The 144,179-nt window shown below is 37.6% G+C and overlaps 1 protein-coding gene across 1 annotated transcript; it reads right to left on the bottom strand.

The window, feature by feature from the left end:
- Nucleotides 1-28,033: 28,033 nt before the first annotated feature.
- FAM184A (family with sequence similarity 184 member A) lies at nt 28,034-139,729 on the bottom strand. The gene is made up of 18 exons (XM_021693463.1): nt 139,562-139,729; nt 94,393-95,247; nt 93,536-93,671; nt 91,336-91,517; nt 88,939-89,136; nt 84,871-84,993; nt 74,036-74,197; nt 71,441-71,562; nt 70,838-70,988; nt 52,784-52,996; nt 47,449-47,602; nt 43,162-43,289; nt 41,517-41,701; nt 40,943-41,089; nt 34,730-34,847; nt 32,403-32,507; nt 29,819-30,021; nt 28,034-28,263 (listed from the first exon to the last, which is right to left on the bottom strand). Exons 1-18 carry the CDS (start codon nt 139,727-139,729, stop codon nt 28,182-28,184), a joined length of 3,432 nt encoding a protein of 1,143 aa, XP_021549138.1. The 3' UTR covers nt 28,034-28,181.
- Between the last annotated feature and the right edge of the window lie 4,450 nt (nt 139,730-144,179).

Raw genomic sequence — 144,179 nt, 5'->3', positions numbered from 1 at the left:
CAATCTCTCTGCCTACACTTCCTATATGTTCTTACATGTTATCTATCCATTAGAGCCCTAAGCATATTAATCATAGTTATTTTATATCCCAGTCTGATAACTCAATATCCCTGCCATATCTGAGTCTGGTTTTAATTCTTGCTCTGTTTTTTTTTTTCAAACTGTGTTTTTTCTTTTAGTATGTTTTCTAATTTTTTGTTGAAAGATGGACATGATGTACTGGGTAAAAGTGCTGTAAATAGGCTTTAGGAATGTGGTGGTAAGATGTGGGGGGAGAGGAAGTGTTTTATAGTCCTATGATTAGGTCTCAGGCTCCAGTTAGCTTTTGCCTCTGGACTGTGAACTTCACCTGTTCTCAGTCCCCACCCCCTGTAGGTGGGACAGGATGGTTACAGTGGGCAGGAAATGTGTATTTCCCTCCCTTCCTCTGAAAGGCTAGAACCAGCTGGAGTTGAATGTTTTTCCTCCGGCAGAACAATTAGGCTCTGATAAACCCCAGCAGGTTAGGCTCTGGTTAACTAGTTTCACCTGAAGGCAGAACTTTTTGAAAAGAACAAAATGCTCTGGTGTGTTTCAAAATGGTTCCCTTTCCCCAAACCCTGTTGGAAGCACAAAGGGACTTTACTCCAATAGCCACTGTGAGGATCCCATGAACTCCTAGAAGTAAAAGTCTCCGAAGTGTGACTGTGCCCCCCTGACATTTTTATCTTTTTGGACTTGCCCACACCGAGCCACCAGTAATTCGTCAATTGCAGTTCAAGTTTACCTACTCTGGCATCCCTTCTTATGGAGGTTTTCAGCTCAGTTTCTGCTCTGGTAAGTTGTGATTCTCTGTATTAGCCTATTATCTCTCCAGGTTGGGGGGCAGTCGTTTGCTCTGTGACCTCCCTTCTTTTATTGGTCCAAGAAGAGTTGTTGATTTTTTAAGCTTTTCAGGTTCTTACTTTGTAGGGTGGAGTGGCAACTTTCAGGCTTCCTAAATGCTGACCAGAAACTGGAAGTCTCAATTATCTTTTATTTATTTACTTTTTATTTTTTTAAAGATTTTATTTATTTGGGAGAGAGAGACACAGCGAGAGAGGAAACACAAGCAGGGGGAGTGGGAGAGGGAGAAACAGGCTTCCTGTGGAGCAGGGAGCCTAATGCGGGGCTCGATTCCAGGACCCTGGAATCATGACCTGAGCTGAAGGCAGACGCTTAATGACTGAGCCACCCAGGCGCCCCCTCAATTATCTTTTAAAGAGATTTAAATAACCACAAGAAAATAACCATATGTATTTACTCAAGTAGTTGTGATGTCCAGTGTTCTTCCATTATTTCTTCAAATATTTTCTATACCTCTCCCTTTTGATGGCTTCAATTACACATGTATTCTTTTGATGTAATTTTTCTTTTGTCTGCCGTTAATATTTCTTGTAGCACAGGTCTTTTGGTGATGAATGCATACTTTTATATGTCTGAAGATGTCATTTATATATTTTTTCTTATTGAGACATAGTTGATATACAGCATTATATTAGTTCTAGGTATGCTACATAATGATTTGATATTTAGGTATGACATGTATATATTTTTTAAGTGAAGCATAGTTGACACACAACGTTATATTAGTTTCTGGTGTAAAATATAAAGATTCGACAAGGTTATACATAATGCTGTGCTCACCACAAGTGTAGTTATTATCACCATACAACACTATTATAATACCATTGACTATATTCCTTATGCCATACCTTTTATTCTGTGACTCATTCCATAACTGGGAGCCTGTATCTCCCATTCTCCTTCACCCATTTTGTCCAAATCCCCCCTCCCTTCCCCATTAGTTCTCTGTATTTACAGCTCTGTTTCTGCTTTTTGTTTGTTTATTCATTTGTTTTTTTATTCCACATGTAAGTAAAATCATATGGTATTTATCTTTCAGTGACATTTCACTTAGCAAATCATTTTTTTCCTATGGCTGAGTAATATTCCACGGTGTGTGTATGTGTGTATGTATGTATATATGATATATATGTCACATCTTCTTTATCATTTGTCTACCAATGGACACTTAGCTGGCTTCCATGTCTTGGCTATTGTAAATAATGCTGCAATAAACACATGAATGCATGTATCTTTTTGAATTAGTGTTTTTGTTTTCTTTGAGTAAATACTCAGTAGTGGAATTCCTGGATCATATAGCATTTCTATTTTTAATTTTTTTTTTTAAGTAGGCTCCACACCCAGCGCAGAGCCCAATGCGGGGCTTGAACTCACGACCCTATCAAGATCTGAATTAAGATCAGGACTCATTCGCCTAACTGAGACACCCAGGCGCACCTATTCTTAATTTTTTGAGGAACCTCCATACCGTTTTCCATAGTGGCTGCACCCATTTACATTACCATGAGCAGTGTATGAGGGTTACTTTTTCTTCACATTTTTGCCAACAATTATTTCTTATCTTTCTGATTCTAGCTATTCTGACAGGTGTAAGGTGATATCTCCATGTGGTTTTGATTTGCATTTCCCTGATCATTAGTGATGTTGAGCATATTTTCATGTGTCCGTTGGCCAGCTGTATGTCTTCTTTGGAAAAATGTCTATTCAGGTCCTCTGCCCATTTTCAAATCAGATTATTTGGGGCTTTTTTGCTGTTGAATTGTATAAGTACCATATATATTTTAGTTATTAACTCCCTATCAGATATATCATTTGCAAATATTTTTTCCCATTCAGTAGATTGCCTTTTCATTTTGTTGATGGTTTCCTTCAATATGTGAAAGTTTTTATTTTGGTGTAGTCCCAATAGTTTATTTTTGCTTTCATTTTCCTTGCCTGAGGAGACCTATTTAGAAAAAAGTTGCTAAGGATGATGTCAAAGAAGTTACCGCCTATGTTTTCTTTTAGGAATTTTATGGTTTCAGTTTTCACATTTAGGTCTGTAAGCCATTTTGAGTTTATATTTGTGTATGGTGTGGAAAAAATGGTCTAGTTTCTTTCTTTTGCATGTATCTGTCCAGTTTTCCCAGCACCATTTGGGAATATGTATATTCTTGCCTCCTATGTCATAGATTCATTGACCATATAATTGTGGGTTTATTTCTGGGTTCTCTGTTCTATTTATCTATGTATTTATTTTTGTGCTGGTACCGTACTGTTTTGATTACCATAGCTTTGTTAGATATAACCTATATTTTTGAGAGACGTTTTTACTGGGCATAAAATTGTAGGTTAACACATTGTTACTGTTGTTTTTAGTATCTTACCGACCTTGCTCTACTATCTTCTGTCTTGCACTGTTTCCAGTAAGAGATCTATTGTCATCCTTATTTTAGTTTGTTTATAAATAACACCCTTCCTCTTGGCTCCTTTAAAACTATCCTCTTTATCACCTGTTGAGCAGCTTATGATTTGCCTTGATGTATTTTTCTTCATATTTTTTGAACCTTGGATTTGTTGAGTTTCTTAGATCTGTGGGTTTATAGTTTTCATCAAATTTGGAAAACATTTTGGCTTTTATTTCATCTAATATTTTTTTTCTGCCGTCCATACCCCTGTCCTTTGGGAACTCCCAACTATACATATTTTTTTTTTTTTAAAGATTTTATTTATTTATTTGAGACAGAGAATGAGAGACAGAGAGCATGAGAGGGAGGAGGGTCAGAGGGAGAAGCAGACTCCCTGCCGAGCAGGGAGCCCGATGCGGGACTCGATCCCGGGACTCCAGATCTTGACCTGAGCCGAAGGCAGTCGCTTAACCAACTGAGCCACCCAGGCGCCCCCAACTATACATATTTTTATGCTATTTGACATTGGCTTACAGAACTCACTGAAAATTCTGTTAATTTTTTGGACTCTTTTTTCTCTTTCATTTTAAATAGTTTCTATTTCTGTGTCTACAGATTCACTAATCTTCTGCAGTGTCTAATCTGTTAATCCTATTTGATGTATTTTACATCTCAGCCATTGTAGTTTTCATCTCTAGAGGTTGAATTTGTGTCTTTAAAAAAATATTTTCTATCATGTCTCTACTTAATATGTTCCTCTACCACTTGATCCTTCATATTGTTAATTATGTAATTTTGAATCCTTTACCTAGTTTCTGTAAATTTCTAGTTGTGTCGTTGGAAATTACTTTATTACAGTAGATCTTTTTGTCTTTCTATTTTGTATCTTCTTGTATTCCATTTTATCTAATAATTTACATTCTGCTAAAATGTGAGCAGGAATCTTTGTTAGTTTCAAAGCTCTTAAAACACTGTCTTTCACATGGTAGAGACTGAATAATGTTTGTTGTATTGAATTTTTGTCCTAGCACTAAAATATTTGTTTATATAACTTTGCTTTAGTCTTTAAATATCTTTTTAAGCTTTTAAAACTTTCATCACTTTATTGTATATCCTGCTACTCTCCTCCTCCGCTCACTCCAATACAGCAACAGTGCTGTTCATCAGACATTGGTTCTCTTCCCTCTTAGCACTTTGCATTTGCTGTTACTCCTGCCTGGAATGCTTACCTGCCAATTATCTACCTGGTTTACTCCCTTCATGGCCTACTCCACAGCCCCAGTCCCTGCCTTGTACTCCTTTCTACCCTTCTTTATTTTGCTCCATTGTACTTATTACTTATAATCTGACTATATACATCCATGCTTTTTACTTATTTTTATCTATTATATGTATAAATGTGTATAACATTTTTACACATATGCACACACTCCCACAGCAATATAAGCTAGTGCTTATATGCCCCCCCCACCTGCACTGGTGTATCCCTAATCCTAAAACAGTCCTTGACACATTGTATGTGGGCAGTAAATCATGGAAATATTACTGTGTTTATCTGACTTTAATATTTTTAACAATTTACTTCACCTTTGACTTTTAGTTTTTATAGTTTTCATTGTGAGACTAGTCAAGGCCTCTTTTCAATGTTTTCTGCTCTGTCAACTCAAACTATGCTACCTAATAGCTTCTAGCTGCCTCCTCAGAAAAGGACAGGACTCTATTTTTTATTTATTTATTTTAATTACTGTTAATTAACATACAGTGTTATATTAGTTTCAGGTGTACTATAATATAGTGATTCAATGTAGTGAACATCACTTGATGCTCATCTTAGCAAGCCCATGCCGTAATCCCCACCATCTATTTAACCCACCCCCCAGCCACCTCCCTTCTGGTAACCATCAGTTTGTTCTCTACAGTTAAGACTTTGTTTCTTGGTTTGTCTTTCTCTTTTTCTCCTATGCTCACTGTTTTGTTTCTTAAATTCCACTTATGAGTGAGACCATATGGTGTTTGTCTTTCTCTGATTGACTTGTTTCACTTAGCATCATATCCTCTAGATCTACCCATGTTGTTGCAAATGGCAAAATTTCATTTTTTTAATGGCTGAGTAATATTCCACTATGTATTATGTACCATCTCTTTTTTATTCATTCGCCTATTGATGGACACTTGGGCTGCTTCCATAATTTGGCTACTGTAAATAATGCTGCAGTAAACTGAGGGGTGCATATATCTTTTTGAATTAGTGTTTTCATCCTTTGGGTAAATACCCAGTAGTGGAATTACTGGGTCATATAATAATTCTACTCTTAATCTTTTGAGGAATCTCACACTGTTTTCCATAGTGGCTGCACCAGTTTGATTTTCCACCAGCAGTGCACAAGGGTTCCTTTTTCTCCACATCCTCACCAACATTTGTTGTTTCTTGTGTTTTTGATTTTAGCCATTCTGATAGGTGTTGTCTCATTGTAGTTTTGGTTTGCATTTCCCTGATGATGAGTGATGTTGAGCATATTTTCATGTATCTGTTGGCCATCTGTATATTTTTGGAGAAATGTTCATGTCTTCTGCCCATTTTAATCAGATTATTTCTTTTTTGGTGTTGAGTTGTATAAGTTCTTCATATATTTTGGATGCATGTCAGATATGTCATTTGCAAATATCTTCTATTTAGTAGGTTATCTTTTGTTGATTGTTTTTTTTTTGCTGTGCGGGTTTTATTTTGGTATAGTACTAATAGTCTATTTTTCTTTTGTTTCTCTTGCCTCCAGAGACATATCTAGAAACATGTTGCTATGGCCCATGTCCGAGAAATTACTGCTTCTGCTCTCTTACAGGATTTTTATGGCTTCAGGTCTCACACTTGGGTATTTAATCCATTTGAGTCTATTTTTGTGTATGGTGCAAGAAAGTGATCCAGTTCCATTATTTTACATATTGCTGTCTGGTATACCCAGGGCCATTTATTGAAGAGACTTTTTCCCATTGCATATCCTTTTGTGTTTTGTTGAAAATTAATTGACCATATAATAGTGGGCTTATTTCTGGGCTCTCTATTCTCTGCCATTGATCTATGTGTCTGTTGTACTGTTTTGATTAGTACAGCTTTGTAGTGTAACTTCAAATTTGGAATTGTGATACCTCCAGCTTTACTTTTCTTTCAAGATTGCTTTGGCTATTTAAGAAATTTTGTAATTCCTTACACATTTTAGGATTGTTTATTCTAGTTCTGTGAAGAATGCTGTTGGTATTTTGGCAGGAATTGCATTAAATCTGTGGATTGCTTTGAGTAGTATGGACATCTTAGCAAAATTTGTTCCAGTTTGTAAGCCTGGAATATCTTTCCATTTGTTTGTGTTGACTTCAGTTTCTTTCATCAGTGTTTTATAGTTTTCAGAGTATAGACCTTTTACCTCCTTGGTTAAGTTTATTCCTTGGTATTTTATTATTTTTGGTGTAATTGTAAATGGGAATTTTTTCTTAAATTCTGCTTCTGTGACTTCATTATTAATGTACAGAAATGCAATAGATTTCTGTATATTGATTTTGTATCTTGTGACCTTACTGAATTCATTTATCAATTTAATAGTTTTTGATGGAATCTTTAGGGTTTTCTGTATATTGTATCATGTCATCTGCAAATAGTGAAAGTTTTACTTCTTCTTTACCAGTTTGGATGCCTTTTCTATCTTTTTGTTGTTTGATTGTTGTTGTCTTCCTTTTCTAGGCTAGGACTTCTAATACTATGGTGTGTGGTTTTTGTTCTTTTTTTAAGATTTTATCTATTCATTTGAGAGAGCGAGCGAGAAAACAGAAACAGGAGGGAGGGGCAGAGGAAGGGAGAGAAGCAGACTCCCCATTGATCAGGGAGCCTGATACAGGGCTTGATCCCAGGACCCTGGGATCATGACCTGAGCCCAAGGCAGACGCTTAGCTGACTGAGCCACCCAGATGCCCAATACTGTGTTGAATAAAAGTGGTGGGAGTATACATCCAAGTCTTGTTCTTGACCTTAGGAAAAAAGCTCTTAGTTTTTCACCATTGAATATGATGTTAACTGTGGGTTTTTTCATATATGACCTTTATTATGTTGAGTTATGTCCCCTTTAAACCTACTTTGCTGAGGGATTTTGTCATGAATGGATGTTGTACTTTGTCAAATGTTTTTTTCTGCATCAATTGAATTGATAGAATCTTTATCCTTTGCTTTGTTAATGCAGTGTATCCTGTTGATTGATTTGCTGTTGAACTACCCTTGCGTTCCTGGAATAAATCCCACTTAATCATGGTGTATGAAATTTTTTAAATGTATTGTTGAATTTGGTTTGCTCAAATTTTGTTGAGGATTTTTGCATCTGTGTTCATCAGGGATATTGGCCTGTATTTTCCTTTTTTTTTTTGCTAGTGTCTTTGTCTAGTTTTAGTATCAGGGTAATGCTGGCCTTGTACAATGTATTTGGAAGCTTTTCTTCCTTTTCTAGTTTTTTTGTAGTAGTTTGAGGAGAATAGGTGTTAACTCTTCTTTAAATGTTTGGTAGAATTCACCTGTGAAGCTGTCTAATCCTAAACTTTTGTTGGGAGCTTTTTGATTACCAATTCAATTTCCTTGCTGGTAATTTGTTCAAATATTCTATTTATTCTTGGCTTAGTTTTGGGCGGTTATATATTTCTAGGAATTTATCCATTTCTTCTAGGTTGTCCAATTTGTTGACATATAATTTTTCATAGTATTCTTATAATCCTTTGTAAGTCTGTGGTGTCTGTTGTTATTTCTCCTCTTTCATTTCTGATTTTGTTTGAGTCCTTTCTCTTCTTTTTGATGAATCTGTCTAAACATTTATCAATTTTATTGATATTTTCAAAGAACCAGCTCCTGGTTTCATTTATCTGTTCTTTTGTTTTTGTGTGTTTTTTTTTTACTATTTTACTTCTGTTCTAATCTTTAATTTCCTTCTACTGGTTTTGGAATTTGTTTAATCTTTTTCTAATGCCTTTACATGTAAGTTTACGTTGTTCATTTGAGATTTTTCTTACTTCTTGAGGTAGGCCTGTATTGCTATAAACTTCCCTCTTAGAACAGCTTTTGCTGCATCCCAGATTTTGGACTGTTGTGTTTTCATTTGTCTGCATGTATTTTTTTATTTCCTCTTTGATTTAATGGTTGGCCCATTCATTGTAAGTAGTATGTCATTTAACCTCTCTGTATTTGTGTTCTTTCCAGATTTTTTTCTTGTGGTTGATTCCATGGCTGGAAAAGATGCATGGTATAAGTTCAGTCTTCTTCAATTTGTTGAGACTTATTTTGTGGACTAACATGTGATCTCTTCTGGAGAATGTTCCCTGTGCACTTGAAAAGAATTTGTATTTCACTCTTTTTGGATGGCATGTTCTGAATATATCTTTTTAGATCCATTTGGCCCAATGTGTCATTCAAAGCCACTGTTTCCTTGTTGATTTTCTGTTTGGATGATCTATCCATTGGTGTTAAAGTCCCCTACTATTATTGTATTACCGTTAACTATGTTCTTTATATTTGTTATGAGCTGCTTTATGTATTAAGGTACTCCCATGTTGAGTGCATAAATATTTACAATTGTTATATCTTTTTGTTGGATTTTTCCCTTTACAATTATACAGTGTCCCTCTTTGTCTCTTGTTGGTCTTCATTTAAAGTCTGTTTGTCTGATATAAGTATTACTGCCCCACCTTTCTTTTCACCTCCATTTGCATGATAAATTATTTTCCATCCCTTCACTTTCAATCTGCATATGTCTTTAGGTCTGAAATGAGTCCTTTGTAGGCAGCATATAGATGGATCTTGTTTTTTATCCCTTCTGTCACACTGTGTCTTTTGATTGGAGCTTTTAGTCCATTTACATTCAAAGTAATTATTCATAGGTATGTACTTATTGCCATTTTGTCATTTGTATTCTGGTTGTTTTTGTAGTTCTTCTCTGTACCTTTCTTCTCTTTCTCTGTGTTCTCATGGTTTATTGGCTTTCTTTAGTGATATACTTGGGGTTCCTTTCTCTTTGTTTTTTGCATGTCACTGGTTTTTGATTTGTGGTTACCATTAGGTTCATATATAGCATCTTATGCAAAGGCATTCTATACTAAGTTTAGTTCATTTAAGTTTGAACCCATTCTTTGCTCCTCCCCACCCCCATATGTTTTAGGTATGTGGTGTCATACTTTACATCCTTTTATTTTGTAAATTCCTTGACTGATTTTTTTATAGATATATTTAATTTTACTGCTTTTGTCCTTCCTACTTTTCTTACTCTTACTTATAGTCTTTCCACCCAGAGAGTTCCCTTTAATAGTTCTTTTGGGCTGGTTTAGTGATGAATTCCTTTAACTTTTGTTTGAGAAACTCTTTATCTCTCCTTCTATTCTGAATGATAGCCTTGCTGGATAGAGTATTCTTGGTTGTAGATTTTTTCCTTTCTGCGCTCTGAATATGTTATGGCACTCTCTTTTGGCCTGCAAACTTTCTGCTGAAACATCCACTGATAGCCTTATAGGGTTTTCCTTATAGAGAACTGTTTACTTTTTTCTTGCTGCTTTTAAAATTCTCTCTTTATCCACCACTTTTTGCCAACCTTCTTGGGTTGATTTTTGGGGGTTCTCTGTGTTTCCTGGTCCTGTATTTCTGTTTCGTCCCCCAGGCTCAGGAAGTTTTGGGCTTTTATTCCTTCTGACCCTTTCCTCTCCTTCTTCTGAAATTTCTAAAATGGCAATGTTATTACATTTGATGCTGCCACTGAGTTCCCTAACTCTATTATTATTATTTTTTCTCTCGTTCAGCTTGATTTCTTCTGTTACTTTGTCCTCCAGGTCACCAATCTGTTCAGCTTCCTCTAGTCTATTCCATAGAGTCTATTTTTAGTTTTAGTTATTGAGTTCTTCATCTCTGATTGGTTCTTTTTTATGTTTTCTGTATCTTTGTTGAGGATCTCACTGAGCTCCTCTACTCTTTTCCAGTGCTACTTTATGAGCATTACTTTAAGTTCTCTATAAGACATATTACTTATTTCTGTTTCAGTTAGTTCTCTTGCTGTGATTTTGTTCCATTCTTTCATTTGGGACATATTCCTCTGCCTCCTCATTTTGTCTAACTCTTCATGTCTGTTTCTCTGTGTTAGGAACGTCAGCTACGTCTCTTGCTCTTGAGGGTAATGACCTTATGAAGAAAAGGTCCTGTAGTGCCTTGCAGTGCAGTGTCTCCTGTTTACCAGAACCTGGTGCTTCAGGAGTGTCTCCTGTGTGTGTTCCTTGTGTCCTACTGTTGTGGCTTTGCCACATTTGCCTTCAGTTCAGTCATCTGTGGTGGCTCTCTTTGCCTATTGTGAGCAGGGTTTGATCCCTGTGTTGGTAGTGGGCCAGTGTGGGTCAGACCAAGTGAGTTTTCCAGAGATGTTGTAGCAGTGTACTGCAGGGTGCTTTCCCTGTGTTGTCCTCTGAAAAGCTTCCATTGGTGGGTTGGGCCAGTAGTCAGCCTAGATGTCTGTCCTCAACTCATTGCTGGGGCCACAGTCAGGCTGTTGTGTGTGGTTGTCTTTCCCTCTCCCCAGGCAGGAGTCACTTTGGAGTGGTGCTGATCCTTGTCAGTGCTCCTTGCACACTGCCAGGCTTGTGGCTCCACTTTGGATGTGCTCCAGTGAAGGGTTTATTGGAGTGGGCAGGTATGTAGGAGAATGTGGGTTGGGGGCACAGTTCTAGCAAGCTCCATGCTGGTCTTCTGTGGCAGGGGACATGTAGCCCCCTGGGAAAACTGTGGAGGCCAGCTAGGTTGGAGGGGGCAGATCTGCGGAAGCCATGGAGTAGTGTATGCTGTTAACCAGTTAAGTGGATGGTGTTGTGCTGCACTGGTTCCTGCAGGTCTCCGTGTTTCTAGGTTGGGGGGTGAGAGAGGGAAATGGCACTGCCTGCATTTGTGTTCTTGAAGAGGTGTCTCAATGATCCCTACCCTTCCGGCTGAGGATCGGAGATTAGTAAGCAAATCTTCTTCCATATACCCCAGGTATTTGTTAAACTGTTATTTCTCTGCTGTATCTCAGCTGTGCTGTCTCTTTAAGGGTGGGGAATCTGCCCTTCTGGCTCTCCTAGAGCTGAGCCTGCTGATTTTTAAATTTCCAGGTGTTAAGCCCCACTGATTGTTAGGCCCTTCTGGTTTTCAGAGCCAAATGTTATGGGATTCATTTCCCCAAGCCTGGGATGCTGGGTGTGCTGATCTGCTCCTCTCCCCTCTCTGCACTGGCTGGTCCCTCTCTCCCACAGAGAGTCCCATGGGTCCTTTTAGTTCCTGACTGCCTCTCTGACCCTCCTACCCTCTTGGCTGTGGCCTCTTGTTTACATTTAACTATGGAGAGTCTATTCTGCCAGTCTTTGGGTCATTTTCTGGGTTATTTACACTGATGTGGGTGGTGTTGTATCCATGGGACAAGGTGAGCTTAGGATCCTTCTCTGCCATCTAACATGAAAGTCTCCCTGATCTAAAAAAAAAAAAAAAAATGAATTGTCCCATTTTTAAATTATCAGGAAAACATGACTCAACAACAGAAATATATTTTGAACAGTAACTAGCACATAAAGTTATTCAGGAAATTTATTAACTGAAAAATAAAATCAGTGACTTTTGCACAATAGGTAATTGGTTCCTAGCATTGCCACACAGCAAATTGAATTTTAGTTTTCTAGAAAGACATTTTGTAGTTAAATTATACACCAGGACGTCATGCAGCTCTAAGCAGATGCTTCAGGGATGCATGACTGAGCTTATTTGGCTATTGTGGACGATGTCAACAGCTGCTTTGAAAGTGTTCCAGCCAAAATTATTTCAGCTGTACTTTACAACAACATGGAGCTCTGGCATTCCAGTAAAAAAGTGATTTTTAAGAGCTAAAATAGATTCAATTAAAAGCAGCTTATTGAGGAAAATTTTTATTTTGCTTGAAATGAAATGGTCAGAGGAGGCAGCCATAACCACAGGTTATCTCAGATTTCATGATTTGATGTCAATTCTGCCATTTCCAAAGCATATGGTTCTATCATAAGTTAGAAATATAAACTAGCAGCATTCCAAGTCTTGTCATTAGTAATTGTCAGATTATAACCTCTTCCTGCTAGCCAAGAGCCTCGCTGAGAGACATGGTATTTGAGGAACATTGTCTGAGGGACTTTTCACTCTTACATTCTCAATTCTATCCAAGGATCAAGTTATACACTAGAAAGCTATTATTTAGTCTGGTATTTTTGTGGAATTTCTTACATTGAGTTATTTTTAAATACTATAATTTTCCTTTTTATCAAAGTTTACTTAAAACAGCTTTGTGAAATTCACCTGTTTTATTGTAATAATAATAAAGAATTCCATTTCCTGCTTTATCCAGTTGTCATAATGAAGTTCTGTGAAAATTCCTTCTACAGTTCAGAGTTATGAAAACTTTTTCTCCTCCCTAAAAGCCTTCCTCTTTTCTGATAATAAGAATCAAGTAACCATATATCTTTTCAGTCTAGTTTAAAGATGCATCAGGCAAGCACTGAAGTTTAAGGCATTATGCTGGTCTTCAATTACATGTTTCTTTTTTTTTTTTTTTAAGATCTTATTTATTTATTTGACGTAGAGAGAGACACAGCGAGAGAGGGAACACAAGCAGGGGGAGTGAGAGGGGGAGAAGCAGGCTTCCTGCCGAGCAGGGAGCCCGATGTGGGGCTCGATCCCAGGACCCTGGGATCATAACCTGAGCCGAAGGCAGACGCTTAATGACTGAGCCACGCAGGCGCCCCAATTCATGTTTCTATTCTTTCAGTTAGTCCTGATTTTCTACAATTTAATTAGTAACTTTATTTATCTATCATCTATCTATTTATCGAGAGAGAGAGAGAGAGAGAGAGGAAGAGTGCAAGCAGAGGGTGGGGAGAGGGAAAGAGAGAATCTTAAGCAGGATCCCTGACAGGGGGCTCGATCTCACACCCCTGAGATCCTGACCTGAGCCAAAATCAAGAGTCAGATGCTTAACCAACTGAGCCATTCTGGTGCCCTTAATTAGAAAATTTAATAAAGAATATTTTAATTGTGGGGCGCCTGGGTGGCTCAGTTGGTTAAGCGACTGCCTTCGGCTCAGGTCATGATCCTGGAGTCCCGGGATCGAGTCCCGCATCAGGCTCCCTGCTTGGCGGGGAGTCTGCTTCTCCCTCTGACCCTCACCCCTCTCATGCTCTCTCTCTCTATCTCATTCTCTCTCTCAAATAAATAAATAAAATCTTAAAAAAAAAAAAAAAAAAAAGAATATTTTAATTGTATGTCTCCTTTTTAAAAATATTTTATTGGGGAGGAGAGAGAGAGCACGAGCGGGGGAGGTGGGGGCAGAGGGAGAAGCAGACTCCCTACTGAGCAGGGAACCCAATGTGGGGCTCAATATCAGGACCCTGGGATCATGACCTAAGCCAAAGGCAGACCCTTAACTGACTGAGCCGCCCAGGTGCCCCTGTATGTCTTCTTTGTAGTCACTTTTAATCTTTTTAAAATAAAGCAGTGTGTGTATATATATTTAATGTATATATAAATGAAATATAAAATAGCAATGAATTTAGAATGTAAAGAATTTCTGTGTATGTACAACGACATATGTGTGAACATGTGGACACACACACAGTTTCTTTTACAGATACAGACCTATTTCAGTTAGTTCACTTTATAACCTACTAAGAGTTTGACATTGTACCAGAAAGGAAAGCCCAAAAATAAATTACATGGTGATTGACTTTAAGACCATCTGGGGAGACAGAAAACATAACTTTGCTCTTATATCACCTTTTAATGGGGCTAATCTGGACTATTCTGTTTAATACTGCACCATGCCCATCTTTTCTCACCCCCTGCACTGATACCCTACCATCCTTTTTCTCTTTTCTATATCACTTATCACTTTCTAACATTCAGTGGATTTATTATGTTTATTCATCATTGTGCATTTCCCCGGATTCTAATCTAAGTTCCATGAGGACAGGGATATTTGTACATTTTGTTCAGTGACCTATTCCAACAGACTTAAGGAATGCCTGGCACATAGTAGGACGTAATAAATATCTGAATAATGGTAATATAAGTGCTATGGGTACACATAGAAAAGAATGCCTAGCTCATTGTGAGGGCATGAAAAAAAACTTCCACAGAAGTGAAAACAGAGTTCTGTAGGTGGCAACAGAAAGGTATTTCAGGCACAAGCCCAGAGAACTCAAGGGTAAGAAGGGCCAGTGCCTTGGTAATACTGAAGGTAGAACCCATGGGTTGGTCGGCACATGGCCTTCTGGCATCTTAAGTAATCTCCAGTCCTTCCTGTCCACTTCTCTGACTGTATATTCCAAGCAGCTACAGTTCAAATGCTGAGCCGGAAGCATATGCAGAGGCACCAGAGGGCACAGTATTCATGCAGAAGATGGTATGTAGAGAAAAAGGAAAAGGAATGCGTTTTTAAATATTTTTATTCGGAAAACAATGCAGAGTCACTGGGTTAGTACTATACTACTTAGTTTAAAAAAAAAAAAAATTGAGGGGCACCTGGGTGGCTCAGTCAGTTAAGCGTCCAACTCTTGGTTTCAGCTCAGGTCCTGATCTCACGGGTAGTGAGATTGAGCCCCGCATCTGGGCTCTGCTCAGCAGGGAGTCTGCTTGGGGATTTTCTCCCTCTGCCCTTCCCTCACGCGTGTACGTGCTCACTCGCTCACTCTCTCTCTCAAATAAAATATATCTAAAAAAAAATTGAAATTGAAGTATAATTTTCATATAACATTAGTTTCAGGCATACAACATCAGGGGTTTGATATTGTGAAATGATCACCACAGTAAGTCTAATTAACATCTGTCATCTTACATAGCTACAAAAATTTATTTTCTTAGAATTTTATTTACTTTTTTATTTCAATTTTTAATTTAAATTCTAGTTAATTAACATATGGTAAAATTGGTTTCAGGTGTAGAACTTAAGTGATTCATCACTTACATATCACACCCAGTGCTTAACACAAGTGACCCTCCTTAATACCTATCACCCATGAAGCCCATCCCCTGCCCACCTCCCCTACAGCAACCTGTAGTTTGTCCTCTATAGTTAAGAGTCTCTTATGGGGGTGCCTGGGTGGCTCAGATGGTTAAGCGTCTGCTTTCGGCTCAGGTCATGATCCCAGGGTCCTGGGATCGAGTCCCGCATCGGGCTCCCTGCTCCTTGGGAGCCTGCTTCTCCCTCTGCTTGTCTCTCTCTCTGTCTCTCATGAATAAATAAATAAAATCTTTAAAAAAAAAAAAAAGTCTCTTATGGTTTGCTTCCCTCTCTTTTTTTGTCCCCTTCCCTATGTTCATCTGTTTTGTTTCTTATATTCCACATATGAGTGAAATCATATGGTATTTGTCTTTCTCTGACTGACTTATTTCAATTAGCACAATAAACTCTAGCTCCGTCCGTGTCATTGCAAATGGCAAGACTTCATTCTTTTTGATGGCTGAGTAATATTGCTGTGTGTATATATATATATATATATACACACACACACACACACACATACACATACATACATACCACCTCTTCTTTATCCATTCATCAGTCGATGGACATTTGGGTTCTTTCCGTATTTTGGCTATTGTGGATAGTGCTGCTATAAACATTGGGGTGCATGTGCCCCTTCAAATCAGTATTTTTGTGTCCTTTGGGTAAATACCTAGTAGTGCAATTGCTAGGCCATAGGGTAGCTCTATTTTTAACATTTTGAGGAAACTCCATACTGTTTTCCAGAGTGGCCGCACCAGTTTGCATTCCCACCAACAGTGTAGGAGGGTTCCCCTTATCTCCGCATTCTTGCCAACATCTGTTGTTTTATGTGTTGTTATGTGTTGTTAATTTTAGCCATTCTGACTGGTGTGAGGTGGTATCTCATTGTGGTTTTGATTTGTATTTCCCTGATGATGGGTGATGTTGAGCATCTTTTCATGTGTCTGTTAGCCATCTCTGTCTTCTTTGGAAAAATACCTGTTCATGTATTCCGCCTATTTCTTTTTTTTTTTTTTTATATATATTTTTTTTTAAGATTTTATTTATTTGCAAGAGAGAGAATGAGATAGAGAGAGCATGAGAGGGAGGAGGGTCAGAGGGAGAAGCAGACTCCCTGCCAAGCAGGGAGCCTGATGTGGGACTCGATCCCGGGACTCCAGGATCATGACCTGAGCCGAAGGCAGTCGCTTAACCAACTGAGCCACCCAGGCGCCCCATGTATTCCGCCTATTTCTTAACTGGGTAATTTATTTTTGGGGTGTCGAGTTTGCTAAGTTCTTTACAGATTTTGGATATTAACCCTTTATCAGATATGTCATTTGCAAATATCTTCTCCCATTCCATAGGTTGTGTTTTAGTTTTGTTGATTGTTTCCTTTGCTGTTCAGAAGCTTTTTATCTTGATGAAGTCCCAATAGTTTTTTTGCTTTTGTTTCCCTTGTCTGTGGCAATGTGTCTAGTAAGAAGTTTCTTCAGCTGAGGTCAGAGAGAGGTTGCTGCCTATGTTCTTCTCTAGGATTTTGATAGTTTCCTCTCTCACATTTAGGTCTTTCATCCATTTTGAATTTATTTTTGTGTATGGTGTAAGAAAGTGTTCTAGTCTCAGTCTTCTATATGTTGCTTCTTGATTTGTTGAAGAGACTGCCTTTTATCCATTGGATATTCTTTCCTGCTTTGTCAAAGATTAGTTGACCGTATAGTTGTAGGTCCCTTTCTGGGTTTTCCATTCTGTTCCCTTGATCTACCTGTCTGTTTTGGTGCCAGTACCATACTGTGTTGATAACTACAGATTTGTAATATAGCTTGAAGTCTGGAATTGTGATGCCTCTTGCTTTGCTTTTCTTTTTCAAAATTGCTTTGGCTGTTTGGGGTCTTTTGTGGTCCCATACAAATTTTAAGATTGTTTGTTCTAACTCTGTGAAAAATACTGGTGGTATTTTTTTTAAGATTTTATTTATTTATTTTAGAGAGAGAGAGCATGGGGAGGGGCAGAGGGAGAGAATCTCAAGCAGACTCCACACTGAGCATGGAGCCTGATGTGGGACTCAGTCTCACAACTCTGAGATCATGACATGAGCTAAAATCAAGAGTGAGATGCTTAACTGACTGAGCCACCCAGGTGCCCCAAATGCTGGTGGTATTTTGATAGGGATTGCATTAAATGTATAGATTGCTTTGGGTAGTATGAACATTTTAACAGTATTTGTTCTTCCAGTCCAAGAGCATGGAGTGCTTTTCCATTTCTTTGTGTCCTCTTCAATTTCTTTCATAAGTGTTCTACAGTTTTCAGAAGACAGATCCTTTACCTCTCTGGCTAGGTTTATTCCTAGATATCTTAGGGTTTTTGGTGCAATTGTAAATGGTATTGATTCCTTGATTTTTCTTTCTGCTGCTTCATTTTTGGTGTATAGAAATGCAACAGATTTCAGTACATTGATTTTTATATCCTGCGACTTAGCTGAATTTGTGTATTCTAGTAATTTTTTGGTGGAGTCTTTTGGGTTTTCTACATAAAGTATCATGTCATCTGTGAATAGTGAAAGTTTGAATTCTTCCTTGCCAATTTGGATGCCTTTTTGTTGTTTTTGTTGTCTGATTGCTGAGGCTAGGACTTCCAGTACTATGTTAAATAGCAATGGTGAGAGTGGACATCCCTGTCTTATTCCTGACCATAGAGGAAAAACTCTCGATTTTTCCCCATTGAGGATGATTAGCTGTGGGTCTTTTGAATATGGCCTTTATAACATTGAGGTTATGTTCCCTCTACCTCTAGTTTGTTGAGGGTTTTTATCAAGAATCAATGCTGTAGGGGCGCCTGGGTGGCTCAGTCGTTGGGCGTCTGCCTTCGGCTCGGGTCATGATCCCAGGGTCCTGGGATCGAGCCCCGCATTGGGCTCCCTGCTTGGTGGGAGGCCTGCTTCTCCCTCTCCCGCTCCCCCTGCTTGTATTCCCTCTCTTGCTTTGTCTCTCCCTTTCAAAAAAAAAAAAAAAAACAAAAAAAAAAAAAAAAAAAAAGAATCAATGCTGTATTTTGTCAAATGCTTTTCCTGCATCTGTTGAGAGGATCTGGTTCTTACCCTTTCTTTTATTAATATGGTGTATCATGTTGATTGATTTGCAAATGTTGAATCACCCCTGCTGCCCAGGAATAAATTCCATTTGATCATGGTGAATAATTCTCAAGTTCCAAAAAATAGAAATGGAAGTAAAATTTCCAAACTCCTTCTATGAGGGCAACATTACCTTGATTCCAAAACCAGACAAAGACCCCACTAAAAAGGAGAATTACAGGCCAATTTTTCCCTGATGAACATGGATACAGCAATTCTCAACCAGATACTAGAAAATCAAATATTATGTAACTTTTAAGATCTCTCAGCAACATTAAAATATGCAATATAGTATAATTAACTACAGTCACCATGCTGTACATTACATCCCCATGACTTATTTATTTTATAACTGGATGTTCTCATCTTTTGAGCTCCTTAACCCATTTCTCTCCCTCCACACCCCCTTCTCTACCTTTCTGCCTCTTGCAACCACCAGTCTGTTTTCTGTATCTATGAACTGGGTTTTGTTTTTTGTTCTTGCTATTTTAGATTCCATATATAAGTGAGATCATGTGGTATTTGTCTTTCCCTATCCAACTTATTTCACTTAGCATAATGCCTTGGAGGTCCATCCATGTTGTGACAAATGGCAAGATTTCATTCTTTTTTATGGTTGAATAATATTCTGTTGTATAGTGTGTGTGTGTCGTGTAGTCTGTACACACAACATTTTCTTTATCCATTCGCCCATGGATGGAGAGTTAGGTTGTTTCCATGTCTTGACTATTGTAAACAATGCTACAATGAACATGGGGGGCGCATATATATTTTTGACTTCGTGTTTTTATTTCTTTTGGATAAATACCTAAGTGGAATTGTTGGATTATATGATAGTCCTATTTTCCATTTTTTTGAGGAACCTCCATACTGTTTCCATAGTGGCTGCTCCAATTTACATTCCTACCAACAGTGCATGAGGGTTCCCTTTTCTCCACATTCATGCCAGCACTTTCTATTTGTCTTGTTGATACTAGCCATTCTGACTTGTGTGAGGTGATATCTCCTTGTCGTTTTGATTTGCCTATCCCTGATGATTGGTGTTGTTGAACATCTTTTCCTGTGTCTTGGCCATTTGAATGTCTTTGGAAAAATGTCTATTCAGATTCTCAGCCCATTTTTCAATCAGATTGTTCACTTTTTTTTTTTTTGCTATTGAGTTGTATGAATTCTTTATATATTTTGACTGTTAGCCCTTTATCAACTATATGATTTCCATATATTTTCTCCCAGTCAGTAGGTTGCCTTTTTGTTTTGTTGATGGGTCTCCTTTGCTGTGCAGAAGCTTTTTAGTTTGATATAGTCCATTTTTTTTGCTTTTATTGCTTTTTTTAAAAAATGTGATAAAATATATATATAACATATATATATAACATATATAACATTTTCTTTTTAATGAGTGCACAATTCATTGGTATTAAGTATATTCACAATGTTATGCAACCATCACCACTATTGATCTCTGGAATTTTTTATCTCAAACAGAGTCTGCACCCATTAAACAGTAACTCTCTTTTACCTCCTTCCCTTTATTCCTGGCAACCTCTGATCTTCTTTCTGTCATTATGAATTTGTCTGTTCTAGGTTATTCACATAGGTGGAATCATACAATATTTGTTCTTTTGTCTGGCTTATTTCACCTCGCATGTTTTCAGGGTTCATCTGTGTTGTAGCATATGTCAGATTTTCACTCCTATTTAAGGCTGAATAAGATTCCATTATATGTATAAAGCACATTTTGTTATTTTAAGATAATAGAAAAAATATATATATATTGGTCTCTGCCCCCAATTCCTGGGCACAAAGCTCCTAAAACCCTTGTAATTTCCTAAGTTATAAGAACAGTAGTGGCAATCTTATTGTTGTTGTTTTAAGATTTTATTTATTTATTTGACAGAGTACAAGCAGGGGGAGTGGCAGGGAGAGGGAGAAACAGGCTCCTCCTGAGGGTCCTTTTTTCTCCACATCCTCCCCAAAGCTTGTTGTTTCTTGTGTTTTTGATTTTAGCCATTCTTACAGGTGTGAGGTGATATCTCATTGTGGTTTTGATTTGTGTTTCCCTGACAATGACTGATGTCGAGCATCTTTTCATGTGTCTGTTGGCTATCTGTGTATCTTCTTTGGAGAAATGTTTGTTCATGTCTTCTGCCCTTTTTAAAATTGGATTATTTGGGTTTTTTTGTATTTAGCTGTATAAGTTATATACACACACAAACAAGTTATACACACACGTATATATTTCTTTATATGTGTGTACACACACACACATTTTTGCAGGGGGGACGCAGGGGGAGAGCGAGAATCTCAAGCAGGCTTTACACCCAGTGCAGAGCCCAACATGGGGCTCAATCTCACAATCCTGAGATCATGACCTGAGCCGAAATCAAGAGTTTGACACAACCAACTGAGCCACCCAGGCGCCCCAGTTTTTTATATATTTTGGATACTAACCCTTTATCAGATATGTCATTTTCAGATATCTTCTCCCATTTAGTAGGTTGTCTTTTATTTATTTATTTTTAAAGGTTTTATTTATTTATTTATTTTTTAAAGGTTTTTATTTATTTATTTCACAGAGAGAGATAGCGAGAGCAGATACACAAGCAGGGGGAGTGGGAGAGGGAGAAGCAGGCTTTCCGCTGAGCAGGGAGCCCGATGTGGGGCTCGATCCCAGGACCCTGGGATCATGACCTGAGCTGAAGGTAGATGCTTAGCCTACAGAGCCACTACTTTGACCATGTGTGTGTGTGTGTGAGAGAGAGAGAGAGATTGAGAAAGAGAGGGAGAGAAAGGTAGAAAGGCTTTAGTCTCATCCTAGGGTCCTGTCACCCCAAAGGCTCCAGAAAGGGAGGGCAAATCCAAACTCTATGTAGGACCTCTTTGGCAGAACATCATGGTGGCATAGATAAAGGCTCTAGGTATAGAATCAGCAAGAACATTCTGCAGATATCTCAGGCAGTTCAGCTGAGGTTTCCTGAAGCTGCAGTCTTTTTTATTTTTATTGTTTTCCATGGAAAGTATTTATTTTTTATTGATGTATAGTTGACACACAATGTTGTATTAATTTCAGGAGTACAACGTAGTGATTCAATAAGTCTGTATGTTATGCTGTGCTCACCACAAGTGTAGTTGCCATCTGTCATACAACACTATTACAGTACCACTGACTGCATTCCCTATCCTGTACCTTTCATCTCCATGACTTATTCATTCTACAACCAGAAAACAGTCCCCCCTCCCCTTCACCATTTTGCCCAATCCCCCACCCATATCTCCCCTCTGGCAGCCATCTCTGTACTTATGCGTCTGTTTCTGCCTTATGTTTGCTTATTCATTTTGTTAGATTCCACATATAAGTGAAATCATATAATATCTGTCTGACTTATTTCACTTAGCATAATACCCTCTGGGTCCATCCATGTTGTCACAAATGGCAAGATCTCATTCATTTTTATGGCTAAGTAATATTCCATTATATATATATAGTGTGTGTGTGTGTGTGTGTGTGTGTGTGTATCACATCATCTTTATTCATCTATCCATGGACACTTGGGTTGTTTTCATATCTTGGCCATTGTAAATAATGCTGCATTAAACATAAGAGTGCATATATCTTTTTGACTTAGTGTTTTTGTTTTCTTTGGATAAATACCCAGTAGTGGAATTACTGGATCACAAGGTAGTTTTTTATTTATTTTTTTTGAGGATGCTCCATACTATTTACATTCATATTTCCACCAGTAGTGCACAAAGGGTCCCTTTTTCTCCACACCCTTGACAACACTTGCTGTTTCTTGTCTTTTTGATACTAGCCATTCTGACTTATGTTAGGTAATATCTCCTTGTGGTTTGAATTTGCATTTCCCTGATGATTAGTGAAATTGAGCATCTTTTCATGTGTCTGTTAGCTATCTGTATGTCTTCTTTGGGAAAATGTCTACTCAGGTTCTCTACCCATTTTTAATCAAATTATTTGTGGGGTTTTTGGTGTTGAGTTGTCTAAGTTCTTTATATATTTTGGATGTTAACCCTGTATTGGATATATCATTTGTAAATATCTTCTCCCATTCAGGAGATTGCCTTTTGGTTTTGTTGTTTCCTTTGCTGTGCAAAAGCTTGTTTAATCCCAATAGTTTATTTTTGCTTTTGCTCCCTGCCTGAGGAGACCTATCTAGAAAAATGTTTCTAAGGCCACTGTCAAATTACTGCCTATGTTTTCTGCTAGGAATTTTATGGCTTCAGGTCTTACATTTAGGTCTTAAATGCAGTTTGAGTTTATTTTTGTATATGGTGTAAAAAAGTGGCCCAGTTTCATTCTTTTGTATGTATGTAGCTGTCCGGTTTATTGAAGAAGCTATCTTTTCCCCATTGTATATTCTTGCTTCCTTTGTCAGATTAATTGACCATAGAGCATGGATTTATTTCTGAACTCTCTGTTCTGTTCCACTGATCTCCATGGCTGTTTTCGTGCTAGTACTGTACTGTTTTGATTACTACAGCTTTGTAGTATATCTTGAAGTGTGGCATTGTGATACCTCTACCTTTCTTGTTCTTTTTCAGGATTGCTTTGCCTATTTGGGGTCTTTTGTGATTCCATACAAATTTTAGTATTATATGTTTGAGGTCTATGAAAAGTGCTGTTGCTATTTTGATAGGGCTTGCATTAAATCTGTAATTGCTTTTGGTACTGTAGACATTTAAACAAGATTCTTCTAATTCATGATCATGGAATATCTTTCCATTTATTTGTGTTGTCAATTTCTTTCATCAGTATTTTACAGAGTTGTTTCACCTCTTTGGTTAAGTTTATTCCTAGGTCTTTTATTCTTTTTTCTTTTTTTTTTTTAAGATTTTAAGTAATTTGTATACCCACGATGGGGCTCAAACCCACAACCCCAAGATCAAGGGTCACATGCTCTACCAACTGAGCCAGCCAAGCACCCCTATTTTATTCGTCTGGTTGCTATTGTAAATGGGATTTTTACTGTTTCTGCGGGCGCCTGGGTGGCTCAGTTGGTTAAGCGACTGCCTTCGGCTCAGGTCATGATCCTGGAGTCCCTGGATCGAGTCCCGCATCAGGCTCCCTGCTCAGCAGGGAGTCTGCTTCTCCCTCTGACCCTCCCCCCTCTCATGCTCTCTCTCTATCTCATTCTCTCTCAAATAAATAAATAAAATCTTAAAAAAAAAAAAAAAGAGAGAAGTGACTGCCTTCGGCTCAGGTCATGATCCTGGAGTCCCTGGATCGGGTCCCGCATTGGGCTCCCTGCTCAGCAGGGAGTCTGCTTCTCCCTCTGACCCTAACCCCTCTCATGTGCTCTCTCTCATTCTCTCTCAAATACATAAATAAAATCTTTAAAAAAAAATAGGTGTCTGTTATGTGAAAATATTTTTAAAAAAAATTCTGTTTCTGCTACTTATAAGTGTGTAGAAACACAACTGATTTCTTTGTATTGATTTTTCTATCCTGCAAATTTGCTGAATTCAATTATTCTAACTTTTTGGGGGGTCTTTAGAATTTTCTATATATAACATCATGTCATGTGCAAATAGTGAATTTTATTTATCAATTTGGATGCCTTTTATTACTTGATTGCTGTGGCTAGGGCTTCTAATACTATATTAGTAAATGTGGCAAAAGTGGACATCCTTGTATGATGAATATGTTAACTGTGGGTTTTTCATATATGGCCTTTATTATGTTGAGGTATGTTCCCTCTAAACCTACTTTCTTGAGGGGTTTTGTCATGAATGGATGTTGTACTTTGTCAAATGCTTTTTCTGCATCTATTTGCTTTGTTAATGCTGTATATCATGTTGATTGATTTGCTAATTTTTTTTTTTTTTTTAAAGATTCTACTTATTTATTTGACAGAGAACACAACAGGGGGAGCGGCAGGCAGAGGGAGAGGGAGAAGCAGGCTCCCCACCGAGTGGGGAGCCCGACATGGGGCTCGATCCCAGGACCCTGGGATCATGACCTGAGCCGAAGGCAGACGCTTCATCAACTGAGCCACCCAGGTGCCCCATGATTTGCTAATGTTGAACTACCCTTGCATTCCTGGAATAAATCCCACTTAATCATGGTGTATGATTTTTTTTTTTTAACGTATTGTTGAATTTGGTTTGCTCAAATTTTGTTGAGGATTTTTGCATCTATGTTCCTCAGGGATATTGGCCTGTATTTTCCTTTTTTTTGGTAGTGTCTTTGTCTGGTTTTGGTATCAGGGTAATGCTGTCTTTGTACAATGTATTTGGAAGCTTTTCTTCTTTTTCTAGTTTTTGTAGTAGGACCAAACATTCTTTAAATGTTTGGTAGAATTCACCTGTGAAGCTGTCTGATCCTGGCCTTTTGTTTGTTGGGAATTTTTTGGTTACTGAGTCAATTTTGTTACTAGTAATTGATCTGTTCCGATTTATTATTTATTCCTGGTTCAGTTTTGAAAGATTGTGTGTTTCCAGGAATTCATTTCTTCTAGCTTGTCCAATTTGTTGGCATAGAATTTTTTACATTATTTGCTTACTACTCTTTGTATTTCTATGGTGTCAGTTCTTTCTCCTTTTTTGTTTCTTATTGGATGTGTTCTTTTTTTCTTGAGGAATCTGGCTAAAGATTTATCAATTTTGTTTTTTTCAGAGAACCAGCTTTTGGTTTCATTGATCTTTTCTGTTGTGGGTATGTGGGAGTGTGTGTGTCTATTTCATTTATTTGTGCTGTGGTTTTTTTTTTTTCCTTCCTTTTTTTTTCCTTGGGTTTTTTTTTTTTTTCTTCTTCTTTTTCTAGTTCCTTTAGGTATTAGTTTAGATTGTTTGAATTATTTTTTTTTCATTTAAGCCTGTATTGCTCTAAATTTCCCTCTTGGAACCACTTTTGCTGCATCCAAGATTTTGGACCATCGTATCTTCATTTGTCCCTATGTATTTTTTGATTTCCTCTTTGGGTTTCTTTGTTGATCCACTGGTTGTTCAGTACCATGTTATTTAGCATCCATGTGTTTGTGGTATTTTTTTTTTCTAGTTTTTTTTTTCTTCTTGTGATTGATTTCTAGTTCCATACTGTTGTGGTCAGAAAAGGTGCATGGTATGATTCTACTTTTAAATTTATGTGATTTGTTTTATGGCCTAACATGTGATCTGTTCTGGAGAATGTTCCAAGCACATTTGAAAAGAATGTGTATTCTGATGTTTTTGGATGGAATATTCTGTAAGTATCTGTTAAGTCCATCTTGTCTAATGTGTCATTCAAAGGCACTGTTTCCTTATTGATTTTCTGCCTGATCTATTCATTGATATGAGTGGGGTGTTAAATTCCCCTACTATAATTGTAATACTGTCAATTTCTCCCTTTATGTCTGTTAATGTTTGCTTTATGGTTTAAAGGCTCCAGTGTTGGGTGCATAGATATTTACAGTTATTCTGTGTTTTGTTGGAGTATCATTATGTAATGTCCTTTTTTATTATCTCTTGTTACAGTCTTTGTTTTAAAGTCTATTGTCTGATCTATGTATTGCTAGCCTGGTCTGTTTTGTGTTGTTGTTTCTTCCATTTGCATGGAATATCTTTTTCCATCCTTTCACTTTCAATGTCTATATGTGTCTTTAGGTCTAAAGTGAGTCTCTTGTAGGCAGCATATAAGTAGGTCTTTTTTTTTTTTTTTCCAGCCAGTATGGTGATTTAAAAATTTTAAATCTAATCATGCTATTACTTGCTCAAAATTCTAAAGGATCAAGTTGAATTCCTTACTAAGCATTTCAGGCCCTTTGTAGCATAATAGAGCATAGGTTTTAACCTTTACCACTTGTACATTTGTATTCTTCATCTGAGTTGTTAATGAGTTAAAAATGTTAAATTCTAGGGGCACCTGGGTGGCTCAGTCGTTGGGCGTCTGCCTTCGGCTCAGGTCATGATCCCGGGGTCCTGGGATCAAGCCCCGCATCGGGCTCCCTGCTCAGCGGGAAGCCTGCTTCTCCCTCTCCCACTCCCCCTGCTTGTGTTCCCTCTCTCGCTGTGTCTCTCTCTGTCAAATAAATAAATAAATCTTTTAAAAAAAATGTTAAATTCTAATAAAAGGCTAGGTGCTCAAGGAATGGTTGCTGTCTCATGCCATATTCTTTAGCCCTACACATTGATCCCATAGGATTGCACTTAATTCTCTGGATGTAGCTGGCCTGTTCTTTCTTGATACTTGTTCCAGTTTGTGCCTCAAATAGCCCTGTCCCTGGTCTGGTTAATTCCTACCCATCTTTCAAAATTATAATTGGGTATCATTTCCATGTCAAGCTTTCCCTGATACCACCTAGGTAGAATTAATCACTTCCTCCTCTCTGTTCTCATTGTACATTCCATAAATCTAGTGTCCCTTCTGATATTGCTCTGATATTGAAAAAGTTTGGTCCTTGACTATTTCAGCAAGTATGTGGTTAGCTCTTGAGGACAGGTGTTCATCATCTCTGTATGTCTGTGTCTAGCATAGTCACCTGCATGAGTACTAATCATCAAATCCTTGGTAAATAATCTCCAAATTATTAGGTAAAATAAAAATCAGGGACAAGAATATATGCTTATAACTAGATTTGTTTTCTGAAATAAGAATTAACCACTTAGAAAATTCAGTCTCAGTTGAAGGAAAAATTCAGAGCAAGTATTTTACGTAAACTTTTTTTTCCCCCAGGATAACTTAAAAGAACATGCCAACTGTGCAAACGCACATACGGTGGTTTGTTTCTTGAAGATTGTGTGAAGATTAAATAATCTTTCTAATGCCCCTCAGCACAGTGACACATAATAACCACTAAAAAAACTGGTCTTTATTGTTAGTACAATCATTCATAGATCAGGTATTTGTATTCATCTTGTTTCCCTAGATTCTTCTAAAATCTACATTGCTTAGTCAACTAAATTTGGCACTCTAGTTGTTGAACACTAGTTGAGTTGATATATCAGTAACAAATTTTTTTTTCTTTCTAAATTTTAATTTAGATTTAATTAACATATAGTGTATTAGTTTCAGAGGTAGAATTTAGTGACTCATCAGTTGCATATAACACCCTGTGCTCATTACATCAAGTGCCCTCCTTAATACCGCTCACCCACTAACTGTCTCTTTACCAAATAACTTTTGGCCATAAATCATATTAATCATAGAGACTAACTATATTAGAAGTTCTAGATCCTCAACTATCAGAATAATAAAATACACTATAAATAAGTCAGCAGTACTTTTATAGCTGAAAGTTTATAATTTCCACGAGTGTTTTCATTAGTCTTATAAATTTAGAGAACACAGTTTATAGTTATAGTTATACATGGTAATGGAACAAATTAGTAGGTTATAATGTATTTATCCTGATTGTGTTATGATTATTAAAGTCAAATAATTTGATATATTATGCAGTAAAACTTGTTAGAAAACACCTTTTCAGTGTCTTATTTAGAATTAAAAAATATTTTAAAAGTCTAACAAGCTTACTAGAAAAAAATGAAAAGCACTGTTTGTTCTAACAAAATTTATTATGCAGTAATTACAAAGGTTAAAGACTCCTCCATCTCAAATAAAAATAACTGTTATAATTACACACATAATATAGTAGAGTGATTCCAATAAATATCACAGGAAATAGTGCATTTTCAATTTGGAGGGACAAATACTTTCTCATTCACAGTGTCTGACATAGGAAAGCCTGTTCACATAATGGTCTGTATAAGGTCATGCTCTTAGTCCACACAGAGCTAGCTGTTGCCAACACAATTCTTTCAGAATGTGAAGTACCGGGCAAACCACTCCTGGCGCTGGGGATCTGGAGAAGCCACCGGGGAAGCTTCACTCTGAGGAGGACTGAATTCATAAAAAAAGAGAGACATGTAACCCAGCATTAAGCTGTTTTGCAAAATGAAGAGAAAAGCACAAAAAACATCAGTGTAGATGACCACAACTGGTTCTGTGTTAGATGTGTTTTGTAGATCCCTCTACACTAGATTGGTTTCTCCACTCCATGAGAGCATGAGAGTGCATCAGCAGCTCAGATGAAGTCAGTTAAGGAGGAGCCACATCAAAACAATTACAAAAAATTACAAAAAGACAAAAATCAGACCGCTGAGAAAAATGTCACCTTCTTTGAATAAAAAAATTTGGGAGGAATTGTCAGAAATGAGAACAAGATAACATTCCTCTTTTTCAGCACCTTTTTACTTAAAATTTCAGAATCTGACACAAGCATTTGATTTTTACACGTGTCCACATATATAACTAAGTAACTAAGCCATGGCATAGTATTTTCACTACATGTATATTCATTTTAACTTTCATAATTCCATAAACAAATAGTCTAGGGGGAAAGGAGTACAATTAAGAAGCCCATTTCCCCTCCATCTTCAAAGTTATATCATTTATACTTCATTCTAACTAACGATTCTTTGGGCTAGTTGAGAAAATAAAAGAATCCCTACCGTCTTTGGGGGAAATTACAAGGCACGCAACAATGTGTAATGGAAACTCCAGTAGTCAAGTTCCTTGAGCTCATGCACATGCATCTTACTGATACCTGAACATACCCATGCACAAGGGAAAATAAGCAACACAAAATATTTAGCAGGAGGCACATTCAAAAGTGTATGTGACTATTTTTATTCTTGCTACATTCTTCTATTTGAAAGTCATTAACTATGTCATCACTTACCCTAGAAAAAGGTCATCTACCTGTAAGACTATTACTAGTGACACTGCTGAGATTTAGTAGGAATAAGTTAAAAAAATAAATTTAAAGCAGCACAGACTCAGTACGGTAAACCTAAAACAACAATACTTTCTGATGTTATTTAATGGATAAACAATTGGGTTTCATTTAAATTCTTGTTAATACATTTAATCAAGTCTGAGGTTAACTTCAAATTGGAATATCAGTTGTAAAATTTTTTTTCTAAATTTACTTTTTGCTTTTGTATATCATTAAATTCCCAAAGCTTACATATTTTTTATTTTGGCAGTAAGCATATATATTTGTAAATAAGCCTGGTAAGCAAGAAAGTGAAAAAGAAAATACAAGAAAAACAAAAAAAATTTTAAAGTTCTGTAATAAAGATGGATTATTAGTGAAAAATTTGCTACAATACTCAAAATGAAGCAAATATCCATAAATATTAAAATTCTAAGCATACAAATTACATTAGCACCTCTTTCAGCATACAGAAAAATTGGCAAGAAATTAGAAAAAAATCTTAAGAGCCAAAAAGGAGTTCCTTAGAGAAGTGATAAATATATTGTGAAAATCTTTCACAGTAATATTTCTTTTCCTAGGCTGGTCTTAAAGTAGTGAATTTCTGCAGTGTAAGAAGGTAAATTTTTCAAGTTAAAAAAGAAAAGAAAAAAAAATCACTGGTGAGACGGGGCTCACCTCAAAAATGTCTTGGGCTCTTTAGGTGGCACTGGCTGAGGAAGTGGTTTGCTGCTGTTGAACTCAATATCGTGGACTGGAGAATTAGGAATGGGATCCAGGCGGTTAGGATGTCCATTGCCCACTCCACCAGATTCCAGAGCACTTAGATTGGGAACACTCACAAACCTGTTTGTTGGTGACTTATCATTCTTCTTCTTTTGCTGCATTAAAAATAATACATGTGAGGATAGTCCCTGCATAAGGACAAATGAGAAAATAGGAATAGTAGAAGATACAAATTTGGCATGGGAAGGTTTTGGAAGCTTTATGTTAAATTAGGATGTTAAAATGAACCAGTGTTACCCAAAGTGTGGTCTGGGGATCCTTGGAGGTGTTCTTTATCTACATGGAATCCTTAGGGACACACATGCTGCTGGGCCAGAAAGAATGAGGAAGAAACACGAATTGGTGTTCATGGAGAGGGGAGGAGATGGAAAGAATGTCAAAGGGTAAAGACTACTGGGAGGAAAGGGAGAAGGAGATCTTGCAGATACCACGAGGTTAAACAGATTTGGGCTAAAATTAGGAGAAGAAGGTTATAAAGTTAAACAGTTTTAAAAGGGAGGTCCGTGAACTTTAGCCTTCTGTCAAACGGAGGCAGTCCTTGTCTGGAAAAAAAAAATGGGAATGGAAAAATGCTTGGCAAAGTAGTTTGAAACATATCCCACATTCCCACTTAAGACCTAAAGCTGACTCAAGTAACTGGTTTTAAATTCACTGCACTTTTTGAAGAGAGAAAATTAAATCTGCATAATTAAGTCTCATTTCCCAATTGGTGGTATCAATAATTGGCTCATAATCTTTTAAAAACATTAAAAGGTTATAAAACAAAAGTGATCCATTTATTAAATATTTTAGTTGGTCTTTAAAATTAACAGGAAGAGGAACACCTTCAGATTATCAAAACCTATCAGCTTGCAAATCAATTCTATTTTATTCACACCTCTAGAATCAATGAGCATCATCTTGCTGGAACACAGTAAAATTTAACATTTTGCAAGATATTTTTAACACCATCTTTTACAAGTTAAATCTGTGCTAACTGAATTTATGAAATATTTTTCTGCAAAATGATTAAAGTGTTTTTTTAAAAAAAACTAATAGCCTAATTGGCCTTTTTCCTTTATTTACAAAGTAATGATCTTACTATCTAGACCTTGCCCTCCTCTGTCATATTCTGTGAATCATGGAGTCTCTGACAGAGTCTACTCTGCATAACTGAAAAGAGAAAGGAAAAATAATGTCTTCTAGAATCACAACTATTAAAGCTGAAATCACTCAAAAGTGAACAAAGATGTATCTTTTGCATTTTCTTATTCTAGTCACCAGAGGGCATAAATAAACCTACTATAGGTTTCTATTTGATGAAATGAAAAGTATCATTGGTAAAGTTCTACAGTAACCATTTTGTACCTAAAAATGTAATTCCAAAAAATATATTAGAAATATTTTCATTTTATTATTTGTTTCAACAAGTCTCATAATCTTGCTTTGTTGTATTTCACCTTAAATTATGAACTTAAAAACTATAACTGTATTAATTAATTCACCAACTATGAGAGCCTTCCACGTGCCAGGTAGTATTTTAGGCTCTGTAGATACAGCTATAGGCATCCCTGCTTTAGTCATTCTGTTTCATAAAACATTTAAGTTCATTCTGTGTTAAAGGCTTAAAGTTTGAAGCACTTTAACTTGTGAAGGAAAGGTAGAGTCCATGTTCTTAACAGAGAAGTTTTTATGAGCATTGAAAGAAAAAATTTCTGCTAAGGGCCTAATATAAATTAGGCATAATGGGCAAATTAAATCTGAATCAAAAAATAACTTTCGCACTAGATTTCTGCCAAAAGCTATGTAATCCCTGTGAAGCCAATATACATAATTAATTCTTCATTATTTGCTTTATTCACTTATTTGTGGCCACTTACAGAAAATGTGATGAAATTTGCAACTGAATACCTACTATACCCAAAGCACTATGAGGGGAGCCATAGGAAGCTGGGGTACAAAGATGTGTAAGACTTGGCCATGTCCATTTCACTTGTCTACAGGCTCTTCTATGCTCCTAAGAGAGTAACAAAGTATCAGAATGGGCCATCTTCAATTTTAAGTGTCAAGAAAGGTCCTAAGACTGAGAGAAGTCAAGCCCTTCTCTAAAGACTGGTAAGCAACAAGGTTCATTAACATGGCAGGCCTCAGGCCTTAAGTTAGGGAGAGCTGTTGGGTATACATGGCTGGGGTACCTTTCAGGACCCCATAGAGGATAGTGAACACCAAGAAAATGATGTTAGTTTTCTTTGGAGATATGAAAAATAAAATGATAGAAACCAAGGTTTTACAATCATGTCTTAAGGAGTACGAATTCTCAACAAAAATATTAGTCTCATTCTGTGAAAATGTATACATAGATTTCATAGATTTTAATCCTAAATATTAAATTTAAGAAAACAGTATTTGGAAGGTTTATCCTATGCTACTCTAAATATTAAAAATTTTAAGCAAGTTTTAAACTACATCCCTATTTTAGAGTGTTTATAGCACATACCTTAGTCAGTGGATTAACAACACCAACAGTAGGGCTTGAGTTAAACACTTTGTTGAAGTTAGTTTCTCGATTGACTAATTCCAGCTGATAAAACTTATTATCCTCCTATGCAAAAGAATTATAAACATCACTTAGACATTTTCTGTTGAAAATTTAAAACTGTTTAAATGCCATTTCATTCAAAATTTACTATAAAACATGAGTGAGGACTTATATACCTCGTTCATCAAAGATTTCTAGATCTGACTGCCAGTGTCTTAATGACTGCTGGTGGGAAGGTTTTCAAAACTTTTCAAAATCCTATGCTTTGGGGCTCTTCTCTACCATTTAATAACTTTTTTCTCCAAGACTGGATCGAAATGTTTTATTTGGTCCCATCTCTATTCCAAAGGGCTGACTGTGCAGTTTGAGCAGCTTAACTTACATTCATGGAGTTGTATGCATGGATTTGTTGTTTCTATAAAGGTGACACTGATATATCCTTATTCTTCAGTACTGGTAATACATTTGATCTTGCCTAATCTCCTCTCTGAGACCTCAGTGTTCAGGTGACTTTTGAACAACACAGGTTTGATCTCCATGGGTCCACTTACATGCTGATTTTTTTTTTTTTTTATGAATACAGTACTATAAATGTTATTTTCTCTTCATTATGATTTTCTTAGTAACATTTTTCTCTCCAGCTTATCAGAATACAGTATATAATATACAAAATAGGTGTTAATCGACTTTGTTACCAGTAAGGCTTCCGGACAACGGTAGTTTATTAGTAATCCAGTTTTCGGGGAGTCAAGTTATATGCGGATTTTCGACTGTGCAGGGAGTTGGTGCCGCATGCACTATTCAAGGGTCGACTGTATTACAGCAGTGCTAATCACTGACCGAAGAAAAAGTGACCTACATACAGATAAGTCCTTTGCTTTTCACTTCACCACCACCATGTGTCAACTGAACAAACTGTAGGTAGTAAACACATGAGTGTGAAATGCAGGACTGTGCTCTAGTAGAACTAGATTCTTCATCCCCTTCTTAGTTACCACTGTCATTCACACCAATCTCAGCCCATGTGCTTCAGAGTCCGCAGAATTGGTGAGCAGTGGCAAGAGTGTAGAACAACCCTTAGCTGGGTTCCTAGCCTGTCACCAACTAGCTATATTGCTTTGTGTTTGCTTTATTCTTTGAAGTCTAATACCTATCCTGTTGTGAGGATAAAATACAACTATATCTTTAACATCTGTTCGCTAAGAACTGGAAAAGCTACTTCTACCATAGATGAAATAAATATACTTAATCCCTTTGCTAACTTCATGTGTGGAATAGAAGGTAATCAGAGGAATCTATGAGGCCTGTGCGCATGTTCACAATGCCTGGAAAATCTTGCCAATGTCTGCTCCTGGGTTCCATAATGAACCCCAATCTATAACCTTCTACTTTTAGCAGGAACTTGTAGTCCCAGCCAATAGGCTGACTTTCCTAAATGCCAACAAAGAGAGGTTCTTTAAAGAAAAAAGAACTTCAGAAATAAATGCTTCTAGGCTCTCTTTGCATGCTAATTACATCCACAGTTTTCAGTTGAAGAGATCAATGAACCAATAGAGTGATTAGCATTCTATTTTTAGTTTTTACTCTGAAAGATTTTTCTTTTTTTGTGACCATAAACAATTATTTTAATTATTGATCAGGATATATAATTTTGGAAGACTCTAAAATGTTTTATGAATTAAGACATTTGTGTATTATTCTTGAAGAATAATAGCTTTAAGGAAGGCAGTTTATTTATTGTTAAAACTGTATTTCCTTCCCTAATGGACTGCTCAGAGACTCTTACACCTCAGTTTGGACCAAGACTCTTAAGAGAGAGCCTATAACTTTTCTTAGTTAGAACCCTAAGAAAATGGAACCCTTTTCCCATGAGTATCTCTTTGGATTAGGGTAAGTTAACATGACTAACTGGAAGTACACAGTGCAGGCTAATGCATGCGTGTGTTGATTCTTCTTTCCTATCCAATTCTAATTCTACATGAACAATACACACCTTCAATAACATATTAACTATATGTTGGCAATGACATTATTAAACAAAAATAAGTACTGAAGACTTCTAAAAAATACTGAAAAGAGGCACAATTCCCTTACCTAATACCAAGTTTAAAAATTTATGTTTCTTATCCTTATTCATGAACATTTTTAATAAACTTTTAATCACAATGCACATATTTTATACTTTCAATTTTCATTTAGCATTACTTAATACTTAACCAACAGACTGTTGATTGGCAAACATGGTAACTAACATGGTTGCATTCCTCCCCCCCCCCAAATCTTACAATTAATTTCTTTATGACTTGGTCTCTTTCTGTAAGCATGGCTTTTAATTCTGTAATCATCTGTATATCTTCTGGTTTTGATTCTCTCATTAGATATTTTTCTTCCATTTCTTCTAGTCTGAAAACAAGAAACCTTTTAGTTCATTGACAGGACTCAGACACATTCTTCTGTAATACCTACATTTTTCAAATTAGTCCAGTTGAACACATACAAAATTTAAAACCAAATTTTTTTCCTTAAAACTTTTCAGCATAATAACATGACTGCCTCAAATAGCTCTAGTGTTATTAAAGGCTCTAAGGGGGTAGATGATGTTATTAAAGACTACAGATTACTTTTGCAAGAATTCACTCCACTGTAAGTCATTCAGCAGTGTGTGGGGATGAGGTGAGGTAAGCTCTGTAGAAGAAATGATATAATGAATAATACTAACCTTTAAATATAGGTCTGATGCTGGAATTGTTGTCTCCCTATCAGGAAAACTTACCAAAAATACACTCCTGTGTGATGACATAAGGCTTGGTAACATACAGAAAAGGGACAAGAAAAGATACAGAGGAAAGGGAAACAAAGGACACATACATGACATCATTCTTTCTTATGGGAAACACAATTTAAAAATTCTGTATTATCAGCTAATACATATACACTGTAAAAAGGCTCATCAGATAAGATAATTAATTTTCTAGGCTTCTTCTGCCCCAAATGAGATGAGAAGGCAATAGGCCTGAATGCCACTGAAGGCTCTAGAATAGAGGCCACCTTTTATGAGCAGAGGCACCATAGACCCTGCAGAGTCTAAAAATATAGGACAGGGCAGAATGAAGAGGATGCAAATGGAAACTGCCAGCTCAATTGGGAGTGTGGGGGAGAAACAATTTCAGTTTTAGAAACTTTACATAATTACAGCAATTTAAAAACTTACTGTTTTCAAAGTAAAAGGGTAGAACGTAAGCTCAAAATCATAGTGAATGAAGATGCACAGAGAAATTTATTCAGCAAATACTGAGTAACATCTATCTTCCAGGAATCACAAGAATCTCTGCGTATTTTAGGAATTTTAGTAAAAAAACTCCGCTAACTCAGCCCAACCTAAAGTTCTAATTTGGAGGGTTCAGGAAGATATGTGGGTAAAGACAAGTATGGGGTTAGGAAGTCACCATGTCTCAGGATCAGAGGGGACTTTGTCAATTCAGTTTGAGGTTAGTTTCACTATCTTTTATTCTTTTGTGACGATGCAGACTGAGTGAAAAATGTGCTTCACTGGGCTCACATAGGGACCTTGTATTTTATCATGATACGGCGTTTTATGGGCAAAAAAAAAAGCTTGAGGAACAATGATCTAGTCAAGGAAAAAGGCATTGTGTTTAATACCAGAGTAGCCACAAGATGTCACCATGGTACTTTATCATTAAAAGCAAAATAGAAGATTTTTGAACTAGATGAACAAGAATACTTGGCAGTAAATGGTCGCTAAAAAACTCAATTTAATGCCTTATTTAAAACGATTATTAAACAAAATAAATAAAACTATTATTTCTATTGTTTTGTTCTAGTACAATAAGTTAAAGTGAGTCTAGAACAATCACTTAAAATCCCTGAACCACCTTTATCCGCTCTGAGCCTCAATTCTAGTGTGTGTTTTCATTTAGTTTAAACATGCTTTACCTACAAAATTATTATCAGTTAATATCACCAAAAAAACTTTAAAGATGCCTTGTTATTAAAAAGGGAAAAAATAACTGATTAAATTGAAGAAACAATTCATATAAACACAAATTGGAAAGCATTAAAGGAGAGAACAAGTGATATGATCTAGATTTAACTTGCAAATATACTTCCAGAATTACTAAGTCTTTGAAAATTCTCACAGGAAGAACACCTGGTATTACTCTGATCCATTTCAAGCCAGCGCTGGTCAACAGTCTCCCTTTCTTCAGCTGCCCCGTCAGTTCTCTAGGCCAGCACAGTTTCCCAAAGACTAGGTGTGTGAACAACTGGTGGTACAAGGAATGATCTTACTTTGTTCTCCTTTAATCTTTCTGGTCACAAGAAGGAAACAGTCTTGGTGTGGTCCTATGTATCTTTTTTTTTTTTTTAAGATTTATTTATTTATTTGAGAGAGTGAGAATGAGAGAGAGAGAGAGTACATGAGGGAGGGGAGGGTCAGAGGGAGAAGCAGGCTCCCCGCCGAGCAGGGACCCCGATGCGGGACTCGATCCCGGGACTCCAGGATCATGACCTGAGCCGAAGGCAGTCGCTTAACCGACTGGGCCACCCAGGCGCCCGGTCCTATGTATCTTAAATGGGCTTCACAACATAAGCTTATTACCCTATTTCACCGGGCTCAGACTGGCCTGCAGCAGCAACACTAGCTAGAATCTAATAACACGGTTTTATTTTCACAGACTTTACATATTTATAAGTATAGCCTGGCTTCTATTTAGAAAAATGGATACAATTTTTCAGTAGTGATAATGGTTTTACTGCAGAAATAATCAAGTCTTCCTGTTAAATTTTTAAGTTACAATGAATCAATTAAAAATATGAAAACAGTATCAAAGGTAGCCAGAAATGACCAAATTCTGAAAGATTAAAGCCTGGGAAACACTGTGTTGAGGGAAACATACAAGTTTATATAGTCTTTTACTCAAAATATAGGATTTCCTTTAAGAAAAAACAGAAGTAAAACATATATAATTACTAATTAGGTCACTGTTGGATTCTCCCCAGGCATGCATGCCCTGATTTTTATTTATTTATTTATTTTTGGCTCTATATAGGTCAATGTCTAGGGTTCGTGGACAACACAAACCAAAAATAGGAATACCTAAAAAAGCTGTATAAAACGCATAAAAATATTTTCAAGGTGGCAGTTCTCCTGGGCTTTTTAAAAAAAATAATTGACAACGTCAGTAAATTGAGATTCTAGGCCAAACAACAGTATTGGCATACATGTGCTTTAGAATCTTAATTGTATAAGGATAAACTCTATTATACCATCCTTTCTAGAGTTTAAGAAATATATAATTGAAGAAGTTTAATGTTGAACCTTTCTTTCCCCATAATTTATGGGCACGGACTCTGATGCATGACAACAGAAATACTTTTTCCTTACCTCACAAAGCTTCTGAACACAACCAGAATGGTAATTTAAAAATCAAACAACAACAACAACAAAGAACGATCGGGGTATTATAGATAAAAGAACTCAAACAACTTTTAAAGAATAAGTAATTCTGGCATGGTGGAGTGTTTCTTTTCAATTAGGGATTACTGACCTACTTAACAGCCCCATACAGAAAACTCAATGCTTCCTCCAAGAAGAAACTATCTTTTTGTTTCAGTACAGTGAGAAGTTAATGTAAACTTAAACAATCAATAATAATCTCTGAACCCCCTTTTCTGCATAATAAAGAACTATAATGATCCCAAGTTCTACGTATGTTTAGATTTAGATTAAAGTTCTTTAAAACAGTTCATTCTCTCATTTGTTTCTAAAACAAAAACTGACATATTAGACACAAGGTTTTTACTACTATACCACTCAGAAAAATAAAACCATTTCTATAGAATATCCAAAAATCTAAGACTTTAGTACCCAGCACTAGAGAAGGGGTTTTTTAGTAATCATTCCATAAGAGCTACAGAACTCATTACTATTTCTACAATCTTTAGAGGGTATTTTCTGTTCTTTAAATTTCTAGTCCCCTCTTCCCTGGTGTCTAAACAGGATTTGGGGTGGGAACAGAAGCAAGAAGCTTCCAGCAGCTCCAGAGGTCCCTCCCCTCCAGGATTCGGCCTGACCCATGTTCCTCCAGCCCTCCCACTACCACCCACTTCTAGAAATCCACAGGGTTTTTTCGATTTCAAAGAGTTAAAGTCAGCATACAGTCGGTGAGAAATTTCAGTAAGGTGCCCTTAGTCCTTTGCAACAGGCAGAGAAAATTCAAATGTCCCCCAGCTCCTTAAGCTGGAATGCACTCTCCTTGCTCACCACCTCTGACTACATCTAAGCTGTTCAGCAGATCCAAGCACGCTGCATTTAAGGATATAGAACAGAAATATCCAGCTGTATAAAACTGTGTTTTCCAATATGGTAGCCACTAGTCCATATGGGGCTATTTACATTTGAATTAATTAAAACTGAATTAAGAATTCAACTCCTTGGTTGTACTAACTACAGTTCAAATGCTCAACCGCCATTTTGTTTGGTAACAGCTGTACTGGACAGAGCACATATAGGACATTTTCGTTACCACAGAAGATCTACCGGACAGCGCTGGTCTAAATACATTTGTATGTATGTTTGGTTTCAATTAAAAGAATAAATACCTAAGCTAGAGACTAATTATATGACAGTGGTAGTTTTCTGTTGAAAAAAGAAATACCGTTGGTTAGCGTGGACCTATACTAACCTAGTATAAAACAAATGGTAGATCTAGAAAAGCAGATAAAATATTTGACTCATGAGTAATACTAATTCTTTGATCATTAAAGAGCATAATATAAAAAACTATCTACTGAAAATTCATACTGTGTAAAACCACATAAAACAGAATAAAGTAGAAATCAGCCTTTAATCTTTGTAAATTAACATTCTTAAGGAGACAGGACACACAGACAGACAGAGGTTATTCTTTTTGTGAGCATGTTTTTTCAGACTGAAGAGGGGGATGCCAGGACGTCAGCCTCTGTCCAATGAGGCCAAGAAAAGGAAAAGTAAACAGCAGAGTTTATTGTAACTAATTTTTGCAAAATGCCTAAGATTATGAGCTCTTACTGTGGCTCAAAAGGATTTAAAAATTACCTCCCACAACAGCAAACACTAAAAAATCACTGTGACTGGGAAAATGATCTCATGAGTCTCCTCACCATTTCAAGTGTAACTTCATGAAGTGGTAAATGTTATAGGGAATCCTCAAAAAAATTCATTCAGGAAACATTTGAGTGCCTATTAATGTGAAAATTCTGTGTGTGTCCAGGAGAGGGTACCTCACCTCAGGAGCTGCTGAAGTAAATGCCAACCACTGGGGAGGGGGAGGGGTCTGGTTTTGTTTCAGCTTAAGTGAATGTGGGTATATATATTACATAATATGTAACAATATTTACTATGAGGCTTAACTAGTTAAATGGGTAAAATGTGAGATGAGTTTTAGATTGGGGGAAGGTTATCAGGTAGTAATAACGTAGGACATTATTCTAGACTGTAAACACAGGAGAATCTTAGAAGGAAACAGGTTGGTGTGGCTGACGCGGGAGGGTAAGGTGTACCTGAGACTAAGGTTAATGGGATTAGTCACTATTTTGACTTTACTACAGTATGTGGAGATATCTATATATTTTTATAGGTTTTTTAATTGGTTAGAAAAAGAGAGACTAAAGGTGAATAAACCATTTGCAGCAACAGCTTAGAATAGATTAACTCTGAGATAATTTAAGTTGAACTAGAGTTTAGGCCTCAGAGACGGGAGTGAATGCTATTTGCACATTGGCTCTAACAGTTTATAAGGGTGTAGGGAAGAGAGGGGCTATTAAATACTTCCTTAAAACATTAAACAGTAATTAGAAATCTCGGTTTTTAACAATACTGGAGTTACTATGTATGAGTAGTAACTATTTCTGATGTTTTACTTTCATTAATTTTTAAAATCAAAATTAAATGCTTGTTTGTAGGAACTCGAACAGTATCTATGTAGAGTATAAAAAATAAAAAGGAAGATTTTGCTCTTCCCCACCTCCAATACCCTGGAATCCACTCCCTACAGGGAAGTCCTGTCATTAAAATTTTGTATTTGTTTTTTAAGCTCTTTTGATATTTGTATATAAAACATGTATTATTAGTGTATGGGTAGGATCCTAATATTCCTATTGGCCACAATATGCTCTTTTTACTTAACATTATATAATGGACGTCTCTAGAGCTTTCACCATGGTCTGACAGTTCATGATTGCGAGGGACAGGCTTTCGGCGAGGGACAGGCTTTCGGCAAGGACAGTCCTAGTGCATCTGTAGCTGTGGCAGCTGACAGTCACTCAACTGCCTTCTCGTTACTGAAAATATCACATTGCAATTACCATCTGTAATACAGCATTTACGTTTTCTTTTTTAAGTATCAATTAGATTTAAAAGAGTAGCTAATCTGAGGTTAGACACAGTCTCCTCAGTTTATTTCCCACATACGAATTTTCTTTAATATAATATGACTTACGACACTTGTAAAGCTGCATTTATTTCCTTGAGTAGCTCGTTAGTCTTATTAAAATCTGCCCGCATGATATTTTTCTCTCTGAGGTGGTCTGCTGTCATGACATCCAGCTCTTTTTCAAGTCTCTTGTTTAAATCTTGTTCATGCAACCTGTTTAATTTATTTTTAGTTAAGAATACGTTATTCTGAGGTCAAGCTTTCAAAACTTTCTATAAGACTCTACCAGATTTGAAATGGTTTTAGAAAATTAATGGAAACAGCCTAAAATAAGTTACTTACTTTGCTCTAATCTTCTAGCTTGTTAAAGTTGTCTCCTTTAATGCTTTTTAAACTCTATTTTATAAAGATTTTAGTTAATTATACAATTTCCGAAGTTATTGAATGCATACATATTATTCAAAATACAAACACTTCATCTATGTTCTAAATTACAGCAGTCAACAAATAAAGTAAGAAGTGGTAATCAATATCTACTAGAAGGCAGTCTAGCCATAAAAGTAGACATTTATTGCTAACTACTATACAACAGTCTTTTAGATAACACTGTATATTCCTTCTTTTGTAATTAATGGCATACCTCATCTGTTGGTTAGATTCACTTCGTATTCTGAGAATTTCTTTCCCCTTAAATTCCAATTCTTTGGTTAGGGCACTTATATTTTCATGAAGGTGCTGTACCTCCTTATCCAAGTCTGAGATGTGATGCTCTCTGTGCCTTAATTCCTCTTGTAGATCTGTTATTCTACACATATGTTCCTTACTCTGCAAAGTACAAATAATTTTTTTTTAAGTAACCTCTGTACAGGGCTTGAACTCACGACCCTGAGATCAAGAGCCACATGCTCTACTGACAGAGCAAGCTAGATACCCTACAAATAATTCTTAAAAGTTTTCTAGTATTTGCTTTCTACATTTACCTAAGGGAAAGAAAATGACATAGTGGAATGTCCAATTTAATGACATTGCTTGCAAACTGCTGAAATAAAACCTAAAGGCCTCTTCTCTTCCCATCTATAAGAAGTGTTTATACGGATAAATATCAGGGTGACAAGAGGCCCAAAAGACCCTGAAAGCACATCTCCCACACACTTTAGAGATGAGGAAACCAATACCCAAGAGATATCTGTCCAAGGATGATTTATAATGAAGCGGGGCTGAGATTAGAATGCAGGGCTCCTCCATACTCACCAAGTTATATGGGCTTACAATAAAATTCTGGCACCACTGCCCTTTCATTTAAAAAGGCCCTGCATCTAGGGAGGGTATCCCAGCGCGCACACACACGCACACACACACACATCCTATGGCTTAGAAAGCAGACTGTCTGCTTAGTGTTGATATAGCAGTTACCTTGTCTGAAAGATAAGCTCCCTTCCATTTTCCTAGAAGTCACTGTTTTCTGCAATGTCTATCTACACATTGTCAATTTCAGCGTCAGCCTAGTTAGAAGAAAACATAATTTCCCTCCATGGTTATAAAGTGACTCATTTAAAACTTCATAGCAATGAAGAGAAAATTTGAGCTGATCATTTAACATAGCTAAAGACTAACAAAGTCAAAGTTTTAAGTCTAACAAATGATGGCCTTCATGCACTATGTCTAGAAATCCATCCATCCAGACATTTTAGATCATAAACTATCTAATTGAAGGAAGCATACTTGTCCAAAGAGCAAAGTTTAAAAAGCATAAGTAGTACCTGTGCTAGAGTGATATGCAAATATCAGTTATCTTTTTTCTTGAGCATCTGCTACTTCTATAGTTACGCTATCCAGCATGACTATTTAAATTCAAGTTTAAATTATTTAAAATTAAACAAAACCAGACACATAGTCACACTAGACATAAGGCCATGTGGCCAGTGACTCCCATAGTGGATGGCACAGATACAGAACAGGTCCATCATCTTGGAAAGTTCTATAGACCGTGCTGTTTCATAGTATTCTGCCTTCACTCTTCATATTATTTATATTTCATTGTTCACCTTCTCAAGATGCAAGTAAAATTCAAAATATTCAATTAAAAATTCATAAAATGTAATTTTATGACCAATATGCTAAAGTCAAGTTACCTATTTCCCTTTAAAAATAAGACTCTTAAATATAGATGGTAAATAATAACTAGTGAAAATACTAGTTATTACAAAATAATTTTCAGAAAATGGTCAACATTCAAATCTATTCACATTTAAGGAACTGTCACATAACAGAATGTTCTTCTTTACCTGTCTTCTGCTGATGTCTATGCTTCGCTCTAATTCCATTTTAGCAGCTGCCAATTCTTGATGATGACTATGCCGTAACAAATCAATTGCAGCTGCATGTTGATGGTTTAGTTCCGAGCGTAAGGAAGCTGGAATACAAGGGGAAAAAAAAAACCTTTTGTGTATTTTAGAAATATTATTGATACTTCACATAAAAATTATAAAAGTCACAGAATAGTATTTTTTTAAATTAGGACACCTGTGTATGCCCATTAAAATATCCTAGACTATCATATAACATCATGAATTTAGAGGTCATCTAGCTTTGTAAGGATAAGGAAATTTTCATCTGCTCAGATGGATCAAGGTATTTCCATATATGCTTTTGGTTTGCCAGTAAGGTGTGAATGGAGACAAAATGTTTTTTAACTTTTCTAATTCACTATTGGAATAGTAACATTTTAGAACTGAACAGTACCATAACATTCTCATTTAGGAAGCAACTTCCCACCCAGGTAAGAATTCTTCTACAATAGTTCTGAAAGACGTTAAACACTGGCTGGTGAATGCTTTGATTTTTAAGTCATGATTTTTATTTGAATCTGAGATTATTTGATACAAACCACATTTATTGAATGCCAGGTACTACACTAAGGGAGAACAAAATATGACCCTGTTCTAATAACCACACAGGCTAGAGGGAAAGGCATCAAGCCAGGGAATTAAGTGGGATAGCAGAGATAAATATTATGAATGAAAGCACAGTGGTGGAAGCACCCAAATTTCCTAGGAGAAGGAAACTGGGAATGCTATCACAAAGGAACCGTCACAATAACTCAGTCTAATGCACTGAGTAAGGGTTCTCCCAAGTGGAGAAAGAGAAAAGCATTAATGAGGAAGGGATAACATACAAAAGCAGAAAGAACCAAATCGATCAGGTGAACTGTAAGAAGACTGGTGTGGTGGGTGCCCACAGAGCATGTGGTCATAGTGGAAAGAAAATGGAGCCCAGTCTGAGAAAGTTTTAGCACAAAATGCTTTTGACTTTACATTTGGGTTCATGGTTCTCAATCTGGGATATGTGTGGCAGTATGTCTGAGGGACTTTTAGAGTACACACAATCATCTTCTGAAACATGAATTGTACTTGAAGATTTTGGGGAAAGCCATTACTTTCATGTTAATACAAAGGAGATATGAGTAAAATGCAAATTGTACATTTTAAAGCTAAAACATGGGACAACTTCAAAGAAATGTTGTGCTTGTAACCAGTCATTTTAGGCTCTTCCTGAGACCTCTATGTAGGGGGCATAAGTTCAGTCTCCCTGCGGTAAGGGCTACTTCTGCGGAGAAACTTGACAGGCACTGAGGTAGGACATGGGAGTTACTGAAGGATTTAAAGTTGGGAAGTTCCATGGTGAGATCTGAGTCTTACAAAGATTAGCCAGACTGGAGTCTGGAGGGTGAACTGCAGGAAAAAGATCAACGAGAAGGTTATAGCAATAACCCAGGTGAAAAATGATATGACCCTGAACTGAGTATGACAAAAGGACTAAAGAAGAGGGAACAGATGTAGGAAATATTTAAGTGAAGGAACTAACAGGATGTGGAAGCAAAAGAAAAAAAGTTAAATGTATCTTCTACCTTCCTGGTGTGGGCAAATGGGTAAACAGTAATACTCTTAATTAAAATGGGAGGTACAGGAATGGCAACACATTTTGGACCTGAGGGAGATGGTGAGCTAATATTTAAAAATATAGGTATAAGTTAGAATATCTAACTTTCTAATATGCAGTAAAAAATAGAAATCTAATTCACAAGGAAAGCAGTTTGGTCTAGAAATACATATTTGGAATCACTAGCATAATAGATGGTAGTTGAAGTCATAGTTGTGAATCCAATCACCAGGAAAAGCCTGAAGACTGAAAAATGGACCAGAGGGCTGGGGACTAAATCCTGGGAAACAGCAATATTTAACAGATGCATGGGAAACAGGTCTAGCACATAAGATTAAAGAGCAGGGATCAGAAAAGCAGGAGTGCAGTGGAATTTCAAAGTTCAATGGTGACCTCAGGGAGAGTAATTTCAATGGAATAATGGGGGCAAAATGTAGACCTGAATGATCCTGACAAAGGACTAAGTATCTAGAATACATGAAGAACTCTCAAAACTCAACAGTAAAAATACAAACAATCCAGTTAGAAAAGATATACAGATAGTAGATGAACACATGAAAACATGTTGAACATCATTAGCCATTAGAGAAATGCGTGAGTAAAATTCACAATGAGATAATACCACACTCCTATCTGAATGGCTAAACTACAACACAGTGACATCAAATGCTGGTAAGGATATGGCAGAAAACTGTCACTCATTCGTTGCTGGTGAGGATATAAAATGGTACAGCCATTCTAGAAAATAGTTGGGCAGTTTCTTAAAAGAAAACTAAACCTACAACCATCATATGACCTGGCAACTCCACTCCCAGGCATTTATCCCAGAGAAATGAAAATTTACACTTACACAAAACTGAAAACACCGGATGGCCTTCAATGGGTGAAGGAAAACAACTGACCTTCAGCAATAAAAAGGGACAAACTACTGATACATACAACCACCTGGATGAATCTCTAGAGAATTATGAGGGGTGAAAAAAAGCAACCCCCAAAAGGTTACACATTATTACATTTATAACATTTTTTAAATGACAAAGTTATAGAAATGGATAACAGATTAATGGTTACCAGGAATTAAATGTGGGGAGGAAAGGGAAGTAGGTGTCGCTATAAATGGGCAACAGGGACCCACATGGTAATGGGAGTGTTCTAGGTCTTGACAGTGTCAATGTCAATATCCTGGTTGTGATATGAACTATAGTTCTGGGGAAAATGGATAAAGGGTTCAGAGGATCTCTCTGTATTATTTCTTACAAGCTCATATGAATCTACGACTATCTCAAAATAAAAAAGTTTAATTTAAAAAAATCACTAAAAGTCCTTTTGCCAATAAAGAGGTATTGAAATCAAGTTTCAATGGACTAAACAATAGTGCTAACACTTGGCCTTTTTTTTTTTTTTAAAGATTTTATTTATTTATTCATGAGAGATAGAGAGAGAGGCAGAGGCAGAGGGAGAAGCAGGCTCCCCGCGGAGCAGGGAGCCCGATGCGGGACTCGATCCCAGGATCCTGGGATCATGACCTGAGCTGAAGGCAGACGCTTAACCAACCGAGCCACCCAGGCGTCCCACACTTGGCCTGTTTTTACTTCTCCTCACACAGCTGGGGAAAGTCTGTGGTCCCTTGGACCAGAATCTTACAGACTACCTCTGCATTTGACTATAAGCTCCTTCTATATAAATACAGAGCAACAGTTCATTTTTGAATTCTCCTTGCTCAGCAGTTTCTGTAGCATGTAAAGAGGTATCACACAAATGTCTGATAAATAGTCTCACTATGATTTTCACCCTAGCTATCACAGTGGCTGGTAAAGGAGGAAGAGGAGAGAGTTCTGATGACTTGGCCTAGGGCTCCCAGCAATAGTAGAGACAATGAACTGGGTCAGACGGCTTTGCCTTTGGGGCCCAAAGTATCCACAACACTTTGGTCTTCTTTGTTCCCAATTCCTACTTGGAAAGGGTATACCCCTGAAATGTGACAACATACAATAAAAACTCTTAAAAGAATTAGGGGAAAAAAACAAAAGGAAAATGAGATGGTAGGAATAAAAAGTTATTGAACGACACCAAAAAAACCTCCAAAAACTCTTTAAATACGTATACAGTTTTTCTTCAAACCTCAACTGATCGCCTTATAAAAAGGGCAGTGATTTGAATACTTCAAAGATTAAAATCCTGTTAAAGAAATATTTGAAAAATACCTAGACAAAAAGTCAGACCTGAACATGAGTTTTCTCCTAAAAACAAAATCCTGAAGTGGAAAATAAACATATGACTATCAAGTCTAAGGACATGTTGGCTCCATGCCTATCTACTTCTTTTAGTCACTGGAGAGTGGAAAGTCTGAATGTCCTGACTCCATTTAGTCCCTTAGTGGTAGGTAGCAGCACCAGTGGATGTTGTTTACATAGCCAGAGTATGGAGAAAGTTGAGGGGACCTCACCTCACTGTTTCTGTTCTATCCATTCTACTCCTCCATCCTCACCTCTTCATCTGGTAACTTTAAATATCCAAAACACTTAGATATTCATTTTGGTGTTTCAAAAATTAAAAATAAAGCTGTGAGTTCATATTGAATTTTAAAGTAGAACATACAAATAAATATGAATATTATAATCCTTTCAAGATACCAAGCATAGCCTTTCCTTCATCTTCTAATTCAAACCGAAGAGTCTGAAGTTCCTGTTCCATTTCTACCCGGAAGCCCTCCATTGACTCTCTGTGTGCATCTTTTAATGACTGAAGCTCTGCAGAATGTTTTTGTTGTAAATGATTTTCAAGAGCCTAAAACAGGAGAAACATACTCAAATTATTATGCTAGAATACAGGAAGGAAAATGCAAACAAAATAAAAAATTACTAAAACTCAGTTATTTAAGAAAAACAAGGCATTTGTAATTCATTTTCAAGAAAATTATATATAAGATTAATGACCTTTAGAAAATAAATTAGTAGGGTCACTTCAATAGAATAATCCTTTTGAAATCAGTTTGATTCAATATAGTGTGTCTGAATTGGGATATGGGTGGGCCCTTTAAGGTAGTTTTCGAAAAAAAGTCATTGTCAAGTTGCTGAGGGGGTAAGCCACCTAAATTAATGCGTAATTTCTCTGTGTGCACAAACTTAGGAAATAGAAGAGAGGAGAGGGGCATTAACAAGAAAAGATATTCTGATCAGAAAGAGATGATGATGGCTTTTACAACTCCAACCTTATCAAATATTTTGTCACAACTTTCTGCAGGCATTTTCGAACAGAAGCAAAGGTGTGAGAGTAGGTAAGTGGAAAAGTAAACAAACCTCTCGTGTGATTAGTTCTAAAAGCCTGACCAGAGAAAACAGACTACATGTGGCTGAGACTAAGAGAAGCTATGTGGCCATGGGAAAAAAGAGAGCTCAGGGTACTTCAAGTTTAGAGACCGAACTGTGCCAGGATGGGTTTTCCTTAGCATAATCTGCAACATGAAGGGTTTCTGAGAAAGATACAATGTTGTAATTAGGGTTATATTTCTTAAACCATTACTCTAAAATACTGTTTTTATAAATTAATATTTGGCTACTTATGCTCACTGTTTCTAAAGTGTTTTATTTCTGGGGCGCCTGGGTGGCTCAGTCGTTAAGCGTCTGCCTTCGGCTCAGGTCATGATCCCAGTGTCCTGGGATCGAGCCCCGCATCGGGCTCCCTGCTCCGCGGGAAGCCTGCTTCTCCCTCTCCCACTCCCCCTGCTTGTGTTCCCTCTCTCGTTGTGTCTCTCTCTGTCAAATAAATAAATAAAATCTTTAAAAAAAAACCCACAGGTTTCTTTAAATATAACAATATAAAGGACTTTTAGTTTAGACATTAGTTACATAGGTAGCTTGGCTACCTAATGACAACTATAAAATTGCATGCTCTGATTTCTTCTGAATAGGATTCAGGTTTCAAAGAGACTGAAAGTGTAAAATTAAAGTACTGATACAAGAGCTTATGTGTTCTAATTCACAAATGGTATCAATGAATAGGTTATTTACCAGTCAGGCCTCATTGTGTGTTTATGGGCTATATTGAAGTACAGTTGACATACAATATTAGGTTCAGGTGTACAACACAGTGATTCAACACTGATGAATGCTAGGAAATAACCACCATGGTAATTCTAGTTACCATCCATCACCAAAGTTATTACAATATTACTGACTACATCCCCATATCTTGTCTTATAACTGGAAGTTTGTACCTCTTAATCCCTGTCACCTATTTTGCCCATCCCCCTACCTCATCCCCTCTGGCAACCACCAGTTTGTTCTCTGTATTTATAAGTCTGTTTAGGTTTTGTTTGTTCATTTGTTTTGCTTTTAAAATTTTCTATGGGTAAGTGAAATCATGCAGTATTTGCCTTTCTCTAACTTATTTCACTTAATATAACAGCCCCTAGGTCCATCCATGTTGTCACAGATGGCAGATTTCACTTCTTTTTAATGGCTGAGTAATATTCCATTACTCAGATGCCACATCTTCATTATCCATTCATCTATTGATAGACACTTAGGCTGCTTCCATATCTTGGCTGTTTTAAATAATGCTGCTACAAACATAGGGCTGCATGTATCCTTTTGAATTAGTTTTTGTATTCTTTGGGTAAATACCCAATAGTGCAACTGCTGGATTGTAGAGTAGTTCTATTTTTAACTTTTAGAGGAACTTCCATAGTGTTTTCCATAGTGGCTGTACCAGTTTGCATTCCCACCAACAGTGCAAGAGGGTTCCTTTTTCTCCACATCCTTGCCAATACCGATTGTTTCCTGTGTCACTGATTTTAGCCATTCTGATAGGTGTGAGGTGATATCTCACTGTAGTTTTGGTTTGCTTTCCCTGATGATAAGTGATGTTGAGCATCTTTCCATGGGTCTGTTGGCCATCTGTGTGTCATCTCTGCTGAAATGTCTGTGCATGTCTCCTGCCCATTTTTAATTGGATTATGTGTTTTTTGGGTGTTGATTTATATAAGTTCTTTATATATTTTGAATATTCACCTTTTATCAGATATGTCACTTGCGGATATCTTCTCCTATTCAGTGTTTTCTTCATTGTGCAGAAGCTTCCTTTTTTGATGTAGTCACAAGAGTTTATTTTTGCTTTTGTATCCCTTGCCTCAAGGAACCGATCTAGAAAAATTTGCTATGGCCATTGTCAGAGATATTACTGCTTGTGCTCTCTTTTAGGAATTTTATGGTTTCAGGTCTCACATTTAGGTCTTTAATCCACTTTGAATTTATTTTTGTGTATGGTGTAAGAAAGTGGTCCAGTTTTCCCAACACCATTTGTTGCAGAGACATTTTCCCATCGGATATTCTTTCCTGCTTTGTCAAAGATTAATTGACCATATAATTGTGGATTTATTTCTGGATTTTCTATTCTGTTCCATTCATCTGTGTGTCTATTTTTGTGCCAGTACTAAAATGTTCCAATCACTACAGCTTTGTAACATAACTTAAAGTCTGGAATTGTGATGCCTCCAGCTTTGTTTTGTTTTGTTTTTCAAGATTGCTTTGGGTCTTTGGGGTCTTTTGTGGCTCCATACAAATTTTAGGATTGTTTGTTCTAGCTCTGTGAAAAATGCTGTTGGTATTTTGATAGGGATTGCATGAAATGTGTAGTTTGTTTTGGGCAGTATAGATATTTTAACAATATTTGCTTCCAACCCATGAGCATGGAATGTTTTTCCGTTTCTTTGTGTCCTCTTCAATTTCTTTCATCAGTGTTTTAATGTTTTCAGAGTATAGATCTTTCACCTCTTTGGTTAGGTTTATTCCTAGGTATCTTATTATTTTTGGTACAATTACAAATGGGATTGTTTTCTTAATTTCACTTTCTGCTGTTTCATTATTAGTGTATAGAAATGCAAGAGATTTCTGCACATTAATTTTGTATCCTGTGACTTCACTGAATTCATTTACCAGTTCTAGCAGTTTTTTGGTGGAGTCATTTAGGTTTTCTCTATACAGTATCGGATATATTTTATCATATCATCTGCAAATAGTGCAGATGATAACTTCAGTAGAAGTTTTACTTCTTCCTTCCCGATTTGGATGCCTTTTCTTTTTGTTGTCTGACTGCTGTGGCTAGGACTTCCAGTACTATGCTGAATAAAAGTGGTGAGAGCAGAGATCCTTGTCTTATTCCTGACCTTAGGGTAAAGGCTCTGTTTTTCCCCATTTTGGATGATGTTAGCTGTGGGTTTTTCATATATAGCCTTTATTATGTTGAGGTAGGTTTCCTCTAAACCACCTTTGTTGAAGGTTTTTATTGTGACTCAGTGTTGTACTCTGTCAAATGCTTTTCCTGCATCTACTGAAATGATCATACAGTTCTTATCTTTTCTCTTGATATGATGGGTTTTCTGTATAAAGTATCATGTCATCTGCAAATAGTGATAGTTTTACTTTTTCTTTATCGATTTGGATGCCATTTATTTCTTTTCCTTGTCCAATTGCTGTGGCTAGGACTTCCAATACTATATTGAATAAAAGTGGCGAGAGCGGGCTTCCTTGTCTTGTTCTTGGTCTTAGAGGAAAAGCTTTCAGCTTTTCATTGTCAAGTATGAGGTTAACTGTGGGTTTGTCACATATGGCCTTTATTATGTTGAGGCATGTTCTATCTATACTCACTTTGTTGAGAGTTTTTATCATAAACGAATGTTGAATTTTGTCAAATGCTTTTCCTGCATCTATTTAGATGATCATGTGATTTTTATCCTTCATTTATTAATGTAGTAATTACACTGATTTGCAGATATTGAACCATCCTGTATCCCTGGAATAAAACCCATGTGATCATGGTGTACAGATTTTTTCAGTGTATTGTTGAATTTGGTTCACTGATACTTTGTTAACAGTTTCTGTATCTATACTCATCAGGGAAAATGGAAATAAGGCCTCATTTTTGACCAAAGAAACTTCCTTAACTTTCTGGACAAGATCAAGAGACGAAAGTAAAAAAAAAAAAAAAAAAAAAGAAGAGACTACAACTTGTTGTATAGGCAAGTTAATGGTTTTTAAAGGAATATGACTTTTTTGTTTTAACAATTTCTTTATAGCCTACCAGTTCTTAAAATAGTTGTCCACACCCAAATAAAGGATTAAAGCAACCTATATCAGTAATAACTATATATGGTGAAAATCATTGTTAGTAAAACTGCATTTTTCTATCAAATCTTTACCTTAATTATCATAAGGTTCTTAGAAGAAATTGAAAAATATGGTGTAAAGAAATAAATTGAACCAAAATTAATTACCCTAAGACTATGTCAAACTAGTGTTTTCACAGAGAAGGAAGTAATGGATATGGGGAGATTCTGGCATACAATTTGATTAACCCAATAATGTATCTATTTGATTTAAATCTCTTCTGCATGAGCCGTCTGTATCACTGATTTTCACATAGCCTTTGGGGCTGTATATAGGGAAAGGTACTATTTTAAAAATGTCTCCAAATTTCATTTCATTGTGAACTTTGTATATAAGGGGGAAAAAGTGTAAGTTAAAAAATGTGGGATAAAAAAATATAAATCCCTTGGATATATATATATGTCTTTTTTAGATCCAGCCTGAAAGAGAAAAATTAAAAATTTGATGAAAGACTATTATAAAAGTTCAAAATTGTACTAAGTGATTACAGTGGTTACAGCTCAGTAGGACCATGCTAAATTTATTTAACCACTGTTAACTATATGACAAACCAGTTGGTGTATTAGTCTCATCATGAACTCGGCATTATGTTGGGAAACAGAAATAAAATGTTGGCCTTATTCTGTGTAACTGGTGTGTATGTTTAGTCATTCTGACCCCCACAAGAAGGCAGATTCTAGAAAACACAATGAAATAAAGCAATATATAACTTGGGAGGCAAAAAATGAATTCTTAAGAATTTGAAGGCTAATAATTATTAGGCTATTGGATTACCTTTGAACATATATCACATTAAACTTACTCTTTGTTCCTTTTCTTTTTCTTCTTCCATAGTTTGAAATGCAAGGACATGTGCTTCTTTTAAAGATTTATGTCTCTGTTGATGTTGTTCCTCTAATTCTTCAAGCTCTTGGGTAAGTCGTTGTCGTTCTTGTGTAAACTGGGCTTGCAGTTGCTGCAAAGAAGTCTGAGACTGGGAAAGCTGCATCTCCAGGTTCTGTTTCAGCAAGGAAATCTATGCCATAGAATGGTACAATGAAGAATAAGTACAAGGCATATTTCACAAATTGCCAATCTAAGGGAAAAAAAAGCATGTCAACGATATTAACTATAGTAAAATAGTTGCCTTAACTAAGTATCCACTTAAAATGTTTTACAATATATCATAGATTATTTAATATTTACGTATCACCACTTTTAATTCTATTCTTAGTAATTATCCTAAAAAATAGACTGTTTTATTGGTATTAAGTTTGTGGACTCTCTAAAGAACACTGTAGCCCATGTTTAGAAATACACCTATTTGTTATAATGAACACCTATGTTACATTGCAATAAAAATTTATAATATGAAATAAGAACAGGAGAACTAATGTTAATGTATTTATTAGGTTATGGTCACCTCAAGGAGATAGTATAAAAAGTTAAACTGCTTATTTGTAAGGTGGTAAAGTTGAGTAGTTAAGAATGTGGGCTCTGAGTTAAAATCCTAGCTCTGCCACTTGTTATATTAGTACTTGACCAGGCTGTGTGAGTTGAAGAGTGTTACTACACATAGTTCACTTAGAACAGCCCCTGGCATGTAGTAAGTGCTCAATAAATATTAACTAAGATCATTTGAGAATTAAAAAAATTACTCTTTAACAGATTTATCTATTTATAACTTAAAATCCTTATGTAAATAAAAAGGATTTTCACTTTTGGATTTTGATTTAATTCAAAGGATTTGCAAAACTTCAAGCTTTTTTAAAAACCACAAACATACCACAATCCTCTATTTATATCTTCACAATGACAGGTACTTTTCTTTAACTGTGGAAAACTGATCTGTTACTACTTTTGTACACAGACGTCACCATTAACATGTCTGCATTGTTTCTGGGTGTTTTAAAATACTTAAAATTAAGTCCTTTTTAAAGAATAAAAGCACAAAACACATGTATATGTATATATATGTTCACATATACATTTGATACAACCATTTAATTTGATCTATTTCTGTTTTTATAAACAAGAAACTGTAACTTGGAACTTATCTGTATTCTAGTAGAAGTCTGAAGCTAAAAAGAACATAGGGAGAAGCAGATAAAAGTTGTCAAATGTGTTCCAGTAAGTAATTTAAGATGCTATATGTGTTTATATACAAGTAAAACAGTTTCTGTGGCCAAGAAGGCTAAGGGAGAGAGGGCACTGTAAAGTGACTTTTTGTAAATGGGAAAAGATTTTCTTTTGATTGATGGAAGGCAGATATAGAATGCCTCAGATGTCTCACAAGGAGAAGGGGCCTGGGAAAGAAAAAGGGTGGAGAATCACCAGATATGCAAAAAATAAGAAGGAAAACTAAGGACAATGTTATAGCAACAGTTAAGGCCTTACTTGTAGAGTAGGAAGACTAAGACAAAATTATACTATGTGACTTCTTACCATTTTATGCAAAGAAAATCAGGATGAAATGAATTTTAAGGACAACCCAGAAAGAAAAAGTAAATCATAAAAGGGTAAAAGGCAACAAAAATGTGTGTTTGTGAACACTAACGTGTAATTGGTAGAGTCATTTTCTTCCCAGCTAGCTGGTCCTTGAAATAGAAAAGGCACCTGTCTAACTACTCTCTTCCCAAGTTCAACCTTGTTGCAGACCCAGCATGGGGACCCATGTGACTGCCTTGTGTCTGGTGACAACTTGTTAGAACATATATGGGAACGTTAGGAAAAGACTATGTTACATGTAGAATAATGATTGATATATTATAATGATTGATATTGTCAAAGCTATTAATTGGCCCCTGGACAAGTAAGGACTAAAATCCATCCAGTGAACAAACTGCTCACGAATCTGCCTTGATATGCGTCTGCATTGACTCAAAGCAAAGGGTCATGGTTTTCCAATTTGCACACAGGTACCATATGCACTAGTAGTAGCCCTGGGTCCAGTACCCCAGGTAAGGGTGCACTGAGGAATAAGCCAGTCAGTTCATAGCAGTGTATCTGATTTTCTGCAATACCCACTTCAAACATTCACTGCATCAAAAAAAGCTCTTATACGTTAATTTGACTACAAATGACTCACACTTTAACTATTTAAGGATGAAACTTATGAAGAAACATTTAAAATGAGGTACCACAGTAGTATAATAGTTACATATTTAAAATCTAAGCACACTTTCAAACCTCTCTAGCTTAAATAAAATACACTTAAATATTTTACTTAATATTTTACACTTAATATACTTTACCGTGAAAGAATTCCAAAGTATTTTTCATTTTAGGATATAAGATTAATCTTTGTAACTATGCTGGATAAAATACACGCAAAAAAGACATTATCATGCAATGTAGTGTTCAAATATACTTAGTTTAGATATTCTGTATTCTTAACTTCGAAAGCACACCAAAATAATATTAAGGCTATCTAAAATCTCTGGATTCATGCTCAAGACCATAACATGAATTATATGCAGAAAGCCTTTATCATGCAATGCAGCATCAAAACTTACTTTGTTGATTTTATAAATAAATTCGTAGCATTGCATTAAATTATCCGCCTTTATTCAACATGAAAATTACATGGCACTTTAAAACACAGAAATAATGAGCAAAGCAATGTAAAATGAACTAATGTTTTATAGCTATAATTTAAGCAGCTGAGTTTAGTATACTTCATGGAAATACATAATATAAAACTTCATGAATTCAAAATAAAAGAACAAAGATAGACTTTGTGTCAAATAGTTTGGGCATTCTTGGTCAGAACTTTTATTACAAAATTATAGAAAGGCATTTGTTGGATATATGAATGAAAATGGTTATTCAAATAATGTTCAAAGTATGTAGTATTAGTTTCTATACATTTGTTCTAATTTTAAATTTTAATGCTTTTTATTTTGTTGTTTTTAAATAAACCAGAAGAATCCTTATTTCAAAAAAGAATTGTAGTCCTCATTTAAAAAATTCTTACCACAGGTGTTTGATATGAATTATATAAGGTATTCTACTGATCAACAGGTATGAGATACTTTGTAAACAATTTTAAAGGCCAATAGTAATTGCTACTCTCTGATCTCTACCACTTAAAACACTGATGTCTTTTTGAAAATAAAGTGTAAAATTTTCAAAAAGATGAAAATTAAAATTAAAAACATATGGATACATTTTTCTGTAGAAAGGAAAGCTTTACCTATTTCCTCCAGGGCAGTTTCACAAGGATTCTGTCCCTTCACAGTGGTACATGAAAAAACACCCTCAAATAGAAAATGAATCAAATCTGAGGTACTGGATCTGATAGTATGTCAACATGGAACATGGAATTATGTTAAGCCAAAATATTTATCAATTTTGACAAGAAAGGTCAACGCAAATTCTTAGAAAGTCTAAACCATATGATACTCAGTTCAGTACTTTCAAATATATAAGGCAATATTAAAAACTGTTAACACAGGCTTGGAGGACAGTAAGGGTAATTTTTTACTATGTCAACAACTTATATAAATGTTCACATAGGGGCGCCTGGGTGGCTCAGTCGGTGAAGCGTCTGCCTTCGGCTCAGGTCATGATCCCAGGGTCCTGGGATCAAGCCCCGCGTCGGGCTCCCTGCTCCATTGGAAGCCTGCTTCTCCCTCTCCCACTCCCCCTGCTTGTGTTCCCCTCTCTCGCTGTGTCTTTCTCTGTCAAATAAATAAAATCTTTAAAAAAAAATAAATTGTTCATGTAAAATGTTTGAAGGTCCCTGAATATTTTAATTCCTTTTTTCCCTCTTTTTAACCACTAATTTGCTATTTTTGAAGAGTCTAGCTAAGAAAATAAATTTAAGCTTAGGGAAATTATGACCATTCTGAGAAAATTCTGAATTGTTCATAATTTCTTGGTATTTTTCTAAGAAAACCTATAAACTGAACTTATCAATTAAGAATCACAAAAATGCCTACTTAATGTCCTTAAGCTATTTCTATAATATGTTCCCAATCACCCTCTCATTCTTCGTTGAAAAAAATTAGAGAGCTTTTATAAAGGACAAAGGTATCCATAACCACTTGTTTTTTAGAACAAGACAGTATATAGCAGAAAACTTGCATGGAAGGCTAGGAAAGAATGTGTAGAGGGGGTAGGTAGATGTTCACCCTGCTCAACAACACTGACAAGGCAATATTTTGTTTGGATGATGACAGAAGAACTGATCCTCAATGACTATAATGTTACAAAAGGAAATTAATTAATGGGGATTTCATTGTGTCACCAACCCCTTTTACTTTTTTTGTAGGAGATGAATCAAGGAGTTCCCATTTTAGTTACTAATAGATTTTTTTTTTTAAAGATTTTATTTATTTATTTGACAGAGAGAGACACAGCGAGAGAGGGAACACAAGCAGGGGGAGTGGGAGAGGGAGAAGCAGGCTTCCTGCAGAGCGGAGAGCCCGACGCGGGGCTCGATCCCAGGACCCCGGGATCATGACCTGAGCCGAAGGCAGACGCTTAACGACTGAGCCACCCAGGCGCCCCTAGTTACTAATAGATTTAACTTCAATTTAAGGTTGTTTTTTTTTCATTTGTAACTATTCATTTATAATTAAGAAAAGGTAACTATGTTGTCACAAGTATTTTGAAGTTCAATTAATTCTGATAATCATCTTATTTGGGTTCTTACTCCTACTCCAATTAGTATATATGGTTTATATATAGTGGTTCTGGTTTAATATACTGATCATGCCCAAATTCTTACTATGTTATATGTGAATTTCTTTTTTTTAATATGTGAATTGCTTTTAAATGTAGCCTTATTTTACCAACATTGAGAGAAATATCTTTGTTGCTTGTTATTTATATTTTTAAATGGTGTTAAATGTATTCATGTATTTATTTTTTAAAGATTTTATTTTTAAGTAATCTCTCCGCCCAATGTGGGGCTCGAACTCACAACCTCAAGGATCAAGAGTCCCATGCTCCACTGACTGAGCCAGCCAGGTGCCCCTTTTTTCATGTATTTCTAATTACTTTTTACATAGGAAACAAAGTTTAATATTAAAAGTAGATAAAATGTTCTTTTCTTGTATAGTAGAAAGAATTTAGAAAGGTATGAGGAAATAGTTTCACTCCAGAAGTATCAAAATTTCACAGAACATCTCTCGATTCAAGCTTTGATTCCCCTAAGACAGGAGTTGGCAAACTGCAGCCTGTTTTTGTAACTTAAGTTCTACTGGAACATGGCCACCCAGATTCACTCGCATGTTGTCTATGGCCACTTTCATCCTAAAATAGCAAAGTCCAATAGCTGCCAGAGAAACTGCACGGCCCCCAAGGCCAAAAGTATGTACCAACTGGCCCTTTACAGAAAATGTTTGAGGACCTCTGCCATCGGATATCTAAGAAAAATATCCAAGGATGTTCAGCTCTGCTATTTTAAACAACACTGGGTATGGTAAAAATAAATCTCATTTTTTTCTCTTCATATTACAAAAAAATTTTAAATGAGTGTTTACATTGGAATATTACTTTGAAGCTTAATTTCTACATATTTAAGTAAGAACAACAGCTTTACCAATTCTTAGAAAAGGGATTTACTTCATTTCACTTAAATCTTTTAATAATTACAACATCAAAATGTAAAATATGTTCTGAATCTCATGAACTTCACATCTAACACTTGTTTATTGATACTACTTTCTCAAAAAATAGTTTAACAAAAGAAAAGCAAATATACATTTATTTGCATTGTTACAACAGTCAACTAGTTAATAGTTTTCAAAAAATATTTTTCAAAGTAAAAATTTAAATAATGAATTTTATGCCTGAGAGGTAAAATCTTGCTTGGCTTTATAATAAAAATATGCTCATTAATACAACGTGGTAGATGTATGCACATACACAAACGAATGGCTGAAAGCTTTTGTTACCCATATACAAAACATAACTTATTGAATGCCCAAGTGTATTTTTTATATCATAAGTTAAAAGCCTTAAAGCAGTGATGGTATTTATGCAAAATTAGAAGTGCAACATGCCCTTGTGTACAAATTGTAAGTGCCGCTCACTTACATTGTTGATAGATTTATGCAAAGCTTCACCCAGAGAGTGCCGCTAGGAAGAAAAAAAATCAAAGGAATAAAAGGGAAACATTCAGAAATCAACTAAGTGAAAGAAAGAGGGATATAAAAGGGAGAGTAAAACACAGGACATTAATTATAATATGCTCAAGAAAAAATAAATTGAAAACAGTTCTGAGAAAGGAATTAGACAAAAAAATTTAAGACACACAATCTAAATTATCTGTAGTCCCTTAAAACAGTATCTGTTGTTTGTGGGAATGGCAGACTTACCTATGCAAAATACTGAAGGCCAGTACATACAAATCAGAGTTCACTTGAAAAGATAATGGTTATTGAAGGACCCAGAAGAAATATTACTGTTCTAAGTTCCTCCCAGCAATCTAAAATATAATGCTTCAAAGCATTATACTCAGTACTGGTATAGTATGCTTATGACAGATTTCTCAAGAGAAATGAGCAGATGAGAACTGAAACACGAACTTGATTGTCTGCATAATTTGGACGCCAAAAATAAATGAGTTAATCATTAAAAATGTGAACATTTAATAATAATCTGATTTTATACTTGGGGGAAAGAAGAGGTGCCTTTATATCTTTTCTTTTTTAAAGATTTTATTTATTTATTTGACAGAGAGAGACATAGCGAGAGAGGGAACACAAGCAGAGGGACTTGTAGAGGGAGAAGCAGGCTTCCCGCTGAGCAGGGAGCCCAATGCAGGGCTCGATCCCAGGACCCTGGGATCATGACCTGAGCCGAAGGTAGATGCTTAACGACTGAGCCACCCAGGTGCCCCCCTTTATATCTTTTCAATCCTATTTTCTAGGATATATTTGGCAAAATTATGATCTGGGTTTATTTTTCAGAAGTTCATTCCAATTTTGAGTGACATAAAACAACTGGAAAAACCCACACCCTCTCTTTCCCCAAATATGGGGGAAAATATGATTTCATTTTCAATTGCCTCATTTTTTTTTCCTTTCCAAAAATACAAAATAGTACTTTGAAGTTATATTAGTATTTTTTTTAAAGATTTTATTTATTTGACAGAGAGAGACAGTGAGAGAGGGAACACAAGCAGGGGGAGTGGGAGAGGGAGAAGAAGGCTTCCCGCTAAGCAGGGAGCCCGATGCGGGGCTCGATCCCAGGACCCTGGGATCATGACCTGAATCAAAGGCAAATTCTCAACCGACTGAGCCACCCAGGCGCCCCAGTTATATTAGTAATTTAAGTACAAAAGTTCCTGTGAAATAGTTTTTACTTTGGACATTAATCAAATTTTCAGGCAGAAAATAATTTTTTTTCATAATGTGATTACTCCTTGGTGTGTCATAAACTAAAACTTGTTTTTATCTGGTAAATAATTTTTTACTAGTAAGTTAGACTAATATATAATTTAGGATATAGTATAGTTATAAAAATAAGTTGAGAAAAAAGATTAGTTTCTATCTGGTTATTCTATAAGTGCTCAATTTAATGTTTCTCATATATATATAATACATAAAATTATATATGTAATAACATAATATACATTTTATATATACATACACAATTTTTCTTTTATATATATTAGTTGTGTTAATTTTATTTACTTTCTCTTTAGGCTTTTTCATACTCAGTATTCTTTATATACTAATAAGACACTTCTCCAGACTTCGCAAAATTTACGAAAAGCTGAGGAATTTTTAGTTGTGTTTTTTCGTTTTTGTTTTACCTCTTTGTATTTCTCAGAACTGATGTCCTAGTACTAGAAGTTAATTTAAAATGTATGGCATTTACTTATGAAGTAGATTTTATTTTTCGTTCTTTAAGTAAGCTATCATAAGACAAAAATATGTATGTTACTTAGGATTCCTGCGCTAACTGATATAAAACTAGGCTAATATGACAGATCATAAAGTAGCATGCCAGGTCTTCCCTTAGGAATTCTAGATTTTGGATTTTATACAACAGAAGTATATTAGAACACTTGGAATCTAAACTCACAGGGGCACTGTCTCTGTCAACACAGTTAGTTATAAGCCATGGAAATAGCTAAACCAAAAGGCACGGTCCTTGAGCTGTGACCTGGGGTGACTCACATCACAGACCTGGCTGTGGCAATGGGGAAATGCACTCGTGCTACTGGGTCACAACCCTTACTGGTTAATACGTAAATGAAGTAGATTTTTCTTCATTTAGAAAAATCTTTATTGGAGTATTATTAAATTCCAGGAAATATCTTAAGTACAGAGTGATACAGAGAGTTGAATAAGACAATAAAACAAATATACAAAAAAAATTAAAAAATAAAGAGTTGATGATAAAAGCTATGATGAAAAAAAAGATTGCTGTGATAGAAAATGACTAGAAGTGATACTGGGTTGATCGTAAGAAAACATCTGTTGAAAGAAGGGACATTTTAACTTGGAATCAATGAAAAAGCCAGCCACGAAATGCGATGATCCTGGGGAAAGTGTACCCGGGCAAATGGATTAGCCAGCGCAAAGACCCTGAGGGGGAAGTGAGCTGGGAGTGACTGGATGTACATGTGTGTATGTGTGTTGAGGGGGAAGGTTTGTGAGGATGACATGAGATGGGTGATTTTTTGCAGGGGCCAGATGGCTTATGGTCTTGTAGGACCATAAAAACAAAGAGCCTTAATTGGGTGAAGTACCTTGAGAGAATTTTAAAAGGAGGGGAATGGTAAGATCTGATTACATCATAAAAGATTACTTTGAGTGCTATGAAGAAAAGTGAAATTGGGAAGATTGTATAGGAGGCTATTACAATGGTGACTCGGCCTAGTATTTACTAGGGGCTATGGAAGCAGACAGAGCTGGGGTGTTCTGGAGGTGGAATGAATAGGACTGACAGATTACATGAGAGATAAAGGAAAGAAAGAAATCAAGGATGACTCTTCAGTTTTTGTTTTGAGCAACAAGCAGTGCCAAGAAGTAAAGATGATGGTTTGGGGGATGGTGACTGGGAACCAGTATTTCAGAGTCAGACATGTGAAATTTGAGATGCCTGTTAGCCAACCATGTGATTCTGAGTTCAGGTCAAGATGTCAAGGCTAGAGATTTAACTTTGCAAGTCACTGACATATAGATGGTATTTATGCCACAACACTAGATGAGATCCCCCAAGTTAAGCGTCTGCTTGAAAGAATATTGGATGGGGGCGCCTGGGTGGCTCGGTCGTTGAGCGTCTGCCTTCGGCTCGGGTCGTGATCCCAGAGTCCTGGGATCGAGCCCCGCATCGGGCTCCCTGCTCCGCGGGAAGCCTATTTCTCCCTCTCCCACTCTCCCTGCTTGTGTTCTCTCTCTCGCTGTGTCTCTCTCTGTCAAATAAATAAGTAAATAAATTCTCTGTCAAAAAAAAAAAAAGAAAGAATATTGGATGAACTAAAAATCTGTATGCAAAAATATTATTTGGCAAGCATTCTATATAAGCAAGATCCATGTTAATAAAAACTGATACCCTATATAATAGTCAATTTGTTTTAAAACATCTTAAGCTTGTCAGTTTTTGAGATGAGTGAAAAGGGCCTCAGCACATCCTCTTCAATAGATAGCACTCATACCTCAACATAGAAGGCTTACTGAATGTGTTTCAGGATTTCTTTTCTTGAAGGATGAATATAATCAGACTTTCAGATAAGTGAGAAAGCTAAAAATAACTAAAAAAGTTGCTGCACTTAATTAGAAATTTAAAGCTTTGTTTGTAAGAAACTATGCTCTCAGGAGTCATCTCATTGTTCTAAACCTGACTTTATTCATTTAGAAAATAGCACAAGGTTTTACATGTTTGCCATTTGTAAACATAGTAGTATATACATATTGAAATCCACTGAATTACCAGCTTTTGAAGGACAAAGATTATGTCTTATTCAGAGTTTGTATCCGAAGGGCCTAATGGTATGTGACAAAAAGTAAATAGGTCAATAAATACTTATTTCAAGACTAAATGAATGATACAGACTTTTATTTAGTTTTTGCCACTCCCTACCTTACTTTTCCTCTCCCCCATAATAACGGAAGCAGTAAAATTTCAGTTAAAAAGAAAAAATTTAGAAAAAATACATACATTGGTATCATGCAGAAATCCTGTAGTCAAGACTTAGAAATGTATCCTGAGAAATGAACTAATGAGTATACCAAGTATAGTAAATATCTGTCCAGAAAATACTAACCCGAACAAAGAAAGATTGCCAAGAGGGAAAGATATTCATTGAATGGCACCTAACTTGTCCCACTGTAGTCTATTCTCCATACTGTAGCCAGAGTTTTGAAATTATAACATTTGAATATTTCACACTACTGATTAAAATCTTTCAACAGCTCCTCATTGTCCTTTAGACAAAGTCCCAACAACACCCCAAGTGATCCAACCTGCCTACCTCCCCAGCCTCTGGTCTCCAAGGAAGGGTATTTGGGGGCTGCCTGAGGGCCTTTGCATATACGTCCCCTTCTGCTCAGAATGCTGTCTCCTTCTCCTCTTGGCCTGACTCCTCTTTCAGGTCCTAGGTAAATGATCCCACAGTCAAAGGAACCTTCCCCAAGTTCCCAGACTATGTTAGGTCCCCAGGGTACACACACTGTGTATCACAATTGTAATGAGTTAATGTGTCAAACTGTTATTTCTCTTTGCCCTCCTTTCTAGATTATAAGCAACGGGAAGGCAGAGATCATTATGACTCCATTATGGGTCTAGCACACTACATGGCCTATCAGAAACACTGAATTCTTGACAAATGTCAAAATGCCATCAAATGTCCACAGAATAAAATTCTCATTACTAATACAAGAAATGTCATTTATCAAATTTTTAATTTCCTTGAAATAATATGTACACTGATATTACACTGCAATTCAAGTAAAATGTTAAAGCTTAATAAAATGTTCTAAAATTCAATATTTAATATATAATATGGTAATTTCTTAAAGCAAATTATGTAGTCTTTTTCTAATATTAATTTCAAGGTTTACTAATATCTACAGAAAAGTAACCAACAAACCTAAGTCTTAGAACTGACAATCACAATTTTAATAATTCTCCTAAAGCAGAAAAAAAGAAAAATTCATGAACAAGTGTTCAATATTTAAACTAAAGTTGTAGTAACAGGCATATAATAAATGAAATTAAGGTGAAGACAAACTAAGATGTTAGATAATTCTTAACGCTTTTCTCAGATTATCTTAAATAACTTTATAATCATATACCCATTGAACCCTTTCAGATCCCCAATGCTTTTTTTTTAGTATTTTGTCATTTGAAATTAGGAATATGCTAAGTTGATTTGTTACTACAATGCTATCTAAATGTTTGTAAGTATTTTTCAGGTGTGAAGGCACAAACTGTTCTGCATTTCATCACAGGTCTTACTATAGTATTTTGCAGAACAGATATATACTTAGTACACATTAATAATTTCCCAGTATTTTAAGCATCTCTTTTTAAAGCCAGGTGTAGATATCACTGTTCTATCTCTTCACTCTCTTCTCCTAAATATACCAATTTAAGAACTGGATAAACTTATTCTAAAAAGGGAGTTTTTGGTAGGGAAGAGAAAATTAAACATTTTTAGATTTGCAAATTAATTCAGAAAACAATTTAGTACTGTTAATCTTGAGAAAAAAGTCTCAAGAGGAAGAACACTAACAACACTAAATCTGATAAAAGAGGATAAAATACAGTTAAAGTAAAATAATATCATTAATTTTTTGACTGAAGAGAATTTAGAAACAAGCTTCCATATTTACTAAGGAAAATACTGCATACTAATTTTGAATCCAGGAACTGAAGTATGAAGAATAATGGATGTTGGCTCGGTTTTGGTAGACTTTAATTCCATTTCACATTTTCTGGGGCTCTACCTGCTATTCACACTCTCTCTTCTATCTGGTTTCTCTCTTTCTCCATATGTTCTTTCCCTTCACTCTTTCTGCTGTTTTTTTCTTTGACTTCCCTTTTCCTTGCTCCAGTCGTCTCTTTTCCCAGGGCGGAGGCTGGATCTCTGATGTTTGTTCTACGTAGTTTCCTGCTCTCCTAATTTCTACAAAGAGGATTTAGAACCTTCCAGGTCAGCTTCATTGATCTCCTATCACTGCTCGGGGCTCTGTCAAGGTCTTTGAGTTAGCTGGGAAGAGCTGATTATTTCAGCTCCCTTTCTAATATCTCTACCTCAGAATCCATCTATTCTTCCATTAAAAGGTATTATTATTATTCTTTTAAAACAAACATAAAAACTGATATAAATATATTTTTTCAGTAGGCAGAAATGCAGTTTCTAAAGAGAATGCCTTCCTTCCTAACATCAAACTTAATTTAAGAGTTAAGAGATGGAGCTAGCAGAATGAGCACTAAGCCAAATTTACTCCAAATTTTTGTGATCTAAATAGTATAGACCAGTGCTATCAAATAGAATTGTAATTGAGAGCCACGGGTGTAATCTAAAAAGTTTTTAGTAGCCATATTTTTAAAAAAGTAGATTTTTAGTCATATATTTAACCCAATATATCCAAAACATTATCATCTCAACATGTAATTATAGCTTATAAAAATATTAGTGAGACATTCCATCCACTTTTTGTACTAAGTATCTGATACCCAGCATACATTTTACGGTGACATCTCAATTTGGATGAACCTCATTTCAGGTGCTCAGCAGTCGTATGTGGCTAGTAGCTACCATCTTGGACAGCACGGGTCTAGAAATCAGAACATGGTCTGTAACAGCCTGAAGAGACTGGCTTCTCCATTGCTCTTGATCAACAGCACTTATTTTAATGCTCTATTTCTTATTCATGTCATTGCCCTTTCCAACTGAGTGTGAAAAATTCTAAAATTTCCTGTGATGTAGAATCAATATGTTTATTACCATCTCACCACCCGACTTCCCCCCAATTAAGTAGCTCCTGACCTCCCTGTCTCAGATGCTCTTCTTTTGGTTATCCTGGCTTTAAATCCTCAGTCACCTTTAACATTTCTTTCTCCTTTAGCAAAGTATTCTATCAAATTTCATGATTTGTTCCTCTATAGTTTCTCTTGTATTCTCAGTGAAACAGGTCCTAAATGGTTAGGGTTAGAATTATTTGTACTTCATATATTTGACAACTTCCTCTTCAGTTGCTATGCCTCAGTTTTTGTTCATTCCATTCAACAACTATTGAGTGCTTACTATATGCCATGCAGTTTAAGTAGCTGGATATGCATTTATGAACAGTACAGATAAAGATCCAGCTTTCATGGAACTACATTCTAATAGGGAAAAGAATCAATATGAGGCTATGTAGTAGTAAATGTTTTGAAGAAACACAAAGCAGAGTAAGAGGACACAGAGTGATGGAGGGTGCTATTTTAGAGGGAGTGGCTAGGGAAGATCTTTTTGAACACTTAGGATTGAGCAGAGACTTGAACAAAGTAAAAGAACAAGCCAGGAAGATCTGGGGAAAGTGGGTTCCATGTGGAGGGACTGGCAGGTGCAAAGGCCCCGCATGGATTAAGCTTGGGGTGTGTGTGTGTGTGTGTGTGTGTGTGTGTTTTCCAGGAACTCCAAGTCTTCCAGTAGGACTACAGAAAAGGAAGGGAGGAGTGGCAGGAGATGATGTTGGCAAGGAACAAATCATAAGGCTACTACAGGCCACAGTAAAAGTGTGGATTGTAATCTAAACGTAGAAGATTTGAAGCAGGAGAATAACATGATCCAACTTAATATTTTAAGAGCATCACTCTGGCTGGTTGAGAAATAATATGTAGGTGGGCAAGAGAAGAAGCAGGAAGACCAAATGTAGGTTCCATTCGCAGTGTAGGAGAGAAATGCAAGTAGCTTGGACTAGGGTGGTAGTGGAGGAAGTGCTGGAAATGGGCAGATCCTGGGTGTACTTTGAAGGCAGAGCAGCAGGAATTGCTGATGGATTGGGTGCACAGTGTGACAGAGAGGAGTCAGAGATGGCTGAGCAGTAGATGGATGGCAGTGTCTAGGAGGAGCAGTCTGGCTTAGGTTGAGGGGTGATGGTTGGGTACATGATGTGTATTCAAGAGTTCTGTTCAGACATTTTGGATTATCTGTATTGAGATGTCTCCATTTCCTCCTCACTTCAATATCACAGCCACATTAAGCTCCCTAAAATAAAAATTTCAACATGTTATTCTCCTATCCATAAACTTTGACAGAATCCCATAGCCTACTGAGTGAACTCTGAACTCCTATGATTGGAAGTCAAAATTTTTCACAATGACCTATCTCCCCAACTGTCCCCACCTCATTTTTCTGTATTCCTCATAGTGCCTGGAAAATAAGAGTATATTCAATAAAATGTCAAATGAATAAAAATATTTGTGTTCATCCTTTACCCTATTTGAAAGTCACACTAAAGCTGACCTCTTTAATGAAATTTTTCCCAATCACCTTGGCTATGTCACTCTTTCTCTATTCTATACTCCCACCCAGTGGTTAAGTTGGTTAAGTATGTAATAGCTCTCTGAAAAATAAAGCCCTGATGTGTAGCATGTGCTGGTACTGTGTTGTAAATACTCCCACCATCGATGACTGCTAGCCACCAACATGTCCCAGAATATGGAGTTGAGAAGGCCTGCACACAGTCAGGGCTATGTGAGCTGGGAGGAGCCAGATCCAGCACATCACTGCTCCTTGAGTACAAACTGTCCAGACCATTTATGGTCACTCACTGCAGTGACTTTTACTGTAGGTAAAATGCTATCAGATTGGAGGTATGTGGAGGCTAAAAACTGTGTCAGATACATGGTGGCTATAACCCCCTAAATAACCTTGGGCCTCAAAGCTCAAAATGAAGTCAGACCCAAACTACAAAGTCCCACAGTTCTTTGTCTGAATGATTGTATGTCTCACAAATTTCTCACTCCGTGGATCTGAATGAGGAATTGGAATATTAAGTCATCATACTGGACCTAAAATAAAATTTGCCCTGAAAAAGGTGAAATACAGGAATATATGATGACATTTTAGGATCACAAACAGAAAATATGATCACAGAGCACTCTGTATACTCACTTTTCTTTAGACTCACTTTTCTTTAGAATTAAGGAATTCAAATGTACACTGATTAGCCCAGGAAGTATACCTAGTTTTTGGACTAAGGGGTAATCATTGGACAGAAAAAAAGAACACAATGAAACATTAAAAAACTAAAAATATGAAGTTAGACTCTGATCAGAGCACAGAATAAAAATAATAGCTTTGGGAAATTTTGATAAAGAACATCTGACTGAAGAAAAGTGAAACTCTTACGCCTTTCTTTGCCCATTTCTTGATAGGTAAGTTTAAATCAAATTCAACTCTCAAGAGATTAAGTTCAACATGAAAGATAAATTATTTCTTCTTGGCTCTAAGCAGAATGAAATATAGGTAAACCAAGGCACAAAAAAAGACTTGTGTTCAGTTCACTCAGAAATAGTTAAGATATGTGGGGCGCCTGGGTGGCTCAGTTGGTTAAGCGACTGCCTTCGGCTCAGGTCATGATCCTGGAGTCCCGGGATCGAGTCCCACATCGGGCTCCCTGCTCAGCAGGGAGTCTGCTTCTCCCTCTGACCCTCCCCCCTCTCATGTGCTTGCTCTCTCTCATTCTCTCTCTCTCAAATAAATAAATAAAATCTTTAAAAAAAAAAATTAAAAAAAAGAAATAGTTAAAATATGTGAAAACACAGATCCTCTGATACTTTTCACAATATGTTTCTGCCTAAGGCCTGGCTGTTCCAATTCCATTCTCCACTCTTACTCCTTAAATGTCCCAAAGCCCAAGCCAGATCTGGTTTCCCTAAGTGCAGAAGGCTGCTGGCAGTGCTAGGAACAAGGGCATGAGTGAGGCCAGTAGTAGTAAGTAGAGTGAGATGGTTGTAGGGCTCGGAGCTGGGGGTGGATAGTATGAGGACCAGGGTTCAGTAGGAGTCAGGCAAGTGGAAAGTAGGAGAGCAGGCACACCACACTGGCTCTAGGAGTCCATCCACAATAATCAAGAGAACAAATCCAAAGGGCCAAGGAGGGAAGGGTCCTTTGTCCATAACAAAGTTCTATTAAAAAGACTGCTGGTCCTGCTAGAAGTTTCTGTCCTCTGACATACCTGGAAAGAGTGCAACTTTGATAACATAATACCCACTTTCACTTCAGTGTGGAATCGTCTGTTCAACTGTTTTCCTAACTTTCTTCAGGTACATAAAATCCCAAGATGTAACAGCTATTTTCCAGTTTATCTACGGGAATGTGTATGCCCTCTAGATTTTAGAAGTGGGGAGCGGGGAAGATATTATCATTTTGGAAATGGGACTGATGACATAGAGCAGCACAGAACAGCTTCATCTTTGGAGGCAATTAATTCCTGGTTCTTACTGATATTTATGGTTAATCTGATCAAAAAGTTATTTCTGTAAAGTTGGCAAAATTGGAGCCATTATGTAATAAATTACTTTATGACACAGAACTAAAATAATAGGCAAAACATTACGTCCTCTCAGGAATAATCAAGGCAGAACAGATATTGGTAAAAGAAAAAAAATATCAGAGAAGCATGGATGAAATCTGACAATTTATTTTAAGAGAGATTACATGAGTAATGAAATAATCTAAGAGAAAACAGGCTGGAGAAGTGGTAGGTCCTCTTTACAGTGCCAAGTTCAGCCAAAAAATGTCTGTGTCAATACTTTGTGATTAAAAAACAAGGCAGACTCTCAGTATTTTTCATTTTTATCATACAATTGAACTAATATTTTTAAGTACAGGACATCATAGAAGAGTAGTACCATTCTACCCAGGAAAATCTGTCCAAGTATCTAAATAGGAATGTAAAATAAGTATACAGAAGGTAACCAATAAACAATGCTAACCTGGTGCCCAACTTCTAGTGAGAGTTGTTTTCTTTTTATTTTTGTCTGAATTTCAAAGGTTTCAAATTTATTCACAAAAATTCATATATATATATATACACTCCCTTTTCAGGGTAACATTATTAACTATTATGAAAGATCAGATACAAATCGGCAGGCCCCAAGTACTCTTGAAAGATACCGCATGTATGTATCCTGTGTAATAAGTTATCTTACAGAAAGCCTATCCTGTTTATTTTGAAATTCATCATGATCACAAATAGAAAGATAATAGTAGATTTCTAGCACTAAATTATGGAGCTGCTTCTTGTCCAAGTTCTGTACTTGCTTATCAACTAGTGACTCATGCAGTCAGTCTTATTTAATAACAGGCTTTGCAGGAGAGTGCTAAGAATTCATAAATTTAGAAGTTGTGTAAATGAGTGAAAATTCATTTAATTATAATTATAAATGGAAATAAGTGAACCTGACATAAGAAGATAGATTTAGGACATAAGATACACTTAGGGATATCACTACCTTTTGTTGATAACATTTTGAAGTGTAACAGGCAACATCCTTCTGCTGAGAAAGAAGTAAACTGCTCACTTCTGGTACGGCTTTAGGCAATCAGGATGCATTTAATAAATTTTACCTTCCGGGGCCCAAGTGATAGCTAATGGCTTGAAAAAAGATTTTATACTTTCAAAATATGGGTAACTTTTCCATTTAAAAATCTCTAATGTGGTCAGTTCAAATATTAAGCCAAAACCTGTAAATTCTTCTCAGAATTTAGGACTGCATAGGTAACATTATTTAGTACAGTGTTTTCACAAGTTAATGAATATATCTCCTTGATTTTATACATTTTTAAAATTTTAAATTTGCCATATGAAAAATAACAAAATACAGTGAATTAACGCATAATGTTTTATAATGTTTTCCTGGCTAGAGAATGTCAAGGAAAATGAACCTTCAGAATGTATAGACTATTAATTACCTGGTTTAAGAGATCTTCTACTTTCTTCTGCCATGAATCCCTGGCTGCATTTTTTTCTCGCTCCTTTAACTGCAAAAGTTGAGACATGGCTGACTTCTTATCCTCTTCATGTTGAAGTCTTAACTCTTCACGAAGTTTAGAACACTCCTGTCTAAAATAAAATGAATGCCTTTATTTTTGAAGAGAATTATTCCTCTCAGTAGCTATAGTATAGTTGTTCACGGTTTTTTTAAGTATTTAATTAATCCTCCTCAAAAGTCAACTCAGAATAAAAGTGGTTATTTTTTCAGTCAGGCTTACAGAACTGTAAGGTAAATTGGTAACTTACCTAAGATTATTAGTTCATCAGCTATTAATGGCAGAACAGGTATTAGAATAAATAAATCTTCTGACTTGAGGTTAGTATTTTATAAAGAAACTAAAATCAGAAAAAGTATTCAAGCAGAAAAGGAGAATAACAATTTCTCTGCATCTAATCGGGAAAAAAATTCATTAAAAATGCTGTCACTATGATTTTAACGATAAGACAACATAAGCCATATAACAGAAAAACATTTTTGCACATCTGTATTGATAGATTACATTACAGAGTAAAAAATGTACCTAAGGTTTTCAGTCCATTTTATTTCTAAGTCATGGGCCATTCTGTCCACTCTGAGCTTCTCTTCCTCTTTCATGGCAGCAAGTGTTTCTTCATGCTGTTGCCTTGCTTGTTCTAGCTCACCCTGAAGAATAAAAACTTTTCAATGAAAACAAGTCGTCAAAAGCAAATTCATTGCTGGTTATTACAAATAAGCAGAGCGCTTGCATTATAACTTAAATTCCTACAGCACAATAATTGATAGTGCTATCTATAACGATTACTGGAGATTTTCAGATAATATATGGCACATATATTTTAAGTGTCCTTGTGCAAACTATATTTCATTAAGGCTTATAATTTTACAAATCATTTTGAATAGTTTAAAGCTAGCATAATAAATAATCTTAACTTTCCATATCATGGGTATCTATTATCTTCATATAAAAATATACACGTTACATAGATATGTTATTCAAATTCATTCATATTTATATTCAAAAGTCTGCTATTTATTGAAAACTGAAGCATTATGGCTCTACCTCACTGACATGATTAAAATAAGTGATAAGACGATATAGATGAAATGCCTGTGGCTCTCTGGAGCCCAGTGCTAGAGGTGACCTGTTTGGACAACAGGGCAACCCTGGGGCACTGCGGGCCGTGGAGTTGCTCTTCGGCTACAACACACGAGGAACAGATGATGGTGCTTCCTTCTGTTGTAACAATGACCCTTTCTGGATCACCCACTTACCAAGAGCAGGTGTTGGAGCATTGCTGAAGGGCATATCCAGATTAACGGGAGAGAAGAACGTCATTGTTGAAACTGCCATTCTACATTGCTGACCTGGCTATAAACAGTAAATTCTGAAAACTGGATCCAGCCATCTTAGCCAATGGTCCTTTTCACTAAGTATTCTGCCTCTAGGAACTACTACTTTTTCCATCACAGGCAGCATTAAATGGGATAGAATACTTAAAAAGTATTTCTTTTATTGAATGCAAAGTACTTTATTAGACATCAGTGGGGTAAGGAAAGAGGTAAAGAAAATACTTGCTCTTTTTTTCCCTCAAGTGTTCCATATCCATCACCTCCTGGGATCCTCATAACAACATGGGGAGGTGATAGTGAGGAAACGGAGCCTCAGCAAGGTTTAGTAATGCCAGAAATTATAAACTCCACACTACAGATTTGCAACTGTTAAACTAATATTATCATCATTGTCATCAGCATCTTACCCCTTATTTACCAACCATGATCTAAGGTGTCTTAAGGGCAGAGTCTTGCCTTACCTGTGACTGGATCCCCCACAGGTACCAACCAACAGGTTGACATATAGTCAGGGACCAATATCCACTTGATGATGGGTTCAGTTATATAATACACAACAGAAACTCAGCAGGGAGGAGGGGAAAAAAAATCCCATCCAGAGAGAACACCTGTTAAGGAGCCTTCCTAAAGTTGTGGTAAACTGTGATGCAGCACCTACATTTTCTTGATTAAAGTTGTCCAGCAGAACAAAAGATGAACAGTTGCTAAGGTTTTGCTTACAGTTTTTATTAAGTTCTACTACCTGATAGAAGAGCAATGTAAATATGTGCAAGGACCTTAAAGAAATGAAACTGATTTGAATTCCAAGCTAAAAAAATTAAATTTGAAATATTAATAAAAGGCAACATTTCCTGAGTGCTTTCTATTTTACTAAGCACTGTGCTATAAATGGTTTACCTCATTTAATTCTTACAATAGTGGTGTGAAGTGTATTATTATCCCCTGCCACTCCTGCATTGTGCAGATGAGTAAATTGAGGATTAGAATAAGTAGCTTGTCTGAAGTGACTAAGTGGTGGATCAAGAACTCACACCCAACCAATCTGACTTCAGGGCCCACACTCTCAGTCACCTCTCTGAAGGAAAAGAACTCTCTGGATACAATCCTCTTAGTTCTTATGGATGCTTTTCTCTACTTTCTGAGGCAATGTAGATATTTGCTCTGCTTCCTGAGAATGGAAGACCACAGAGCCTTTCAAAATTTTTAGGTCATAGAGAATTGCTTTGTTGCTATACATGAGAGTTTGGGCTCTTACCAATAAAAGACTTGTGCATCCTAATTGTTATAGTTTGAATTGTGATCCCAAAGAGATACATGGAAGTCCTAACCTCCTGTACCTCAGAATGTGAACTTATTTGGAAATAGGGTCAGTGAAGATGTAATTAGTTAAGAGGAGGTCATACTGGAGTAGGGTGAGCCCCTAGTCCTAGGTGAAGGGTATCTTCTTAGGAGGACACAGGAAGAATGCCACTGACCACTGAGGAGGAAACTGAAATGTGCCACCAACCAAGGAAGGCCTGGGCTACCAGGGGCTGGAAAAGGTGAGGAAGGATCCGCCCTCCTAGGTTGAAAAGGGAGAATGGCCCTGACAACACCTTGATTTTGGACTTTCAGCCTCCAGACTGTGAGAAAGTAAATTCCTGTTGTTTTAAGCCACTTAGTTTTAGTACTTTGGTAGGAAAGCCCTGTGAAACTAATACACTCCATACAATGTGATATTTAAGCAAAGTAACTAAATATTTTTACCTTACTAATGTTTAGATTATAGCAGGTATTATAAAATTACCTCAACATTTAATAGAGCATCTTTGGTCTCCTTCAGCCTGCCTTTAGTCAAGTCGAGCTCATTCTGAAGTCTCTCCTGGGAGTCCTGAAGACTAGCAATGAGGCCTTCTGCAGAGCCAAGACCTTGTTCACTTTTCCTCACCAGATCTTGGAGGCGGCCAATCTGCAAGTACATACAGTACTTTTAATATACTTCATTGTTATTGACCAGCAAAAGAGCCATTTTTTTTTCTTAAAGTCTTTTCTTTAGTGGTAATTTTACTGAATGGATCTTTTTTGATGAATTTGGAAGAAGCACTCAGATAATCAGGATAGCTTTCATCCGTTGTTGTGTGTGTGTATGTGTGGTTTTTTGTTTTGCAAAGACCTCCATATTTACGATTTCCCTCTTTCATGACAACCATGTGAGTAAGTGAATAACTCAAGTCCCCATTTTAACAGAGAATTCCTGGTTCTATCAAATAATCAAATCCCTCCAAAATGGAACTGAAACAAGATGAAGATTATATCAAAGACAGAGAGAAAAAAGTATTTTTTTAGATAAAAATATTTTTAAAACTGCTCTTTAAAATGGAATCACTTATACTTCATTTGAGCCCAGTTCTGCTGCTGTTTATAAAAGTGACTGATTTAGGTCAATACTGACAAGCTGCGAAATGCATATTAGAATAAGTTGTGATTTCTTCGTTTCCATACAAAATTTCCTCATGAAATTGTTAAGAGTTGAATTTATACACTCTTGAAATTAGGGGCTAATAAGACAATTTGTTGATTAGGCAGATCCATATCTTCAAGTTATGAGCACTAAAACCAATAAATGAAATACTTTATCTAGGAAAGTGTTATGAAGTAAAAATCTCCTTTTTATAAAACATCCAATCTTATCAAAACTCTATAGGAATGAAAACTGCTAATTTTAAAATAACACCTGAATATTTCCCATTGTAAATACAGGCATCACAAGGAAAACTGCAAACATTCTCTTTCAGCCTCCTCTCAATTCACCACCCCTCTTCCTGTTCCCTTTCCATGCAGATGTTTATATACTGAACAATTCTGGTGAAGGTAACATTTTATCTTGTTAGTATCTTTAAAGGGATGCCTACCTTATATAGTGAGCTGGGAAGCCTCCAATTTTTCTGTGCTCTGAAATATTTTCACAGTTACAATTTATCTGTTTCTTAAAATTTTAACAAAATTCATTCATTAAAATCTTCTGGGCCTAGTGCCTCTCTAGATACATGTTGGGAGTATTTATTTCATGGTTATAATTGGTTCCATTAGATTGATCAACTACTTCAAGTCACTTTAGAAATTTAAAATACAAAGACATCTTTTTTTCCTAATTTAAAAAATCTAATAGCATATTTGCATATAATATTCATTTACCATGTTTTAGAATTTTCTTTGTCCCTGAATTTATGCCCCCTTTCTCTAGTCTACCTGGCTTATTTGTATCTTCCCTGCTTTCTATGTTGCTCTGGCTTGCCATAAATGTGTTGCAGGGGTGAATGAATAATATAAGGCATAACAGAGTTAAACAGTATTGAACCTGGGGTATCTGCTAGCTCAGTCTGTGGACCCTTGGGGTTGTGAGTTTGAGCCCTACCTTGGGGGTAGAGTTTACTTAAAAAAAAAAAAAAAAGAGTATTGAACTTAGTAAAAAATCTAGTTTCAAGTTCTTGGTCTGCTACTATAAAATAAGAATAATAATACCTACCTCACAGTTATTATAATATTTAAATTCAAGGATATATGGGAAAAGATTCTTTAATTAGAAAGCAACATACAAATATCAGGTACCAATCAGTAAGGAAGGGACGACCAAATTTATCAACATGGAGAAAAATTTTGTTCCAAAATCCAGATAATTTTCAAATGAATAAGATTATATGTACAAATGGAATACATGAAAAAACTTATAAAAAACAGTATTCTAGTTATTACACAAAGAATTAAAAGAGAAAGTCTGTTCAAGAAACTAAGTAATTAGAGACAGAATGAACTTTTAAATAGACAAAAACTTTAAAATGCTGCACAATTAAACATAAGCAAATAATAAGTAACGAACACAACTAATTAAATTTTGTTTTTGTAAAATATAATAAAAGTGGATATGTAAGGAACACATCTATTGTCTCCCAATATCAAAATCTCTTTTTGTCATGTGGGGCATCTACCTTTCGTCCCTATGGGTCCATGTCAACCCAAACCCAGGAATGAACCTGGCTCTCCCTTGAAGCATAAACCAGTTAGGTAATCTCATTCTGTTGGCCATGGGGACTGGTTCAGAGGCAGGCACATGGTTTAAGTTCATCTACTCACAGTGATCTCCGGACTTCTACAGGAGTTCCTAAAAAAGGTCTTTTTCCAGTAGCACATATAACCTAAAGGAATGTATTGAGAATGTATAACAAATCCAATTCGAGAAAAAGAGAAGCCGAGTTCCAGCGTAAACAATTTCAGTTCTGAATCTGGTCATGCCTGATGCTAACATTCCCCTGGACTTTTCCAGTCAACATGATTCAATAAATGTCCCTAGGCTGGTTTGAGCTGGGATTTCTGTCACTTGCAGTAGAGATCGATCCTCTGATTCCTCTTGAACACTGAGGGAATACAGTAAGTAGAAACCTCTTCCCTGGAATATTCACTCATGCGTGCTCTTCTCTGATCCAATCTCCTTGCATTGCCTGTGTCAGTTTTTTATAAATTACAAATATGGACATGAGTATAAGCCCTGAGACCAAGCAAGCATCCACTTATTTGTACTCAGCATCTTCCAAATGCTTCGTGTTCCTCTTAAGATAACATCCAAAATCTTTCAAGGGCTTACAAGGCCTCCAAAGCCAAGACCCTGCCTCACTCTCCAGCCTCGGCTTGGCAGCTCCCCTCCTCGGTCTTTAGGCTCCTTGGGAAAATAGCACTGCAGTTAAGAACTGCATTCTGAAATCACACTGCCAGGATTGGAATTCTGGTTTTACCCACTTACTATGTGACTGGGCAAGTTCCACAGCTTTTTTGTGACTTGGTAACTAGTAATTAGAGTATGGAGTTATTGAGAGAATTAAAGGAAAAAACAGTATCAAGGAGAGACTATATAAAACAATGCCTGGGACATAGTAAGAACTAAATAAATATGAATTATTATGATAGTTGCAATCACAATTCCACCCACACTGACATCCTTCAATTCCTAGAAAATTCTTGTGCCTCAGGGCCTTTGAAGAACCTTTCCTCAGTTCATTCTTGTGGCAAACCCCTGTTAATCACCACCATTTTGCAATATTTGTCAGACTTGTTCTCGTTTCTAAATTTCTTCTATAAACAGTGCTGAAATTTTGTCAATAATATTTAATTATTTGCTTCTGTTAAATACACTGAAATGCAGGAGTCAAAGGGCATGCCTATCTTTAAGGCTTTTAATAGTGCTAAATTCTTTCCAGGAAAATTACACGATTTTATATTCCCATCAGCAGCTTTTTGTGTTTATTTCTTTACCCTTATCAACACTTCATGGTCTCAATTTTTATCATTGTTAATTTTATGGTAATGGGAATAGCATCTCATTAGTTTCATTTCCAGTTTTTAAATTGTAGCGGTTAAAATTATTTTTTTTTCATGTTCTCCTTTAGCTCTTTAAAAAAATTAGGGTAGCTGTATTTTTTAATGTTTTGTATACATCTTTAAGGTGTTAAAGACATGAATTTTGTTACTCATACTCTTTGCCAATCACTTATTCCACTCCTCCCTAATCTTTCCTCTCTCATAATTTTACTTATGGTGTATCTCGATATACAAAAATTGTAGCTTTAACTGTACAAATATTGTGTTTTTAATTCCTAACATTGCCATCATGTGTCGAAAGGCCTTCCTTGTCCTAAGGTTTGCCACTTGCATTTTCATATTTTATTTATATTCATGATACGATATTACATTTCAACCTTAGCCCATCTAGAACATCTCTGGTATGAGGTTGAAGAAGAACTTCATTTTTCTCTCTTCTTCCATTTATATGGTCTTAAAAGAACAGTTTCAGATTAAACCTATTAAATCTAACTTCTGTCCTACTTTTCCACTGACGTTGTAGGAAGGTCCTCAGAGAACCCTTGATGGCATGACCTTTCCAGGTCTCACACTTCGGCTTCTAATCATTGTGTGACAGTGTGAGGCACTAGGCACTTCCAACTCTTGCAAGTATCTGTTTTCATGTTTTTCTCATTCCCATTAGTTCTCATTCTCATGCTTCTGATTTCTCCTTCTCCACCTCTTGCCCTGGCTCTGTTAACTCAGTCCTGGTGCTACTGGTGCTCCTCTTTGTTACCAGCAATCTTCTGGTGAGCTTGTCGGTGTTAATGGCTTCAGGGACTGCCTAATCTTTAGCTCTAAGCCTGAACTCTCTACTTAGTTCCAGCCTAGATGTCTTACAATCCCCTCAGGTCCAAACAACTCAGTGTCTTGCCATTCCTATGTATCTGTCCTCCTGTAATACCCAGCTTCCCAGAGTGGCATAATTACCTCTCCAAACACCTGAGCTAGACACCTGAGTCTTTTTCTACCACTTACCACATCAAGTCCTGTAAATTTTATTTCTTAATAATCTCCACTCCCAGGTTTTGCTTTCCTAGTCAAGAAGCTAATCAACTCTTGCCCAGACTATAGCATCTTAAGTCATCTACCCAAGTCTAATTACCAGTCCCCTCCCCATACAACTCATCCTCCTACTGCCACCAGAATTCTTTTCCTGGGACCATCTGAGAGAGCCAGCTGCTGGGCTGCTGCTAGCACTCGATCATCAGGATAAATTCTGAAGTCTTTGCTACAGTGCAAGAGTCACTCATAGTTTAGCTTCAGCTTCCCTTTCGATCACAGTTCTTGACAAGTGCCATGTCGTCAAGTACACTAATTCTCAACCACAGTCAATTCTGCCCCCAAGGACTGTCTGGTTGTTACAAGGAAGGGGAAAGGTTGTGGCACACACTACTAGTATCGAGTATGTAGAGACCAGGGATACTACTAAACATCCTAAAGAATTATCTGTCCAATCAGTAGTGCTGGGGTTGAGAGACTATGGTGTAATGACACTGAACTTTCTATGGTTCACCAAGGCATTTTAACTTGAGTACCTACATGACCATACTTACACTATTCCTTGTACCCATACTGTCTTTCATCATTCGTACATCTGCAAATTTACATTTACCTTTCAAAGGCCACCTCCCATACCACATTTAAAAATTCTCCAATATCACATTCTCCAGAGCTTTTATGAATGCTTCTGGTAGAGAATCACTCCCTCCTCTGGAATTTAAAAATACATTGTATTTATCACCAGTCGTAACAGCCACTTGAAGCTATGAGTTGCTTGACATTTTGTCAAAGTATCCCTACCACCTAGAAGATACCATGCAGTCAATAAATGTTTCCTAAATCATAAAAGATATGCAAATATTACTGATGTTACTGGACTCTAGTTCCAACTTTTCTGGAGACCAATTTAGTAATAAGATATGAGACCTATAACATCATTCCTACTCTTTGGCCCAGTAATTTCATTTAGGGCAAGAGCTAGACAAAAAGGAAATAATTTTTAAAAATGAACAAAAGTATTAATAAAAGATCATATATCGACTTACCAGTAAAAATAAGACCCTGATAAACAGGGCTGAGAGAAGTCCTCTCTAATACCCCATGCTCCTCAGGGTCTCAGGGCTCATGGCTGAAATATGCCTTGGTTGGTCACTGATAAGGACACGGAACTGCCCTTAGGACAACCCAATTTTGCTATTCTGGCCCTGGCCTTGCATGACATCCTCCCCACTCAAGTAAGAGGGGGCAACTCCTTAAAATTATTACTATTTATAATAAAATATTTAAAACATTAAATGTTCAACAAAGAAAATGTTTAAACAACTATGGTAAAGATATATAATGGAACACTATATGAATATTTTAAATGACTAACATGTAGACAAAATTAAGTGGAAATATTTATATGGACTAAAGTTTTATAAATCAAGTACACAAAGCATTTGTGAATATAGATTGTAACCATATTAAAATGCACATATACATATTACATACCATTAGAAAATCTGAAATTCTGAAAACATTCCTCAGGTTCTTACTTTTTTTTTCTTTTGGTAAAACTGCTTAAGTTCATAAAGAGCACTACTCAAAATTTTAGCACCTATCAATCAGTGTCTCTGAATGGTATATATTATAGCTATTCCAGAACAGAGTTTAGAAACTCAATCCTTGGGGTGTCTGGGTGGCTCAGTCGGTTAAGTGTCCAACTCTTGATTTTGGCTTAGGTCAGTCTCAGGGTCATTAGATTGAGCCCCATGTTGGGCTCTGTGCTGGGTGCCTGGCTTAAGATTCTCTCTCTCTCCCCCTCTACCTCTATCCCTCCCCACCACTTAAAAAAAAAAAAAAAAAAAAAGGAAGAAACTCAATCCTTGTTCTCTAAATCATAGGAATAAATAGCCTGTTTGTCCTCTATTACCTAAATGCTAGTGTACCCACTCCAGGAGCCAGAGATATGAGTTATTTGTGTGTTGCAGGAGGCTGAATTCTAACATGACCCCTCTCTGACTCTCACTTTCCCCAGAACCTATGCATAAATAATGGGATATCACTCCCATAACTGTATTATGTTATTTAGCAAAAGGTATCTTGCAGATATAATTAAGATCCTTAAATTGACTTTAAGGTCATCAAAAGAGAGACTATTCTAGTTGGGCCTGACATAATCAGGTGAGCCTTAGAAGTCAGAGTAGTTCGAAGCCACAGAGGTTTTCTTGCTAGCTATTACAGGCCAGAAACTGCTCTCAACTTCTAAAACCCCCCTCAAGCCCTTGCAACCTGGCTGCCTCCTCTCTTAACATAGCAGTTTACTCTTTCAAGGCTAGCAAGAAAATGGGGACGTAAGTCATACAGCCAAAAAGAAATTAATTGAAAAAGGACCCTGTGCCTCACATGGGACTGCAGTGTGGCTGTCCCTTTGATTTCAACCTTGTGAGATCCTGAGCAGAGGACCCAGCCAACCTATACTTGGACTCCTGACCCATAACTAAGTTGACTTAGTTTACAATGAGTTTTACTCATTCGACAAATATTTCATTCACAAATAATGATCTCCTACTATGTGTCAGGCAGTGTATCAACTGTGATATAACATTTTATAATAAATCCAAATGATTTTTAACAAAACACTGAACTATATATACGCTTAAAAAACTTACATCCGGAAGAAAATCTACAACTTAAATGTTATAAAAACATTTAAAAAGACCGTAATAGTTAGATTTATTGACCATTCAGCCTAGTATTTTGTCCTCAAAAGGTGATCCCAAATAACAATTGATGGGATAACAGGATTATCCTCCACCTGAGATTTTAGATTCATTAGCTTCCCTTAATATCCTAATATGATTCTGGCATTCATGAATTCATCACTGAAATCCACAGTTGACCTATTTATGTTTTTGGTTTTTATCATTTGTAAGAATATCAAGATCCATCTTATGAAGATACTACATTCTTTTTTTCTAAAACAAGCACTTTAGTCTTTATGAAGTGCGCCCTAATTCTTTCCTCCTGTCTTTCCATAGATATACCTACTTTCCACCCAATAAATATAAATGGAATAAACTCAATTTAAAAGGTAAAAACTTAAAGTGCGCCTGGGTGGCTCAATCAGTTGGGTGTCCGACTCTTGGTTTTGAAACAGATCATGATCTCAGGGGCTCTGCGCTTGGTGCAGAGTCTGCTGAAGATTCTCTCCCTGACCCTCTCTTCCCTCTCTGCTCCTCCTCTCACTTGCACACTCTCTCTCTCTCAAAAAATAAATAAATAAATAAATAGTAAAACCTTCAGACTAGATAAAAAGCAGCTACATGTGTGTGGCAAGAGGCCAAACATAAGGTTGCAGAACAACGAAAGGTCAGCAGATGGAAAAAGATATACCAGTCATATCAAACTAAAAGAGAGCTGGTTATACAATATCAAACAAAACAGACTAAACGAAAAGGTATGATTCACTACGTGGCTAAACAGTTTTATATTTGTATGCACATACAAAGCTTCTAAATATTCAAAGCAAAAATTGACAGAATGTAAGAAGAAATAAACAAATCCACCATGACAGAATCAGTTTTTAGTAAATGATGAATCAAAAAGATAAAAGTCAAAAAGAATACAGAATATTTGAAGAAAATAACTTAAAATTTTGATTTCACCGGCATACAAGACTACACTGAACAACTGGACACACCCAGAGTATTACATTTCTTTCATGTGTCACACTAGACTTAAGTTTCAAAAATTGTTTTCATACAAACCACAATTTTTAATCATGATGCAGTTAAGGTTAAAAAACCATGTCAATCTCACACAACTCTCCCAAAGTACAGAAAAGGAAATAAGTCTTTTTTCACTGTGTGAGGCTAGTAGGACCTTGATTCCAAAACTAGAAAAGGATGATACAAAAAGGGAAAGGTACAAAGCAATCTTACTGAACCCAGGCCCAAAAATCCCAAAATGAATATTAGGAAACTAAATCTAGTTATTATATAAAAAAGATATATATAATCTATCATGACTAGCTAGAACCTTCTTTAGAAATCCAAAGTTGATTTAATATTAGAAAATTAATATAAGGTACCACATTAACAAATTAAAGAAAAAAGTATGATCTCAATATATGCAGAAAAATCAACGTCAATTTGTGATTTTTAACTTAAGAAACCTGAATTATAAGGGAATTTCCTAAACTTGTTAAAGAGCATTTACAAAATAAAACTTTAGAGAAGCATAATATTTAACTGTAAAATGTTGACATCCTTCACTTTAAGAGCAGGAAACAAAATAAGAAAGCTTATCTCTAGAGATCCTATCCAGCAAAGTAGGACAAGTAAAAAGATGTCCAGGTTGAAGGCAGGTGCATGTGGAGGGATAAGCCAGGCAGATTCTTGAGGAGCAATTCTAATATGGCACTAAAACATCACTAGGGTGCTAAAGCATAATTGAGAATGTATCTAAAAGGAAAATCAATTACATGTTTATTAGAACTCCTCTCAGTGAAATTACAGTGTATAGAGTGGAGAAATACTTAAACCATTTCAAACTGAGAGTAGACCCTGGGGGACCTTCCTGAGAAACACAGATGGTCACTAAACTGCCTCCTAATGAGAGTGGGACACCATAACTACAAGGAACACATTCTGCTGAGAGAGGTATGCAAACCTGGGGCGAGCAGTGAATTATCTTGGACAAGAGGAGAGAGGCTGAACTAATACAAATATAGGTATATCCCCTGCTTTTTCAAAGTTCATGTTACACCACTTCACTTTCATAAAAGACCTACCATAGTACTTTCTGCTAACCAAAAGTAATCTGGAGAGATTTTTCGCTTTTACAGAAAAAGGCAAAAAATAAAAGAGCGTTCAGCATTTGCTTTGCAGTGAGCCCTTCTAGAGGCAGCGCTCATCCCAAGCAATGAGAGCGGCCCCGCCAAGTCCCTGTCCTGGAACCACACTCAGCATCTCAGTATCATGCCACCATAGTTTTGGACTGTGAGCATCTGTGCATCTGTTGGCAAGATGGATCCTAAGGTATCAGAAAAGCCTAAAAGAGATTAGTTTTGGGGTCTCAGAGTGCTCAAAATTTTTTCTGTATAAATTAATGGTAACTGCTTATTCGCTTTACACCATTTCAGCTTACAAAAGATTTCACAGGATGCTCTACTTACAGATAAGCAGGGGAGACCTGCAACAATCTTGATTCTGTCATTCCCAAACGTGGTGATTGGTGCCTTCTCTGGATAAATGTTTAAAGATAATTAAAGAAGACAGAGTGCAAATTATTAGCATGCCCTGGGGCACTCATGTTTTGGTGTGGTTTCTGTGAGCAGAAGCCGAGTGATGAGAAAGTAGGACCTAAAGACTCTTGAGAGAGATGACGCTAGTAAGGGAGGAACAGCTGACAAGATGAGAAATGTCCAGACAGAGACTTGTTTTCGGAAGACCACTCTACAAGACAAGACTGTCCACATGAAGGATGAACTGGAACGGAAGGACAAGATGATAACAGGGAGGCTATTCTAGGGCATAGGTGAACCTGGGCAATAGAGAGAAAGGAACAGAACAGACAGTATTATAGTTTTAAAATTGTCTTTACATTTATTTTATTCACAACTTCTTGATTTATGACATTCTTATTATACTCTATTCTTAGTCTTTCCTAAGGTAAACAATACTATTTTCTTATGGCATTTAAAAATTATTTTAGATGTCACTCTCTAGAACTTATAAAGCCTCTCGCTTTTTATTTTTAAGATTTTATTTATTTATTTGACAGAGAGAGACACAGCGAGAGAGGGAACATAAACAGGGGGAGTGGGAGAGGGAGAAGCAAGCTCCCGGCTGAGCAGAGAGCCCGATGTGGGGCTTGATCCCAGGACCTGAGCCGAAGGCAGACGCTTAAGGACTGAGCGACCCAGGCGCCCCTTTTTAAAACAGAGATACAGTGTAGAGAAGAGTAAGTCACTGTTTTACAAAAGGTAGATAACCTCTTCTGTTTTCCTTCTTACAAGGTGATGTTATCCTTTGTTTTGTTTTTTCCCCACAAAGGCACCGTGGTCTGATGTTTTGGGTAGTAAATTTTTACCTGGTGAGATATAACCAATGTATTATGAAAAACTCAGCATCAGTGAAAGTGTGTGATTATTTTTACTCTAGATATTTTACCATCAGTGAGGCTCACCTACATATACGACGTTACCAAATAAGATGTTACCAATAAGACATAACACAGGTGACAAGCCTAAAGAATTCTTGCCTCTTGATTGGCTGTATTTAGCTTGTCTTCCAGCTCTTCCTTCAGGTTTTCCAGCTCTTGTTGAAGTTGACTTTTATCCTCTTCCAGGTTTAGTTTCTCCTTTTTATATTGCTCCTCCAATTCCTTAGGAAAAGACATTTTTAAAAATTAACAAAACTGTCAATATTATATACTTCAAAGACTCCAAGAAAAAGGCCATTCTGTTTTATATTTTGATACTTAGCTTTTCAAATTAGCTTTATCCTTAAACAATAATATTGGAGTTATTAGTCTAATTAATCCTACGGGCTTAGATTCTATCATTCTGAATCACTTAGGATGTGGTTAAATAATTATTTTAAATGGTTAGAATATTTGGTCTAGATCAAGCTAAGCCAACAACAGAAATGTATGACATAAGTGATAATTTGGGGAGATAAAGAAAAAATTCTAACTATCTCTTGAATGCAGAATTCTTTTATATTTACATAAAAAAAAATCCAGGAACAGTTCTGGAACACTGGAACATAGTCAAGAATTACTATGTACAAAATTAAGGCATCAAAAGAAGCAATACCAGTAAAATTGATACTTACTGAAGAACGCCTACTATTTGTCATGCTACTTAATAATACTTGGGATACACAGGCAGTAAGACATGGGGTCTGCCCTTAACAAGCTAAAGGTCAACAAGCAATTAAAGAATATGTGATGAAAATTAAAATGACCATAGGGACTACAGGGATATGTGGATGGAGAACTGATAAGTTCTAGCTTGGTGAGGAAACCTGCACAGAGAACACAATTCCTAAGTCAAGTCTGAAGGAGTGCATCAGTAAGAAAAGGTGATGAAGAAAGAGGGAAAGAGAAGACAGAAGAAACCTGTGCAAAAACCACGGCGGTGCAAAGAGCCTGGTATGTTACAAGCAATTCAATGTTTCTACAGTGTAAGGTAGGAAGAAGAATAAACAGGGTTCTATGGAATTCCCAAGGCAAAGTCCAGGTTTGATGATTTGCTGGGACGACACACGGGATTCAGCATCTAGTCGTACTCACAGCTATAATTTATCATACAGCAAAAGGATACTAAGCAAAGGGAAAATGTGTATGGGGCGAAGTCTGCAGGAAACCACGCATAAGTTTTCAAGAGTCCTCTCACACAGGACTCTCCAGAAAGTTGTGACAATGATGTGAAATGCTGTCTACCAGGAAAACTCATGAGTGACTCAGTGCCCACGTGTTTCATTGGGAGCTAATGACGTAGTACCCTCTGACTAGCATGTGCCAAACTTCCAGACTTCAAGAAGGAAAGCAGATGTTCAGCACAAACCATATTGTTTGCATAAACCCTTTAGGCACATGAGCCATTCTTATTAGGGAACGGTGGAAACCTTCCTGAAATTCAAGTTCCCAGATACTAGCAAGGGCCAAACTTGCCCCCCCCCCCCTTTCTAAGGACAGCAGCTTCAGTCCTGCTATGTTAACTCTTTTCTGCATGGATTCTCTATACATTCACTTTCAAATACGGTGGGTAAACTAGATTTATGAAAGAAAATATAATCCCTTTTGATAACTAATAAGGAATGGAGGAGTCACCTTTCGGTAAATATTCTTTAAAAGATAATTTCAGGGGCACCTGGGTGGCTCAGTCATTAAGCATCCACCTCTGGCTCACTTCATGATCCCAGGGTCCTGGGATCCAGCCCCACATCAGGAAGCCTGCTTCTCCCTCTCCCACTCCCCCTGCTTGTGTTCCCTCTCTAGCTGTCTCTCTCCCTCTGTCAAATAAATAAATAAAATCTTAAAAAAAAAAAAGATAATTTGACATTGGAGAAAGACTATTCTAAAAGGAGGGTGGTTTGAGCTTAGGCTCAGACATGAGCTAGCTAGGCAAGAGAGGAATGAAGCAGCAAGTGATAAGTTATTTTGAGAAAAGAGAAGGGTACAGATAAAGCTATCATGAGTTTTGACTATGTTCATACACAGGAAATTCATGTCATCTGTTTTATAGCAAGCACATTTTAAAGAAAGATTGCAAGAAATGTAAATAGCGTAAAGCAGATTTTTAGGTGGCTCAGAAATTGAAATTCAACAGGCAGGGGGATAATTAGGAGGGAAGTAAGGAGGCAAAAATGATATTGATGAAAGATGCCTTGATTCTAGGACTTAGAACTTAATACAGGTGTCTGACAGATGTGGGCCCTACACTGAGCTCTTTGCTTACTAGCTGCCTAATCTTGGCTCTCAAAAGCCACACCTCAAGCTCCTCATCTGACAGAGGAAGATAAAATCCATCTTGTAATGTTCCTGTGAGGGTTAAGTGAGATAAAGTGTTGAGAACTCATACATGTCCTAGCATATAGTGATAAATAAATGTTAGTTATTGGGGCACCTGGGTGGTTCTAGTACTTAGATTCTAGTCTAAGATTCTAGTACTTAGAACTTAATACAGAGGAATAAAGAGAGACAAAAGGCAGAACACCTGCAAGTTAAATACTACGAAAAGAGAGGAAAAGGCTAAGGTGAATAAGGGATGTAGAAATGAAAAAATAGTAACAAAAAATAGCTATGGAAGAGCTAACTGAAGCAGCAGTTACCACTAAATACTTCCCTCTAAATCCCTGAGCTCTTGGCACATACGTATAGTCAGTAACCATGCACATGTACCACATAATTAAAGCTGTACAAATTTGTTCTGGAATAGTGAGCTGGCACAGAGAAACCAACAACCACAATTTTGAGAAATAACATGTCATTAAGTTTTGTCTCCAGCTACATAAACATAAAATAGTAAGTTTAGATAGAAATAACATTCTAACTGGAAGTTTTATTTGAATTTTTAATTAAGTTCAGGTGTTGAATATTTTTTCCAACTAGTTTTCACAAAAGGAAGAGACATAGAGGCAAAGGTCTCAATTCAGATACAGCCTCTACTATTTACTAGGTTAGTGGTACTGAATAAATCATTTAGGTTTACTAAACCTATTTCACCATCTATATAATAAAACGACATTAATCTCCAAGTCTTAAGTAATAAAGAATATACAAGAACGCTTAGTAAACTGTAAAATGCTATTACATAAAACATATAACAACCATCATGAATACATGCCTATGTGTGGTGGTTAAATGTCTTAGGATTTGATATCTGAGACCTGAGTTCAAGACCTGACTGACTCTTACTAGTTGCATGTGTTTGTGCAAGTGTTTAACCTCTCCGTCCCCCATCATCTACCCTCCTTCAGGAAGAAGGGTATAGCAATTAAACCTATGCGAGTGTTGTGAGGATTAAATAAAACAGAAGGAAAACATCACTGCAGTGCCTGGCACACAGTAAGAAATACTAATAACTAACATTTATTTATTTTTTTAAAGGTTTTATTTATTTGAGAGAGAGAGCACAAGCAGGGAGAGCAGCAGAGAGAGAGGGAGAAGCAGGCTCCCTACTGAGCAGGGAGCCTGATATGGGACTCGATCGCAGGATCCTGGGATCATGACCTGAGCCGAAGGCAGACACTTAACCGACTGAGCCACCCAGGTGCCCCAATAACTAACATTTATTTATCACTATATGCTAGGACATGTATGAGTTCTCAACACTTTATCTCACTTAACCCTCACAGGAACATTACAAGATGGATTTTATCTTCCTCTGTCAGATGAGGAGCTTGAGGTGTGGCTTTTGAGAGCCAAGATTAGGCAGCTAGTAAGCAAAGAGCTCAGTGTAGGGCCCACATCTGTCAGACACCTTGCTTTTTCTACATCTACAGGAGAAAGTGCTTCAACTAGTTGAGGCTTCCTGAGGAGCACATCTAAGATGCTGTCTCATGAAGAGACAGCTCAAGATCAAGGGAGTGTTTCCACTATGGCTTACACAAAGTAGGAATGCTTCATATCAATTTACCAAACTACATCTCTTGTCAACAGTTTTTAAGTATGTTACTCTTTGAATCATGATTTACAAAGTGATTATGAGAGAGCAGCCATCAGAATGAAGCAACTCATTTACTCCACAATATGGGTCACACTGGATCATTACAGAAACCCCTCCAGTTTAACAATGCAAGGCTACATTGAATTTGTACTCACCACTTGCAGTTTTTTCTTATCCCTAGTTGCATTACTGTGGACAGCCTCAATTGCCATGTGGTGCTTCCAAGCTAATTCTTCCAAAGTCTTAGAATGAGCCTCATTTAATTGAGCTACCTCCCCTTCCAATCTATTTTGCAGGTTTTTCAGCTCCATCTCATAATATTCTTGCTGAGTTTTCTTTGCTTCATTTACTTTCTAAAATTAAAGCAAATAAAGATCAATAACTGTACCTGCTTTTTTCATTACTGATATTAGTATTTTGAATACTCAATAAATACATAAACTTGAATGAACTGAGCACTACGGGATTTACACTTTGGACATGAGATTACATCATTGGTGTTCTCAGAAAATGACAGGGTAGCACAGGCAAAATGAATACTTTTAACACAAGTGATAAAGTAGAATATTATTAGGTTAGAACCAAGTGCAAGTTAGCACATCTGTGAGCTTACGAGAAAGGCTTCCTGTATGTCAAAGCTGTACACAAAATGGCTTACCAATTTACCCACTCAGATGATGTTATTCAATCTAATTTTATTGAGTGCCAGTTATATGCCTTTTAAGCAGCCCCAGTTTAATGATGGGAAAAAGGCAAAAGACAGTGGCAATATAATTTTATAAATTCTATGAAAGGAGTGTACATCATGTGTTGTAAGAGTATACGGTAAAGGAGTCTAACCTGGAACAGGTGGGAAAGGGTGTGTGTGTGTGCGTGTGTGAGAGAGAGAGAGAGAGAGGGAGAACCTTGATGGGGTGGGAAAGGATGTGTGTATGAGAGAGAGAGAGAGAGACATCCACACCCACCCATACATACATATATACATCAGGGAAAGCTTTCCAGAAGAAAAAACATGTGAGCTGCTGATGACACATTCTCGCATTTAATTCTCACAAGCCCATCAGGAAATGAGAGATGAGAATATTTCAAACCTAGATTTGATGTCAAAAGCCTGAATTCACAACCATTTCCAGCATTTTGAAAGATGAGCGGTAGCTTGCGGTGGTGAAGTTCAGGTAAGACAGGAAGACCATGCAGCTGAGCAGTATGGACAGAACAGAAGACACGAGGCTGACAGTGGTGAGGGATAAGGCTCAGCAGGAGGTAGGAGTCAAATGATGAGAAAGGGTCTTTTCTGCTAAGGACTCCGGATTTCATTATGATAGGAATGAGAAATCATTGCAATTACATAATTGACATATTTTTCACAACAATCACGTTGGCAGTAGGCTGGTGAGTTGACTGAGGCAGGGGGAATGTTTAGGAAGTTGTAACTGAAATCCAGGCCACAATTACCTAAACCTAAATCTAGAATCTGTGAAAGGGTATGAAGACAGACGATGAAATAAAACATACATTAAGGGAGTAGAAAACCAATAGGACTTGGTAACAGATAAAAGCGTTAAGGAAACAGTCAATAATGACTGAAATTACCAAACTAGATGGACTTTAGTGCTACCGGTTGAAAAAAGGAGTAAGATTTGGGAGCGATCACTGAACAAGTTTTATGCTTCTAGAATGGATGAGCCTGTAGAATGAGGTGAAAATGCTGGGGAGCATCAAGGATAGGGAATAGATTGAAGAAGGAAGCTCTGAAATAAGACTTCAAGGCCGGGGAGACAGGAGGAAAACGTGCGAGAATGTGAAACACCAAAACAGAGACGCTGTAAATCGGAGAGGAGTTAGGTACCACAGTTGGACAAGATTCACCAAGTCCAGCAACCAGAATGTCACTGGAGGCTGGGACAAACATAGATTCTGTGGAGTGGTGCTAAGAGAAACCACACGACACTTGGGTAAGGAGTGAATGGGAGGTGAGCAAGGGGCAAGGTTTTGAATATGCTTGGTTCTTGAGGGAAAGAAAAAGAAGTATCCAAAACTCCGACTCAGTATTGTGAATATCTGAAAAATTGCAATAAATATTTAGCAGTTACTCTACAAGTAATAGGTCTGATTTGTTTAATCTAGAAATTCAATATGTTGGTGTATGAATTTTCAGATCTTGATGCTTGTTCTTTTTAGTTTTATAGAAATTTCCTAGGTGTATATGCAATAATATATTTCATTAATACAAAAACATATTTGATTAACCACAAATGTACATTCCACCGGAATAAAAGTTTATTCAGTTTCTGGTTGAAATAGGTTGAAATGTCTTAAGTTTCTACATTATAAATTGTTAGTAATATTCTGAACATATACACAATATGGGATAGTACAGCTATATACCATTTTTCCTCAAAAACAAAAACTTACTAGAATTAAGAGATAGACTGTTACCGTGAAGAAGTAAACACTTTAAATCAAATTTGAAAAAGATGAAAACTGAACTTTTTTTTCTTTTCCTTTCTTTGGTGGCGGGGAGAGAGGACAGGGATTCCACTGCTTTTTACCTTCTCCAGTTCCAAAATCTGCTGCTTCTGCTCTTCATCCAGACTCTGAGTTTTGCTTTGCAAAAAAGCTCTTTCTTCTTCAAGCTGAGATAATCTCTCATTGGCCCTTGATTTTTCTGATTCTAGATCTTTAATTGTAACCTCCTGGGTCATTTGAGTTGCTTGAAGCATTCCAATATGACCTATGCCCCAAAAAGAAAACCTTCACTTTAAAATCTATTGCATTGTGGTATAAAACAGTTTATATTTAATGACACAGTTGTACTTACTATCTGAGTGAAATAAATAGTCTGCATGTACAAATAGTACTTTGATTTCTTCAGAAATCTGTATAAAATAGAAATACCATGGGAATACTTATCCAAGTAGAATAATTTAAACTAGAAAGAAGTCCATTTTTCCCATATAATGTATTATTTGTTCCAGAAGTACAGGTCTGTGATTCAACAGTCTTACACATTTCACAGCGCTCACCATAGCACATACCCTCCCCAAGGGGGGGAAATCGGAGGGGGAAATGAACCATGAGAGACTATGGACTCTGAAAAACAAACTGAGGATTCTAGAGGGGAGGGGGTGGGAGGATGGGTTAGCCTGGTGATGGGTATTAAAGAGGGCACGTATTGAATGGAGCACTGGGTGTTATACACAAACAATGAATCATGGAACACATCAAAAACTAATGATGTACAAAAACTAATGATGTAATGTATGGTGATTAACATAATAAAATAAAAAAAACCATTATGGTTAAAAAAAAAAGTTGAAAGAACCTAAAAAAAAAAAGAACTCCATTTTCATATCGCTGATGTTGCCCCCAATACCCAGGAATCTTTTTTTTTTTTTTTTTTTTTAAGATTTCCAACTAAACAAGTTGAAGGAGAAGCAACTCCTCAGGGATGTATATAATATCGTTGGGAGTAAAACAGAAGATGTACTGACTAGTACTATGGCACCAAAATGAGTAATCTGTTCTTTTCTAATCTCTTCTTTTTTCAAATTCTCATAAAAGACAAAGAAATCTGTATGTAGGCAGTAAATATGGCAGGCAGCTATTTGGCTGAAACTGAATTGTTTTAGACAAGAGATGTGATAAAGAACTAAGGTGGATTAAGAGACAGATAAGGACAGCGAGGTTATCAAAGAAAAACTAAATGACAACAACAAAAAAGGGAAGGGGCGATGAGAGAGAAAGAGAGATGAACAATGAGTATGAGAAAAAGGGTCTCAGAAAGCTTGTGTTAGGGCAGTGATTCTCAATGTGCTCTGGACCAGCAGACCTGGAGCCCTCACTGGCAATGAAGAACATCCCGGACCTACTGTCTCAGAAGCTCTGAAGCAGGAACCCAGCACCTGTGGTCGCACAAGCCCTTTGGGGTGATTTTCATACACATTAAAGTTGAAAAACTCCTATAGGAGGTTATATGGGATTCGCTGATGAGCCAATCAAATGACATCCTCAGAGAACGAGTTCAAATGGCTTTACCTGGCACAATAAACACTTGGGTATATGACATGGGTCACCACCTCCTCTATTATGGGCTATGAAATGAGCACATCAGCCATAGCAGGATGGGCAACTCAGCTTTAGTGTGTAAAATGACCCCTATTAATAAACCAAATGAAATGAAACATTGTAATTCACATAAAGTTCCAATAATTTAAATACTTTAAAACATATGGGGTTTTTAATTTATTTTATTTTATTTTATTTTTTTAAATTTTTTTTTTTAAAGATTTTATTTATTTATTCATGAGAGACAGAAAGAGAGAGAGAGGCAGAGGGAGAAGCAGGCTCCCAAGGAGCAGGAAGCCCGATGTGGGACTCGATCCCAGGACCCCGGGACCATGACCTGAGCCGAAGGCAGACGCTTAACCATCTGAGCCACCCAGGCGCCCCATATGGGTTTTTTTAAACATATGTTTTTAAAGAACAAAAAACCTTTTAGAAAGAATGCTTCATTGTTCTTTTAGTGAATGATTTATTGCTATCTCTTAATTTTTCTATAAATATATATTCCTAAAAATAAGTTATCATTTGCTTATCTAACTTATGATTAAGAAGAAATTAGAGTCCTTTAACATGTTTAGAGTCTAAATAATTTTAAAGTATGAGAAGAAAAAGCAAATTTTGTCTTGAATTAACATTTTACTGTTGGTTTTAGCTGAGGAATATACCAAGAACTGTGGTCGCACATACTAGCTTTGAGGACAAGGTCTGAAGCTTGTTGTTGTAAATGTTCTCTGGCTGCGGCTAGCTCACTCTCCACTTCTTTGTGCTTGCTCAACAAGGCCATCTCTCCCTCCTTGGCATCATCAAGCTGTTTCTGAAGAACCTAAGAATGATCAAATAGCCATTATTAAAATGCAAGAATGATGCTGAGCTAATTAGCTAAGCTAATGATGCTAATTCACTTAAATTACAAGCATCAACTTTCTCTTATTCAAAAGTCACAGTTAATAATACCTACTTTTAAATCTGTTTTGATAACACTTATAACTTATCTTCATAAATCGTATGACTCAATCATGAAAGACTATTCTACCCCTTCTAATCCACTCAATACTGCACAGATACTAAAAACAGCCTTGAAATTTTCTATGCCAATAAAACAAAATTTGTAGGGACTTCGTGGCTTTTTTTTCAAACATGTGCCATATGCCTATTTAATTCAGGTTTATAAAGCAATCAATTTTTTGTTCATTGTCTGGGCAGATCATTATTAATGAAGGTAAAGGAGAAAACACCATTAAACCCAAAGCCCAATATTTTAACTCTCCCAAGCCACTTGTGAAAAATATTAACATGTTATTTCAATAAAATCCTTTCATAATCAGTAAGATTTTAAGTTATCTTTATGGGCCTTTAATATCTGAAGTTAGAGTTGGAAATAATAACTACAGAGTAGTAAAAATTACCCCTTTATGGATTTTCTCACAAAGGAAAAGTAGGAGAAAGCAAAATGGAAAAAAAAAAGTTAAAGTAGTCTAATTGGAAAGAGAAAGACAAAACTGGGGGGAAAAATCTGTATGTTGAATGTGACATGCTTTACTTACCTGAACGCTGTTCTCTGCTGTAACAAGTGCTATCTGAAGCTTTTGGCATTTGTCACGAAAACTTCCAGCTTCATCCTGTACCATCTGTAACTCTGTCTTTAATTTTCCTATGGTTTTTCGTAAAATTGCTTCTTGTCCCTGAAATTCTTTTCTAAGATCAGCTTCCTTTTCTTTGCTAGCTTGTAGGCTTTCTGCTGTAAAAAGCTGTGACCTTTTCAAAGTATCAAGCTCATGCTCATAAAAGGACTGAGCTTTATTCAACTTGCCTTCATAATCCTCAATGAGCTTTTTCTGTTCAAGTCTTAGCTCTTCCAGTGTTTGGTTTAAAGTCTCCACCTCCATCCTGTGCAGCTCCTCTGCCTTCTCCTGCCCTTTACTGACCGAGGCGCTGTGATCCTGCTGTGACTTCAACAGCTCTTGGATCTCCCGTCTGTGAGCAGTTCGCAAATCTTCCAATGCCAAGCGTTTGTCTTTTTCGAACTGTACCTGGAGTTGTCCAAAACTCCGTAATCTTTCCTCAAATTTCCTTCTAATCTCTTCAACCTCTCTAGACATGGTTACTATGCGTTGGACATGCTGGGCTTCTGCACAAAGTTGCATGTCCTCAACTCTCTGCTTATAAGCTTCAAATTCTGTCAAAGCCTGCTGCTTCATTTTTATGTGATCTTCTAATGATGCTTCTAAAACCTGAATCTTTCTCTTAAGGTCTAACTCCTCTGTCACTTTGCTTTTATACTGCAGTATTTTTTCTCTTGTTTCTGCAAGAATCTGTTGGATTTCTTCTTCATGAGCATCTTTGAGGGCTTGGATTGCAGATTCATGCTCATCATTTTTAGTGTTTAAAGCATATATTACCTGCATGATTTTGAAAAAGGGAGAAGAAATTCAGCAAACCACGTTCTTTTCTTACTGGAAGTTAATTCTTTCATTTGGACTGATATTATTCAACACACATAATATTGGCTATGGTAAATACTAAATACTGAAGCTTCATGCATCGTTTTGGATTCATAGATTGATTTACTTGGCTAGTTTTACCTTAGTCCAACCTTAAAAGTTGCACCGGAAGACTTCACTACAAATCAGTGAGGAGAAAAGAGACAAAGGAGGCCCCGTGGCCTAGAAGAAAGGAGTTTTCCATATGGCTCAGTCTAGCTTGGGGGTGAGGGTCAGGAGAAAAGCCTCAGAGTAAGTATCTGCCCTACACAAGTGTCCCAGAGGAAGAGACGCTTTGCATCTAGGCCCTAACTCTTCCTAAAGGCCTCTTTCAACTGTTTAATGTCTGGTAGGTTCTAAATTTAGAGATTTTCTTTTCTAATTCCCCTATGGTCTGTTTTTAAGGCTAATCCTCTTATCTTCAAGTTCCTAGTCGTCTCCTTACAAAATCCAATTCATACTTTTCTGCTCACAAATCAAACACTGTAGTTTTACTCACTCCCTAATTTTTCCTGTCTCCAGGCAAGCCAGGTCCCTAGAGCCAGAGTGTCCTGGGTACAGGTCTTTATTTTCATTTTAGTCCTTGGATTTTAGTGATTCCATTAAGATTTCCCCGACCTTAATTCCAAATGACAACATAGTCCCTTTATAGTAATGCTCCCATTCTTGCATGTTCTTTGATACCCCCCATCATACCACTGTAGTCAAATAGTACAATATTCATGACTATTACTTAAGGCTTAGAGATGCACCCACTTTCTTCTGAAGTAAAAAGAAATGAACACTATACAATCCAACTATCCAGAAGCTAAAAATCAGTGTCCTGGAGCTTTGCTCATTTTAATGTGATCTTATTCTGGCTTTAGAAATGTATTCCAGCACCAAGAGCCAGAAACTGCCATGAAGATGCAAAAGCATTGCCATTTGTGTAGAGAATTTGTTTACGTAGTCTGAGGCAATGGAGACAGACTCCCTGGCTCTTCACATACCCTGATAAGGCTAGATCCCACTGCTAAATCTAGGCAGGCACCTGCCTGGCTTATAGCTGTACTTATGCAAGGAGAAGACACATTGGAGACTTAACCCCACTGCAGGGGCTTCACTCTTTCCACACAGGGCCCTGTCTTCCAGAATCAATTCCCTACCCATATATTCACTTGGTCTGCTATATTTTGTGAGATGTAATCATAACAAAGGCGAAAAGACTGAGAGATGGCAAGACCCCATTATTCTTGCCAGCTACTTCTCCTGCTAGCTACCTCCAAAGGAAAATATGTGCAACAGAGGGAAATAAATGCTTATTTATAGTTACTCTTGTTTTTTTTTTTTTAAATAACTCTAATTCCAAATCTCAGGTTATGTCCCTAAGGAGCTAGCAAAGATCCCCATGGAAGACTCCTTTCATTTACACATTTAAGCTTAAAGGTAGCTTATAACCCAAGAAAGTTGGTGGTCTCCTACAACCCTCCCCCAGGGTCATACCTGCCTAGCATGTGGATGCCCAGAAAAGGCTAAAAGAGACACTAGGGAAAAACACACCAACCAGCTGGAAAGAAGTCCATTTGCTAGAGTGCTACAGGCCACAGGTCTGAGACCTTCCCAGGGCAGTCTGTGTGCATCCCTTATCTATCATATGAGGCACGTGGAAGGAAAAGAGATAATGCAAAGAGAAGGAATCCCTAGAGAAAAACAAGTCACACTTTCCTCATTTTATCCCAGGCAATGATCTTGAAAAGGACCACTTTTGGTGGGATTCCACATAACTGGGGATGAAACTGGGGATGAAACTCCCTCAGCCTACCACTCGCCCCCTGCTTGTGTGCTCTGTCAAATGAATAAATAAAATCTTCTAAAAATATAATAAACTTCTTTTTTAAAAAAGATTTTATTTATTTATTTATTTATTTATTTATTTATTTATTTATTTATTTATAGAGAGTGAGAGCACAAGCAGGGAGGGAGGAGGAGGGAGAAGCAGGCTTCCTGCTGAGCACGATCCCAGGACCCCGGGATCATGACCTGAACCGGAGGCAGATGCTTAACTGACTGAGCCACCCAGGTGCCTCTAAATACTCTTCTCTTTTTTCTAATACTTCATTTCCTTGCAGTCTTTGAAGGGTCATCTCAAGTCCTGTATCCTTTAATAAGTCTTCCAAGACCACCCAAATCCATGGGAATCTGTCTTTCTTTAAATCCAGTACCTCCATTTCCTTACCACCACTCAGTCCTGAAACTCAGTAAACGTTCAATTGATTGAATTTGGGGGTCTTGACAACAGTGTCGGAAAGCTGTGCGAGTATGTTAGAGAGCCTAGAAAAATAGCTGACGATATAAAAGCACAGTAGCATACAAAATGAAAGCATTAAGTTAAAAAGAATAGAATTTAAGTAAATAAAACAGCTTACAAATAATAGGGAAACAGTATGGTGAAGAGCTCTATTTCACTTGATATTCTAATTCAGGGGTCAGCAAACTGGGACCTGCAGGCCCAATATGGCTGTTGCCTGTCTCTGTAAATAGTTTTATTGGAGCACAGCTATTCCCCTTTGCATATGGATAGCCTACAGTTGCTTTCCCACTACAACAGCAAAGTTGAGGAGTTGTAAAAAAGAGACCTTACTGGGCGCCTGGGTGGCTCAGTCGGTTAAGCGACTGCCTTCGGCTCAGGTCATGATCCTGGAGTCCCGGGATCAAGTCCCACATCAGGCTCCCTGCTCGGTGGGGAGTCTGCTTCTCCCTCTCCCCCTCCCCCTGCTTGTGTTCCCTCTCTCGCTGTGTCTCTCTCTGTCAAATAAATAAATAAAATCTTTAAAAAAAAAAAAAAAGAGACCTTACTACTGACTCCTGTTCTGATGATATACACATGCTATCTTATCAGCCAAAAATAAAAAATACCTGAATTTGCAGTAGCTTTGTTTAGTCTCAAATAGTCCAGGGTTCTGACCACAACAACTCACACATTAAGAAAACCAATTATTTGATTCTGAAGCTATATTATATAAAAGAAATACAATATTCTACTGGCCATATAACAATATCTTCAGGACAACAATGTTAAAATAAAGTTTCTAAAAACTTAAAAAGGAACAATAAAAGGATGCCAAGCATAATAACAAATTAATAGTGCTTTTATTTTATTTTTTTAAAGATTTCATGTATTTATTTGAGAGAGAGAGGGAGAACACAGAGGGAGAGTGAGAAGGAGAAGCAGGCTCCCTGCTGAGCAGGGAGCCTGATGTGGGGCTCGATCCCAGGACCGAGATCATGACGTGAGCCGAAGGCAGACACTTAACCGACTGAGCCACCCAGGCGCCCCGATAGTGCTTTTATTTTTTTAAAAAGATTTTATTTATTTATTTGAAAGAGACAGAGAGAATACAAGAGGGGGAGAGGGAGAAGCAAGCTTCCTGCTGAGCAGGGAGCCCAGTGCGGGGCTCGGTCCCAGGACCCTGGGACCATGACCTGAGCCAAAGGCAGACGCTTAAGTGACTGAGCCACCCAGGGGCCCCAATAGTGCTCTTAAATGACCATTTAAAATATACCACTATTTAATGATACTATTTTTAAATGAGAATGCTATATATGAATTTTCGAGTTAACATTAACAAGATGTAGTATCCTCTATTCACTTTTCTACATAATTACAAAGGTAACCATTTTAAAGTATCTTTCTCTGATTAATTACTATTTCTCAAACCAAAGAAACAGAAATGTTGTAGATTCTTTGAACACATAGAAGATATGACTTGAAGTAATAGAATTGATCCAAACCGGATTTTTGACCCTAGGTAAGATAACTTAATTTCTCCAAGCTTCAAGTTTCTCAAATATTAAATAGAGATATTTATTCTATTCTAGTGACATTGTTATAAGATCAATCTATCACTGACATTTAAAAAATGATGTTATACAAAGATTTTTCAAAAAATATAAAGCACTATAAGATGGTAAACCGTTTTTATTAGTTGTATCATTTACTGACAGAATGAGACTAATTTTAGAAGAAACTTCGGTAAGTGATAATAATCACCCATAAAACTGGCTATTATTTTCCACACAGGAAAAGGAAAGTCTCTAATGTCTCTTTTCATAAACTATTTTAAAAGACATTAAGAGCCACCTGCAGTTTTTCTGGAACTATGAACATTCAGAGAATGGGACAGTACAATCATTTCAGCAATTTCATGTAATTTCACAGTGCCATTTTATGCCAATAATGCATAATTTAACTATATATTCCATGATAAATAAGGAATAGTTAGAATTTTTACTTTTTCTATGAAGATTTTCAGATAATCTTACCCACGGATAAAATAAAAACAATTCTATGTCCTAGTTTTTAAAATGCTACTTAGGGAACAACAAATTTTTTCTGAAATAGTTCTCACTGTTGACTGCTATGGACCGAATTGTGTCCATCTCCTTCCCTGAACAAAATTCATCTATTGAAGCCTGAGCTGCCGTTATGACGGTATTTGGAGATGGGGCCTTTGGGACATAATTAAATTTAGACAAGATTGTGAGGGTGGTGTCCTCATGATGGGATCAGTGCCTTCATAAGAGACACTGGAGAGCTTGCTTCCTTTCTCTTTCAGCCATGTGAAGATACAGTGGGAAGGTTTATGGTTCTTTGTCATGGCAGACTGAACTAATACATTGGCAATATATAAATATGTTCCCACTAAAATCTAACTCATTACTAATAAAGTACTTTCATTGAAAAGTGTGTGTATATTAGCTTAAAATGTTAAGCTAAATTGTTGCATGTTATACCAACAGTTTTAACACTGTTAAAGTAACAGAATCATTGAATAAATGATGGTAAATTCATACAATGTAGTATCGTGAAGCCATTAAAATGCACATCTTATTTAGAAGAATATTTCATAATATAAGAAAAAGCCTATAAGAGACCATAATGCTGTATCAATAAGATCCAATCTTATAGAGGGAAAAATGTGTGTATGTGTGTGCAGATACATATTAAAGGTATGTAAAGAAATAAACCAAATTTTAATTGGAGATATTCAGTATTTCTGAACCTTCAATAATGAATATATGTTACTATTACAGTTAGAAAACATTAAACCCTTTTAAAAGATTAACATTAATTATGCTAAAATAATAATCAATACTCATTTTAGAAAAACCTAACAATCAAACTGAAAGGGAAAATTAAAGAAACATTCATTAATTACCAACAGATACCCTGAAAATTTCCTTAAAAATCACCCACTGTGGGTGCCTGGGTGGCTCAGTTGGTTAAGTGACTGCCTTCGGCTCAGGTCATGGTCCCAGAGTCCTGGGATCGAGTCCCACATCGGGCTCCCGGCTCAGCGGGGAGCCTGCTTCTCCCTCAGACCCTCTCCCCTCTCATGCTGTTTCTCTCTCTCTCTTTCTCTCAAATAAATAAATAAATAAAATCTTTAAATAAATAAATAAATAAATAAAAATCACCCACTGAAATAAAACATTTATAAAAGTCATTCTTAAATTTTTTAAAGAATATTGAATGTTAATCATTTTACTTACAAGAAAGAACATGTATTTTGAGAAAATTTTTATTTGTTTTTTTTTTTTTTAAGATTTTTTATTTATTTGACAGAGAGAGACACAGCGAGAGAGGGAACACAGGCAGGGGGAGTGGGAGAGGGAGAAGCAGGCTTCCCCGCAGAGCAGGGAACCCGATGTGGGGCTCGATCCCAGGACCCCGGGATCATGACCTGAGCCAAAGGCAGACGCTTAACGACTGAGCCACCCAGGCGCCCCTTGAGAAAATTTTTAAAAATCCAATTACCTAGTTAAAATTTGATAACATACTTTGACGGTCAATTCCTACTTCATTTATTCTTCCCTTCAGCAAAAATATATTGCACACCTGCTATGTGCCAAGACCTATAACTGGCACAGTAAACACAACTGTGAACTGAATGCACATACATGGTATTTGCTCTCATGCTGCTTGGTAGAGACAACCTTAAAGAAATATTTACTCCAGGGCGCCTGGGTGGCTCAGTTGGTTAAGCGACTGCCTTCGGCTCAGGTCATGATCCTGGAGTCCCGGGATCGAGTCCCGCATCGGGCTCCCTGCTAAGCAGGGAGTCTGCTTCTCCCTCTGACCCTCCTCCCTCTCCTGCTCTCTCTCTCTCATTCTCTCTGGCTCAAATAAATAAATAAAATCTTTAAAAAAAAAAAAGAAATATTTACTCCATTAGTCAAAGTAAAATTTCAGTAAGTTACACAAAGGAGAATACAAAATGAGTCTTTGCAAGGGGTGGGAGTGACAATGGTAATGTAGGAGTTTCCCCTTATTCTGAGTGAAATGCTTACTTTATCTTAACCAGAATCTCTTCATTTAGTGAGAATTTTAAGCGGGAAGCTATAGAGAGAGAATCCTGGGCCAAAGGCTCAGTAAGAGCAGAAGGCACAGAGATGGAAAAAGCACAGGACTCTGTGAAGGGAAAAATGGGTTCCAGAGCTGGAAGGGTAGACATGCTCACACTGCAGAGGTACTTGTAGCTGTTGGGCTGAATGGGATCCAGAGGGAAGAAACTACTGAGAAAGAGTGAAAAAGACTGAGGACCAGGCCTTGGACAGGTTCAGGGGTGGTAGGGAGGATGAGGACCCACAGACAGAGGCATCGTCCTGGAGAGATGAGGACCTTTAGACGAAGGACCAAGGTCTAAGAAGCAAGGGATGGACAGTAGATCTCGTCGAAGGCTGCCCAAAAATCAAGAAAAATGAGGACTCAAAGCCTCTGCATTCAGAACCTAAATCTCAGAAGTAGGTCTTTGAGAGCACATTTGGTAGAATGGGGCGGGAAGAGCTGGAGGGTAAGTGGCAAAAGTGGGTGAGGGGATGGTAAGTGAATGGAGGCAGTCCACTAGTAGAGAAAAAACTCCAAGAAATTGTGGGTAAGAGAAACAACTAGGGACAACTAGGAGGCAGCAGAATCCAGGGAGAGTGCTTTTTTTTAAAAGAGGGACTGAAAATGTGAACCAGGAAGGGTCAACTATGGAACCGAAGTCATGGAGAAAGGCGAAGGTCAGGATTCCCCAGCACAGGTGGAAAGACTGGTGTTGGCTCCGAGTAGGAAAAAGTCCTCCAAGAGAGCAAAGCTGAAGACTGAGGTTTTAGGTAGAGAGAGCGGGAAGATGGACAACTACTTTCTGATGGCTTCACACTCCTCCATAATTGGGAGATGAAATCATCCTCATAGAGCACAGGAGCCGTCAGCACCTTCTCCCCACTGGCCGTAGACAATGCTACTAATGTTACTAGTAAGGCCAGTCCCAGTCTTCCCAGTACGTCTCACTGAGGACAGACTCAGACGCACAGCAACCGTGAGCAGATCCTCCTCCTCACTGCTCCTCCAAATGTTTTCCTGCCAGTCTCAATCTTGATTTTTTGCTTATTTGAAAATTCTGGAAACTTGTTTACTTTCCCTTTCTTATCAATGTCAGAGACAGAAAACGTACCAACAGGAGAGAGAGAGAGAGAGAGGAGGGAGGGAGAAAGGATTTACCCTCGAGTACATAAGCACTATATGAAGCACAAGGAAACTTATGAAGTAATAAAAGAGCAATCTCAGATTAATTGAAAAAAGATCCTGTACATTTGAAACGAACGAAGAATATGCTTTTATTATTAAACACTCAGTTCTTCTAACTGAGCTACTCACCAAAAAGCCACTTCGAGCCTTAAGAAAACTTCTCAAAAATAGTGGATTCTTGCACTCTGCCATGCAGCATCTATCCTATCTGTTCCAGAGCAGTAACACGGACCATTGCTCTATGCCACCGTTTATATTCAAAAGTACTCCCAGACCAGCTGTATACATAAAATTTTCACAAATTATCAAATATTACCGATGAACTCTATGTGGCTTATTAGGGAATCTAATGTTTCTGTGAAATGGTTCATCTTTTGAAGCTGGCATATTATTAGCATACTTAGCTATATAAGGGCATGTTAATAAAATGTGTTTAAGACTTCTTCTCAGGATCTTGAGGTCACCTTCTCCCATGGACACTCTGATGTAACAACTACATATATGCAACTAACTCTGAAAATGACCTGAAGACTGGCAGAACAGACCTTCCACAACTAATCATAGAGAGGAAGCCACATCGAAAAGGGTAGGAGGGGCATAGGCGTGGCTGAGAACCAAACCCCTCTGTGAAACTAACCACAAACAGGAGGGACGCCACAAGCACAAAGAAGCGAGAGGATCAGACCCCACACCAGGCACTCTAGGCACTAGGGACCCGTACTAGGAATACAAGTCCCTATAACACCTGGCTTTGAAAACCGATGAGCCTTAACTTTGGGAGTTTTAAAATTCAGTGAGCTAAGGGTGGCTCAGTTGGTTGAGCACTGACTCTTGGCTTTGACACAGATCATGATCTCGTGGTTATGGGATCAAGCCTTGTGTCAGGCTCTGCGCTCAGTGCAGTCTGCTTCATATTCTCTCTCCCTCTCCCTCCTGCTCTCTAATAAATGAATAAAATCTTAGGAAAAAAAAGAAAAAAGAAAAAAAAATCAGCGGGCTTAACTCCAGGAGAGCTGAAGGGCAATAGGAAACTGGGTCCCCATCCTTAAAGAGCCAGTATAATAACTAACTCAACCAGAGACACAGCACCAATGCTATACATGAAGGTTTATTTACTAATCTCAGAACGGGCACTGGAGGGGCAGGGATGTTCAGATTTCTCCAGGAATAATAGTGCTGACAGGCACCATTTCTCTTCCCCTCCCCCAGCCTAGATAACTGGACACTTGCTGGAGCCAGACTAACACTCTCCATCGATGTTGTTAGCACTGCGTTCTCTGGGAACCCACCTCAGCAGGCATCCTCCAAAGTAGCTTCTGCCCCATCACTCCCTACAAGCAGCCCTAGCAGGGACGTGTGCCACCCTAAAGTTTTACTCCTACTCGGAGGAGAGGGGGAGATGGAACCCAGCACATCAGCATGTCTACAGATCCAGCAGCTGAGCCTCTTAGCTGCCCACACAGGGAGCAAGCCCTGTTAACCTCTATGCCTGTAGTTATGGCAGAGAGGCTAACTGTAGATAAATAGCCTGACCCCAACCTCACCCACCAATGAGCTCTAGGCAACCTGAGAGAGGCCTTTCAACTGTGTGGGGACCAAACCCTGCCCAATATTCCCACAGTAGGAAAAGCAGGTCAGTGAAGCGATCTGGGCTGCAGGCAAACACGGCTCAGTCACAACAGTAGGGGACACACAGCCCACAGAGGAGACACTCAGTGGAAAACCTCATTCTGGTACCAGCGGGTACTGCATTACAGGACACCACAGACCTCTTTTACACAAAGTCACTACTTTCAAGACCAGGAGACATAGCTGACCTCCCTAATACATAGAAACAAACACAGAGAGTTAGACAAAATGAGAAGACAGAGGAATACTTTCCAAATAAAAGAATGAGACAAAACCACAGTAAAAGAGCTAAGTGAAATGGAGATAGGCAATATGACTGATAAAGAATTCCAAGTAATGGTCATAAAGATACTCAGTGGACTTGAGAAAAGAGTGGAGGGTCTCAGTGAGAACTTCAACAAAGAGATAGAAAATATAAAAAGGAACCAGTCAGAGAAGAATTAAGTAACTGAAAAAAATCACCGGAGAATGAATAGCAGACTAGAGGAAGCACAAGAACGGATCCACACTCTGGAAGACAGTGTATGGGAAACAACCAAGTTGAAGAGCAAAAACAAAAAAAATATAATAAAGAATGAAAACAGGTTAAAGCAACTCAGTGACAACATCAAGCATAGTAGCATTCACTTGACAGGGATCCCAAAAGGAGAAGAGAGAAAGAAGGGGGCAAAAAACTTATTTGAAGAAACAGTAGCTGAAAATTTCCCTAATCTGGGGAAGGAAACAGACATTCAGGTCCAGGAAGTACAGACAGTCCCTAACAAGATGAACCCAAGGAGGTCCACTCAAAGACACATAATAATTAAAATGGCAAGCTGTAATGATAAAGAGAGAATTTTAAAGCAATAAAAGATAACAATTACATACAAGAGAAACCCCATAAGGCTACCAGTTGATTTTTCAGCAGAAATTTTGCAGGCCAGGAAGGAGTAGGATATTCATTTGCAGGCCAGGAAGGAGTAGGATATTCAAAGTACTGAAAGAGAAAAACCTGCAACCAAGAATACTCTACCCAGCAAGGTTAAATGTAAATAGAGGAAATGCTCCAAAAGACACAGGGTGACTGAATGGATTAAAAAAAAAAAAAAAGGACCCAGCTATATGCTGCCTACAAGAGACTTATTTCAGATCTGAAGAAACAAACAGACTAAAAGTGAAGCGATAGAAAAATGGAAGCAAAAAAACCCCAACACACAAAAAAACACAAAAGTCAGGTGGTAATATTTGTATCAGACAAAATAGACTTTAAGACAAAGACTGTAAGCCAGAGACAAAGAGAGGCACTACATAATGATAAAGGGATCAATCTAACAAGAGGATATGACAACTGTAAATGTCTATGGATCCAAGATAGGAGCACCTAAATAGAAAACAACAGACATAAAAGGAGAAATTGACAGCAATAAAATAATAGTAAGGGATGGTATATTTACATCAATGGATAGATCATCTAGACAGAAAATCAATAAGGAAACAGTGCTTTAAATGATACATTACACCAGATGGACCTAACAGATACATACAGAACTTTCCATACCCAAACAGCAGAATACACATTCTTTTCAAGTGTGCATGGAATATTCTCCACGTTAGGCAACAAAACAAGCTTCAATAAATTTAAGAAGACTGAAATCCTATCAAGCATCTTTTCCAACCACAAAAGTATGAAACTAGAAATCAATTACCAAAAACAAAACAAAACAAAACAAAACCTGGAAGGAACACAAACACACGAAGTCTAAACAACATGCTACTAAACAACCAATGGGTCAACCAACAAATCAAAGAGGAGACCAAAAATACACGGAAACAGATGAAAATGAAAACACAATGGTCCAAAATCTTTGGGATGCAGCAAAAGCAGTTCTAAGAAGGAAGTTTATAACATAAACTTGAGGCCTACCTCAAGAAACAAATCTCAAATAAATAACCTAACCTTACACCTGAGGTAGCAAGAAAAAGAAGAAAAACAAAGCCCAAAGGTAGTAGAAAGTAGGAAATAATAAAGATTAGATCAGAAATAAACAAAACAGAGACTAAAAAAACAATTGAAAAGATCAATGAAACCAAGAGCCAGTTCTTCAAAAAGATCAACAAAATTGATAAACCCGTGGCCAGCCTCATCAAGAAAAAAAGATAAATAGATAAATAAATCAGATACAAAACAGGAAACTGACAGCACAGAAATACAAAGGATGGTAAAAGAATATTATAAAAAAACTATATGCCAAGAAATTGGACAATCTAGAAGAAAGAGATAAATTCCTAGAAACATACAATCTTCTGAAACCAAATCAGGAAGAAATAGAAAATCTGAACAGACCAATTACTTTTAACAAAATTGACTGGGTAATTAAAAAATTCCCAACAAACAAAAGTCCAGGACCAAATGGCTTCAGAGGTAAATTCTACCAAACATTTACAGAAGAGTTAATACCTATTTTTCTCAAACTATTCCAAAAAAATAGAAAAGGACAGAAAAGTTCCAAATTTATTCTAAGAAGACTGCATTATTCTGATAGCAACACCAGACAGACACTAGAAAAGAAGAGGACTACAGGCTAATATCTCTGATGAACACAGATACAAATATCCTCAAGAAAGTATTAGCAAATCAAATTCAACAATACACTAAAAAAAAAAAAATCATACACCATGATCAAGTGGGATTTATTCCAGGGATGTAACAGTGGTTCAGTATTTGCAAAATCAATGTTATATATCATATTAACATGAAGAAGGATAAAAATCTCAATAGATGCATCTCAACTGATGCAGAAAAAGCATTTAACAAAATTTAACACCCATTCATGATTTAAAAAAAAAAACAAACTCTCAACAAACCAGGCTTAGAGGGAATATACCTCAACAGAATAAAGGCCACATATGACATCTACAGCTAACATCATACTCAGTGGTGAAAAACTGAAAACTTTTCCTCCAAGATCAGTAACAAGACATGGATGTCCACTCTCACTGCTTTTATTCAACATAGTACTAGAAGCCCTAGTCACAGCAATCAGATGAGAAAAAGAACTAAAAGGAATCCCAAATGATAAGGAAGAAATAAAACTGTCACTATCTGCAGATGACATACTATATATAGAAAGCCCGAGAGACTCCACGAAAAACCTATTAGAACAAATATATGCATTCAGTAAAGTTGTCAGCTACAAAATTAATACACAAAAATCTGTTGCATTTCTACATACTAAAAATGAAATAGCTGAAACAGAAATTAAGAAAAGAAGCCCATTTACAATTGTGCCAACAAGAATAAAATATCTAGGAGTAAATTTAACCAAGGAGGTAAAAGACCTATACTCTGAAAACTGTAAGACACTGATGAATAGAAAGGAAGATGATACAAATGGGAAGGTATACTATGCTCATAGACTGGAAGATTATCATTAAAATGTCCATCGTACCCAAAACAATCCACAGATTCAATGCAACCCCTATCAAAATACCAGTAAGTATTTTCACAGAATCAGAACAAATACTACTAAAATTTGTAAAGAACAACAAAAGATCCCAAATAGCCAGGGCATTCTTGAGAATGAAGAACAAAGTTGGAGGTATCACAATCCCAGATTTCATGATACACTCAAAGCTATAATAATCAAACTAGTATGGTACTGGCACAAAAAACAGACACACAGAATAATGGTACAGGAGAGAGAGCCAAGAAATAAACCCATACCTATATGATCAATTAGTACAGGACAAAGGAGGCAAGAATATACAAAGGGAAAAGACAGTCTCTTCAATAAATGGTGCTAGGAAAACTGGACAGCCATATGTAAAAGAATGAAATGAGACCACTTTCTTACACCATATACAAAAATAAACTCAAAATGGATTAAAGAGTTAAATATAAGACTGAAACCATAACACTCCTAAAAGAAAACAGGCAGTAATCTCTTGGACACTGACCTTAGCAATGTATTTATAGATATGTCTCCTTAGGTAAGGGAAACAAAAGCAAAAATAAACTATTGGGATTACACCAAAATTAACAACTTTTGCACAGCAAAGGAAACCATAAAACGAAAAGGTAACCCAGTGACTGGGAGAAGATATTTGCAAATGACATATACCATAAGGGGTTAATAACCAAAATATATAAAGAATTCATACAATTCAGCAACAACAACAACAACAACAAACACCAAACAATCCAATTAAAAAATGAGCAGAGGACCTGAATAGACATTTCTCCAAATAAGACATACAGATGCCCAGTAGACACAGGAAAAGATGCTCAACATCACTAATCACCAGGAAAATGGAAATAATCAAGCCACTATGAGATATCGAGTCAGAATGACTAGTATTAAAAAGACAAGAAATAAGTGTTGGTGAGGATGTGGAAAAGGAATCTTTGTGCACTGTTGGTGGGAATAGAAATTGGTGCAGCCACTGTGGAAAACAGTATAGAGGTTCCTTAAAAATTTAAAAATAGGAGGTTGGAGGGGGATGAGGTAACTGAGTGATGGGCATTAAGGAGGGTACTTGATGGAATGAGCTCTGGGTGTTATATGCAACTGATAAATCACTAAATTCTACCTCTGAAACTAGTAATATACTATATGTTAATTAAATTGAATTTAAATTAAAAATTAAAAAAAAAGAAAAACAGAACTATCATATAATCTTTTAATTCCACTACTGGGTATTTACCTGAAGAAAACAAAAACACAAATTCAAAAAGATATATGTACCCCTATGTATATCGCATCATTATTTACAATAGCCAACATACAGAAGCAACCCAAGTGTCCATGATAGATGGATAAATAAGATGTGATACATACACAAAATGGAATTTTACTCAGCCATAAAAACAAATGAGATATGAGAAACAAACTGAGGGTTCTAGAGGGGACGGGGGTGGGGGGATGGTTAGCCTGGTGATGGGTATTAAAGAGGGCACGTTCTGCATGGAGCACTGGGGGTTATACGCAAACAATGAATCATGGAACACTACATCAAAAACTAATGATGTAATGTATGGTGATTAACATAATAATAAAAAAATTAAAACAAAACAAAAAAACAAATGAGATCTTGCCATTTGTGACACAAAGGGACCTAATGGGTATTATGGTAAGCAACATAAGTCCGACAAAAAAAGACAATTACCATATGATTTCACTTAAATGTGCCATCTAAAAAACAAAACAGGGGTGCCTGGGTGGCTCAGTGGTTAAGCGTCTGCTTTCGGCTCAGGTCATGATCCCGGGGTCCTGGGATCAAGCCCCACATCAGGCTCCCTGCTCGGCGGGAAGCCTGCTTCTCCCTCTCTCACTCCCCCCTGCTTGTGTTCCCTCTCTCGCTGTGTCTCTCTCTGTCAAATAAATAAAATAAAATCTTTAAAAAAATAAATAAATAAAAATTAAAAAAACAAAACAAGACAAATGGGGGCACCTGGCTGGTTCAGCTGGTAGAGCATGCGACTCTTGGTCTCGGGGTTGTGGGTTCGAGCCCCACATTGGGTGCAGAGATCCCTTAAAAAAATAAAATCTTAAAAAATAATTTAAAAAAATAAAAAACAAAACAAATGAATGAACAAACACACAAAAATAGACTCTTGGGGTGCCTGGGTGGCTCAGTGGGGTGAGCTACCAACTCTTGATTTCGCAACCCTGATTGCGATCTCAGGGTCATGAGATGGAGCCCCACGTTGGGCTCTGCGCTGAGTGTGGGGTCTGCTTGAGATTCTCTTCTTCTTCCTCTCTCCCTTGCCCCACTCACACACATGCTCTCGTGCTATATCTCTAAAATAAATAAGTAAAATCTTAAGAAGAAAAAAAAAAGATTTTTAATACAGAGAACAAGCTGGTTGTTGCCACAGGGTAGAGTATTAGGCGGGTGGGCAAAATAAAGGGGATTAAGAGGTACAAACTTACACTTATAAAATAAATAAGCCCTAGAGATGTAAAGTAAAGGGAATACAGCCAGTAATATAAAAACACTCTATGGTAACAGACGGTAACTACACTTGTGTGAGCACGGAGTAATGTATAGAATTGTCAAATCAATATGTTTGTATACCTGTAACTAATTAACATATTAATTATACTTCAATTTTAAAAACACTTTCTTTTAGGGGCACCTGGGTGGCTCAGTCAGTTAAGTGTCTGCCTTCAGAATCGAGTCCCACATCAGGGTCCCTACTCAGTTGGGAGCTTGCTTCTCTCTCTCCCTGTGCCCCTCCTCCCTACTTGTATTCTCTCTCTCTCAAATAAATAAATAAAATCTTTAAAACAAAAAACTTTTTCTTTTAGAGGTGATTAAATTGCACAAATCCCTCCATATTTTCTTACCTATTCTATCGGTAATAATAGCATGTATTTTCGCAGCCTAGGTTACAGGCTTAATCATTGCAGTGTAAGAAAAGAAACAGTTTAAAAATAAACTATAGGTTTATAGAACTCAATTCAAGAACTAGTCCCAAGTAGGGGTGCCTGGGTGGCTCAGTCATTAAGCGTCTGCCTTTGGCTCAGGTCATGATCCCAGAGTCCTGGGATCGAGCCCCGCATCGGGTTCCCTGCTCCGCGGGAAGCCTGCTTCCCCCTCTCCCACTCCCCCTGCTTATGTTCCTGCTCTCGCTGTGTCTCTCTCTGTCAAATAAATAAATAAAATCTTTAAAAAAAAAAAAAAACTAGTCCCAAGTAGCCCATGTAGCAGAATGGATACAAGGAAAAAATAAAAACTAGGAAGTCACAAATGAGCATGCATCCTAAAGAAAAAAAAGCAAGAAGCAAAACACACAGAACATCACTTAGTGTAAAATAAATGTCTGAAAAAGAAAACCCCTAACTCAGCACCAAACATGTGCACTCACATGCATGTGCATGCATGCATGCGCGCATGCACACACACACATACACACCACACATTTTCTTTGTCTGAACCATCTCAAAATAAGTTGCAGATATCAGGACTAATGACCTCTAATTTAGTATATATTTCCCAAGATCAAAGACAACTGCATTATCACACCCAAGAAATTTAACCCAATGGAGTATTATCTAATACACAGCCTGTATTCAAGTTTACAGTAAATTATTCCAATAGTGAAATTTATAGAGCTTTTCTCTACTGATGCAAATTCAATCAAGGATCCCATATTGTACTGAGCTGTCATATTACTTCAGTCTCCTTTACTGTATTGAAGACAAGAAGCAAAACTAAGCCTTTTTTCCATGACATTGACATTTTTTAACAGACCAGGCTAAGGTTGTCTTGTAGAACGCATATGATAAAGATTTTTATAGAATTATGTCAAGTTCCTCTTTGTGGAAATTTTATGTTGTGTTTTCTCAACCCATCCTATTAGTTTTTGGGTATTAGTACCACAATATGAAGGCACATTTATCAATCTGCTTTTCCAATATAACTCTCCCCCCCAACTCCGCCCTCTTCCAACCCACTGTCCCTTCTTTATGATGTCCTACTCAGTTTAAAGCCATTTAGAAATGAGGACAAAAATTACAAAATTAATTTAATTTTGTTTACAAAAAGTTTAGTCCCTTAGATAAAGCATCCTACCTATGTGTGGCAAGCCCTTCAAGAGGGATTGTCTGAATAATAATCATTCCTGTGGGCTACTTGTCCTTTTTTTTCCTGAGTGGAGTTTGTAAGCCAAAGGCCAGGCTTGAACTGCTCATTAGTATGGAGGGGATTTTTCTAAGAGTCTTTGAGAGTGGTGAGGAGACAAGCAGGCTGGGTATTTAGAGAGGATCCTAACACTCCTTTATAATATGATGTGAGATGTAAGCCCTCTTAACCCATATTCTCACAAAATATGCAGCCACATCGCATCGCCACTAATGACTGCAGAACTAGGGAGATACACTGAAGATGTGGAGTTTAAGGTGAGTAGAAAGGGAACAATAGAGTAGTTTAGTCCTGGCAATGAATCGCTTCCATATTTTTTCTTTTCTTAGTCCAGGTTCTTTTGTTTTAAGTTAGATAGAAAAATAAAAAAACAAAGGTTGTTCTTCATACATTGTGTAATCAAATTAATTCCATCAATAGACTTATGTCCAAATGAAACATTTACAAGGCAGTTAACACAAAAAGCTAATTTGGATTTATTTAAGCCAAGGGCACTATAAAACCCTAATTTAAAAAGAGCTTTAAAGCCCAATTGCTTTGAGAAAGAATTACCTTTAGAGATATGTTTGTTCTCTATGCTATCTATAATTATTGTTGGAAAAGGCTTTTGAAAAATATTCATAAAATCTAGAAACATTGGACGTATCTTCCTCTATGGTAATGTAGAATACATCTGTTTCCTCAGAAGATTTAACTTGACTTCTGAAATAGCAAACAAAAATCTTATTATAAGGTTTATTATTTAGGGTTTGAGCAACAGGATCTGTGCTACTGAACTTTAACCAAAAAAACTTAAAAATCAACAGACTTTTACTGAATACCATCCTATGTGCTCAGTACATTTTTATATGCATTCTGGCAAAGAAAAGTATACATGTTCCTACTTAATCTTACTTAAATAGAACTACTTAAAACATACATAAAATAATGGCAGACAATTTTAGATAATATATATTCAGTGTCAAGCTATAGAGCACAAAACACCACATACAGCATGAGAAGTTTTCAGTGGAGTTTCACTAGATGAAGACTGCAGTATCTGTGAAGAAAGCAGCCTGAGTTAAGGTATAAGACAAGAATGATTCTGGTGGTTGGTATGGTCAGATAATCCTGAATAGACAGAATGGTGAGTGCTAGGGTAAGTCAGTTAAAGTTAAAAATAAAAAGTTCCCAGTGATTAATTTTGTCCCTGTAATTTAATTGGGAAACAGGTCTCTCCAGTAATTTTAGATTTAGATCTATACATATTTTCCTGTTTGTATGCTTACTGTGGTACTGGACAATGATTCTTTTTTTTTTTTAAGATGCTATTTATTTGAGAGAGAGAGAGCACATGAGCAGGGGCAGAGGCAGAGAGAGAAGCAGACTCCCCTGCTGAGCAGGGAGCCTGAAGCGGGGCTCAATCCCAGGACCCTGGGATCGTGACTGGAGCCGAAGGCAGATGTTTAACTGACTGAGCTACCCAAGCACTCCTGGACAATGATTCTAAGACATACTTTGTTTTTTTCCACACTTAAACATCTCTTAAATTTGGATGAATCTCGCAATAAATTGTGTATCATATTTGGACAGCAACTTTTCTCCCCCTTAGTGGTACATAAAACAATGATGCATCTTAAAAATCAACCACTATGAATCAAGAGTGCTATGAAGTCATTAGGAAGAGTAGTGAGGGAAAAAAAGTGTTTTATGTTTAAAGTAGAACATAGTCAATTTGTAACTCTCCAAAAAAACTGCCTGAACCTCTTGCTCACAAGAAACAGAAATGATCAGATGGTCTACAGCAGGAAGGGGCAGGAACACATCGAAATTGAGTCCTCACAGAAAGTGAAGAGTTGAGACCAGAGGATAGAAATCAGATGTGGAAATCGTAAATTATTTTTCAGAGTAGAAGTTGTAAAACCTGAGTTGAGAGAGAGAGATGCCATTTCCAGCAGAACTCTGGAAAGCAGGGGGTAAAATCAGGGTATGATGATAGGGAGGTTGTTCCCAAGTTTGTCAAGAGCAGTTAAGCTCCCAAGTTTGTCAAGAGCAGTTAAGCCCCCAAGTCATCTCTTGGATCAAGCAGACAAACAGTTAAGTCTTCTCTACACTGATAAAAATTAGAAGGGAAGTGAACTGGGAAAAGTCAGCTGGAACATCTCCAGGCTGGATAACACTGGGCACAAAAGAGGGCAGGGATGAGGCATGGGACTAGGAGCAGAGGATTTGGTGAAAAATCTAACAAGCCGCCAACGTGGGGACAGTATTTGCAAAAGACATACCTGATAAAGGATGGTTATCCAAAATATACAAAGAACTCAAACAAACAATAAGAAAATGAATAACCTGATTTAAAAAATGGGCAAAAGATCTGAACAGACACCTCAGCAAAGAAGATATGAGGGAAATAAATAAGCATATGAAAAGATGCTCAACATCACATGACATTTGGCAACTGCAAATTAAACAAGGAGATATCACTACACACCTGTTAAAATGGCCAAAATCCAGAACACCAATAACACCAAATACTGGTGAGAATGAGAATCAACAGGAACTCTTATTCATTGCTGGTAGGAATGCAATATGGAATAGCTACTTTATAGGCAGTATAGACTTAGTAAATACTTAGTGTAAACTTAATATAGTTTACTATAAACTTAGTATAACTAGGTTTAGTATAGACCTGTGGAAATCACTATGTTGCACACCTGAAACTAGTATAACATTGTAGCTCAACTATATTTTTAAAAAGTTCAGCAGTTTCTCAAAAAACTAAATGTGCTCTTACCATATGATCCAGCAACTTGCTCTTCAGTATTTACCCAAATGAGTTGGAAATATGTCCACACAAAAACTTGCATACATTATGTTTACAGCAGCTTTATTCATAACTGCCAAAACTTGGAAGCAATCAAGTTATACTGCTGTAGGTAAAGGGATAAACCGTAGTACATCTAGACAGTGGGATATTACTCAGTGTTAAAAGGAATGAGCTATACCTACAAAATCGTAAGTTTTCTTGAACTTTTCAGAGAGCTGAGGTCATTTTAACAATGCTCCAATAGTTTTTCATCACACAAATACAAAAAAAAAAAAATCCTTTTTTTGTGACCTTCAAAATTGTACCTGATCTGGTCCCCATTCCTGACCTAAGCCATTTTCCCCAAATGATTCAACAAACATAACACCAGAGACAAGGGAGGAAGCAGCACTAGCTGAGAGAGACCAGTACTCCACAGGCTGTGTTGAGAAGCAATGTGTGTAAAACTCATGAGGAACTTGAATTTCTATATATTGAGTTTTCTTAAAGAAAGTACTCCAATATAATGAATCAATCAAAAGTCAAGGTGCCAGCACCTTTTAAGAAATTCAGTAAATAGGACGCCTGGGTGGCTCAGATGGTTAAGCGTCTGCCTTCGGCTCAGGTCATGATCCCAGGGTCCTGGGATCGAGTCCCTCATCGGGCTCCCTGCTCTTTGGGAGGCTGCTTCTCTCTCTCTCTCTCTCTCTCTCTCTCTCATGAATAAATAAATAAAATCTTAAAAAAAAAGAAATTCAATAAATACACCTTTTTTTTTTAATAAGTAATGGGAGAATCAGTGAGGGGTTTTAAGCAGAAAAATAACTTGATCTGACTTGCATTTTAGAAAGTAAATTCTGACTGCACTGTGGAGGATACATTAGATGGGGTAAGACTAAAAAACAGTCAAAATGCATTAAATTAACTCAAGAAACCTCATGAGGTTCCTAACACAAACCCTTGGCAGGGAGAGATGATAACCTGATTGTTCAGAGCCATTTAGGAAGTCATACACAGCAAGGGAATCAAAGTGGGAGGAGAGAGAGCTTCTCCCAGTTGTTCGGTCTGTCAGGGAGGTTATGTACCTCTACAAATTTCATTCTGTCTTCAACCAGGGCTCATACCTGATGAGTTACAGGGGACTTGTTCAGCGCCTACTAAATGATATTACTCACATGTCCCACCCCTCTGCCACCTACCCCCACCTCCAGAGTGTCTTTGTTCAGACAGACCTGGGCTGGAATGGGACAGAACTCAGGAGCCTCGGGCTCCCAGGTCTGCAGTTCTGTCTTTAGCTTCTACCTTCCCAGCAGAGCAGGCACTTGTAAAAGCACATCATCCCAAATTTCTCTAGCCTTTTCTAAGGCTACTTGTCCTTAACCATTTTTCTGCCCAACAACCAAGGGGATATTTCACTCCCATTAAACTTTTGATCACTGTGGCAGACATTCTTACTTTGATCTAGGGATAGGTTGCAGTATAAGAATCACCAAGTGGCCTTTTAAAACTACACACTCATTCCCCTCTCCCTTTCTGATGGCTACCAACACACCCACAGAGGGAAGGGATTAAAGTGGAAAAAAGATTGAGAACCACCTACTGCTTTACTAACCTATTTTATAAGAATAAGAATTCAGATATGTAGCAGCAGTGTTCCAAATTGAATTCTAAGAGAAGTTACTCTGTATGTTTGATATATTTTTTCTGTTGTTTCCTATGGTGATAAACATTTTCAGGTCTCAATCTACTTCTCAGCAGGAACTACACAGAGTTTAATGAGACCAATATTATGATGCTCTCCCTACTGAGAAAGTTTCAGTACCATTCTGAAAGGATCTGAAGTTAAGAAAGGTAATGAAATTCTAGGAAAGAGCTTTAAAGTTGTCAATATTCAAATTCTTTACAGAAAAAAAATTCGTATTTAATTTGGTGGCCCAAAACAAACAAAACACATATTCCTTTACTGACTCATCTCTACTTTTTTTAACAGAATTTTTTAAAAGATTTTATTTATTTATTTGAGAGACAGAGAGAGCACAAGCAGGGGGAGCAGCAGAGGGAGAGGGAGAAGTAGGCTCCCTGCTGAGCAGGGAGCTCAAGGTGAGGCTCAATCCCAGGACCCTGGGATCATGACCTGAGCAGAAGACAGACGCTTAACTGACTGAGCCACCCAGGCACCACTTTAACAGAATTCTTTTAAAGAAAATACTATATGTAACTCTGAAAGGGAAGCTAAGATAAATGAGTGAATTACAATAAAATAAAGCATCCTAGGTTGGCAACTGTGTGCAATGATCCAGATTTTCCCAAAGTATGGCACAGGAGATGACTTTAAGGAATCAATACATTTACCTTAACAGTCACTAAAATAACACAAGTAGCTCATCAAATCTGTGAAATCACCCATTATTTTTTAGGGAAAGATGAAAGCAGGAGGAATTCACAGATTTCTTATCTTACAGGCCCTATGCTCAAAAAATGCTTTTGTTGAGCCTTAAACATTGCGATTTTTCTGTCTCTATGGATTTGCCCATTCTGGACACTTGAGAGAGATGAAATCAACAATATGTGGCTGCTTTCACTTAACTGTTTTCAAGGTTCATCTGTGTTTTAGCATGGATCAGTACTTCCCTCCTTTCTATGACCAAATAATATTCCATTATATGGACATGCCGCATTTTGTTCACCCACATCAGTTGATGGACATTTGGGCTGTTTCCACTTTTTAGCTATTATAAGTAATGCTGCTATGAACATCCATGTACAAGTGTTTGTGTGGACATATTTTCAATTTTCTTGGGTATATACCTAAGAGTAGAATTGATGGGTCATGTGGTAACTCTACGTTACCTTACTGAGAAACTGAAAAACTATTTTCCAAAGTGGTTGCATCATCTTTCAATCCCATAAGCAATATATAAGGTTCCAATTTCTCCACATCTTTGCCAACACTTTACTGTCTATTTTTTAAAAATTATTATACCTGTCTTAGTGGGTGATCTCATTGTAGTTTTGATTTGCATTTCCCTAATGACTAGTGATGGCAACTAATTATTTGTATGTCTTGGTTACCTCCCCAAAAGCCATGGTACTTGTCTATTAGCCTACTCTCTTCTTCCTCCTGCAAAGCCTGAAGTCTCCACTTCATCTCTGAGGCCTATTCCCCATCATGTTCCTGCTCCCACCTGGACAACCCATACTGAGCTTTCCTTCATACAGCCTTGCCCTAATCCCAGCAGCCTCTCTCAGGCCTACCTCTGTAGACTTTAACTTTTCCCTTTCTCTCAATTCCCTCTTCTGCTTCCCAGTCTCATGTTCCACATTTCCAAAGTCCTTCTTAATTTTTCCACATTCTAAACCACCTCTCCCTTTGACTCCAGGCTCCTCTCTCTTCCTCCACGTCCTTCCTTCTTAATATGCATAGGCGACAAGCCCTACAGACTTAGTCCTTCACCTACCCTTTGTCCTTGGTACTATTAAATGTTATCCCATTCTCTTTCTCTATTCCTGTTATTCACTAGTTGGCAGTCTGCCATTTGATTTGTGAGTAAAAGCAATGATGGGAAAAAAAACCTTTCCAACTGAAGAGCTGTGATGGTGAATTTTATGTGTCAACTTGACTGGAACATGGGGTTCCCAGGTATATGGTCAAACATCATTCTGGGTGTGTCTGTGAGGATGTTTCTGCATGAGATTAACATTTGAATTTGTAGGCTGGGTAAAGCAGATTGCTTCATCAATCAAAACAGGCTACTGGTTCTATTTGACCCAAATAGAACAAAAAAGGCTAAGAGGTAACTGACTTCTTTGTCCTGTTTGAGCTGGACATTGGTTTCTCCTGCCCTGGAACTAGAACTATATCATCAGCTCCCCTGAGTCCCCAGCTTATGGAGTACAGATCCTGGGACTTCTCAGCCTCCATAATCATGTGAACCAATACTTCATAATAAATCATATTTATATTTCCTAACACACATTGCTAAAAGATAAGCTGAGGCATATTTAAAATTTGAAGTTTATTTGAGCAAAACTCAACTCAAATTGGGCGGTACCAAACCAAAAGTGATTAGGAACATTCCACTGACAGGAGCTAGGGGAGAGACTTTTATAGTGAAGATGTGGAAGCAAAGCAAGGAAATTATCTGATTGGCTATAGCATAAACCCTAGTTGGCTCTTTGTGATTGGTTATCCTTAGGGTTAGATTTCATAACCTTGAGACATTTACAGGCTTAGATTTTGGTTTGCTTACATATGACATATACACATACACATACTCTATTGGGTCTGTTTCTCTGGAGAACCCTGACTAATACAGGTGCTTGAGCCTTAGAAGCCCCTTACCCCACAAACAAATAAGCAAATAAGCAAAATTCATGCAAAGGAATTTAGATTTGCTCCAGTGAACAAAAAAGAGACAATGAGGACGTGTGTAGGGCTTACGTTTGTTAATAGTACAACATCACTAAGCACGACAAATTGAAATAGGGAGAGTACAAAAGTCAGGAGACTACAAAAACAAGGCCTACGTGGATTCCTGCCTGGGCAAATGCAATTTGAAAATCTAAAAAAAATATCAGAGAAACAAAAATGCAAGAAAAAAGAAGAAAATTTAATTCCAAAGTTCCACTCTAAAAAGAGAGTAGGGTCAGACAGAAATGCTACAGTTGAGAAAGGAAACTAGGTTTTTTGGTTTATTTCTTTATTCTTTGGCATATGGGAGAGGACTGATGGAGAAGATGATTAATTCAATTTTGGACATGTGGCATTTGAGGTGATGGCAGACATCCAGGTACAGATGACGGTCTTAAAAGATGAAATGGACAGAAGCTTCCTAAAATTAATTTAGGGTTCTACTATCCCACAGCAACATTTTATGCTCACCAAAATGTATCCCTTGTCTTACTGAAGGGCATCACTTGGCATTGGGCATCAAAGTAACTGGCTACTGAACCAGGGTTCTACTGTGCACTTAGTTTATCAGCTCCATCACTAAAATCTTCAAACATTTCCCAAACTGATGCTCTTCATATGATCTACTAAGAACTTCCTTCCTTTCCAAAGCGATGTAAACTTGGGCACTCACACATGCTGAGCACTTACATAGTGATAAAAGGAAACCAAGAGACAAGCATTATCATAAATATTCAGCATTCAAACCACAAGATCATTAACCCTCTTAAGTCCTCCTAGATAGGACTATGTCCTGTGTGACTCTGGTCTGGGAGGCCCTCACCAGTGTGCTAAAGATCTGGCTTGCTTTCTTCTGACTCAGCCACTACTGTGTCACCATCTGCCCCTTTCTCAAAGGGGCTAGGAGGATAGAAGAAAGAGCTTAGTCAGATTGAGAACTTCATTCCACAATATGGTTAAAAATTAATGTAGCATAACTTGAAACCAGTAAAGGCTGCTGCCCAAATACATACACATGCACTATCACCACTGAGGCAAAGATCCAAAATCTCAAAGATCTCAAGTCCAACATCTCAAAAAGTCTTCAATTATGGTCCTCTTGCTTACTGTCCCAATAGGTAGAAAACTGACCAGTGGCTAGGGAGTGACAATACCCAGAGTGCACGCAATTGTATAGTGTAAGCTCTAACTCTCTGCTATGCTCATAATAAAAAAGTCCTTCTTATTCCATATATTATCATAAATTTAATAATGCCTTTTTTAAATGCTGCTGGAAAGTGTTTCTGCTAATCTGAGGATTCTATATTTGTGTTCAAATGGCAGGAAGAGCTTTTTCCTAATAATTTATATTACGTTACCATCTCTCTTATTTTTTTATTCTCTTAAAAGTCTATGGCTAGGGGCACCTGGGTGGCTCAGATGGTTAAGCATCTGCCTTCGGCTCGGGTCAGGATCTCAGGGTCCTGGGATTGAGCCCCATGTCGGGCTCCCTCCTCAGCAGGGAGTCTGCTTCTCCCTCTGCCTCTGCTGCTCCCCCTGCTCATGTTCTCTCCATCTCTCCTTCTCAAGTGAATAAATAAAATCTTAAAAAAAAAAAAGTCTGTGGCTAATCACTGAAAAAGCTATAAATGTGGGTTAAATTTTCCCCCATTCCCAGAAAGTATACATTTTAGCAGACTCTGTTTTCCCAAAAGGGTCACAATATTTCCCCTCCCACATGCTCTTCTGCAATATGATCTTGCCGATCCCCCGACAAGGAGTTCAAGTCTCTCAACTCTAGGCTGGCCTTAATGATTCATTTGTAACCAACAAAATGTGGCAAAAGTGATACTGAATGGTTTCCAAGCCCAGATCAGTAGAAGTCTTGCCGCTTCCTTCTCAGTCTCTGGAAGACTCAGTCTCCAGATGCTGCCATGCTGTGAAAGATGAAAGCTACATGCGAGGGCATGAGGTCCTCTAGTCAACTGCCCCAGCTGAGCCCAGCCTTCAAGTCACCAGAGGAAGAAAGAAGTCATCTTGCAAGTAGATTCTCCAACCCCAGTCGTTTCAACTGCCCGCAGAGCAAATCACACCCATCCATTCCAGTCTTCCCATCTGAAAACGCAGACATCATTGAACAGACAAACCAGCCCCTCTGTCTCTGAATTCTTGACCCAAGAATTTGTGAGAATAAAGTGGTGGCTGTTCTTGCAAGACTTTTGGGTGGTGTGAAGGCAGCACTGGAAAACCAGAGCAGCAACAGCTAACTGGAATGTGTATGGTGGGTAACATGCCCGTCCCCACTCACTTTAGTGACTGAATTTCACATTTTTGTTCCCCTTCACTTTACTGAAACTTCCATTCCCAAAGAAATTCTTTTTTGTCAGTTTTGTTAATTTCCCCATTTATTTTGACAATTCAACTTTAGAAACCATCATATCCAATAAAATCATTTCCTAGGGTTTGATTTCCAGCTTATTTGTATTAAAAGCTTGTTTCTAACATTCTCTCCACTTACTGGAATTATTTCAGTCTTTTTCACCCTTTTATTGCAATCTATGTTTGAATTAGGTCATGACTAAAGACATAATTACTTGAAGCAAGATGTTGTGCACCCAACTATAACCATGATAAGTAAACATTCTGTCAGGCATAAGAATTATTCAGCACTTGTCGTAAACAAAGCACTATACCAGTACTTCACATTTTATCATTATAAACGCTTTATTATTGAGTTAGCTATATTGAATTCTATATATCTACTCTCATCACAAGTCATATTTTGCCAGAAAAAGCTCATTTTACTGTTCAACAAAGACTATTCTTGTTTAATATGTAATCTTAATACAAACTCTTCAAACCATTGCATTTTTATAAACAGTCTACTTTATAACTTGTTATTATATTTAATAAGGACAAATTGGTCACTCACAAATCATAGCATAAAAAATCAAGCTCTTCATTTTCCTGAGAGAACTTCATTTTCTTTATGAATCTTTGTAACTACTTGGCAGAGAAAAACTTAGTCCTGTTGTTTTTCTAAGTGTTTAGTCACTTCTAATTAAAGTTTAGACTTTTCAGAAGATATTCAGTTAAAACCAGGTGTTATCATTCTAGTTACATCCCACCCCTGGAACTCACTCACTTCTAAGCACCCCTTCCAGTGTCCCTTCTGCTTTCACCCCACTCAGCTGGGCCCTTCTAGAGGTGTCTGCAAGGACATTACGCTTTCTTACTGACAGATGCTAGGGTGAACAAGCTGCACATCTGGCCACTATTATCCTCTCGCTGGTCTGGAAAGTGTGGTGGAAAAACACTGGGCACGACAGTGGCTGCAGTAATAGTGCAAGCAGTCTAGGACAGATGAAGAGCGAAGTGAAGAAAGGAAGGGCTCATGAACAGGAAGAAAAAAAACCAGAGGGGCTGGAGAATGGGTAAAATGTGAAAAAGGAAGGGAGAAGTTCATTGATTTAATCAACAGATATTTAGAGCATCTTCCATATGGGTATTCTGGAGTTTAAGATTGAGAGGAAAATGTGTACGAGTAGCTTGAGTAAAGGTAAAGATCACAGAATCTGCAAAGGTCAAGAACCGTGAGACTAGGATGTTAGATGGGCCACCCATAGACAGCAACTCTCTGCTGAGCATGGGAAGCAACAAAGAGAGAGGTGCAGGAGGAAGAGACAGTTGGCCTAAATCTCAAGAACTGTATTTACAGAAGAGTCTAGCAGTAATGGTTTACAGGTTGCAATGAGAGCTAGAAGAAAAATGTTGTCTCCAGGACCTTTGATTGATGCAATGTGTGAAATGAGTAGTGGTCACCTGCAAAGGCAGCAGAAAAAGCAGTAACCTGGGGAGAGAGCAGGTTTTCAATTACAATAAGCAGATAGAGTATTTGATGAAGAGATGTGGCTGCAGAGAAGTCTGTTCAGCAGGGAGCAAGAGCTCTAGAGAGCAAGTATCTAGTTTATGAAGTTATGATGGTGAAACAACATAATGTATGTAAAGTGCTTAACACAGTGTCCAACACACAGTATTGCACAGTACACTTTTTGGTTTAATTGTTTTTGCTTATTGATATGGTCCGTCCAAGAAACCGTAACCAGGTATGCACGAGACAGCCTGCTGTAAACCCTCGGCCTCTGGGCATTATCGACATTCACCCCAATGGTCCTCTCAGCTCCTCTCTCCCATCTTGTGGTAGAAGCAGTCGTGCTCAGTAGAGGGAATGAAAGGACTCAGAAGGCGCTTACTGATCTGGCCAGAGTTTCACTCAGATAATATAAAACATTAAGAGCATTGCCAAATGTTGCTTTGTCTCAGGTATGTTCTGTCTTGTACATCTGTTAAATTGCAAGCTCCTGAAGGATGAGCTCCAGGACTTACTTGTTCCCCCCACCCCTAGTGTCTAGCATTTATTAGACACTCAAAATGGCTACTGAACGACTATCCATATAGGAATAAAGTAAAACAGGCAAAGTTCCATACCTCAGACATGTTAATTCCAGAGGCTGTATTTGGCACAATACCTCTTCTTTTGTTAAAGAGCGTCTATGCTAGTTTTCTAAAAGATGTTTAGATTTTATAAAATGTGACTTTCAGATTTAAGTATCAACCAGCAAAAGGTAAAACCTAAAAATATACCCATATATCTAATAAATAGAATATTGGTATATTTATTCATGCTATTATTTTAAGGATGACAAACTATGCAGAAATTTTATATAAACATTAATAATCAAGTTAGAAAAGACCATTTGATCAAATAATTCACAAATATATATTTTTATTAAAAGTTCTAAAACATTAATCAGTTAGAAAAGACAGTTTGATCAAATAATTCACAAATACATCATGTTTTTCTTAAAAATTCTATTTTCTTCTTTTTTAAGATTCTATTTATTTCTGAGAGAAAGAGAGAGAGAGAGAGATCACAAGTAGGCGGAGCGGCAGACAGAGGGAGAGGGAGAAGCAGGCTCCCCACTGAGCAGGGAGCCTGATGCAGGACTTGAGCCCAGATCCCTGGGATCATGACCTAAGCCGAAGGCAGATGCTTAACTGACTGAGCCACCCAGGCGCCCTGTAGTTTCTTGTTTAATATGAAGACTTATGATTTTCTAGTTGCTAATTAAAAAAAAAACTTAAGCAAAATAAGATTCTGCATTTTAAGACAATATATTCCACCTTACTTAGCCATATGACTGCAGAACGGCTGCAAGCTAAATTCTGGTATCCATCTTCATCCCCTGGTTCCTCCACCACTGGTCTCCCACCCTCTTCTTATTGTACTCTTTTCAATCTCTGAGCCAATATTTAAGTATTAGATCAAACACCCACCACCCGCCCACATAAATAAAACTAACTTCTTACATCTTCAGAACCTCATTTTTGCCCCTCTCGGCCAAAGACACGGATTCTCTTCCACCAGAAGCCATACTCTATGTTGCACCTAACTCATCATGGGATTTGGAAGTGACTTGGGCATTTACCTAGCTACCCAGTGCTGCCTTCTAAAAGGCACCACATGGCACAGTCAGACAAATTGTTCTATTATTTAGCTTTATCACTCCACCTGCCTCATGATAGTAATAAACCAGACTCAATCTTTTTTTTTTTTTTTCTTTTTGGCTATAGGGCATTTATTACAAAAGAATATCTGAGGTATAAGAAGCTGACCTGGAACCCACGCCTGCCCTGGCTACAATGGGGCAGTCTCACTCACCCCACGCCAGGCCCCCGGCACTATGGATGCAAAGCAGCCCGCCAAGGGCAGGGTCCCACGCACTGAGGTAGCTTCATCTTAAGCCCACACAAGTACAACTCCCCAGGCTTGTCCAACTCTCATGCAGATCCAGGCCTGGGGCGGGGGGGGGGGGCGGAAGGGAGGCCCCCGACAAACACTGCAGCCTCTGAGGAAAGGCACCTTCCCGCCTGCCCATCCCAGGGAAGCCCAGCCGGCAGCATGGGGAGAGGGTGGCTGGCTGCCAGCTGGAGGCAGGTGGAGATGGGGTTGGTCAGGCTGGGAGTCACTGCTGCCCCAGGCAGTCCTCGGTCACCCCCAGGCACCAGCTCTGCCAGCACATTCTGCAGGTAGTTGGGGTCAGGGTAGCCATGGCCTGTCATATTGCCTACATTCAGTGTAAACCTAGGCATTGGGACTCACAAATTTCCCTCCTATCCCAACTGTCATTACCTTTGGAGATTTCAAAAATGCATGTAGAATCTAAAAGACCAGACTTACAGTTCTTTGGGATTCCTAACTCCAACAACTGTCACTCCCCTATAAACATTCTCAAGACTGTACCCTGCATCTCATTTTAACTTACTCCACCTCAGAAACAGCCCCCCTCTCATGTTAAAACTCCTTGCTGTAAACCCTCAGCCTCTGAGCATTATCTACATGCACACCAATGGTCCTCTCAATTCCTAAAGTTTCCGTAATCTGTCAACTCTGTCCTAACCTCACTTCCTTCCCCATGCAGCCTGAAGGTAGATTAACAGAACTGTCTATCGAAGTTCTTTAGCTCTCTTACCCCAGTCCTTCTGCTATACCCATCAGGCAAAACTCAGACTCTGGAATAATCCTTTAATAACTGCCTTCTTCTCTCCTACATTTGGTGAACAATGATCCTCTCCATAGGACTTTCCAGAAAACTGTGAAGCATTTAAATTAAGACCAAATACCACATCTAATTTCCTCTTGGGACAACATCACATCTCCCTGGATCTTTTCTTTGAAAAGATCTGGCCATTGATTTTCTCTTCTTTCCCCTAGCAACTATACTAAATAATTTCTACTCTGTTTGAGGCCCCAGCCACTCATGATTTTAATTATCACTTATATGCTAATGACTTTTAAATTTTTATTTCTAGTATTGATCTCTCCTTTTGACTTAAAATGAATATCCAAACGTTTGCTAACTATTTCTACCTGGATATACACAGCCATCTCAGACTGAACTCATTCTCTCTCTCCCATTAATTCTGCTTCTCTCTTGGGATAACCAGCCTCTAAAGTGGCCTACACTGATTTTTGTCTCTTGATAGTCAAATCTTTGTGTAGTCACTACCTCTAGTATACCATGGTTGGTTTGTGTAAGAATATGGCAAAGGTGATAATATGTCACTCTACGATTATATTACAAAAAGACCACAGCTTGCATTTTGGTCTCTTTCTCCCCCAATCCCCGAGGATCACTTGATGTAGAGAGAGGTCAATGAGGTGAAGGACTAAAGTCTCCTGCTAACAGCAGAGGAGTTAACTAAAAAAAAATGGAGCCTCCAGAGCCAGTCAAATCTTCTGCTTGACTGTAACCTCATGAGAAACCCTGGGCCAAAACCATCAAGCTAACTGACACCTACATTCCTGAACCTCAGAAATAGTGAGATAATAAATGTTTGTTGTATTAACCTGCTAAATTTGGGAGTAACTTGTTATACAGAAATAGATGTCCTTCCTATATTCCTATCTCAGTTGACATTAATATCAATCTAGTCACTCATCCATTAACATTCATTCATGAGTATCTACCATGTGACAAAAGATCTGTTATCCTCAATCTTCCACTACAACAGACTGTCACAAAGACCTGACAAGTTTACTTCCTAAATGTTTCTTAAATCTGCCCCTGAAGATTTCCCAAATCTCTCTCTCTCTCCTACCAGAGTCCTAATCTAGGCCCTCATAATCTCTCATCAATACTGTATTCCAATACCCTCCCAATTAGTTTCCTTGATTCCCATCTGTCCCTGCCAAGAGTGAGCTATTTAAGACATAGAGAAGCAGCATATACGTAAGAGTTAAGGTGGAAGGACCAGGAGAAAGTTCTCTCAAGGAATGAATGACCCCAGTATCTTTGTAGACAAGTAACTGAAGCTTGATAGTCTTGACAGTTTTAGTAAAATAGAAAGCAGCTTATCTACATGATGTGTATGAGAGGAAGCAACAGGAGGCAATTCGGAGAGACAGCAACATTATGCACCAACACTACATGATCAAGCAGAATTGGGTCACATGATGTTGCAGAGAGCTACCAATGTCCAAGCATTAGTTTCCTCTTGTTGCTGTAACAATTTGCACAAAGCTAGCGGTGTAAAGCAACACAGATCTATTAATCTTACAATTCTGGAGGTCTCAAACAACTTTCATTGGGCTAAAATCTGGAGGCTCTCGGGGAGAATTCATTTCCTTGCCTTTTCCAGTTCCTAGAGGCCACTTACCTTCCTTGGCTCATGGCCACAATCCATCTTCAAAATCAGTAATGGCTAGTCAAGTCCTTCTCACATCCCATCACTCTGGCACTGACTTACCTCCCTCCCTCCCTCTTTCACTCAGGAGGATTCTTGTAATTACACTGGCCCCATCCAAATAATCAAGGATAATCTCACCATCTCAAAATCCTTCACTTAGTCATATTTGCAAATGTAAGGTAAATGTTCAAAGATTCCAGGGATTGGGATGTAGAATCCTTTGGGGGTAAGGAAGTGAGGGGTAGCATTTTTCTGCCAGAGTCCAGTTCCATAATTTTCTCTGACAATGCTCCACAATCCAGAAACAGAAAAAATAAATAGCAAGAGAGACTCAGGATTGAAATTAAAGATATGCAGGGTCCTAAAGAGAGCAATATCAAAGTGACAGGCTTGGCTTCAGATCAAAGTCTTTTTCTAGGCCAGTTAACCTTACTAACTCCTTGAAGACCACAGAGTGCTCTTATCCAGCCTCCTTTTCACCAGCATTTTCTGATAATCACCGGGGGACTAGGATAAGAAGGTATTGACAGATATGAACATTCTCTACTATTAACAACATTGAAAATACACATTCTTCTAAGTCATTTAAAAAAGGTATAGGTCAAGCCTAATTATCTGCCAAAATATTCTCTATTTAAATATTTTAAGTTTCCTGTATGTTGCATAAAGTTACTACAGAGACTTCCAACCAAATGCGCTGAACCCAGAAAATATAAGATTCCTAGTTATCTTTAGATATCTAGACAAAGGCTTTTAACAAAAACAACTCCCACACTGACAGTTTGTATTGGAAAGGAACCACAAACATATTTTAAGCAAATGATGAATATAAAAAAGTAAGACTTTATTTTAATTAAGTCAACATTATACTTCCAAAGGTTTCACTCCATGCTGTGGAATAATTTATATATTTTATTCCTTCTGACCTAGGGCAATGTAGTAGATTCAAGTTCAGATTATGAAGATCACAGTTCATACACAAGGAGAGAATCGTGTTATTTTGTGCCCTATTTATGATTGTAGGGTAGCTGCTTGGTGACTGGCAACTCACACAAAAGATGAGTATTCCTGCCCCCACTATCCCTTCCACACCCTTTCATCTGTGGGAGCTTAGCAAGATAATAAGAATCAAAGTCACACTCATGTGAGGGTGTTCGGGGTATTAATAAGAGTCATAGTCACACAGGTCCATGGCAACAGCTGAAAAACCAGAGCAGGGGCTAAGTAAACAGCAGATGCAAAGTTCTGTATCCATTTTTAGATACAGTAGATCCTCATTATTGTGGATTCCATATTTCCAAGTTTGCCTACTTGCTAAAATTTACATATAACCTCACAATCTAACACAGAATGTTAGATAAGCTTCATTCACGCATGAGCTATAATGCTGTTGCCTATAAGTTTACTTTTTTTTTAAGATTTTATTTATTTATTCATTTGACACAGAGAGAGAGGGTGCGCATAAGCACAAGCAGGGGGAGCAGCAGGCAGAGGGAGAGGCAGAAGCAGGCTCCCCGCAGAGCAGGGAGCTTGATGCAGGGCTTGATCCCAGGACTCTGGGATCATGACCTCAGCTGAAGGCAGATGCTTAACTGACTGAGCCACCCAGGTGCCCTCTATGAGTTCACTCTTAATGAATAGATAGTATGTATTAAATAAGGTGCCATTAAACAGAAACACACATAAAACAAGGTTATATATTTACTGGTTGATGAAAGTGTGACCAGAGGGTGTCAGGAACATAACCCTGTATTACCCCTATAACATAACTTGATAGAATATAACCATCTCAGTGAGAATCATGAGTATTTTATTTGCTGTTAAACCTTTACTTTTGATAGCTGTGGTCCCTAATAATATAGAATATATCTCCATCAAAAGAGAAAATATATACAAAAACATATTTATTTATTTATTTATTCATTTATTTGAGAGAGAGCGAGAAAGACAATGTGCCTGAGCAGGGGGAGGGGCAGATGGGGAGAGAGAGAGGGGAAGCAGACTCCCTGCTGAGCACGGAGCCTGACATGGGCTCGATCCCAGGACCCCAAGACCATGACCTGAGCCAAAACCAAGAGTCGGACACTCAGCTGACTGAGCCACCCAGGCACCCCAACATACTTAATTGCTAAAGACTGTTAACTGTTAAAGGCTGAACCAAGGGGTAGGAGCCCAGAAAATGGGTAGAAATTGACATTTACTGACCTTCTTTCCTACACAAATTATCTTATTTAAGCTCTACAATAATTCTATGAGGTAGGCTTCGCTATTCTCATTTTATAGATGAGAAGACTGAGGCTCTCACAGGTTAAACTTTATTAAAGGTCAAACACTAATAAGTGGTGAACCTGAAATTCAAACTGGGGTCTATCTAACCCACTGACCCCATACCTCTGACCTACATGATAGACACTGCTGCCTCACTGGGTCATATGGCTCTGGGACTGTGGCTCTCTGGCCTGCCCATGAGACACCTAAACCTAATACAGACCCATTAACTCCTGGGTTTCAGAAGACTGAAGTTTCCCTTACCTCCTTTATCCCCTGGACAAATACGTTACAGATTTGTAACCAGAGAATGTGTCAACCTTATTCTTTAAATTATTATTAAAAACCTTATTGAAGAAGACACCAGAAGGCACTAGCTTCTTTATCTAAGAAAATTAGATATATAAATTCTACCCAAAACAAACCAACCAAAAAGTTGCCAATAATTAAGCATTTAAAATTTGTCAGATTAGGGGCGCCTGGGTGGCTCAGTCAGTTAAGCGTCTGCCTTCAGCTCAGGTCATGATCTCAGGGTCCTGGGATCGAGCCCTGCATCCAGCTCCTTGCTCAGCGGGGAGTCTGCTTCTCCCTCTCCCTGCTGTTCCCCCTGCTTGTGCTCTCTCTCTAATAAATAAAATCTTTAAAAAATTTTTTGTCAGATTAATCTGTTGATTAAAATGCTCACCTGCTTTCTTCTGATATTTTCTCACAAGTCTGAAAAGAATGAAAAATAAATATAGTCCAGAAGTGGAATGATAAATTACTAGTATTAAATAATCAATAGTGCCTAACACAGCATCTTTCATGGACTAGGCATTCAACAAAAGTTTACCAACCAAAAAAAAAAAAAAAAGTTTACCAACCATATGGATCTATATGCTCTATTTTAGTCATATTTAAGTATACCTTCTTTTGTTACTCTGGGTAGACCAGTATATCAAACAAATGTATATACACGCACACACGCGCATGCACACACACACACACACACACAAAACTTCCCCTCAAAATTACGTGCATTTTGGTACTATTTAGGGTTTCAGTTATGAAATGTTTTCTGAGAGAGATGAAATTCTGTTATGAAGTGTTTCAGAAGGAACAGGATGAAAAATGCAAATACCTGTGAGCACACAGACACATTCAGCAGAATAAACGAAATCTTCCCAACCAGAAAGTCAATGTCTAGAATTTGTGCATATTCAAACTTTGCACTTCACTTTATAAGAGAGACAGGGCAAATAAAAAAAAGAAGTAACAGAATTTATTCAGAAATAAAATTTCAGCATTTGCCACAGGATTAGTATAGGTTTGGCCTAATCTTCAATGCATATACTGATGATTCTAACAATGATCCAGAGATAATAAAGGACTCCATGTAACTTATGAATGGTATGGTTTAAATGTAAGTATATTATTTTGGAAGGTAGAAAATTATCAGTACTTATGGTAATTTCTAATCAACTAAAATAACTCATTCTCCAATAATTTTGAATAGGGTTTATCCTAATATTTTACTATAATTGTCAGTTTTAGAGATAACTTAAATATTAGCAATGTATTTTGTAAACCAAATTTTCATTTTCAAACCTTTTTAAACCTCAAAATAGAAATGGTACATATAAATTAGAAAATACAGATTCGTAATTTTTAGAAGTCATTAAAAATAGTATCTCCTTTGTAATAAATTAGGTGGCACATTAGGACCTGAGTCTAAACTGTTCAAATCCCAAGTATTCTGGTTGATCACTAAACCTTTTGCTTTTCCATCTACTATAGGTCCTTTGGTAGTTTTAACCTCCCTTTACATCGCAAGATGAAGGTAAAAGATGTAGGATAAAAAATTTACATATTCAACTTCACTAATTTTGTACATTTTGTCAAAGCTTTAGTAGGAAAGAAAGATGTAATCAATAATGAAGCTTGAGACCTACAAATGACAGTGCACACTGTTGTAGTTTAATAGAAAGCTAAAAATAAAAGCTTATCTTCTAAAATATTTGCTCCGGTCTCAAATGTTAAGTATACCAAAATACTGACTATAAGTGGCAATCCCCAACCTGCAAAGACTGGTGTTCCCAAAATTCACTTTTGTATATTAACACTGGTTGGCAGTCAGAAGCTATTCTCCAGTAATACTTAAATAACTGTAAGTTTCCAGGTCAATCTAAAAAAGCCTTTGTGGATCAGGTCACACTTGCAATACAAAATAAAACTTGATAGTAATATTTCCCCCACATCAAACTACCGTTTATAACATCATTTTTATTTACCAAAAAAAAAAAATTCTGAATTCAATTAGCAATTGTCTCCCACCTTTCCTCAGGTGTTTATCTCCAAGAAGGACTGGGGAGTAACAATTCTGACAGACTTACTTAATGTCCTTCTCACCCATAAGTGGTCTACAAAATAGAAACTTCCTGTACTGAAAAAACAAGTATGGCTTTAACAAATTTCCATTACTCACATCAGTCCCATTTCATGGCATAATATCCAAGTTTATTTGAATGCTCAAGGATTAGAAACATTTTAGATCTCATAAGATAAACTGAAAGGATAGAATATCATTTTTAAAATCCCTCCTCCCTTCCCCACTCCAATTACTTCCTATTGCCATTCAGAATTAAAGTGACCAGACTGCAGGGTGCCTGGGTGGCTCAGTCAGTCGAGTAGCTGACTCTTGATTTCCGCTCAGGTCATGATCTCCAGGTCCTGGGATCGAGCCCCAAGGTCAGGCTCCTCACACAGCAGGGAGTCTGCTTGAAGATTCTCTCTCTCCTTCTCCCTCTGCCCCTCCCCATGCACACATGCGCTCCCTCTCTCTCTCTCAAATAAATAAATAAATCTTAAAAAAATTTACCAGATTGCTTCACTCGCATTTTGCTGAACCTTTATCCTTCTTAACCACTTTTTAAGAGGTTGGCAATTAGAAGACCGCAAAGGATTTTCATGAACAACACAGAGAGAGAGATGGAAGGAGAAAAACAGGAAAACTTCCAACTTCCTGTCTTTGGGAATGAGACCTAAGCAATAATCCAATTAAGCAAGCAAGCAGTCAAAGGAAAAATATTTAAAATACCATCCGGTAGTAACTTTGACACCAAGCATGACAGTCTCCAAATCAAAGTAATTAAAACATTTTTTTAGTCGGGAATGACTAAAGCTGTTAATAAAAACATAAAAATATTATGACATTTATCTGAGAATACATAAAAATAGCTGTTACAAATTTACCAAAGCCACAGTTACATATTGTACAACCTATAAATCCAGAGGTTGTTCAGTGTATGGGAGGGGCGGCACATGGGTTCACTGTCACCAGAAGTCTGTGATTCAGACAGTAAACAAAACATGGTTCCAGTGTGAGAAAACCACCACCAAGACAACTCTGGCTTCTCAGGAAATGAATGAGTAGTATTGGAAAGAAGGCAGACACAGGGAAAAGAGACCTGCTAGCATAGCTGCCCTTCTCTTAGACCAATCCAGAGGCCTGGGTTCATGTTCAGGTTCTGCTAGCGACGAACTGTGTAATCTTCAAATGACTCTGGGCCCTCAACTTCTACACCTACAAAATCAGAGGGTTAGGCTGGTCAGAATCTGTGGTTTCTTCCAGCTCTAAACCTTTTAACTCTAAAGGGAGTCCCTTTATAAGCATTTGGACAATTGATAAACCATATATCACATTTTTGTGCCCATTGGTAAAATATAAGAAATTAATTCAAACCACTCAACTATGACTAAAAGATTACATCCAAGCTACTACATAAGAGAATGGCAAAGCTGCAGTGAAACAAAGGAGGGGAAAAAAGATGCAGTATCTGATATGTGCTAAACCGAAACAACCCAGGTCATAACTAAAACTGAATAGTATGATCAAACAATATCTAGGTAATTCAAACTAGTGAAAAATGGGTTGTATTTAATGAACAGAAAACACAATTGTTTGAAAATTTCCCTAGTATATTAACATAGTCTGATTTGGGATATAGTAAAAGCAGTTAGTATTAAATGACTGATCACAAGACTATTTTTTTTTATTTGCTAAGAATCTGGTATCAATTACCTAACTTTTGCAATGACAAATATTTATATTTTAAACAGAGTGCTTTATATTTTTTATTTTTGCATCAAAAATATTAAGTATATTATGAAATAATATAGCTTTTGAAACAGTTTAAGAGGAAACCAATAAACATTTAAATATTTAAAAGTAATTTAATTCAGCTGAAATGATCTAACATTAACCCAGAAGAATAGCAGATATGGTCCTCAGAAATATTTACTAAACCTACTGTTTAACAAAATTACTTGGTACAGCATCATTACCATCAACACCACCACCATCACCTTCAATAAATATTTATTAAGCTTTTATACTACGTGCAAAGTATTCATATTAAAGTTACATGAAAAATAGTCTCTATAGCTGAGGAAATTACATTCAAATTACAGAAACAAGATATATTTATAAACAAAATAAACATTTCACAAATCTGTATTAAGTACCAATAAGTACAACAGACAATAAATGTTATAGTAATTCAGAGTAAGGCAAGCCTAACAAGGCCTAGGTTGGACAGGGCAGTTTTCAGGAGGGGTGGGGGTGGGGAGAGACATAAGCTGAGTATTAAAAGAAGACTTTTAAGAATGATTGATGCTGAGCACAGAGAACACAAAGAAACTACTCCTGCTCTTTGGAACCATATACCCTACCTTATACTAGTCATGTCAGTTAGTGATACCTAGACTGAACTGTATTAAAAAAGTACAATCAACTAAGGAGGCACTTATGAGCAGCTAACATAACAAGATATTAAAAGGGAAGTTTCTGTTGAGAACCAAAGGCAACTGACATGTCAAAGCAGGTGACAGAATATTCTCAAAATTAAAAAAAAAAAAAAGGCAGTCTAAAGAGAGCAGTCTTGAGATGTGCTACCTCCTACACCCAATATTAGTGAGAAAAGCCTCAAAGAGGTTACAGAGCAGGGTTTTGGAGAAGGTTTCCTTGGGGAGAGCTACAGGAACAAGTGTCCTTGCCTTTAAGAGAAAGGATGGATGCTTGTCACTCCCCTAAAGCCTAGAGGAAAAGGCTTTGATGGGACCACTTGAAGATCTTGGTTTTGTCTCAAGCACTTAGAAGAGCATACTGAAGTGGCATCTGATTCATTCTTGGAAAATTGAAAGGATGAGAAACTGGATGAAGAGGTATGTGAGACTGAATGAGAGATACTGAATTGAGACCACTATCAGAGTCTGTCTGGACATAGAATGAATGCTCCCTATGGACCAAGATGGGCCCTATGGGAAAGAAACAGAGTAAGCTGGGGTGGGGTCATCTGGGTCTATCCAAGAGGGTTACCTGAAGCTTGAACAGACCTTGGCAAAATAAACATGAAGGTCCTGCCAGATCTAAGAGGCTGAGGAAGGAGTAAGCAACCAGCCAGAATACACATGCATTCTCACTGTCAAGCAACCTGAGCTGAGGAATCCTGAGCAATGGAGGTAGGAGGTGGAAGATGCAGGAGTGAAAGAATGAGCTTTAAATGTGTGCCAAGTCTACAACAGCACTGAAGCTAGATTACCATGAACTATTCAAATAAATTTTACTGCTAGTCTTTCCCCTCTTCCCTTCTTCTTTGCCCAGTGGGGGAGGGGAGGGTGTTAAACTAGGACTGGCAAGACAAAGCAAGAAGAATAGAAAAGCCGAGTCAGAAGAAAAAAGTCAATGATGTCCCCCTTCCCCGATTATTGGCTGGGAATGGGCATGGGGGAGAAGCTTCATCCTTAATTTAGGTTTGGTTTAAGGTTTTTATTTGTTGGCACTGTACATTTTATTTTTATTTTTTTAAAGATTTTTTTATTTTTAAGTAATCTCTACACCCAACATGGGGCTCGAACTCACAACACCAAGATCAAGAGTCACATGCTCTTCCAAAAGAGCCAGCCAGGTGCCTGGACATTTTAATAATCAAATTGAGACTTCTGCAATTTAGTTACTGAAGGACAATTTATATTTTCTAAAAGCAACCAGAAAAGCCAAGTTTATCTATGGGCAGAGGATGAGCCAGCCTCACAGAGTAAACTGAAAGGGACAGTGAGTAACACAAAAAAAGCTGTTTTATAATTACTTTCCACAATTCTTGCTTTTCACCCTAATGCACTAAAGAGGCAACACAGTGGAGAGTAGAGAAGTACACAAATGTGATCCTACTAAACATAACTCAGCCCATCCAGCTTCTCTGCCTATCCTGAGATGGTTCAGCCATTAACAGTCCCAGAAATTTGCCATTACATGACTCAAAAATCTAACAGTAATTCTTAAAATTTACTAAGAGTAGCCTAAATATAATAGATTCACTTTAAAGGCAGAGACTGTGTCCTGCTCCCTACTGTATCTCTAACACTTAGCAAAGCATCCCTTACATAAAAAGGTACTTTAAAAACTACTGTTCTCCTTTCTAAGAGATGGCTATGTTAGGTTCTAAGGAAACAGAATCTGAACAAATATGTCTGCAGCTGAATGGCTTTTTAGTTAAACATCTATTGAGTCTTAGTATGTACAAAATTGTAATACAGATTACTTTCATCCTTATCCTTTCATAGCCAGCCAAGTATCTGGAAAATGCATGTATTTTCAATACTGTACTATAACAATGCAGGATACATGTGAAAAATTTAAACTTTGCTATTCAAATAGAACAATTACCGTATATATTTTTAAAGAGTTTCATAGAAAACTCTCAAAAGAAATACAATAACAATGCTATTAAATGCAGACTAGTTTAAGAAGAGAGGAACATTTAAAAAAATATATTATCCAGTATTTCACTAATACTTTGTTGGCACAGATTCTCTCTTTTCAGTGACAGCCTGAATTAAGAGCCTACTATCTTAGTTGTAGTATCATCACCCTCTTTTAAAGATTAGGAAACGGAGGCTCAGAATTTAGTGACTTGCCCAAGGTCGTATTACTAGTAAGCAGTAGGAGTTTTAAATCAAGACAGTCAGATTCCCAAGCCATGCTAACTATAATGCTGAAGAGTTGAGTACTACTGACTCATTACCAAAAGAAATAAAATCCTATTTTAATGATTATGTTTAATTTTGAAATAAAAGCTAAGCTTCCAACCTACCTCTACTGATGTGAATTCATGAATAAACGCTTGATGAATGAAAATTCTATATAGTAGATACCAGTAAAGTTTCTAACAGTTGAAATATTATTCATGATATCATTTTTATGGTATAGTATTTACATGAAGTATATGTGACTGTAAAATTTGAGTTTCCAAAATGATACATAAGGGAAGCATGTCTTATTGTATGTTTCAGAAACTAAAGGGTGTTGGCTGCAACAGAGTCCTATTATCTGATTATTTCATTCTCACATCTTATCTTAGTAATAAATGCAAGAGAAACCCTAGATATTCCAGTATAAGTCAGTGCTTCTCAACATGGGACGAGTCCTCACACCTCCCAGGGAACATATGGCAATGTCTAGAGACATGTTTATTGTCATGATGGTGTGTCATGCAGGTGTGGGGTGCCACTGGAATCTACTAGGTAGCACCAGGAATCCAGGAATGCTGTTAAACATTCTATAATGCAAAGGACAGCCCTGCCTGCTTCCAAGGAATTAGCCAAATCAAAATGCTCAAGTGCTAAGGCTGAGAAACTCTAGTATAAGGGATTAAATGTCCGAGGCACTTAGCAGAGGAGGTGGCATGAGTGTTTAGAGATTGTAACTATAAACACTAAATCAGAGAGTCCAGATAGCACTCAAGCCTTGACGAGCACTGGTATGGGGGCAGCTTCCTGCCTCATTAGATTTAAAGTGGGTAAACAGAACGTGATAGCAGCTTCTATCAATACTCTCGCCTTTAACAGTAGTGAATTATTTTTCTGATAAAAGAACAGATAATTGAAAAAGCATAAGTAAAAAGAAAAGCCGTTTACTGGAGAGATGAGAAACCTCATTAAACTGCACAAAGTTCCACTACCAACTTACTGAGTGTTTCTATTACTTACAGTAGGAACCTAGAGGGTTATAATCTAAAATCAGAACAATGGGTGTTGTGGACACACCATAAGAAAGTCAGAATAGGGCGCCTGGGTGGCTCAGTCGTTAAGCGTCTGTCTTCGGCTCCGGTCATGATCCCAGGGTCCTGGGATCGAGCCCCACATCGGGCTCCCCACTCCGCGGTAAGCCTGCTTCTCCCTCTCCCACTCCCCCTGCTTGTGTTCCTGCTCTCGCTATCTCTCTGTCAAATAAATAAATAAAATCTTAAAAAAAGAAAGTCAGAATACATAAACATCCATGTGCTTCATTCTGAACATCATTACTCTGAAGAACAAACATGATTTCAGGAAACCTGGCTTTGAGCTCCCAAATGTATAAATGCCCTGATGATATACTATTGTTTCTTCTTGGGCCTTCCTTTCTCTGAATATGGGGACTGTCAGAAGAGGAAACAGTAAAAACCGGGCACAGAGCAAACTCTGAGACAGCACGGACCTAAAACAAAAATCAGAAAACAAAATTTCCCCCAGTGTTGCCTTGCTCTGCATGGCTGAGTTTTAACTCTTAGGTGCTTGCTCCTTTTCCTTTACTTTTCTGTTGGAGCCCTCCCTCTTCAGTCCTTTCATGTTACTTCTCTTTCTACCGTCAATCATATTTTTTCACCTAAATCTTCTTTTTACCCTCTCTTGATCCCCATTTTCACTCCCAGTTCCTTTTTTCCAGCTCTGTTTTACTTGACCCTCTCAATAGTGTCAACTAGTACTGGAATTATATAATGGGAATTTTGGAGTTGAAAAGAGTCAGACTTCAGGGCTTACCTATTAGTAAACGCCCAGGATGCCCACCTCTCTTCATCATACCCACGCCACTAACAAGTGGTTAGCTGACTCAGCTTAAACACATTAAGATCACCTCTATTAACTTTCAGACACCAGGAATCACCTGTTCGCAATTAAGGGTTATTGAAAGACTGCTGGTGAGATGTAAACAGAGCAACAGAATCGATCTGAATTGCTCTTGCTTCACAGATACCAACTACTTATCATCAACATTAACTAGAAAAAAGCTCACCATCCTAAACTACAGTTGACCAAATCTGCAGGCTTAAGCTCTTTGAAAATTTATCTTTTGATAGACTGAAACATCTATGTGCAGACATATGATTCATCTAAGAAGCCTTGTTTGACATTTTGTCAGAATAAGGAATGACTCATTAAATCCCCCAAACGGCACGCAAAGTATGTTTTACCCTCCTACATTGCTCAGGTTTATTCTCCCCTTAAGTACATAAACAATAGAAGATACTGATTAATTGAGAAGATTCCGGGTCATGTTAGGTAAATACGGTACAGTACTTCATACAGTAGTGTAAAGGCTCGTGGAGTCTGGGCAGATGCATGAGCCCAAAACTAAAGTGATTTATTATCGTGCAATAAAGGAAGTAGATCCTAATTTGTTCTGTGCTGGCTTGCCCCTAAAGGGCAGCGGGGTGCAAGTCTCATAAACCCGGCCGTGCCGTTGAGTTGTCTAGTTTAAATGAACATCTCCAGCGTTCCACCGAAGTTTGAACGGTTCCTGGAGCTTAGTCTCGGCTGTTGCTTCCCCAGAGAAGCCCCCTTCAACTGCCCCGGGCGGAGGGCGCGCAGCCTCCCAGCCCCGCCGCTGTGCGGCCCGCACGGGGTCCCCGCCGTGCCGACCCCGCCGCCGCGCCCTTACCTTAGTGAGCTGGGCGATTTTCTTGCTCATTTTCAGGTGCAGGTCCTGGCTATAGTCCATGCTGTGCCCCGCCTGCTGCGCGGCGGCCGGCGAGGGCGCGAATTTGGCCGCTCCGGCCGCCGAGCCGCCGTAATAGTGCGGCTGCCAGCTCATGCCCGGGGTCGCCATCTTCCCGACAGACCCCGGCCAGGGCACCTGTCCTCGCGCTCTGGGGGCGGCCTGCGGAGCAACGGCGTCTGGGAGGCAAAACCCGGGGCGGCCGCTTCCGGACCCGATCCCCGGTGTGTGTCAGGTGCGGCCGCAGGCGCCCTCCGGCCCACGACCCTCCAGTCACCCCCGTCCAGGGACGGGGCAGCCCCGCCGGATCGAGGCCGCAGGCGACACCCACGCGGGACAGACGCCAAGGGTCCAGCAGCGCGGTCCCGGGCCCGGCCCGCTCTCTCCCGCTCTTCAGCTGACGTCTGGCGGAGGCGTCATGGGCAGCGTGGCCCCGCGGGTCCTGCTCCCACCCGGCACCAGGGACCTAGCGAGACGGCCGCCGCTGGGGCTGCGGAGGGAGGAGGAGACGGGGCGGGCTGGTGCGGGGAGAGGCGGGGACATGGAGGAGGACTCGGTAGCCGCGGAGCTGCCGTTACCAGGGCGCGCGGCCCGCCGAGCTCGCGGGGACGGCGACGTCATTTCTCCGCAGCCAAGGCCCACCCCGCGCCGCCGCCGCCGCCGCCGCCAGCCCCGCATTCTCGCCGGTTACAGGTGCTTCGGGAGGGCCTGCCGGGACCTCGCCGCCAGGTGCTTCCCCCTGCGGTGGGGATCCCCAAACCCCCACCTGGGCGGTGAGCCCCGTGTGCCGCGCGTGCTGTTCTACGTAAAAAAAAATCAGCGAAAGAGGACGGGGCTATCTGTGGTCTTTTCGGTTTGCAGAACGCGTGCCGAATTACTGAGGCTTTCCACGCGCAACGTCGCGTGCACTTCCCCAAGAAGGGCGTCAAGCTCACATCCAATTTCCTCCCAAGGCCGGCCTCAGCACCTCGGACATGGTAATAAAATAGCCCGGAATACAATAATCCCTGCCTTGACCCTTTCAAACTCATACAGATGTGATGGTCACAATGTACTAGGCCGATCACTGTCCTAAATTCAACGCCAGTATGTGTGTGTGGAGAGAGTACAACTCATCAGTCAATTAGTATGGCACTACACTCCTACTTTTTCCCAGTCTTAATGGAGACCGAGACAATTATATATGAAATCTCGTTGGCTGGAAGTAAAGGGGAAAAACAGAAGATGGAACAAGATGCCAGCTCCTTAAGGATTTGGGGCTGGGCCAAAGTGTGTCATTACTTGTGCATTTTCACCTTTCTAAATGTGTTATTTCTTACTGATTGTCTCCTAACATCTCTACTCCTGTAGGTCAAATGATTTTTTTTTAAGTGTATCCTGTGTTGAAGTAAATCAGTTGTTTTAGGACAATCTTAACACAAACTTTAAAAATGTAGAATTGTACCTATTTTAAAAACTCTTTTATCCAGGCAGTTTTGCAGAACTGAATTCCCCCATGTTATAGTATGTGATTTCTCTTTAGCATGCAACTAACAATCATAAAATCTGACATTATTAACAAATCCAATTGGCAGCCAAATTATCATAAAGTGTCTGATACAAAATCTAAACCAACAAGGTGAAGATTGAATAGCATCATGAAATACTTCCAGAATTGTTGGAATTCCAGAAAGGAAGACTGAAATTGGCTACATCTTTTCCCAGATGCTAGGTACTCAGTCCCCTTCCCCGCCCCCCCCATTCCTCCATCCCCAATAGACCTCCCAGAAAATAAGTTGTCTAGTTCCAAGGTTCTGAATGGAGCAGATGGCCAGAAACAAATATGCAAATTTTGCTCTGTTCTTAAGCTCTAATAATTCAATGAAATTAAAGAGAATTAGGAGTTAGTGTTATTCCATCAAATTCTAGGCATAGAAGATTCACAATCATTTAAGAATTCTTAGATCCTTTACATTCTAGGTGGAAACGTATGCTCTAAAGACTCCCTGTTTCCTTAAATTTTTATAACTAAGTCTTGCTAGGGCAACGAAGGTGTTTCTGGTTTTGTCTCTATGATATAGTGGAAAGAGCATAATACTGGAAATAAGGAGACCAATGTATAGCCTCAGCTGAGTCACTGAGGCTATTTGCCCCTCAAATGCGTCCTCTGAAATGAGACAATATTTACCAGTCTCTTCCCACTCTAACTTGGCAGTTATAGATTGAGGCCCTGGTTTACACTGAACCCTATCACATGAGTTCCTGCCATCACTATACAGCATAGCCTGAGAGGACCCTTTTCCTCAACATTATGCTCACAAGACACCCAGTGTCATTCCATGAATTTAATATTTTTAGCCCTACCACAAAAGGATAACACAGGTCATCTGGTGTAGAGTTCTATTCAATTATAAATAATAAATGGAAACATAATAATATAATACACCCATAATCCTATTACCTAGAATCTCACTTTTTAAAAATCCAGTAAAGGAGGTGTGCAATATGAGAGTAACAGGAAAAGATAGTTAGGCAAGATATCTTTATTTAGCACCTGTTTCTCTCACAAGATGGTTTATGCAAAAATATTTATCAAATGCCTATTGTGTGCCAGGTGCTGCGTTAGGTGCTGAGGCTGCAGTAATGACTCTGTTCCCAAAAAGTTAGTAATCTAGTGGAAAAGACCGGCAAAGAATAAGGTGCAATGCAATGTGGTGTTAAAGGAAGAGGGACACTTAACCTCGCTTGAGGTGTCAGAGAAGACTTCACACACACACACACACACACATACACACACAAAGGCAATAATTGAACAGATTTCTGAAGGATGAGTTTTTCGGACAAAAAGGGGTGGTAGGAAAGTGGACTACAAGCTCTGAGGATAGCAAGGGCAAAGCCCTGAAGATGAGAGATAACATAATCTACTTAGGGAACAGCAAGAGGTACAATATGGCTGGAGCAAAGAGTTTGATGGGATGTCAAAATATGAGATAAAGCAGGTATCAAGATTATTCGTGGGGGGAGGGCTTATTTGCCTTGATAAGGAGTTGGGTCTTTATCTTGAAAGTAATAATGAGCCACTGAAGAGCTTTATGCAGGAGAATGAAATAATCAGATTTGCACTTTAGTAACAATTCTTGTGACTATGGAAAATGGATTTCAGAGGCAACTTTATAGGCAAGGAGAATAGTTATGAGGCTATTGCACTTATTGAAGTGAGAGAGGATAAAACATTGACTTAAACTATAGCAGTGAGAATAAAAAGAAATGGATGTATTTGAAACATCCATAAGGTAAAACAGACAGGACTTTGAGGGGCAAATAGCCTCAGCCTTGACCAGTGGTCAAGGGTGCCCCCTGAGATGGGCTAGAGGAGGGACAGGTGGGAAAAGTAATAAGTTCAGAGTAGAACATGTTACCTTTGAGGTGCCTGTGGGACATCCAAATGGAGATGTTCAGGTGCAGTGCAATATAGAATAGGAGAGGTAATATAGTAATTAAATTTGAATATAACAGGAGAAAGTAAATATTGCTTACAAGAGACTGGAAGCTATTGGTATATGAAAAGAAACATCTGTCTAGGCAGGTTGTCATCTATGACATCCTAGAACTTCTCTATGAAGAGGAGTCATAACCCATGGATGGTCATAACCCATGGCCAAAGGGAACAATACCAGAGACATGGGCTTATAGTAAAGCAGGAGTAGAGGCTGGTGCAGGGGAACAGTCACTGAAAGCAGGTAGAACAATAAGCTGGAAGTAAGAAGAATTATTGCCTATAAGAGCTGAAAGAGAACTTCAAATCCAAATCCATTATTTTATACATATTGAATATCAGAAAGTTTGAGTTGCACAGATTTTCAAAACCAATTAGTAATAGAGCTAGAATTATGACCTAGATATTTTAAACCCCAGTTCTATCCAGTTTACTAAACAATAGTTTAAAGCTATTTATAGGAGAATCTCTTCTGATATTCTTTGACTAGAAATTTCTTATTCTAAAACTTCCATGCACTGATATTTCAATTATGATTTATACTTGGAATGATGTCTCCCAGACTCTCAAATTCCCTACACACTCTCTGAATTGTTAGAGGTGTTTTGGGGATGGAAGAAGAAAGTGGTAGTGGTGGCAGTAAAGGCCAGTTAATAATAAAGCTAATGAAGCTTCCATGACTCCTTCCAGAAGGGGTCCTAACTAGTGATAACATGGTTACAAGATTTAGTAAAAAATTATGAAAATCACTTCCGTGTATTTTTCTCTCAAGTCTCCCAAATTGTATATACTTCAGACTCTAGAAAACCTAGGTTAACCCAACCAGCAGTATCTGAAGTTAAGAATTAATATTAGCATTAAAATGTAAGCTTATAAGTTAGTAGACCAAGGGCATCTAGGTGGCTCAGTCGGTTAAGCGTCTGCCTTCAGCTCAGATCATGATCCCAGGATCCTAGGATCAAGACCCACATTGGGCTCCATGCTCAGCAAGGAGCCTGCTTCTCCTTCTCCCTCTGCTGCTCCCCCTGCTTGTGCTCTCTCTCTCTGTGTCAAATAAATGAATAAAATCTTTTAAAAAAAGTTAGT

This window comes from Neomonachus schauinslandi, chromosome 8, assembly GCF_002201575.2.
Source record: "Neomonachus schauinslandi chromosome 8, ASM220157v2, whole genome shotgun sequence".
Taxonomy (NCBI): Eukaryota; Metazoa; Chordata; class Mammalia; order Carnivora; family Phocidae; genus Neomonachus; species Neomonachus schauinslandi.
The sequence above is the reverse complement of the archived record's forward strand: the minus strand, read 5'-3'. Positions and strand labels throughout refer to the sequence as shown.

Coding starts and splice junctions, on each gene's coding strand:
- FAM184A (XM_021693463.1), bottom strand. CDS start 139,729: ATGGCGACCCCGGGCATGAGCTGGCAGCCGCACTATTACGGCGGCTCG. Junction 74,198..84,870: donor TAAATACAGCCAATCAAGAG/GCAAGAATTCTT, acceptor ATGTACTTGCAG/ATTGGCCGCCTCCAAGATCT. Junction 52,997..70,837: donor TAGAAGATCTCTTAAACCAG/GTAATTAATAGT, acceptor TCTATGGCATAG/ATTTCCTTGCTGAAACAGAA.